At 41.1% G+C, this 144,179-nt stretch overlaps 2 protein-coding genes across 4 annotated transcripts in view; one reads left to right on the top strand and one right to left on the bottom strand.

Moving 5' to 3' along the window:
• Nucleotides 1-7,696, top strand: part of PAQR3 (progestin and adipoQ receptor family member 3) — a 12,814-nt gene extending 5,118 nt beyond the window's left edge. Inside the window, exons 5-8 of the mRNA XM_073340474.1 lie at nt 911-1,108; nt 2,698-2,788; nt 6,143-6,291; nt 7,608-7,696. Of these exons, the coding sequence (XP_073196575.1) occupies nt 911-1,108; nt 2,698-2,788; nt 6,143-6,285 (432 nt within the window). The 3' untranslated portion in view covers nt 6,286-6,291; nt 7,608-7,696. The remainder of the gene's footprint in view (nt 1-910; nt 1,109-2,697; nt 2,789-6,142; nt 6,292-7,607) is intronic.
• Nucleotides 7,697-30,443: 22,747 nt separating this feature from the next.
• On the bottom strand, nt 30,444-139,028 carry BMP2K (BMP2 inducible kinase). Of its 3 annotated transcripts, XM_073340471.2 has the most exons (16): nt 138,462-139,028; nt 106,092-106,210; nt 98,829-98,934; nt 93,041-93,183; nt 92,484-92,605; nt 89,769-89,850; nt 86,551-86,683; nt 82,475-82,578; nt 78,658-78,737; nt 73,557-73,717; nt 70,501-70,676; nt 69,265-69,360; nt 66,826-67,010; nt 60,137-60,294; nt 51,603-51,716; nt 30,444-35,513 (listed from the first exon to the last, which is right to left on the bottom strand). In XM_073340471.2, the coding sequence occupies exons 1-16, from the start codon at nt 138,619-138,621 to the stop codon at nt 34,063-34,065; spliced, it is 3,390 nt and encodes a 1,129-aa protein (XP_073196572.2). In that variant the 5' UTR covers nt 138,622-139,028; the 3' UTR covers nt 30,444-34,062. The 3 variants fall into 3 exon arrangements, with proteins under 3 accessions (XP_073196572.2, XP_073196573.2, XP_073196574.1); XM_073340472.2 differs by lacking the exon at nt 51,603-51,716; XM_073340473.2 differs by lacking the exons at nt 106,092-106,210; nt 138,462-139,028 and having other exon boundaries at nt 93,041-93,200; nt 98,829-98,914.
• Between the last annotated feature and the right edge of the window lie 5,151 nt (nt 139,029-144,179).

The following is a 144,179-nucleotide window of genomic DNA, read 5'->3' as shown; positions in this document are numbered from 1 at the left end:
TACGAAAGATCCTGAAAACCTGGATTTTATTGCATCCAGAATTGTTGAACACAGCAAGTTGGCTCAGAAATGAGCACACAATCAAAAATAATTCAGCATTACTGGCCTGCCAGCTGATCTATGTTGTTTACACTTGTTGACTAGCTTACATTTGGCAAAAACAAGGTTGGTTTCCTATCTGCCACAAATTGCTGGTTCTTACTGGAAATAAATTTGGGTTTTTGGAAGGCATCCTGGAATTCAGCTGTCCCTTGAAGGCACTGTATTTTTGCAGCTCATCAGGTTACGCCAAAAATCACTTTGTCAAAAAGACCCAGTGGTTTGGAACAGACAAGGATCTAGAAGGCTGGAAGAACTTAAGGATGGGGAAACAGGAGATGGTATTAGACAAGAAAAGAAAGGGGGATAGTTGAGAAGTTAGGAGAAGAGTGGTTGCTGGGCTTTCTAGTTTATATAAACAAGTATTAGTTTTACACAGGCAAGAGTTTAGGGGAAATTACTGCATCCCCAAGGGCCTTTTCAGAAATGGGGGTGATTAGGATGGTCCACAACCTGCCTTCTCTTCCCCATCCATTTGTATGGGTGTAGGGAAGGGGAAAGTAGTTTCCCTTCAAAACCTTTTGTTGTCTTATCCATTGGTAATAAAGAATAAATGTGAAGTATCTGAATTCAGCCGTAGAACCAATTCCAACCTGTCAAACTAGTGCAGGAGCAAACTTAAAACTCTTTAGGGAACTTTTGTATGCAATTTTGTATATGGTGAAAAGTGTGTGTGGACAAAACACTGGTTAGCCTTCTCTGCATTTGATTTCTAATTAATTTTGTACATTTTCTGCCAGGGTATTAAATTATCTTCACACCTACCCAAAGAAGAAAAAAAACATGTATTTTCTTTTCTCCTTTTCCGCAGTACTGGCGTCAGGTATACTTGATCACTGTGCTTGCTATGATCCTTGCAGTATTCTTTGCTCAGATTCATCCCAGCTACCTCACTCAACAGTGGCACAGACTGCGTTCTGTCATCTTTTGCTCTGTCTCTGGATATGGAGTCATTCCTACTATCCACTGGGTTTGGCTCAATGGAGGAGTTGGTGCATCTATTGTACAGGTAAGCTGAGAAGCAGACCCAGTTCCTCTGCTTTTCTGGCTGTCTCCCCACTTTTGGAATATAAGAGTGGTTAAAAAATTAATAGCTTTTAATTGGATTTACCTATTGCAGAGCTTCAAATATTAAATTCAGGATGGGAAACTAAAAACAAGATGCAGCAATTAAATCTGTTTACAACATACTATTTAATCCTGCCTTGTGAGAAGGGGTGGGGGAGGAGAGGAGAGGAAAAAAAAAGGGAGCTACTGTGACCCTAGATACACACCTCTGGGACACAACAACCCGTGTGGGGTCAGTGTATTGCCTGCCTCCAGACGGGTACAGTGTGCAGTCAAATCAGTGTAGTGGAAAGTAGTAGTCTGCGTCAGGGAGCACTGGTGCAGATTCTCTATTGCCTTCGCCCCCCTGAAATAAAGTGGGGGAGGTAGGGGCCAGATTCTAACTCTAGTCTTCTTCTGGGGCAGAGCCCCTTACTTAGAGTTTGTGTCAAAGGCAGAAATGAGCAATATATATATATACAGACACACACACACACCTTTGCCTTTTAAGTGACCCACCGATTATTCATATTTTATGAAGTTACTAATGTTAAGTTATACACCAGCTAGGAAAGTAATCTGTTGTAAAGCTTACCTAATCCTGAAAAGCAAGGAGCATGGCAGGGTGAAAGAGGGAAATATATACCAGTCTTATGGTAAAATAGGAGTTATATAATGAACTAGACACACATGAGAGCCTACCATGATGCTAATCTGTGCCGGTTCTTACACTGGCACCTTAATGGACTTTAGAATAGGCTGTTCTTCAAAAACTTTTAAAAACTATTTTTTCTATACACTCACTAGCAGTAAGTAGTATTGCCTGGGTATTCAAAGTACTTCTGTGCACAAGTCCATGTTACTGGTCTTGTTCCCGTACATCTAAAAATAGAAAGCTTTGTTTTTGGCAGCAAGATACTGTGGTAATGGGGACTTAAAAAGACCAAACTAATGTATAGGTTGCTTTCCACTGGAACAGTTTCATCCCTTTTCCCATCTGGTGTTTAGAAGCCTCGTGAGATCATGTGTGGTAAGTTATGCTTCACATGGTCAAAGATTCCAAGCTGATTTAGTAACCTTTTCCCTCCCACTACCTTTTACTAGGTCCGTAGCTCCAAAAGGAACTTACAGGGCATTGATTGATCCACCTTTTTTCATTAGTCAAGCATTTTAAATGCATTCTTACTAAGGGAAATGCTTCAGTGTAGAGTTGTGGGGACTGGTCTAAGGAAATCTGTTCTTAGGCACAGTGTGAATGTATTAAAAAAAAAAACCAAACAACAACGCATCTCCTATTGTGGACTTTCACCTTTGCCCAGAGAAAATGGAGGCGGGGTTGGTTTCAAGCACAAAGATGGGGCTAAGCTTTAACCTCTTCGGTCTCAGGTTTTGATACTTCTAACAGATTTGAAATCTGTTCAACATTCATGTAAATAAAATAATGAGATTAAAGCTTTGTCCTTGCAAAGTATGCAGTGCACTTGCTAGACAAAGGTTATGAAGTAGATGTTCGTGTTCTAATACTAAGCAAAGTTTCATTTTCTTTTGCAGGAGTTTGCTCCTCGAGTAATTGCGATGTACTTGATTGCTGCTGTAGCTTTTCTCTTTTACATTTCCAAAGTTCCAGAAAGATACTTCCCAGGTATGATTATCTTTTGCAGTGTACTTAGTTGGTTATACTTTCTTTAGATGCCCTTCCAGAAGGAGTGTGTTTTGAATGGGTCGTTAAAAAACAAGGGTGAACATGTCCTACATTAAGCAGCCATATCTGTGTTTTATACTGTGCTCTCTGTATGCATTTGCTGCAGTCATGCTAGTAGCTTCTCTGAGCCTGCAGGAATTCAGCTAAATCATAATCTAGTGGCAAGACATGTTAAGGGGGGCAGAAGGATCATTAACACTTGTATAAAATTGGAAAATATACAAATAAGTCATATAAAGTAGTGTCAGTATCCCAACAATCTCAATTTAACCTCCAAAGGATCTTGGAACTTTACCTGTACTATATGATTTCTTGGTATTGCAGCACACTTGGTCAACAGTTCATCCACTTATGGCAGGTGATTATTATTCTCCTAATAAAATGAAATGGGATTTGGAAGGCTAACTCACTTAGGCTCCTTGGAAAATCCCAGCTCCAGAGCTTGGGGGTTCCCCCCCCCAGAGTGCTGATCACACTCAGCTCTCACTGACTGCTGGCTGTCATTTTCTCCAGTTCTAAAAAGGGAATAATTACCTGTCTGAAGTGCTTTGAGATCCTTTGATAAATAGTGCTCTGTTAGTATAAAAAGCTGTTAGGTTATAGTGTTTTCCAGCTAGCATGAGTGTTGGTACTAGACTAGGATAAGCAAAGGATTAATGTGCACTGACTGCTCTAATTTTTAAGGCAAAAATATCAAGTTACACCTACAGGTAAGTTACTTGTACCATTGTTTTATTTACTAAATGTATGTCCCATAAGCTATTGCTGTAGAACCTAAACCCCAGCTGGAGAGTAGACTAACCACTGCTGCATTCCCTTGAGGCTGGGCCTGGCATGGCATAGCAGGCTCTCCTCCTCTAGCGTCCCTTGTCGATAGCCACTCTGGCCCTGAGGTGGTCTCCCTTGGGTCCCTGGCCTGGTTACCTTCAGTTTCACCCCTTCTAGGGTAAGCAAAGATTCCAAAAAACAGAAACATAACTCTTCGCCCCTTCCCAGGCTCTGCAAGGTTGTCCTACTCTTGTGCAGAGCAATGTGTCCCAGGACTTTCTTCCTGGAGGCTTGGCTCCAAATAATAGTTCTCCCTTTTGTGTCAGGGTGTTTCCTGGTGGACTGGTAGGGGAACCCAGGCCCTCCACCGGGTTGCAGTCTAGAGGTCTTGTGGCAAGCAGCTATGATCTGCTCCCTCGGCTGCCTCACTAGACTTTGCATCTGGACCTTCCTTCAGGTCCTCTCACAGCCCCCCAGCATACTATATATCTGCCTCTCTAGGCCTTTCCTCCACTCTCTAGCAGCCAGAGAACAGCTGTAGAGGTCACTCTCTGCAGCCTCCTTCTCATCTTGACTTCCTCCCTTTTATGCTTACCACACAGCTGTGCTTCATCTTCACTTGGGCCTGGCCCATCTTCCAGGTGCAACCAAGTGCACTAATCGCTGTGTCTCTCCAGTTTACTATCATTACCTGTGTGGGACACATACTCCTTCACAGTTCCCAATCAGGATTGGAGTTAAGTTGTGTTAGATACTATATATAAATAATGGAAAGTACATCCCTACCCCAAAGGGCGTGCTATAAGTGTATAACAAGAAATGAGTGGCTATGACAAACAGTTTAAGGGCGCACACAACAATAGTAAGACAATTATGATTCGTCTACTGAGCAGCACATCAGCTGTCTAGTCAAGATTGAGTGTTTTATAGGCATCACAGGAGGAGAGATATTTAAAGGAAAATAACGTTGTGGATTTTTACAGAGAGGTGCACTCACACAGAAAAGATCTTGGGTATGGCCAAATGGCACATCATTTCATAAAAGGGAATGTGGTACTTATTGCAGAGAATACCACTGTAATATAACTAGAAATAAAATTGTGATTTATTGAAAGTTAACCACTTGCTATAAATTCCCATGTAGAGATTCAACTTTGGAAAACATTTTAATTGTACCAATGACATCTTCCCTAGTGTAGTATTGTATTGAGTACTAGGATCCAATATAACTTTTTAATTAAAAAGTTAGTGAAAGGACCGTGTAAACGTTCGGACTCACCCGGTGGCGCTTCCTGCTGGTAGTCATCAGAAATTAGCTCATCCAGCCACTGGAGCGCCCTCTGCAGGCCAGTGATCTGCCTTACTACCAGCCCCTCCCAAGACCCCATGCCCCTTTCTCTGGGGTGCTGCCTCCCTGGCAGTATCCCCACACTCTCAGGTTCTGGGTCTCCCCACCCTCTAACCCCACCTCGCCTCAGTCTGGGCTGCTGCCAGTCCCCACTTAGCCCCTTGTATCGGGGGGGTGGGGAACTGTAGTGTATACTCCACTCATCACAGGCAAGGAGGTTTGGACCTGCTGCCTCTGCCTACCCATGGGCTGCACCTATTCGGCCTGCAGTTTGAGGCTTTCTAGGCTGGAAACTCTCCTCTGGTCCTTCCCTAGCCCTGCTCCAATCTAGGTGTCCTGCTCAGCAGCTTGCAGCCAGGCCCTTCTCCCTCTACAGGCAGAGGGAGACTGACTAATGGCTCCTGGCTCACAGCCTCCTATAGGAGCCAGCTGGGCCTGATTGAGCTGGCCACAGCTGCAGCTGTTCCCTTAATCAGCCTGGGCTTTTCTCCACAGCCCCAGCCCTCTCCCAGGGCTGGAGGGGGAACCACCCCGCTACAGACCTTATTAGTTTCCATGGGAGTTGAATTGGGCCCTGGAGGAGCCTGGTAGATAGTGAGCATCTACTTATTTGCTTCTTCTCTAGTCCTTGGGGTTCAATTAGCTCACTTTACTAACTTTAGTAGGTCTGGGTATTAAAGGCCAGTCGGGTCCAGATGTACTCCTTTGTTTGCACATGTGTATCATGCATGCTTAAATACCCAGTGTGCCCATGTGCATTGTGTATCTGCACACATGTGGCAATTGCTTATGGGCACTGGGGTTTATAGCCACCCATATAGCTGCACTGATACAAACCCCTAATGTAAATGTTGGGTACTAGTGTAAACTGGCTCTTGTATTGTGTCTCCACTAAGGGTTTGCACCAGTAGCCAAAAACATGAGGATAGACAAGCCCTTGTATCCTTAAATAGTCAGATGGACTTGCAAATATGTAATCTGAGCCTACATTTAATGCACTTGCATACATTTTCCATTTAAAGCTGGCCTAGAGATATACAGTACTTTCCCTTCAATGCATGCATGTTTATCAGAAATTATTCAAATGCATGAGAGCTTCAACCTCCAGGCTAGAGTTGCTACTGCAGCAGTTATGTTGAATATTATAACGTAGACAATCTCTTTGCTTTTTCCAAAAGGACAATTAAACTACCTTGGCTCTAGTCACCAAGTATGGCATATCCTTGCAGTAGTAATGTTGTATTGGTGGCATCAATCTACAGTGTATATCATGCAATACAGACACAGCAAGCCCTGTCCTGACTACAGTACACATTTATGAATGAAGGTATGGCAGTCCTATATGCATGGAGACATGAAGATATAGTGGGTGTGGGGTTTGACCATCTTGCTTTGAGCCTTTCTGTCACAAGGTTCAGTTTGCTTTCTTTCCTTATTTGTGCTAATGCTCCAGAACAGAACCACAGGGTAGCACTTTTTATCCATGAAAGATACATCACTTGAAGAGTTATATGGAATATTCTTCTACACACAGCTGAATTTCCTGATAAGATCCTCCAGGCAAAACTGGAGAGTTGGTGGGTGTTCAACATTATTTATGTATGTAGGTGTAGGGGAAGCTGACACTATGACCAAGCTCAGCAACTGAATATATGTATTCAGTCCAGATTATCTGCTTGCTTACACAAGTATAAATTGGGCCAAACTCCATTATAGCCAGGGGAGTTACATAGCTGTTAAACTAGGATAAGCCAGAAGAGACTCAGATCAGTCCATCACATCCTTGATACAGGGATGCTAACTACCACTTAGATCCAAACTTTGATTTACAATCTCATAGTAAAAGTCCTGCATGTTTTTTCTAGTGAACATTCAGGCTATAATTTTGATAAGTTTTTTCATAATGTCTCAATTTATTTTGTTTTCATTTTCTTGATATTTAATATTCTGCAATAATCGCATTTACTCTGCACATTGCTTAGATTTTTACTGTACAGTATATTACTTTTTTCCACTAAATTGCCTCTTCCTTATTTTTCTCCAAAACTTGTTATAACACAAGTTACATGTCTGGAACATGGCTGAATTGTCTTACCTGTAATCTAGCTATAATTGCACTTAAATTCATAAGATTGCTAAAGGACAGGGCATTTGCCTGCACTGTCTCTACTAGGACTCCTTCTAGAATACTTACTCACCCCAGACTCTAGTGCTAGATATTGCCTTTGAAATTTAAGATGAAAAGATACTTCCGTTGCATTTTTCTGTCCTTGCTGTCCGACATGAAATTTCTCTAAATGACAAAATCCCAGCTGTCTGTCCAACATGAAATTTCTCTATATGAAGAAATAGTAATTTAATTTAACAATTTGGTGTTGAGAAAAATTCTGCCACCTTTACTCATGCTGAGTAACATCTTACTCCTTCAGTAGCCACTCTGAAGTCACTGGGGAGATGCACAGAGTAAGGTGCTACTCTGTGAGAGAAAGGATGGCAGAATGGGCTATCACTGACACCCTTCTTTTCACTCCATTTTGTTAATTCCCCCAACATTTGTCAATCCTTTTGGGGGTTTTTTTTTTAAAAAAGTGTAGACAGTTGATGTTTGTAGTCTGATGAAACTTGTCTCCCTCTATCTTTCAGAATTCTCGTACTGCAACAGAAGTTCTGACTATGAATGTCTAGTCCTTAGTTGCATGCTGATTTCCGAAACCATGCGCTGAGGCAGCTGCTCTCTATTACCTGCGGGACTGTGTTTCTACTTGCTGGGATGGCATACCAACAGAGGTTTTTTTGAGACAATGACTGCTTAGGTCTTCAAAATGACTCATTCACTTCAACCACTGTACATTCTGCAGTGAAGCAGAGAACAACTGTGCAGGTCTTCCTATAGAGAGGTTATGTAATCAGACCATGTAAAAACAGGATATGAATAATTACATTCCTTCTTCTGACTGGTAAAACATGAAAGGCAGCGATGTGTACTCTTGGTGAACAGCAGATGACTCTCTCCTTGATTTGGACTTCACTTTCAGACTTCATTAAAGAGTACTCTGAAGAAATTTGCCCTAAACAGCATGCTTCTAAAGCTCCTATGATAAATTGCTTCTTGGGACCTGGTCTTAGACCTTTTCAAATCCATACATTGTGGTGTACCTTCTAGACTTACTATCTAATTGTTGTGTGCATGCTATGACATTGCTGTTATATTTAAATCTGAATTCAATGGATTCGTACTTTTTTTTTTAACAAAGTTTTTTCTTTTTGAAAAATCAAATGGATGCTCTCCTTCCACTCCGTTTCATCATCAGTAACTTTAAAATTAATTCCTTCATTTGAAATGGATAGTGGCACTGATTTGTGCCATTGAGTTTCTAGGTTTTTCTCAAGAACTTAAGTGACTTCTGTGATTTTGAAAATTTTACTCTTGAGATATTATAAAGGCTATCCAGCAACTGTAGGCTTAAGTTTATTAACCGGTTGTGGTCAATAGACTGTAGCATTACACTTAATGTACATTGCAGGAGTTTACACCAGCAACTGGCCCTGTATTAGACTGGTATAAATAATCCCAAGTAACTGTCCACAAAAATAATCCAGATCTAAAGAGCAAATATGGCCTTCTGATTAATATGAACAAATGCATCAGTGTTCTTTTAGCACTGTGTAGTCTCTTACTTAAACATGTCTGTTACCATAAGTTTTCTGTAGCTATTCATAAAAGGAGACTCAGTATTTGCCTCTAGATTAGTCTCTCTCAGGTTGAATCCTGGTTTTAAAAATTGCAGTTTATTTTAAATTTATTTTGCCTTGAAAAACTTTTAAAAAATAATTTTTCATGTCAGTACAGAAAGTGTCTGGATTCCTTAATGCCAACCAGATACCTTAAACTCCTGAACAGTTGTGGTGTTCTGTTGCAGGGATTGAAAGATCTTTATTTTATTATATAGATTTCAATGTACATGGTCTCTGAAGCTGGTTGGAAAAATTTTTGTTTTTGAATGGAATTAAAATCTTAAATAGCTTCTGGAGGGTAATTGCTTGTGTTTACATTCACTTGAACAGTTGCATTAAATGCTGCTGGCTAATGTGATAAATGTTAGAATCAGTGTTTCTCTCAAGTTTCTTCTAGATCAGTAACCAGTATGTTGGCAGATCTGATTACAACTCAGTAACAGTCCAACGTGAGACTGACCTGTATGTCGATTGTCAGGGAAGCACAGTTGTAATCATGTCCTCCAACACAGTAGTTACTTCAGTGTGGATGGGATGATGTTCTACAGGAAATGATCCTGTGCAGGCACTTGTTTTCTTTACGGTTATGTTGAAGTCCCTGTTTTGGGAATGACTATCCAGGGTCATGCTTAGAATCAATAGAAACATTTAGCCTAGTGGCTGATGTGTGGTCTCTCAAAATGCCAGCTACATGTTTGGCTACAACTTTTCTTGATCATCTTAGTAGCCACTCTGAGAACTTCTGAAAGTGGCCTTGAAGAAAAAACCACCTTGGCCAGAGGAAAGGTATATCACCAGTCAGCGAGCTAAAAAGAAATATAACCAATAGCCCATGCTGGAATGCCTAAAGCTCTGTAACATACACAAACTAGTATAAGCCTTTCCTAGATAGGGGTCCCATCAAATGTGTTGGGGAGGGTAGGAGAAGGGGAGTCAAGCGAAGAAACAAGTTCCTCTTTGAGAGAGGATTTTTTCCCCTTGTTTTATTTTGCTCTTAGCTTCAAGTAGCTAAGGCTGTGTTTTAATACTTGTACAATGGAATTGTTTGGTAACAGAGGTAAAAGGAAAGTACTTCTTTGAATTTCAAAGGAGGTGTTTGGCAATGGCCATGTTGTGGATGGAGATGGTGACTTATTACAGTAGATACGGCTCTATTGTAAAGCCTTTGAACACGTACTTATGCTTGTGACTGAGAATTCTGGGCACTGTAATTTTTGTACTAGTATGTTTATGTATTTATTGTAAAATTGTAGATTGTTGACAAGTCTAACCATGCGGAGTTCCTTTGAGTTCTACACTAAATTGGTTTCGAAATGACTTTTGTTAGCATTTAATAATATTGATGGATTACCTCCCAAACCTCTGAGCCTTTCAGTGTGAACACCTGACCTTATTTATTTTTTTTAAAACTTGTCTGCAAAACATGTTTAATGTGCACTAATAATTACTACTGAAGCCTGACTAGAAACTTGCAAATGAAAAAGCCTGCTCTAACACCCTTCATGTAAAATTAAACAATCAGCAATTGTTTGTGTTGGTGGATGCATTTTTATTTCTTTAGGTTGCTAGTTCGTTTTTTAAAACTAATTATTTTTATATAACTATTGTAGCATTTTTCAACCACTGGAAAAGGAAATTCAAAGTCATGGTGTGTTTCAGTTACATGGAGTGTAATTTATCAAGCTGCATGACTAAATGTGTATTATGTGAATATCTAAGCTGTAAATAAATTTGGGTTTACTGAATGTGTACTTAACAATATTATTCACAAGTCATGTCTCATTAAAGTGAAATGGATACTACTCCCCCAGTGCCAAAACCTCCAGTTTCTACAATGCAGTTGGGCATTTTGAAATCTGATAATGAGGATAATGTAAAATTAGACTTCTCAAAACGAATGACAGGGATACTGTTCTAATTGCCTTATTCAGTCTAATACCGCATTTAAAAAATAAATAGTTAAATGAAACTGTCAGGCTGTTATACCAAAATGCTGATGAACTCAATGGTCTTACTACAGCATTACGGTCCAGTTTGCTCCAGAGTAGACAAGGCCTTGTTTGAGCCATAAGAGGTCTGATCATTCCACTGTATGGAAACCTCCCAAATGTTGATTCTTGGCACCCGCATAACATGGAAAGTTGGTCTTCTCCCCCTTCCATGCCTTCTCCCGATTCCTAAATGTCTTTTGGACTGACCAAAAGTGATTTGATCACACCCTAAAACAGTAACTGCAGTGATTCGGGAGGTGGGGACCCTGATGTTCATGTCAAGCACTGAAAAAAGAGGTACCATTTCTTTTCACTTCCGCTCTCAGCTGTCAACTACTTCCAACAAGACAAAAGGATCTGAATGTTCTTCTACAATATTATGATTGTGTGAGTGTACTACCACAAAGCAAGCTGAGCCACTATTTATTGTCGGTTGAATTGGCACCTCAATTGGAGGTGGGCAGCGAGGGGACGGAAAATGTCTTACCAATAATTTCCTTCCTGCTAGCAACACTCCTTTCTCTGAAGCTTCACGGCAGCAGTTCAGCATTTTGGCTCTACATGCTCTGGCCATGCCTCCTCTGCTCTCGCTTGCCACCAGCTGAGTTATTCCGAGTACCTTGCTAGAGGACATCTGGTCTTCCTAGAAGCTGGAGTAGGGATTCCTGTTTCAGCTTTATGAGATCCAAGAACCAAGATCTCCTTGACCAACGATGAATTAAATGAATTACCATCGCTTGTTTGCATGTTATTTTCTGGATCACCTTTCCCCCAATATTGGAAAGGGCGGAAATGCATAAAGTAGGTCCTATGGCCAATTGTGCGATAGGGCATTTGCCCCCGTGGCTCTAGGATCTGTCTCCCATGTGAAGGCGAGGAAGCAGCCTCCTAGGCTATAAGCTGCAAACAGCTGCTTCCCGGCCTTTGAGATCCTATATTTAGAGCCCTGCGCGGATACAAAATTTGTACCAGCATCCAATTTGCAAAAATGGTCTGAAAATCTGCAGCTATAAAGCCGATATCTGTGGATATACAGGGCTCTAATGATATATTACAGTAAGCAGAGGAACAGAATAGAAAATTGAAATCAACCGTAGAGAAACTGCAAAAAAGAGAAGTGCTGTCCCCTATTATATATCTTGGTGGACAACAATAGGCTTCAGATACTTAGGCAGGGCTTGAAGGATGGGGACAGAAATGCAAAACGGTGGCCCTAGCAAAATTAAAAGATGGGAACCTGGGATAATTGGAATAGATGTTGGAATGGGGACATGTGGAATGACCAAGACCGGCAGTTATCCAAGCAGTCCACGGGCAAGGGCCACTGCACCGTAACTACCACTGTATGAGGAGAGCCAGCTTCTGGCAAAACCAAAGCCAAAACCCAGAGCAGTTCTTGTATGAATGGGAGAAGTAAGTGCAGAGGGAAAAGAATTATCCAATGATTTGACTAGGTTGGTAGATAAGATGGATGAGGAAACAATCTGGTTAACAGAGCACCTTGAGAGACAGAGGCCACGACTTGTTGGATGAAAGAGAAAATAGAAATAACATAGGTGAGCTGGATAACACCTGGAATGGATGCATTAACGCGTGGAGTTGCCCAGAAACGGTCAACTTCAGCAGGGATGGGCATTCCTGCAATCCATTTGGCGCACACACAAAAGCAACATAAACTGGGGGAACAAGTTCATGTTTTGCAGGAGCAGGCAGCAATCCCCACTCTCCTCTCAGAGCCAGGATAAAAAAACAGAGGTCCTGGTTCCCAAGCCCCCGTCACTAGCCCATGGAGCCGCACTTCCCTCAGAGCTAATATAACCTCTCAAATATTATATCCTCTTTCAGTTTGCTCAACTCACTGCTGCTGCCTTTACTTTAAACTGACCTCACAAAGTTCATTAATCTCTCTTGGCTTCTGTCTCCCTCCCAACATTGCTTTCTCCTCACTTCTGCCCTCCCTTTGTTTTTAAAAGTTATAGCTATTACAGAAGCCCCCCCATCACAGAAACAGAGCAATTGAAAACAAGAAACAAAAAACCAAATCATCATTTTGCTTAAGGTGGTAACTTTACTTAAATAAATCCAATACATTAATTATCTTAACCCTTCAGGCATGCAACAGCTGAAAAGACTCTTAAGTTTCTTGAAGATATGGTTGCTAATCAACAGAAATGTGAGCTCTGCTTCTAATCCTAGCCACTAATATTTGAAACAGGGGTTTTCCCTATTTCTAAATAGTAATGTATATAAAGGAATGGAAAGGGACTAAATTAAGACAAAGTAGGAAAATCATTTTTATCAATTCTTATTACAAGTTTTAAACAAAAAGGTAGTATCTTGTTTAACTAAATGTTTAACCCTTTTGTTCACCTTTCTGTTTTCTAAAATGCATTGCCTTAATAACTAATCCTTTAATGCCTTACTGTTCATCTTTAATTGTTAGTTTATCCTGTATGTTGTCCTATGTTGGTGTATGCTGGGTCATGTGACTTTTCTTTTTCTTTTGTTGCAACACAAGTCAATTTGATATTCATAATTATAAAAAGTTATTTTTGGTATAAGTGGTACCACACTATTTTAATATTACAGTCAGGTTATAGCCATAATTCCAAATTTTTTTTTGCAAAGCTCAAAAAGGCCTCAGTTATAAATATATGCACGTATATTTCTGCCTTAACAAATAATGCCATTGCAAACAAAAAGGGTTCTCTTATTAATCAAAGGCTTTTTGTTCAAAGAAAAAAACCATCGGGGGGAAACCTCAACATTAATGCAAAGGTAACATGGTTAATTTCTTTTTTGGGGGTTGGATAAACTTAGTTGCACCTTTACTAAATATTAAAATATAGTTTTAAGAATCTTGCAGCAAAAATGTCAAAAAAATATAATCATAGATATTAATCTTATGTTGCAAAATGTTAAAGCTAACCAAACAATTTCAGTAGGCTTCCACCTTTGTCTCCCAAACAAAACCAAATGTCTTGAAAGTGTAATACCCTCAAAGTGTTTGCATAGACCTGCATTTAAATTTCATTTTCCTTTCATTTTTATTCTGATTTCGTTTGTTTGGTTAAAGAGAAGTGGTGGTGGTTAAAGTTTGTGCTTTCAAATAGTGACAAAAGTTTAATTGGTATAACAAGCAAAGTAATTCTAACAAAGTTTGGGTAAAAATTCTTTTACAGTACTATCTCTTTTGCAAAAACAGAGTGCTCAGTGAGGGAGAGCAATATACCTGATCACAGAAAATCGTGAGCATTTATTTTAGCAGTCAAACACTATTTATTTTGAAAAACTAGTAATGCACATATTAAGGAAGTAAAAATTATTGTCTCTGCAAAAACAGCTAAAAACAGGTATATTTGTGCTAAAGAACTGGGAAAATCAGTACAAAAGCTTAGCTCGTGTTATAAATGATTTGGCCCTTATTACACTGTTGATCAACTAAATTAATCTGTGTATAAATTAGTTACAAAAAAGAAAAGAAATGTAACAAACAAAAAATGTATCATGTTAACTATCTTAAGTGATTTAAGGGTGCATCTGACAGACCGAGACACCAGAAGGTATCAGTACACAGTGAAGAAACCCGAGGTTTTGGAAGAAGAAAAGAGAGTGCTTTATAAACTACAGACTGGTCAACTACACTTCAGTCTACCATATATGGACAGTTGAGTATGCAATCGACTATAGAGACATTAGAGAGACTGCTAGCTGGGCCAGGTCTCTTATTTAAAATAGATATTATTGAGCAAAAGGAGTTCAGGTACCTGTGGTTTTCAATCTCTCTCACTGAAATATGGCTGGATTTGGTTACTGTGTAAAACGGGTGGGCAAACTTTTTGGCCCGAGGGCCACGTTGAGGTTCCAAAACTGTATGGAGGGCTGGTGTAGTGTATTAAATTGCTCCCCGTAGGAATGTGCGACTTACGGTGTACTAATGGGTGCCAGCCCTGGTGCTCCATAAGTAACACATTCCTACGGGGAGCAATTTAATACACTAAACCCACGGATCTCGCAGCTGTGCTGCCCGGCAGGAGCTCGCAGCCCCGCCACCCAGAGTGCTGGCGGCACAGCAAGCTGAGGCTGCGGGAGAGGGGTCAGGGACTAGCCTCCCCGGCCAGGAGCTCAAGGGCCGGGCAGAGCGGTCCCATGGGCCGTAGTTTGCCCACCTCTGGTGTAAAATCATATATATCATTACTGTATACTTCTTTGTTAATTAATATACTAGATCTTATCAGGAATGTGCACAAGACTCAACGGTTGGGCAAAAGAAAACTCTGCAGTCTGGCATCTTTTAAAATAGGAGACTCCAAAATCTAGATGGAATAATTGGTTACATTTCAAGATTAGTTAAATCTGGAATATCCATTTTGAACAGGGGTAATGTGGAAAATATATTTATGTATACAGATATATACCACATTAACTACACCTCCATCCGATATAACACAACCTGTGAGTGCGGGGGACATCCCTTCCCCAACCTCCCCTTACTCATCGGCAGCGGGAAGTGGAGTGCCGTGGCTGGGAGCTGGTGGAGTGGAGCGGGCTGGGGCCACGTTGCTCTGCTTCCCGCTGCTGCCGGTGAGTGCCCGTCAGGGGGCGGGGGTGTGGATAGGGGTTGGGGCAGTCAGGGGACAGGGAGCAGAGGGGTTGGGTAGGGGGTGGGGTCCTGGGGGTGATTAGGGACAGGGGGTCTCTGGAGGGGGCGGTCAGGGGACAAGGAGCAGGTGGGCCAAAGCAAGTTCGATATAACGCAGTTTCACATATAATGCAGTAAGATTTTTTGCTCCCGGGGACCGCGTTATATCGGGATAGAGGTGTATTTTGACCACCAGGCAGCAGGAACTCTCTCTAAACCTATAATCCATCGTATTAAGGGTCTGGCTATTGAGAAACGTAACACCACTTACAACAAACGTGCCATTGCTAACTTGTTTAATCAAACACCAGTAAAAGTTAAACTAATTACAACAAACAGTATAAAGGCAAGGGAAAAACTGGGTTGGTAAAGAAATTATTTCTACTGCTTATGGGAGTTACATGATAACTACTCTAGCCATTTTAGTCCCATTCATAATTTGAGGTCAATGGCACTGCAACCTAACCGAGGGATGTTATTCAAAACAATCTGGTGCAGTTTCATGTACATTTCTTTTACGGTATCGCCATCAACATGGAATCCTGACACAGCAATATTAGATAAATAGGCAGTAACCAAGTTAATAGGTTACCTGGAAGACCCATCTACAAGAAACAACTAGATCTACTTCAACTACTGGTGTATCACACAACAATGCTAGCCTGAAGAGCACTGCACACTGCTTGTTATGCCAGGGATTTTTTTCACATGGCTACTCCAGTGGTCACAATGGTTCAGCCCAGTTCTATGTGATGGAGAGGGTAACCTCTCCTGTCTACTGCCTGGTGAAGCTTACCAGATGGTGACAACTAGCAGTAAGGGTCACCTATAATATGAATGGACAATAGCGTAGTAACTAATTACACGAAATTTAGATATGAAGGCCTCACTTGTAATGTCAGTACTCCAAAACTAATAGGAATATGCTGCTTTGTGGGTTACAAGAATAAAAGGGCTAAATTACAACAGCAGACTGGGAAAGAATTAGTTTTGACCATTAATAAAGCTGCAGTAATGGAGAAAATTTAAAAATATATAATGATAGCATTAGCAATATGCATTTATTATTCCAGATATCCTTATAGAATGCATATCATCCTTATATCTATGGGTATTGTTATCTACTATAGCAATTATATACCACTATCTCTATCCTACACACACTGACGCCAGGGCTCAATAGTCAGACTACACCTCTCAACTGAAGTCCTGGACCTAACATTCCCAGGCCCACTATATGGGACAAAGAACAATTGGAAAAAGGAAACTATTCACAAGTCACTGGTCTGCACATTGCCTCGAATAGATGCATGGGACATGAATGTATGGATATGTAAAGTAAAATGGCCAAGAAACAGTGTTCAGCCCACTGGGTCATTTTCACTTCTGACACTATGCTTTTCCAGGATGAGAGAGACATAAAAAGACAAAGAGGAGGGGAAATGTAGGCCTTGCTGGATCCCCAGGAATGGCTAAATTCGGCCTTGTCAGACTATCAGCTAACCAAGAAAGCACATTCCTGGCCTGAGAAGACAGTACAGGGACACACAGACCCCTCATAAAGATCAGGAGGGGATGACAGGATAATGAATGAGGATGTTTTGTTCAAACTAGAGGGTACAAGATATAGGTGGTAGCTAACAATGTCTGGAGTGTGATACGTAACTTGTTTGTATCAATGTATAAAAGGAGAAGCCATTGGAGGGGCTACTTTGTACTGGCCTAGGGGACAACACTACGTCAAGTGAGCCACTATGTTGTCGCGGGCATATATGCGTTCACGTACCTGTAACCATTGAGCCAGGATACTAGGACTTGCCTTGACCATAAACTTGGCCAAGCGACTTTGTCACTGAACCAAACCTATGGTCTCTCTTTCTGATTAATATCCAGGTCTGCTGAATCAGCAGGCTGCACTCTCTGCTAGTGCAGCTAACACCCAAGCTCCAAGACCAGCAGCACTGGAGGTGTTGACCATGCACCTGCTAAGCCAGTCTGCCTGTTGGTTCAGATCTCCTTTCACATGGATCACTCTGAGGGCAAAGAAGAACTGTTCTGCCCTCCTCATTTCCATTGCTTCCACATGTTGCCTGATCTATTATGCATTAATTATATGATTGCTTAAAAATTCCCAGTTAACATTTTGAGATTTGATTGGTTCTCGGCCCAAGATCAGGCCCAGTATTATTAGAATTCCCGTTTAACTGGGAACCCCAATTGCAACACTCACATTTTATTAGCAAAGTAACAAACGCTCCCAGCAAGGGAGGTAGAGACTATAGACTGAGCAGAGCATCCATATAGTCTCACTATCCCTTGCAGAACAACTTGAAGAGTTAGTTTTCTGCCACCTCACTATCATCCCCATCAGCAGTGGTAGTCATCCTGGCATCTCCTAAGGGAGACAGACCTGGATACAGCTCTTACAATGTGTTATACTGATGCAGTATGCCTAATGCATCTTAGGTAGGGGTTTCAGCCCCTTTTCCTTATTTGTAGTTCCTCACCCTACTAATGTTGGGATGCTCTTCTCCGATAGGTTATTAATCCTTTTACCTCAATTTTAACATATACATCATTGGTTACCATGGCATTCTTGTGGTCAGACATCCTCTGATGTCCCTAATTTAAAATACGCCAAGCCGGTACAAACTAGCATTTTGTGGTTACCTGTCAGCAGTTTAGTCATTGCATCATTCTATCTTGTGATATCTTATGATCGAGGATTAGTTTTGGTTAGCTACTTTGCTAAGGCTTTTGGGGCTTTATGCCTTCATCGGTTTAGTTGAACTATTTCTCACAGGCCTTGAGGCCAGTAGGTTCATTGCATTACTGCTGCAACTTATACCTATGCACTTAGACCTACAGGCTACACACATGCAGTGTCAGATTTCTTATTCCTCTTGGTTGTTTAAATAGGCTTCCATAGTCATATTATGTCTGACTGAACCAGGAAGTGGTTCCCCCTTGTGGGGGAGTGGGGCTGGAACCTTCACACAGCTAAGCTGACCACTCTCAGCTGTAGGATTTTTATGAGCCTTTTCCTCCTCGCTCCTGAGGCCCTGAACTGTTTGGGCCCCCAAGAGAGTCCCTCAAACCTCCAGACTGGCATCAGTTGTGCGGACTGAAGGCTCTTGAAGGCAGCTGGGCATGCCTTTGCAGACATTGTCATAGACTGACCAAATTTGTAAGGACTTGAATAGCTGTGTTGGAACCAGTACTTGACCTTTTCATGCATTTCAGGGAATGGTCCCTCTCCTTCAAAAAGAAGGCGTGAAGCGCTCTGATGTGCCCATGAAGTGATGCCTATGCTTGACACCGGCAGTTGGAGGTATAATGCTATGGCAGGTCTTCTGCGGCTCTGGAGCATGAGGATAAAAAATTCCTGGATTTTCTGAAGCCTAACGCTGGTTAGATCCTTGCTACCAAGGCGTCTATTTCTGCCCCCCAGAGCTAGATTATTCTCATGGACAGAACCAGGGAACTTTTCTTGGCACTGATGATGAAGCCGTGCACCTGGAGGAGACTCAAAGTCCGAAACGGGGTCCTGTACACTGTAAGAGAGCTCTGATCTGAGTGTCACCCACGAAAGGATTCCCTGCAACCTGAGTCTGTTTATTATCACTACCAACATCTTTGTAAAAACGCTGGGGTCTGAGGACAGGCCGAATGAAAGCGAAGGTTACTCAACGTGTGCAGTAACTGAGGTTCTTCGAGATGGTTGTCCCTGTGGGTGCTCCACTCTAGGTGTCTTGACGCCCTGCGTTTGTAATCAGAGATTTGTGGTAGCAGTGCCCAGTTGGGCAGCCCACGCGCCACAGCCATCTCACACTGCGCCGAGTGGCTACCTAGCAGTGTGCAGCCAACTGTCCCCCTGTTCCTTCTCTACTTCAGAGAATTGGCCTGAAACTCTGAAGGGGGGGGGTAGGGGAGCACCCACAGGGAAACCATCTCGAAGAACCTCTGTTACTGCACAAGGTGAGTAACCTTCTCTTCTTCTTTGAGGAATGTCCCTGGGGGTGCTCCACTTTAGATGACTGTTGAGCAGGGCCCCTCGGTGGAGGGCAGGGGCTTCGGAGTTGGTCTATAAATGGTGGATAGCACCGTAAGTCCAAAGTGAGCATCTGATGCTGATTGTTGTTCTAAAGCATAGAGTTTAGTGAAAGTATGGCGTGATGCCCAGGTAGCTGCTCTGCAAATGTTAGTGAAAGGCCACAGATGCTGCCAGTGCTCTGGTGAAGTGTGTGCGAACTGCCGGTGGAAGTTGTAAATCATTGGTTTGGTAGCACAAATGGATACATCCAGATATCCATTTGGATAGTCTGTTTTGAAATGGTTTGACCCATCGAGTGTTCTGTTACGGAAACAAATAGTCCAGGTGATTTTCTAAATGTTTTTGTTCCTTCAGTGTGGAAAGTTAATGCTCTGCAAACATCCAGCATGCGGAGTGAGGCCTCTCTCCTGACCGCATATGGCTTCAGAAAAAATACAGTTAAGTAAATGAGTTGATTTAAATGAAAGGGGGAGGCGACCTTGGATATGAATTTAGGATGTGGTCACTGGGTTACTTTATATTTAAAGAATGCTGTATAAGGTGTGTGTGCCATTAGGGCACCTAATTCTCCCACTTGTCTTGCAGATGTGATGGCAATGAGGAAAGCCACTTTCATGGATAAGTGCAACAAAGGGCAAGTTGCAAGGGGTTCAAACAGTTTTTTCATGGGTCTGTGTAGAACAAAGTTGAGGTCCCACATGGGTGTAGGGTTTCTTAGTGTAGAATAAGTGTTTTCAATGCCTTTAAGGAATTGTTTAATCGTCGGGTGAACAAACATAGTGACCCCGTCCACCTTGTCGTGGAAGGAGGTAATAGCAGCCAAGCGTACTCTGAAGGAGCTTGTGGTCCTAATAAGTAGTCGAGGATCCTCCGTAGGGACGACGACTGTAGTAAGATCCATTTATCTTGGCACCAGGTGCAGAATCATTTCCACTTCTGGATATATGTCTTTCTTCTGCTTAGTCTCCGACGGTTCAGTAGTATATCTTTTACTGCCTCAGAGACCCAGTTGGCCATGGAGTAACCAGGCCTTTAGGTGGAGTACTGCGAGGTTGGGGTGACGGATGCATCCCGCATCTTGTGATAGAAGGTGAGGCACTAAGGGAAGGGTTCAAGGTGTTTTCACTGCCATCTGACGCAGGTATGGGAACCATGTTTTTCAGGGCCATGTGGGTGCAATGGGAATGACCCGGAACTTGTCCTGCCTGATCTTGTGAATGGCTTGGCTTAGGAGTGGGGTTGGAGGAAATGCATACATCAGTGGCGCCTCACATTTTATGAGGAGAGCGTCGCATAGGGAGTGGTGTCCCAATCCCGCCCTGGAGCAATATTGTGGGCACTTGGCATTCTGAGCTGTTGCAAATAGATCTATGGTAGGCAACCCCCATAGTTTAAATATGGACTTGAGAATTCCGGGATCCATCTCCCATTCGTGGGTTTGTGAAAAATACCTGCTTAGTGGATCCGCTGTTTTATTCTGACATCCCAGCAGATAAGATGCTGATATCTCTCTTGTTGGTGATGCACCAACTCCAAAGACGTATTGTCTCCCTATAGGGAGTATGATTGTGCTCCCCCTGGGCCGTTTATATAAAACATGCATGCTATATTGTCCATGAGGATCTTGATTGTATTGTTCTTGATTAAAGGGAGAAAGTGATCGCATGTATTTTGGACTGCCCTTAGCTCCAGTAAGTTTATGTGCAGGTTGGACTCCGCTGGGGACCAGGGGCCTTGAATCGTATTGTTGAATAGTTGTGCCCCCCAACCTATTAGGGAAGTGTCTGTCGTGATTGTCATGGTTGGAGTTCTTTATTGGAAAGGTACTCCTGAGCAGACATTCTTTGGTTGTGTCCACCATGTTAACAAGTCTTTCACTGTTTGTTGTGAGGCATCTGTTGTTGAGAATGTCTGTGCGGTATATATACACTGTTCGAAGCCAGGCCTGCAAACATCTCATGTGGAGTCTAGCATGTTTCACAACAAATGTTGTCGCTGGCATATGTCCCAAGAATTGTAAGCGTATTCTGGTGGATGTTTGTGGGCTGCCCATCACCGTTGAAATTAGGTTGACTAGAGTGAGGAAGCGTTGTTGGGGTAACACTGCTGTTGCTGTGAAACAACTGAGGTAGGCTCCTATGAATTCCAACTTTTGGACAGGAACCAGTGTGGACTTTTGTACATTTATTCGCAATCCTAGGTCTGTGAACAGGATTATCATGCTCTGCATGGTCTTTATTACTTTTTGCTGAACTGGTGCCCTTATAAAGGCAGTCATCTGAGTATGGAAATATCATCACTCCTTGTCTGCAGAGGTGAGCTGCAATGACAGCAAGGACTTTGGAAAAAACCCTTGGGGCAGTGGAAGGGTAGTACTCTGTATTGGAAATGCTGTTTCCCTAGGGTGAATCTCAGAAATCTTCTGTGTGACGGGTGAATGGTAATATGAAAGTAAGCATCCTGAAGGTCGAGGGCCAATAGCCAATCTCCCTTCTCTAACGCCGGAATTATTGTGGTTAGAGTCACCATTTTGAAACGTTGCGTTCTCATGAATTTGAGTTTTCGTAAATCCAGGATGGGTCTCCACCCGCTGGTCTGAGGGATTTCTCCATCATGAGGTGCTTCAGTTAAGAGATCCCTGGGGGCTTTTCTTGTCCTGGCTGTTAGCTTTCTGCAGCGTGGGCACTTCTGAGTAATGTGCGCCTTGCCAAGTTAGTGGACACCTTGAGCGGTGTATGGAGAGTCTGCAAGTCAGGCATTGTTTACAACCAGGTGAGCCGGCCCCGAGAGAGCGTCGGTATCTTAGAGAAAAAACAGAGGTAAACCCTGTTTGAGACTAAGGCTGTACACCTGCCGGAGAGACAGGGGAGGGAAAAATGGAAATTTTTTTTTGATTGAAGAAATGAGAGTACGGCAAAGGGACAGGGAAGCTAACTACAACTAAGCTAATGCTACCACGCTGAATGATCTACCATAAATTTTATCTGAAGTCAGAGAGGACACTGCTGATTGCTCCCACTCAAGCCAACGGCGGCAGACGGTTGGCTGTGCACTGCCATGTAGCCACTCGGTGCCACGTGAGTCAGCTGCTTTGCGTGCACGGCCCAGCCGGGCCCTGCTGCCACAAATCTCTGATTACAAGCACAGGGTGTCAAGACACCTAACATGCAGCACCCACAGGGATGCTCCTCGAGGAAGTAGTGTTTGGTACCAATATTGGTTCTTGCCATGAGTAACTCTCAGAACTCTGTGGTGGCACAGGCCGCTACGTCTACTGAATTCAAGAAATCCCCATCCTTCTCCCCCTTCCCCTCCTGCTGACCCCTTTCCCCCTGACAGGGATGATGCTAGAGAAGCCAGGGTCTCTATCCGAAACTTAGTTTTCTTCATCCACTTGAGTCTTTTGAGGTAATAAATGACAGACATTCCCCGTGTGTTTCTGCACAATGAAAAAGATGGAATAGAACCCAGAGAACCTTTCTTCTGAGGAAACACTATCTCTTCCGTATCCAGAAGGTGAGATTTTTGTTCCAGATCAGATTGCACTTTATGGGGTTGCTGGAACTAGATGAGTGGATGAAGAATGGATGGGATGGAGCCCTCAGCTTGAGAGAGTATCCCTGGCTATTTCTGAAAACCATTCCTCTAGGAAATGGGAAATTCTGCCCTTTATCATCAGTTCTAGGCAGAGACCTATGTGATCTTTGTCATTAAGTGGATTTTGGTCCCTCGTGACTTTCCCCCCAGATCTCGATTCCACTGTTTTCCCTTGTAGAATCTGTTGTCACCTCTGTGAGGATGAGGCGCAAAAGGAGCGCCGTTGTCTGAAAGCTGGTCTGTACTCTCTTCTGGGGGCACTTAGTGAGGCAGGAAAAGACGGTCTGGATTTTGCTGCAGCCAGTCATCACCTTCTCCAGCTTTTCTCCAAAAGGAGGGAACCTGTAAACTTGGTCAAGAACAGAATCTGCTCCGTCCTCCTTCCAGGGATGGTTCCATAAGTGGTGCCTGGCTAGTGAGCTGGAAGCCATGGCTTGGCCTGAGAACCTCACTGCATCGCCGGAGGCATCACTTACAAATACTCTTGCTAGGGAGGGCTTTCTTTAAAATGGAACCAAAGTCAGGGTGATCTCTGTCCTTGTGAACTTTGAGAACTTCCAGCCAGGCGAGAGATGCTCTTGCAAAGCAGGTGTCTGTCAGCGATGCTCTGAGGGCAATGGAGGAGGTTTTAAAGTCCTTTTTGTAGGTGGCCTCCATCTTTCTATCCGTGGGGTCCTTAGGATAGAACTTTCCCTCTGAGGGAACAACCATAGCTGGCGAGGGACACTACAGCAGTATCTCAGCAATGGAGCCCTCTGGTTCTTGAATGTTTTAAGAGGCTGAGGTTGCTCTACTTAATGCACTTGCCTTTGTCAGGAGTGTTCCATTCACCCCTAATCACTTCCTTGAAGGAGTATCGGCCCCTCAGGGGAGGAGTGAGCGGAGAAATTTACTCTGAGGCTTACTCTCAGAAGCCTGCTCAGGTTGGATTCAAATCATGGAAACAACCTTGTTCAGCTTGAAATTTCTCAAAGGGGGGAAAGACACCCCACCTTTGCTGCATTACCCCCTCCCTCCCCCCATTACCCCTTGTTTGGCTTCAAAGCCAGAGAGCTCACCTGCCTCAGTGGAGGAGGGGGAGGCAGAGGACTCGTCTCCGAGATATTATGTGCTTTTCTCCCCCACCCCCACCCCTTCTGATTTTTTGTTGTTTTTTTTAAACTTTTTGTGCACTTTGGGAGTGTAGAAGCTCTATGGTGAGGCCTTTTGTGTATTGCCTTCCTAAGGGCCTGGAGCCCTCCAGAGAGGTCTGTCTCTGAAACCTCTCCACTGGGTCTCCTTCCCCCTCCTTGTCAGAGCCCTCCTAGGCAGCTTGGGAAGGAGGAGGGCTGATTAGAAGCCCTGCTTCTTTCCTCAGGGTGCTCAGGTTAAGATTTGAGAGAGGAGAGGATTTGTGGCCCTGCGTGCTTCCCCTCTCTGTTCTGCAGAGGTCTCCTGGGACTTACCCGAGTCGAGTGGTCAGGGTCTTCACTTTCAGAGCCTCTCCCTGCTCTGCACTGTGGTTCCTGGTCCATTTTCCCCAGCTGGAGTTGTGGCTGTGGTGGTGGCTAGGGGATGCCACCTGTCTGACTTGTAACCCTAGGATCTAACAGTGTTCGGGACGGAAGGCTAGGTGCAGGCTGGGCACAATTCATCCACTGCCAAGCCTGGGAAGGCTGCCTCAAAATAGAGCATTGCTTGGACTTAACCCTGTGCTTCCTTGGGTGCTCTTCCATGCTTGCAAGTGACAGAGGAGCTAGCAGGGAGATGCTGCAGTGGAGGCTCAGAAAGGGTTAAACCCCTAAGGGGTTAACCAACTGAGGGAGGAGGAGAACACCCGCTCCTTACTGCCCAAAAGCTGCCCAGAAACAGCTCAAATTGCTAAATAAGGGCAGGAGCAACAGAAACTGCCATGGTCTGCTGCCACAGAGGCAGAGAATCTGGTGGCAAGTTGTAACAGAACGGGCACAGCCAGAGCCTGGGAGCCAAATGATCTGCCTCTGTGAGGCTGCAATGAAATTAGAGCAGCCCACACGGCCAGAATTGTGAGACCCTAGGCTGCAGAAAGAATAACAAGAATGGCCTTACCAGGTCAGACCAATGGTCCATGTCGCCCAATATCCTGTCATCTGACAGTGGCCAATGCCAGGTTCTTCAGAGGGAGTGAGCAGAGAAGGCGATCATTAAGTGCTCCGTCCTCTGTTGTCCATTCCCAGCTTCTGGCAATCAGAGGTGCTAGGGACACCCAGAGCACGGGGTTACCTCCCTGACCATAGATGGACCTATCCTCTATGAACTTATCCAATTTCACTGAGCTTGTGTAACACCGACAGACCCTGGTTGTCGGTGGGCAGGATAAACCGGGGACCTCTGGAGCTTAGTGCATGAGCCTCTACCGCATGAGCGAAAAGCCACCTGGCTGGTAGCTAAGGCTGTAGAGCAAACTCATTAATCTCTCTTGCTCACTAAGTGGTCTCGGTGCCGCTAGATGGGACTCACCACCACACCCAGAAGGTGCGTGGGTTACACTTGCACTCCAGTGCTTCTCAAATGCTAAAGCCTAAACTATGGCAATTCATGCTGCTTTTGAGTTCCTGGATTTTTGGGTCCCTCCCAAGAAATTTTGTCAAAATTAATTTGCCTGTCCTCCTTAAGGTATTGGTAATGGTGCTCTGTCACAGATGTTAAAAATGCTTTAAGAACCTGCAGTTAGAGCTTTGGGCCCAACCATCTTAGCTGTGAGGTGCATTTAATTCAGATGGACACCAACATTCATCTTTCAAGACCCATCACCACATTCAGAGGACCTCTTCAAGCTGTGAACTTCCTCTCAAGTCTCCATCTACAGGGTAATGCTAATAGTGGGCCTTAGAGAGCTCTCTTTAGAGAGAGGTTTTCCCCTGTGGCTCAGAGACCACGGCAATCTTTATTACTAACACATGGTTGTTAGAAACTGAAAAAGTCTCGCTTGTGCAATTTTAAAGAATCCCCATTTCACTGTTACATGAAGTTGCACCCTATCACAGGGCCTAATCACATCAGCCACACTATCAGAGGCTTGTTCACCTGCACATCTACCAATGTGCTGTATGCCATCATGTGCCAGCAATGCCCCTCTGCCATGTACATTGGCCAAACTGGACAGTCTCTACGTAAAAGAATAAATCGATACAAATCAGATGTCAAGAATTATAACATTCAAAAACCAGTTGGAGAACACTTCAATCTCTTTGGTCACTCGATTACAGACCTACAAGTGGCAATTCTTCAACAAAAAAACTTCAAAAACAGACTCTGAGAGACTGCTGAATTGGAATTAATTTGCAAACTGGATACAATTAACTTAGGCTTGAATATAGACTGGGAGTGGATGGGTCATTACACAAAGTAAAACTATTTCCCCATGTTTATTCCCCGCCACCCTGCACTGTTCCTCAGATGTTCTTGTCAACTGCTGGAAATGGCCCACCTTGATTATCACTACAAAAGTCCCCCCCTCCCCCCGCTCCCCTGCTGGTAACAGCTCATCTTAAGTGATCACTCTTGTTACAGTGTGTATGGTAACACCCATTGTTTCATGTTCTCTATGTATATAAATCTCCCCACTGTATTTTCCACTGAATGCATCCGATGAAGTGAGCTGTAGCTCATGAAAGCTTATGCTCAAATAAATGTTAGTCTCTAAGGTGCCACAAGTACTCCCTATCTAAATGCGGTCCAAGGTCAGGGGGCTAATCCTTAGCAGTTTTTTCATTCCCAGAAGGAGGAAAACCTTCAGCTCCCTCTTGATCTGAAGAAACTTGATGAAATTCTAAGAAACACTGCATGGTTTCTTTAGCTACCAATATTAATTCCCTCCCTTTGCAGGAGTGGTTTGGGTCAGTCAAACAGATGGATCTTGGTCATATTTCAAGATGAAGTAATCGCAGGAGACTTTGGGTTACAGGTTTGTGTTGGACAGGGATCACTTCCAATACAAGGTCCTAGTCACTGCAAAGGGCACAGGTACATACATTGTGCTTAATCCCAGACACAGGAGGGCCTGGCCCATGTCCCAACCTGAATTAAACCAGGTCAGCACAAGTAAAGGGAGTTCACCTGTGATGCTTCTCTTACCTTCCTCAATGACACATTCCCTCCTTCTCTGCTAAGCACGGTTCATGTTAGAACAACAGGGGCATCATTTTCTCCTCTTCTTGGATGCATTGTTACAGGAAATCAAACTACCATAGGCTTAGTAGAGACCATAAAAGTGAAATTCCCATAGTAGTGTTGTTACCAAGTAATCTTGCTGTAAGTGTAGCCTACTTCAAGATATTGCGTATGAAAAGGAGTGGGTTTTGGGCTAGAGCAGAAAAATTGCTCACATATATTCCTCTACTTGATTCTGTCGTGAATCCTAAGGAACTTTAACAGTAATTATGCTATCTCCCCGTATGTTGCATACCCGGGCTGTGTGTTTGTGTGCATGTGGATTTCAGCACTTGCAAAAGATGTCAGACGGATAGTCCTGGAGATTTAAATACTGTAATTAGCTGTAGCAGAGGCATCAGAGTAAGCTCTCTCCCTCCCACCACATTCCCCCAAAAGTCTGACCAAAATGCTTACATCTTTAACTAAAAAGACCACTGTAATAATTCTCAACATCCCCTTCCAGCAAGACCTGGTTTTGCAACAACCACACCCCATTTCCTTCCGGCCAAATCAGACTCCCTTCTGTCCCTTTCTGGAGCTAGAAACAGAGAGTCCAGCAAAACAATCTTCACACCTGACATAAACCAAGAGCTTCCTGGCCCCTCCTGGTCTCAGTGCTCAGCCCTTCACCCTTCTCCCAGAAAGCTGGCTCTCAGGTTTCTTCCCCTCAGAGTCCACATTTAGCCAACACACAACGAGTACCCACTGCTTCCCACCAGCCACACCCCTCCTGCTTTGAGTCTGCCCTAGCTTAGTTCCAGTCCCCCCAGAGGAGCCAGCCAGACAACCGGCCTCTCTTAGCTCCCTTTGCTGTCTGCTGCTTCTCCTGGGAACTTGACCTGAATCCACTCAAGAAGCACACCCTCCTTATGTGCAATCCACCCAGCTGAGCCTATTAATGAACCCATCTAAAACTGCAGCTGATCAATATCATGGGGCGAAGGGGGAGCTCAGCTGGCCCATGTGTGGCTGGGTTTCACCCCCCTTAAAGGGACAGTCAACCTGTAACAACCACCTAAGAAGAATGAGAGATTTTCTGTGCCTATTCAATCACTGGGTCCTGTACTGAGACTGCTAAAGAAGGTGCCAAGTGTTTAACGTAAGACCATAACCAGCCAACCAGCTGTTGGTAACTTTCACTCAAAGGCAAACTGAGCTGGATTTGAAAAGGGACCTACAGATGAAAAAAAATCTCATTAGCCACCTATTTAACAAAGCTTCTTTTATAGATGTACATCATTTTTGAGACTCTAGCTGGGTCTACACTGGCGGGGGATCAATCTAAGTTACACAACTTCAGCTATGTGACTAACATAGCTGAAATCAACGTACTTAGACCTACTCACCGCGGTGTCTTCACTGCGGTGAGTCGACTGCTGCTGCTCCCCCATTGACTCCACCTGCGCCTCTCGCGGTGGTGGAGTACAGGAGTCGACGGGAGAGCTCTCAGGGGGTCGATTTATCGCATCTAGACTAGACGCAATGAATTGACCGCCGCTGGATTGATCGCTGCCCACTGATCTGGCGGGTAGTAAGTCTCTGAATCAAATGATGGTGACTGAAGGACAGAACACACACAGCCAAATCACCACTAATATGGGGTACTCACCACCAATTACTAATATTGGTTTCTTCCCGTTTCACTTTACTTTTACATTTGGTTTGAATAGGGGTAACATTAACATTGTCATTAGTCTTCAATAAAGCCCGACTCTTACCCCAGTCTGCTCTGGGGTTTTAGTAGATTGGCCCAGAGTAGTTTTATCCTAAGAAATGGTTAGAAAATCAATTGCAGGGCAGAATCTGTATAGTAAACATGTAAACAGTATTTAGAATTCTAGCCAGTAATGGAAATTGCAAACATTTGGCTTCCCTATTAAGAATCTGAATGTTCACATATGAAAATCTTCTGCAGGACGGAGTCAAGTAAATATGTTGCATTCATGGAATTATAAAAGAATGTGTAATCCACTGGGATTTACTGCTTTAAGAGAAAGCAGATTATTAGGCAGCAGATATAATAAACAATAAGAAAAAAAATATTTCAAACAAAATGAACTAGGGACCAAAATCAAGTCTGTAGCAGTGAAAAGGTAAAATGCCGTAAAACTCAATTAGTGATTAAATGGATAACGTTAACAGCAGCTCATCAGGAATATGATATTACACAATTAGTTGTTTAAGGAGGTCTGCAAAATCAGTATCACATTTGATTATTTTTTTAATAACAATCGCAAGTATTTTATGATGTACATCAATTTCACAGAAAAATTAAAGATCTCTGTTTAGTGGTACACAAAAAAGCTTTAGAAACTTCAAGTCTAACAAGAAATGGAAGTGTAATTCAGGAAAGTGCACTTAAAGCTGTATGCCAGCAATTTAAAAATAGCTTGTATGCTGTTTACTATTAGAGGACGCCCTAGTCACACAAACAAACTTGGTACACACACAATTATTTGATTTTCCTTTTGAAAGAAGTACTATAGAAAAATAACTGGGCACCCACCACCTGGCATTTTTCTCATGTCTTCCTGGCATTTTTAATGGCTTATGTTCATATTCTCTTTTCCAGTCACATGAAAATGATTGTGGCTTGCAATGATACTTAAAAAAAAAAAAATCACTAACTCCAAGAGATATGTAATGTGTGAGTGCATGTGTATATTTATATATATAAAAACACACCGTATAGTATAAAAACCTCCAGATAAACTCTATTTGTTATTCTCACAGTAGTCAAAGTATCCATTTATTTTCACAGTGGGTATCTCATCTGACTAGCTGGAACATGTTAAAAGGTATTTCCGTAAGTGTGGGACACACTAAACTAGGTCCAGCTCTTGTATTGTGCAAGCTAGTAAAAAGCAATGCAGATCTCCCAAATCTGATGCTTTGGGGTCTGCAGAGAAGCTAGACTTATTTTCAGTGACTCTTGCCCTTAGCCATGAAGGGCTTGTTAGTACCTTCTGACAAGATGTGCAATCTTAGAAAATCCACTCAACGCTTGTTAAGACGAACAGCTAGCGCATTGCCAGCTGGGGTGTAAATCTACATCATGCTAGCGTGCTGTCCACTGATGGACTGTGTGGACTGCTATCATGGCACTACGTTCCCTAATCTGCTTGGATCTACTGCAGTTTGAAAGTAGTTGATTTGTGAAGATCTCCCCTGCTGCCTTTTATATTCTAGAGCAGGGATCGGCAATCTTTGGCCCGCAGCCCACCAGGGTAAGCCCCCTGGCAGCCCGGGCCAGTTTGTTTACCTGCTGCATCCGCAGGTTCGGCTGATCACAGCTCCCACTGGCCGCAGTTCGCCGCTCCAGGCCAATGGGGGCTGCGGGACACGGCAGCCAGCACATCCCTCGGCCCTCGCCGCTTCCCGCAGCCCCCATTGGCCGGGCACAGCAAACCGCGGCCAGTGGGAGCTGCAATCGGCCGAACCTGCAGACGCGGCAGGTAAACAAACCGGCAAGGGCCGCCAGGGGGCTCACCCTGGCGGGCCGCAAGCCAAAGGTTGCCGATCCCTGTTCCAGAGGGAAGGATCAAACCCTAAAACGATACTCCCTGCTGGGTAACCAAAAAAAAAGTGACAATTCCCTACCTTTCTATCATTGTCTTATACAGCATCATGGTACTTATCATAGTATGTTTTTTCCAGTATTTGGTCATAATAATCCTTTTTAAAATATATACATGCATACACACACACACACAGTACAGGCAAAGGTATACTGTTTTCCCCAGTGACATCAGTTACTTTGGTTCCATTAACAGATCTTAATGGAAATTAAACTCAAGGTCAGTATCTCCACAGGCCAAGTCTACTGCACAGCCAACCAGGCAAAGCCAGGTTTGTAAGGCATGCAAATATGGTCTCTCTTAACCACCGCCACCAAAAAATCATTGTCACTACAGAAACATGTTAAAAATAAGTCATTTCTGAAAAGGATCTGCTAAATAAACAGAGTACATAAATCAAGGTATATTAAGGCCATTAGGAAGGAAAGGCCATAATAATGAAAGGCCAGAGAATTTTGGAATAACTTGGTTTTACAGTATTTTTGTTTCCCTTAAATGAGACTTCATTACTGAGTCTCATTTAATCTAACATATACCTTCCTTCTGCTGCGAGAAAAGAAAGATGAAAACATTTAAAACATTCTCCAACTTAAACATGTTTCAGAATAAAAGTCTTAGAAAAGAAATCCAATTGGGATGACAGTAATCTGCCTTCTATGCTCATTTTAATTGATAATCCAGGAAAGAGTTATCTTAGTACATAACCTTTTTGGGGCTCCAATGTTCCCCCCATTGAAGTCAAAGGCAAACTCCCTTTCACTTCAAAGAGCAGAGTCAAGAATCCCTTTGTGCAGACTGTTAAATTCAGAGGTATAATTCCTGTGTGTGAGATAGATCTAAGACTAAAAAATGAATTTTCCAATTTAAGACAAATGTTTTGCAGGTAGTTAAGATCATTCTACACAAATGAAAGCAATGACCAGAGTGTTCTAGACATGATTTACTATAATTTCTGAGTCCACATTACACGATTTACCCCCATGAGTAATCTGATCATCTGTTCACTTTTGGAATTAACATCTTCCAAGAACTAATTAGGTAGGTGCGTAAAATTTCAATAAAAGCAGTTTGGTGGGTTTTTTGTAAATCAGTGTTAATCTGAGAGCCAGAAAAAAACGCAAGCTCGACATTTGCTTCCTGGCACAAGAATAGGAAAGAATAACAGGGATAGAGCCTAAAAGAACTGGAATATTCAGATGCAGATAGATAGAGGTTACCCATTTTTAACTGTCTTTCCCAAAGCTAAACATTTTATCACGAGGACATCCCTAACTCAGCAAGACTTTGTATTTGAATTTCATCTGTTTTGTCAGAATAAAGGAAAAAGAGAGGAAGAGATAAAGACCCATGTATGCAGCTCTTATTTCTCATGCCTAAGACCAGAGACATGAATACTTTAGCTACAGATGGTTTCTAGTCAATCCAAAAAAGCAGTCAAATAAAATGGAATAAAGCTATCAAAGGAGAGCAGCCATTTGTTTTAAGAAGTCCCCTTTTTCTTTTTGTGCGTGAAAAGAGCCAGACTCCTCTGGAAAAAATCTATGGAGGAGTCTGCACCTAATTGTATGTGTCTTATTAATAAGACTTTCAGAAGAAATGTGTTAATCTAGATGTTTAGCTAATCCACAATGTGTGTGTGTGTGGGGGGGGGTGGACAGGTGGGTAGGAAGGGAACACTCACTGCATCTGTATATACAATTCATTTATCCATTGATTTGTCTCAAATAATTTAAAATGGGCTTTTTGTGCAAAATGTCAACATTCAGAGGAAGATATACCATGTTGAAATAAACACAGAAGACCCGATTCCTTCCATCTTGTGTCTAGTCATTTACACCTGTGAAAAATGAGTGTGAAATGGGTGTCAAATACCACCATTCTGATTTCTGTTCACTTTGCAATAGGTGTAAGTGACTAGACACAAGGCACAAGACAGTGGAGATTCAGGCCCATATATAGCTAGTATATTCTTTTGTAACAGAACAGCTAAATCATGTATTCACCAAGTGGATTAGCATCACCAGCCCATCATGACATACTGTGTAGTATACGTTTTTAGCAATCTCATGTGCACCTATTGGCTTAGAGGTACTTTGTAGCAGGAAGTGGGTCCTGTCTGTAAGGCCTTGTGGTGTGAAATGCAGTTTACTGACAGAATAGTAATCAGCATCTACAAGCTACCTGCTGCTTACTGCTTCTCTTCTGAAACTGTGGTTTCACGGTATAGCTTCTTCATAGCTCAGTGCATTTAGCAGAAACTCTTATAAATCAGACTAATTACAATAACAGAGTTGTCAGAACTGAAAAGAATATTATGCGACAATTTCATAGTTGTTGTTTAAAAACAGTTTCTAAGGTATACACAGATTTTGTTTGGAATAAAAATCCACGAGAAAGTAGTGGTATTTGCAGGTGCACACCCTAATTGAATAAAGCCACTCTGTAATCTTTACATGTTTGCACTTGCTGCCCATTGTACTGATGATCTGATATACTCCTGCTGTGCTAGACATGGGACCCAGGTAAATCAGCCCCTCTTGTCAAGTGTACTGTGTAGTCTTCAAAGTGCTGCAAACGCTGGCTGTATCCCTGCTACTTTGTTACCCAGGATTTTATCTAGCAAACCAATATATTCTCTATATCTTTAGTTTTAACTCGAGACTTTCAATTTGCTATTTTACATTAATGGCACTTACTGTAAAAACATTTATGCTCAGGCACACAAAAATTGCCTTTCACCTCTACTTGTGCACCAGTTCTCAAGCCACCACCACACTCCACAATCTTGAGACACACAATCCTTTGAGTAGGTGTCTTGGTTAGGATTAGAAAAGAGCTTTCATTTAGAAGGTGGAGACTGAAAAATTTCCAGCAGATCCTGGATACCAGCAGATACGTATTATCTCAGGTCTCAGAGTCAAAGGTTTGTATCATGGAAGGAGTCCATTCCATCAGACTTGCTGGATGCATCATGGCAGACCTTCTTCCCTGGTTTTTCCCCTGGCACTGCCTATGAGTGGAAAGGCCATGCAAAAGTGCAGAACAGTATATTTCATGGCTACAAAGTCAGTGGCTGAAATAAGAGCTCACGTCTGATTCCTCTGGAAATGTGCTGTCCTATTGAAATGCTTCCTCCTTTTTCTGGGTGTTTTGTATGATACAAAAACACATGATTTTAAATTTTTGGGGAGAGCTGGGCATGCAGTACCGAGGCTGAATAAACTGTACGAAAAATCAGTTTCCTGTCAATTCAACCAGATGGATTATTACACTATTTAAAAACAAAGTTAAATAGTGCGGAGAACGAGAAATAATCTGGTGGAAGCCTTTACTGTTTGGAAGGAAATGGAGCTGCCCCAAATGGATCTAACTCTAATGCCTGTTGCTGCTGGGCCTGCTGTGGTGTTACACTGTGCACAACCAGTTCTGTGAAGGGCACTGCACCGAAGTCATCTGTTTTTAGCCCATCACCACTGTGAACGGCCCCATGCAGGGAGCTCTGTCTAGGTCTACCAGGCACTACTATATTATGGTCCCCACGGTTGTCACCCAGTCCTTGATGTTGTGGGTTCCGCATCAAGTCTGGTGGGTGGAAAGGTTTGGCTCCAAAGGGGTCCAGCAGATTCTCGTCCGCTTGCAAAGGGTTGCCTCGATCTTTGCTGTCAGTCAATGCAACACTTATGTTTTCCTTGGAGTCTGAGATGGTTAGGAATTCGTTGCTGCTTTGGGAGTCCCTGCGGCCAGTTTTTTTGTGCCTGCGGGCTCTCTCTGGGGTGCGGTAGCTGGGTTTCAAAGCCTTCTTGGTGCTGGTTGGGGTGCCATGGTGGCGCTTCCCATTGCTTTTGGGCACCTCCTGTTTCATGCGTCTTTGCCGGGAGGAGAGTTTCTGCAGGTTCCGCTGCTGCTTCACCTTCTGTTGCTGCTGGCTCCCTGTAATCTCCTCAAAGGGGACAAGACCAAAGAGGTCCTCTCTGCTTTCACTGCTCTTTGGGGTGGGAAGAGGCTGGAAAGGGGTGCAGCCAAAAATATCCACACTTCGGGGAGAAGTAGGGGAGGTTTGGGTCTCAGCTCCTACAACCGGGCCATCTGGCTGGGCCACCTTCTTGCTGAATGGGGCTTTGGTGAAGACATCAAAGTCATCCTGCTCTTGCCTCAGGCTGAGAAAAGCAGGCTGAGGGGAGAAATCTGTGTCACTCTCTTCTCTTGGCTGAGGTTGCTGAGTCTGAAGAGCAAAGAAGGGGACAGCCCCAAACACATCAAATTCTTGGCCAGGGCTCACCTTGGCCACAGTACTTGGTAATTCAGGCAAGGAAGAGAGTGCTACATTAGGTTCTTTGTCTTCACGACTGCCACCCACCTCTCTGTATCTACCACAAGGGATCCCTTCCATGGGCTTTCCCTTGGTGTGATCAGAATCGGAATCAGAACTCTGCTTTTCTTCTTCCTCTTCCTCCGCCTCATCTTCAGAGTCCATAAGGAGAGGCCGATGGCCTAAGTTCTCAGGTTCTGTATCATTGTCATCATTAAAGTCTCCATGCTCCCCCTGTAAGACATCTTCATCCTCCTGCTCTTCATCTTCCTCACTGCTCTTGGGAGAAGGAGGATCAGATTCAAAGTCACTCTCTGATTCATCGCTTCCTTTCTGCACTTGTCCCCCTGCCGTTTTTCTTCCTGAATGGTGCTCTCGAGAGGCTTGACTTGATTTTTCAGCCTTGTTTGGGCTCCCTAAATTATTTTCTTGACTGCTGGCTGAATTGTCAATTGCCTTTCCCGGAGAACCTGCAGGGCCAAAGAAAATATAAAACATAACTTTACATTCATTTTTACAACCAACAGCTCTTATTCACATATACCACATAGACATGTAGAAGGGTGCAGGTGCATTCAGATGTGCCTCTTTTGCAGTTATTCACAGAAAAGAGATTGAAGGTCCATATAGAGTGTCAACTTTTGATCTGATGTTAATGAAATAGGTAAACTGTCAGACCTTTGTGCCCTTCGGTTACTTCTAATACACCTGGCCTGTGAGAACAACATTTTCTCTCCTTTGACAGCTCTTGGTATCAATCTTCAAAAGATAATATAAACAAGTACGGCCAGCTGTTCATTGGTGTGCGCAATGCAGCCCCTACCCTGAAAATGATGGGAACTGCTGGGTGCTGAGTGCTTTGAAAATCTTTCCATTTCTTTAAGATGCCGAAGTGGGAGCCGGTGGGGTCCTGATCTTTTGAAAAACTAGTCTGAAAAATCTTATAGCTCAACTAATGGGGGGAAGAAAATCTACCAGCGTGAGCTAGTCACACTGGATCCAATTTGTGCAGTTTCTGTACACCATGTAACAAACTACCAATCACAAATCAGAGAGCAATACAGTTGTATGACAGCATTTGAATTTGAAGACGCTTCTTTATTTTTGGAAGACAAATGTGGACACCACCTTACTTGGCTGTGTGCACTGTACAGCTGAATAGGTACCGGTCTGGGTAGCAATATTGATTTTTTTATATTGATACACTACTGCAGCATCGTACATCAGCGGACAACTTAGCTCTGCTCTGACTGTGAAACCAAATTGCAAAAAAATACAGTGCAAAGAATGGAAAGTGTATCATAGAACAATATATAATGGCAGTAATAATCGTGCTGATTACTGTTGTTGCATGAGCTCTCAAAGGGTGAAATTCACTTTTTCCTGCACATAGTCCGAGTAAGAAGGCTGTGTGTGAAGAAATACACAGGTGAAGAGGAGGTGGGGGAATTCAGCACACCAGCAAGCCACATGGCTGCAATACGGTCCCAGAAGTATTTTTTATACAGCACCACGTGCAGGGTGAACTATTGGTGAATGTGCCAACCTGGCGGTGTCTCTGGATCAGCATATGTATAAGCGTATGCAAATTCCCTATGAAAAAGCCAGCAAAAACAGATGTTTGAGCAGTACCACTTATATCTATAAAAGGACGTAGCTGTTATGAAACACCGGTCTGTTGCTTTATTTTAAAAGGTCACGTCTCTTCCCTCCTCCCTAGGAGCACATTTTAAAAGCTATGTTCTAATTTCTCACCTACAACAATACTTTGGCCCTTGTTCAGCAAAGCACTTAAGTCCCTAATTAATGTTAAGCACATGCTTAAGTGCCTTGCTGAATCAGGGGCTTACACTGCCTACAGGCTGTTCATTTTCTTGGTAAAACACTGATGCACTAGAAAGACTAAAACTACAAATACAAAATCAAGTCTTCTGAAATAGCATAAAGGGGATACGTTAAAGGATCTTTCTTCAGTCTCTATGGAACAGAGATGATGGGTCCTGTTTCAGTGGTGCAGGATTGTAGGTTTGCAGATACAGATCAGAGAATATTCTCCCCACTCCAGAATAAGGTTGTACTTGAGGTAGTAGAGTCTCAAGTCTAATTACTTGGAATACTTTTGTTAATTATGAGGCCAACATAGTGTCTATAGAGCTTGTAAACAAAAGGGGGGGCAGGGAAAATAGAAAAGGCAGCTCATCTTTATTTGGGTTCCATCTGAATAGCACAAAATGACCTCTTTCATTAAATGATTTTTTCTACACTGCAACCCCTGTTTTATGGGTGAGGCAGAGTTGCGTAGTGGATGAAGCACCAGACTGTGATATAACAGAGCTGGGTTCTATTCCTGGTTCTGTCACTGGCCTACTGGGTGGCCTTGGGAAAGTCACTTTACCTCTCTGCCTCAGTTTCACCATCTGTAAAATGGGAATGATATTGATCGGGTGGTCAGTATTTTGTAAAGCCCTTTGAAATCTATGGATGAAATGTGCTATACAAGAGCTAGATATTCAAACTCAAGTTATCTGTTATTAATCTGATGTGCTACTGAGTGTAGTTAACCATGCAGAGCTCTTAATCACCTGCAGGGGTCGAGCAGAGCCCTACTCCTGCAGGGGGTTAGATTTGCTCCAGCAGAACTTCAGAGCTCCCCTGTTGCAGAAATTACGAGTGCCATTGGAGTTTAGCTTCAGCCTTGTGGAGCTTCAGCACCCTTTTCTCCTGACTCAGCCAGCCTATAACTGAGGAAACACGGGTCACCTGAAGCCCTGATTTTACATAGGTATCACGTGTCCCTTGAGACCTTTGTAAAATTCAGAGTTCACTTATACTAATATTTTAATATCTTACAGGTGTCTTAGACGGCACCTTTCATCTTAAAGGACATCAGAAAAGTTTACTCACACACACAGTATGGAGAATATTTATACCTTTGTAGATACATTTCATTTCACCCACAGAAGATTGCTTCATGAATACGGGTCTCATGTTTACAGTATCACACCAAAGTAAATCAATTTATTTACTGAAAATGCTATACTTCCTGACTTCTCAGATCTTCACTCTTACTGAAGCACACCACTGATTGTCTTTAAAGAGTCCCACTTTTTAACTACAAAAAAGGACTGAATCTCTCCTAGCAGCAGCTGTTTTACTACTGGGTTTTGCTGTCCTAAAGGGGAAAATAGAAAGCAAAGCTCTTGTACTGGCCTTTACTTTTGACTTTATTAATTACTTACAGCAGTGCCTAGTATGAGTCAGGTGCTTTCCAAATACTGAAACAGGATAGCCCCTGATCTAAGACCTCAAATCTAAGGACAGACAAGCAAATTGAGACTGAGGAAAGGGAACAATAGGCAGTTTATATACAAGTTAACTAGAGCAGTGCTTCTCAACCAGGGACCTGGGGCCCGGGAACTGATTTTAGGGGGTCCACCAAGCAGGACTGGCCTTAGACTCGCTGGCGCCCAGGTCAGAAAGACAAAGCCCCATCGCATGGGGCTGAAGCCGAAGCCTGAGCAACTTAGCTTTGCACATCCCCCCGCGGCGAGGGGCCCAGGGCAACTGCCCTGATTGCTACTCCCTAATGCTGGCCCTGGCTTTTGTGTGCATAACAACAGTTATTGTGGCACAGGTGGGCTGTGGAGTTTTATAGCCTGTTGGGGGAGGTGGTTAGAAAGAAAAAGGTTGAGACCCCCTGAACTAGAATCATTATACGCAGCATCACACAAATGTGTCTTTCAGAGGGACTTAAATGTGGATGGGGTCAAGTCTTTGCAGATGAGTTCAGAGAGCTCCTATGTAGCATAGAGGTCACATGGAAGACCGCACAGAGAGGTTTGTGCAAAAAGCTAACAAATGAGTGGACAAAGGTAAGAGCATGGGTGGAGTAGAAGGGATGAGGGGCAATGAAAAGCTTGACAAGGAAAGATTAGTAGGGAGGACCAGAATTACAGCGAGCTTTGAAGGTAGTTGATGAGAAGCTTAAGTTGGATGCAATAGTGGGTAGGCAGCCAATGGAAGGATTTGGAAAGAGGGGGATGGTTACATTGATTAAACTGACGGGCAAGGAGGAGGGGATGAGTGTCTCTTCTAACGTGAGCAATAAAGGGAAGTAGGCCACTACTGTATTCCACTCCAGATAGTAAAAAAAGCAACTGCTAACACCTACCCACAGAGCACCGCTACACTGAAGTGCTTCATAATCAGTAGGAAGGGAGAGGGATGGGTGGCATGGAAGCAAAATTACTCGTCGGCAGAAGAGTTTAAAATACGGAAGGGCCAATTACCTCTTTTCTGTCACCTACACTCCCCCCACATGTAACTCCATTCTTACAGCATTTAACACATTTTAAAATTTAATATAAAAGACTTTAAAAGGCATGTTTATTTTTAAATTGAAATATATTTTGAATGTATAAAACGACTTCTTACAACTGACATACAGTCACCTATTTCAAAGATGGGACAAATTTGTAATCCCCAGCCCTAGGCACTGTTTTTACAAATACAATTCTAGCATAGTAGGGGGAAAACAGCCTAAAGGCAAAAGATCTGATGCAGCTCTTCAGTTTTGGGAGTGTCAAGGGCACGATTTTGGATCTGAGTTTAACAGTGTTGAGATGAGCATGGTCAGCAGTAGGCACTAGCCAGTAGCAAGGGCTGTATAGTTATATGTCTGCTCCCAGAAGCAGCAATGTGTACTCTACCATATATCCCCTTGCTCCTCCTTCAAAGACACACAGGACAAAATCTCTACTTCTTGTCACTGCATCTGACAAGAAAACATTTAGTTGTGTGTTCCAAAGGCTGTTCATAAAATGAATGAGAGGTATACAAAATACTGAAGAGAATAAACACTTTTGTCAGTAGAAATCTGTAGTTTTGTGGATGAGGGAAACCAGCTACACATTTAAACACTTCTTTCCAATTCCAACAAAATTGGCCCAACCACATTACATCTATGCTCCATGGACTGCTTCCCAGTTCAGTTTTTAATTGATAAGGCCATATGTGGTTTGGGTCCTGTAAAACTTGAACAGCATCCCCTTCCTATGCCTCGTCATCTCAGTTGAAGCTCTTTTGCTGACCGTGCGATGGTGTTTTCGTGTAGGGAGTTGAGGCTGGTTAATTTCAGGAGAGTCCCCTAGCATGGAAGCCACTTCTTCTGGGTGTATCACAAGAGATCACTTTTATCGACCTTCAGAGCATGGAACAAAACATATTTTTGATCAAGCATTTGCTCGACTAACTGATAATTACTAGTTGATTTATGGTCAATTGAAATGGGTTGTGCTGGGGGGAGCTATTTGTACTGTCCACTGGGGGCAGTTTGAAACCGTAAGATTCAGTAATATACCCATATGCAACAGTCATGAATGCATAAAAATAAATGAATAAATCATTACATCACGGTCAACACCCAACTTAAGTTATAGGTAGAACAGCTATGTACTGTTAAAGCAACTAACAACCTCTGTAGTATGCCACTTGACCTGGAAAGTCCTCAGCTAAGCAAAATTTACATATACTTTAATGACAGTTGTGCTTGAGTAAGGACTAAAGGATTGGGCCCTCTCTTCATAAAAAAAATCAGCACTCCTGGAATATAAGCAACTGAAGATTGTTCACAGTATAGGGCAAGTTTGCATGGTTTTTTTGTTCTTTTCTTAAAGGATGAATTGGTTAGTCTGAGTAAAAAGTTTGTCATTCTACTCATTGGTTTCTAACTGGTAAAGCTTCTGCTGTTGGCTTATGATTTATTCCTTTGCCACTCAAGGAGTATGCAACTTTATCACTCCAAGCAAGGTCAATATTATCTTTTGATGGTTAATGGTCTATTTCTGGCAGGAAGTAGAAGCTTACTGGACTATCTTGTTGTATTCTATGAAAAAAAGTATAACAATAGTTTTTGGTAACCATTTTTTCACCTCTAAAACATGCCCAGAGTCATAATAAAGAGTTTAGAAGTAATGTATGTTTTTTATATGGATTTAAGAACAAAATGACCAGAAACATCAGGTGATTATAGCTTTGGACTGTTTGTTTGCTTCTGGTGTTAAATTGCGTCTTATCTGTTCTTAGTTTAAATAGTACACATTTGGTTTACTGTTAAATTAAAATCTGGATTATTTGACTGGATACTTTAGATTTCCCAAAGGTATAGCCTTCATGTTGGACTTGATAACCCCATGTCTTCCAAATCCTGACATTTCCAATATTTGTTGAGACTCTGTAATTGTTAACATGAATGTGATTAGTTTGCAAAATGAAAATAACCTAAATCTATCTGATTTAGGGTAGACATTAGCAACATTAGGTTCAAGAAAGACAAACTTGTTTTTAAAATATTAGTACCAATGTAAGTGTATATTCTGCTTTTTTGTATATACCTACACAACTATTTCTGTATGAAGAGAGTTGAACACCTGTAACCGGTAAATGGTTCCATTTCTGTCTGATGAACTGAAAATTTGGTACACTGAAAATATCTAAATATCACATATTAGTCTTTAGTCTCATATTCATGCTCTCAACCTGATGATACTAGGAGACGAACCATCCCCAAACTGCATTAGCAAGACAAAGAGAAACTGTGAGGGCTGTGTTTGACCCCCTGGAGCATACACAGTGACTCCTCACTTGAAGTCATCCTACGTTGCTGATCAATTAGAGAACATGCTCGTTTAAAGTTGCGTAATGTTGCCTTATAACATTGTTTGGCAGCCGCCTGTTTGTCCACGGTTTGCAGAAAGAGAAGCCCGTAGGAGCTAGCTGGTCGGGGTTTGGAACCAGGGTGGACCGACAGCCCCCTATTTATTCCCACTCCCCTAAGTTCCCTGTGCGGTAGCCGCCGAACAGGCTATCAGTTGCGGGGCAGTTCAGCTGTCCCTCCCCCCACTGCCATGTGCTGCTCCTGCCCTCTGCCTTGGAGCTGCTCCCGGGAGCCTGCTGCTTGCTGTGCAGAGGGGAGGAGAGGGAGAAGAGAGGTGCTAATGTCAGGGTGTCCCCCTCACTCCTTTACCCTATCTCCACAGAGCAGGACAGAGGGAGCTTGCTGGCAGCAGCGGCTGTCTCAACTTGCTGACCTAATTTCCCCCCCCCCCATATTAATTCTTATGGGGAAACTGGATTTGCTTAACATTGTTTCATTTAACGTAGCATTTTTCAGGAACAGAACTACAACGTTAAGTGAGGAGTTACTGTACTGCGGCAAGATTTAACCCATATAATGGTGCGTGTTTACTTTTTAAATGGGAAACGTTGCCATGACAGAACACATGTAATAAAAGACTTGGGGCTTGAGCCTGTGCACATTATAATCAGTGTCCTGAATCTGCGCTATACAGTTTAAGCGTCCTAGCACACTAAGTCAACTTCACTTTTGTTGACCTACATGAACATCCGAAAGCCTAGTTTTCCAATATATGGATAACAACTCCTGTAGAGGAAGGGGCTTGAGAATGGAGGAACGGGAGAAGAAATCAGTTGGGAAATAATTTTTTAATTTGAGCTTGCTTGCTATGTCTACTGCAAAGAGGTCTTATTTTAATTATACATTAAGTGGTTAGGTGGGTTTTTTGTTTGTTTGTTTACTGGGATGAACATTTGCTGTTTTTGGGTCTGATCACCCGAGCACCTCTTACTATCACCATAGCCTTTATCAATGTTTTTCTTTCAGCCATAATAAAGCCAAGAGAGCTTTGAGAGATTTGGGAACAGCTTAATAGCTGACATAAAATAATATTTAGTTTTCATATTTAGAGCACTCTGCAAACAGTCAGTATATGACTAACTGTTCCATTGCCAATCAGCTTTGGTGCCTCCATTCCTTGTAATGGCACAGGAACAGGCAGTCCTATTGAGGCTGATGGGACTAGTCACATGAGTAGCAGTATTCACAGGCATGTTTCCACGATCAGGTCAATAAAGGGGTTGTGTTTGTCTGGGATTGTTCAATGGAGTCCTTACACATTGTTAGCATCCATATGTCACTAATCGTAATACTGAAGAAATAGATCTAAAGATCTGCACAGAGATGCAATAAGGATAGGGGCAGAGCATGGAACAGGAAGAATAAATTGCTAGGACTAGTATTATCTGAGTGCTTTCTTATTTATTCTAAGTGTCTGATGAATTAGGATTGAAGTCTTTCACTATTCCCACCTATCAATCGATTGAACAGAGATCATATACATATGACAGGCTATTTCAGAATAAAGATTAAGCCAGGGATCTCAAACTCAAATCACCACGAGGGCCACGTGAGGACTAGTACATTGACCTGAGGGCCGCATCACTGACACCCCTCCCCCCCGCTGCTCCGCCCCCGCCCCCACCCCTTCCATGAGGCTTCGCCCCTGCCTCGCCTCTTCCCACCCCTTCTCTGCCCCCATTCCAACCTCTTCCCCAAAGTCCCCACCCCAACTCCGCCCCCCTCCCTGCCCCTATTCCAACCCCTTCCCCAAATCCCCACTCCTCCTCTGAGTGCACAGGTCCCTGCTCCTCCCCCCCCTCCTGGAAAGCGCTAAGCTGTTTGGCAGCAGGAAGCACCTGGAGGTAGGCAGAGGAGCGGGGACACAGCATGCTGGGGGGGAGGGGAGCTTGGCGGATGCAGGAAATAACTTGGGAGCGGGGGCGCGGGGAGCTTGGCAGGCTGCAGCAAATAACTCCATGGGCTGTGTGTTTGAGACTCCTGGATTATGCTATATCAGCACTGAAGTAGGTAGATTACACAAAAATAATAATGACCTATACATTTCTAAGAGTCCATAGTTTTTCATTGTGTCCCTTACTTGTATATAGTAGAAAGTATAGCAGTTTTAACCAACTGGACCATCCCCTATCCAAGGTTTTCGAGAACATGAACCGAACTTTAAAGTCCTAAATCCATATGCAGGTACCTAAACAAGTGGCTTGGTTCTTGAAAGTGCTGAGCACTGACGAGCTCCCACGACTTCCGTGGGAGCTACTGAGCACGCAGTATTGTTGAAAATTAGGCCACTTAAATGTCTAAACAAACTTACTCTCGATACCCATTTTTGTACATTGTTTCAAAGTACAGAACAGAGTAACTGCACTCCCCAGAGCATATCATGCACAGAAATAACGTCCTTTAAACTTGAACTTCCTACTACTTTGGCTCGTGACTGCAACGCAGTTACAAAAGCATCATATCTGTTGCTATGGGGTTGAAAAAAAGAGCAGCACAGTTTCTGAACAAGTGGTATCCACACTACTTATAACTCACCCAGTAGAAAAATAATTCAAAATATATTATTTCTGTGGTTACCGGCTTACTTTGAAGACAGTTGCAGGATTTTCATTTTCTGATGACTGCCAAGTCATTTTCTAGTTTGATGGTTCCTACCCTACATACTATACAGGAGTGCCCACTTAAACTCTGAAACCACAACCGTGTAAGTGTGGGGATTAGAATCAAAGCTCTGTCTCCTGAGCTCGTACTACAGCTCAAAGAGCTTTCACACAGAAGTGCACTTGAAAGACCCTTGTTCATCCCTTGTTCCCCTTTCCACCTCTCATATAAAAAGATTTTAACGAAGCAGCCGCCATGCCGACTCATTCTTAGTTCTCTCTCTGCCATGGTTTAATGTGAACCGCTGCAGGTTAAAATCCGTGACCAAAACACCCCTAAATATAGGGGACAACCCAAGAATAGAGAACAAGAAACTATGTGGGGGATTTGTTTCTTTAAACTTGCAAGATCTTTTCTAACCACAGCTCTGTGTCAGCGTTCTGTTACCATTTATTGACAGTAACTAACAGTGAGATCAAGTTTGGGTGTCTTGGATGTAAATCTGAAGCTTACAAGACATAGCTTGCAAAGAAGTGTGGGTGAGAGATACGTTCTGTTAATTCTCATCCCTAACAAAACCACCCTTAATATTACCCACTCCATCTGGAATTTTAGAATAATCAGATTTACAAAATATTTTCCCCCAGGACAGTTAATTATTTCATAGCTTTAGGATTGGGTTGTCCTTGCTCCTTATCGAGATGCGACTATTATCAATTAAAAAATTATCTCTGGTTACTATTAGACTTAGAATAACTTCAAACTTTCATTTAAGTAACACTTCTGCCCTAAACTGCTTACTTCTCATACTTTGTTTACAAGCCACAGAAGTAGGTTTTCCTTGTTTGTATACACAGGTGATTTTTGTTTAGATCTAGAAATAAGTTGCCTCCCTGCACCCTCCCCAGGGTACTTGTAAGTGCATACAACCAATGCCAGTTTATGGGGGTTAATTTGGAATATTTGTTTAATGACTCAGCAATAAGAGGCCAAAAGTCATTCCACTTCTATTAATAGCAAATCTCGATTTCTTTTTTGTTATCTGCAGGTAAAACTGTGAAAAATTATTTCCTAGAGGAAGAAGAACAGTGTTTTATTCAAAACTTGAGATTAATTTCCTGACATAGTCCCTACTGAAACTGTCAAATACTTATTAGAATCTTACAAAAGCAAACCCACGAACCCTCTTTCTCCCCCCCTAATTTCATTGAAGAGATTCACATTTTGCTTCATATGATTTTCCTCAGCTTTGCTGAAGAAAATTTGATATATTATGGATGTATTAAACTTCTGCAACTTCTAAATCATATGCTGAGATAATATAGTTATAGAGATAGTAAGCCTGGTTTTCCTCTCACTTACACTGGTTTTACAATGGGGTCTCCATTGACTTCAGTGGAATTACTCCAGATTTAAACCAGTTTAAGAAAGGGGAGAATCAGGCCCTTTTGGGGGTAAACGGAAGAGAAAGCCCATCAGAAGGTTACATCAGTTTCTGCAGAAATAAGAGTTTTCTTTACTTTTTATATACACCAAAAATACACAATGAAACATGTCCAAGAGAAAATCCTTTTTAAGCAACCATTGATTTTGAGATCAAGAGAAAATCCTTTTTAAGCAATCACTGATTTTGAGATCACCTCAAGGAATTCCCTTACATACTGAATACATTCTTGATCACTTTGAAACGTATTATTTGGACCCAGAGGACCAATAAAAATGAATTGCCCAAGGCAGTCTTTCAAACAACGTACGTTACTTCTGAACAGGAAAAGCCAAAACTCCTACGGTTCTCTCCTCGCCTCCTCACCCAAAATTCCCCCGGGGTTCTCTCCTCTGTTTCTCCTCACCCTCCACCCATGTCCCCAACAATATGCAGGAACATTGCTGATTTCTTCATGTGGAGAGAAGAACTGAATTACGAGATTTTTGTAATGAAACCAAAAAAACCCTGAATAAATACAAAAACATTTAAAAAGATGGGCTAGGCATAATGGATAAGCTAATTAAAATCTTCAGTAAGTGGGAGCAAAAGTTGTAAGAAAAACTTGCTATTGATAACCCCTCTATGATTAGAATTCAAAGGGGCCTCAAAACAGGAAAACAGTGAATGTCAGATGTTCCTGACTGCAGATGTTTCTCCCTCTTCTCTGTTCTGTGATGAATGCATTGCTAATGTATATTATATAGTTGGGACATCACTGGTCATATGTCCTTGCATTTTAGAAAAGAGTGAGGATCTTACCCTACTTATTTGTTTACAGTACAAAGTCACAGCACAAAAAAAGTATGATTAACAGTCTTTGCTGAAAAAAAGCTCAAGTCCAGAATATACTAGGTGTATATTACAGTGCTATACTTCGCTGGATTCATCATTGCTTGAAGAAGCTTCCACTACATACCTGCACACATTATGATTATGCACAGCTCAAACATGCTTTTAGGGAATGAGCATACTCCCACTTGAAATCAACAACAACATTCTTGGTGACTTTGGTCAGCGTCACAGTTGGTTAAATTAATGAGCACTACATTCAACCTTAAACAAGTAAAAATAAATATCCAAATACAAAGCCCCGGTACTGTTAAGAATTCACATAAGTTTAAACATTATAGAAATTTTCCTCCATCAATAACGGTAAAACTATTTTCAACCCCAAAAGTAGAAGCTGTCAAACTATACTTCATTTACCAAAATTTGTAAATGTATCAGAATAAATGCCCAAAGGGGAAAAAAAGAGTTTTGTTAATTTAATGCCGTTTTAATGTTGTCAGAATGCACTTTAAAATAAACATAGCAGAAGATTTCATTTTTTTTAAGTAATCTTCTCAAACTGTAAACTGCTGCAATGAAATTTTCAAATATATATTTATAAAAGCTGGAGAAATATGCAGTAACATCTGTTTGCAATGTACTGCTCAGATTGCTACACTTCTAATCAGCTTTGCATCTTGTAGGAGACAATTGTTCTTCACTCAAATGCAAGATAGGTGGAACATCTTTAATCATATAAGAAGATCCTAATAATCTTCAAGGAAATTTTCTGTTCTGATGTTCTTTTTCTAGACATCCGATTATAAGAGGATGAATGGCTTGTAACAACTGCAATAATTACATTCCTGCTGCTGGTTCATCATTTTGGGGGTTGGGGGAGGGGGGCGGAAGAGTGGGGCATAAGGGCCTTACGCTTTCTTTGAATTGGTAACATACTGCCGCCATCATTTCACAGCAATTTGCCACATGTCAGGCCCCAGGATTACTGGGACATTTCAACTAAATCTGCACTATTTCTTTGACGACAGGCAGAGCAGCAGCTGCTGAATATTGTAATAGATGTATGCTGCTTGCTGCTCTTGTTTTCAAGACAAGAACTGGAAATTAAAACATGTATTTCTTAGAATGTGTTTTTTCCCCTTCAAAACACATCTGTGAATAACTTTACACTTGTTAGGACGTCTTTGATGGTTTTTAGTGGGACCCCTCTTGTATCATGAAACATGAGTGGACTTACATAATGCATGATCCTGATGTACTGATCTATTTTAATTTTAGGAGTAGAAAACCTACTTCATTATTTACTATTAAAGGGTGCCTAGTTATGCAGCCTCCAAAGGATCTCTGTTCATCCCCGAAAAGGAAAGGACTGAAAATGACCACACAACAAAATGAGTGACAGGAGTATACTTGAGTCATTTCAAGAGCAAAGCAATCAGTATTGTCCTGGACCATCAACTTGTCACAGATCATGAATTCCCACTGTAGTAGGAAACTGACAGCCATAGTTTAATAAAGACAGACTACTGCAATATAAGCTATGCTATTTTTTTGGTCAAAGTCCACAATATTAAGTGCGAGGTTTTAAAAAAAAAAGTTTCCCCCCCAAAGTGAATTACTCCATGAACTCACTGATATTCTTACTGTGAAGTGGACCACTGCTTAGTAGATGATCATTTAGCCAGAGATACTGGCATGAATTAGCTGCATCATCTTCCAGGCAACTCAAAAATACCAAAATAAGTATGTTTTGCATGCAGCTGGAGAACTGTGCAGTCTTATTTGATATTTATATAGGGAATCAGATGTTTTATGCAAATTTGCCTCATTGATTCAACTATATTCCATATTTCTTCTGCCTAAATTTAAGTGAATTGTGCCTCACATTTACAAATCAAAATCTATAGTAATCTGTGTGTTATAGTAAAAATATGATGGGGAGAAACTTATCACATAAGTTGCCATGGTCTAAAATCATGCCTACAGATTTAAAATCATGCATCATTCATTATTCTTGATTACCACCGTCTGATGACTGGGACACTACCACTATAGTTTACCTGTTCAAAATTAAATTTTCAGGGAAAGCTAGATGATATTTCTGGTAAAAATATAAATTAGTTTCATTAGAGATGCTTTGCAGTAGTAAAGAAATGAAAACTCTACTTTTTAAAAAAAATTTTACCAAAAGCTACAAAATACAACTCGATTCAGAGAATAATTCCAGCCCTTGGGAGCCTGAAAAAAACAATATATATTTTAAAGTCTTCAAATTCTTGGGAATTGTATGGATCCCATTTAGTTATTCTTAAAAGACTGAGACCAAAATGTCCTATGCAAGGAGTAGAGTACAAGGCCATTAACTATCTATCTATAACATTATCGTTGAGTACCATTCCAAATAGCAGAAATTTATTTATGGGAATGTTCTTTTTTTTTTTAAACTAAAACTCTACCAGAAGTTAACCTACAAAGGACCAATTTGTTTGTAGAATTCAGAACTCTTTCATATGTTGTACCAAATTGTGCCAGCCATCACAAGACATTATACACTGCTTTGAGATTTGACAGACTGTGGTATAGTAGATATGCTAGCAAGTATTTAGGGAAAAAATAACTGTCACCTTGTAACGAAAGGACGTATTTTCAGGCTTCTGTATTTGCTAAATAGCACTGATCTTGCTGTATCATGTCCAATATCTCAACAAGTGGTCCTTGTTGAAGAAATCAACCTAATAAAGCCATTTTTGAAAGCTGTGTTTATAGTACCCACAAGAGGTTTAGTGGGGAGGGTCCCCCCAGGATAACATAACACCACTAAAACTATTTAAAAAGCTAAATTTTATTTTAAGGGACGAAGCTGAAGCTATGGACACAGAGAGGTTCCGACCCGCACCAAGCAGCAGTGACAGGAACTGGAGAGGCGGTCAGTCTGCCCTGCCCTTTATCCCCTCAGTCAGAGGCCAAGGTGAGCCAGGGAGCACATGCGGATCAGTGGACACTACTTTCAAATTCTCTGGCTTCAGACGCATTGTGTGAGTGTGTAATCCGCAGTGGAATACAATAGGGGCCATCACTTGAAGAAGAACATTGACATTTGTTGCAGTTTTTTCAGTAAAAGACCTCAACATAGGCCATGCCTCCCAGACTGCTGTAGTGTAAGAATTTTTACAATCAACAGCTAGAGAAAATCTTTTATAAGTCTCCTCTTACTTTTCAGCCTCAACTGATCCAGGATTGTAAATATTTTATTTTTTGTAAGTTTTACAAATGGCAAAAGAGTCAATAGTGAGGGTATATAGTTTCTCACTCTACATCTCCCCAGCTCTTCCATTTCCTGGACTCAAGATTATCCTAAATATGTAAATGGAAAAAAGTGGGGGGTTTTCATTATATGATTTAGTAAATTCAATGTAATTATCTTAAGGTTATAGGCACAGCAGGCTGAGAAGCAGTAGCAGAGTAAAAACATCAAAAAGTTGTGTCAGAAGTTAAGGGACTATAAAAAGTTTCCAGACCTAAAAATATCTCAGTGCAGGATACCTTGGCTTGCTGAGAGCGTATCAAGATCAGGAAAGTAAAACAGTGACACTAAGTTGGATGGCCATCACTCAAAGGGACCATTTCTTTCCTTATTTCACATTAATTCAGCCTTGCCTATAGGGCAAAGAAGAGTCTTTGCAGATTCTGCATAATGCAAATCCTGCGGAGTCTAGTTCTATGGAAAACACACAGTACTTAGGACAGGCTTAAGAGACCTGAGAAATGCTAGAACTCTTTAGAGCAGGGTGATTGAAGGTGGTAATTTAGTGCTTGCTGAGCAGATATAACAGACGAAAACTCAGAGAATGTAGTAATGTGAGCAGAATCAGTTTAAGCAGTTTAACCAGTTTTAACCAGTTTAAGGCAGCCTGACAAGGAAAAAGTTGACAGAGAATGAGAGCAGAACTAACAGCCTACCTCTTAATGAGTACCACAGTAGAGAACAGAATGCCAAATATTATTCTGTTCACACCTGGTAATGCATGGTCAGAAAGGGCCTAAGTGTTAGATCACATAAGGAGAGTCACAGAAATGCAAAGTGAAAGTCAAAAGGGAATGTGGCTGCAAAAAAAAAAGTACACAAGACTGAAGACAAAGTGAAATCAGAGCATATTAGAGGAACCATTTCTGTGAATATGGACAGTCAGAAAAATCACATGAAGAGGGCATTTTTAACTCAACATACCCACAACTTTGAGCATCTTTGAGTTACACCTTATTTTACTCATTGCTGGCTTCACAGTAGTACAAAGTAACAAAAACTTTTTGTAATGTTACGGAGGAGTGCCCTAGATTCTATTCTACCTCATGCATTAAAATTGTCAATGAAGTTCTTGTTGCCGAATTTTTAATAACTGGCAAGTTAGTAAGTGATAGAGCACAACTTGTTTTTTAGATCCCAGAGTTCACAGTACAGTCAGAAAATTTGTCTCTATAAAGAAAGTTATACAGAGTCTCAGTGTCATAAGTGTGACTGTAACCAGACATAAAGCTAAGCTCTTTATCCCTCTGCTGTTGCACCTGCAGATTCTAATAAAATAGAGGAGCCAACAACAAAAATAAAAGACAGAAAGGCTGGTGGCTGAAAACAATAAAGGAAAGTAGCAATACTTGTGTGTGACCTAAATGACTAATTTCCTTAACAGGAGACTTTTTTTTTTTTTTAAACTGACACAGGTTGTATTAAATTCAATATATCATGTATATGCAATTTTTGAAATGTAAATGTATCAATGCATTTGGGTGCTAGATTAGATTTAAACTCCAAGACACTCACGATAACGTTCGAAAAATTGTCCTCTATTCAATCTTCAACCACAAGGCTGATGATTCCAATTTGCACTGGTTTGGTCATATAACTGAACAAGCTTCCTTTGAGAGAGAGATATTTAAATAAGAGGTAGTGATGTTACATATGTAACTTGCCTGGGTGAGAAATGAAAGGTACAGAACCAAAGGGATCTTCAGAAGGATGGTTCTGTGGAGCAGAATGTAGCTCCACATTCTTATCTGAGGATGCTCTCCTCTCCACGAGCCTGTCTGTAAAAATAAATGAAACAGAACAAAAAATAAAATAAAATAAAAATGGCAGTTCTTATGCCAAATTAATGATACGTTTAATAGATTTGTGTTTGTTTCGGAAGGATAACATCCTCTCCTTGTACCCTGACAGCTATCCCATTTTTGAACGCCTTCATCTGCAAGAGTTCATTCTTGCTTTACTTCTCTGCTCCCACCCCGAAGTAAACTGTGGCAGATGATGAAAAAGTATTAAAACTAAAAACCAATAGAGTCAAGCAGCACTTGTAAGAGAAACTAATTTTCGTTCTGTTCCGTTTAGGTTCTAACATCACAAACACCATGGTATCCAAGGACCTAAGTCAGACACCTTGTGTTACATTTTAATTTTTTATGTCTAAAATCAGTTTAAAAAAAATTCACTAACTTCCCTAAAGGTAAAGATTTTCTGCTAGAACCACAATGAAGGACATAAATTTGTAATCCCGCCAGAATCCCTTTTAAATTATGGAATTGTACTAATGATTGCAATACCAGTTTTTGAGTTTCACCAAATCCAAACAAGTATAGTTATGTTTTATATGCTCTTTATTCTCTAGTGTTCTGGTCCATACAATGTGTTTTAGAAAGGGATACATACAGTAATCAACATTACAAGAATAATGCAACACAAAACTGTGAATGTAGTCTCCTCATTTATTGTAGCCTAGTGTTCCAAGGGTCATCAGTGATAAGACAAGAAGGTAACCCATAACTGTAATTCTGTCAGCAGATCTATCTTGGTGCACTATTGCTCAAGCGTCCTGGAACCATTTCAAAGCAGTTACCCAACAGTACACAAACTGATAGTCATAGTTGAACATTCTGTGAATATAAAAAGCCCACATCCTCAATTGCCCACGGTGCCTCTCCATCTGGCTAAACTCTAATTTTTGATTCAAAAGGAAGAAGGGATGGAGGGCAGGTGAGCAAGGATCTACAGAAACTATACATTCAGCTAAAGAAAGAAAAATTACCAGTAACCAGAGTTAATATAATTACCCTTGTGGTATTCCATCGTAGATTAACAAGTAGTTGCAATTCCCAGGTGGATGACTAATGAGTGTTTAATTGGACAGATATTGGATAAATGATTTGACAGAGTGAGCATATTGTCTAGCTCCAGCATTCTGAGAGAATATTACTGAGCCAGATACAGATACAAACTGAAAGCATTGTAAATCTGATGGAGGCAAGATAAAGAGGTGACCACAGCTCTTCTAAAATGGGTCATAAGCCCTTCTGGCAAATACACACAAGAGAGTTGCAGAACATGGTGGTTCAACTATGTTGATTACAGGTGTGTCACTTATAGCAGTACCCAAGTCTCAAGACTTCATATGGATCTCTGTGTAGGGGAAGATGATGGTGGCAACATCACTGTGTCAGACCTGAGCAGGTTCTTGAGTCATATGTGCACTCAACTTGCTCTCAGTTGCACCAGCTCATCTGTGCACTAGGTGCCAGTTTATGTGTGTGTGTTCATCTATCAGATTGTTGTATGAAAAGCCTGTCAATTTCTGCTCTGTTACAGCAAATCCTGAATGTCTGAGTCATGGAAGACTTCAAGTAGCTCCTGGTCAGTTTAAGTTTCAAAAATGGCATTCTGCAGAGGCCATAGTAATAAGCACTGTCATATTAAAGCATAGTATAGGACAGGTGTATGGGTAGGCTTTAAAAAACATTGTTTCCTCCCACCATCACACCCCTATGCATAGGGCCAGTCTGAGGAATTTGATTAGTTGTTCTTTTGCATATACTCTACTTATACTGCCTAACATTAACTGTTTAACTCTTACATTTTGCCTCCCTGCCCGTGATGAGCAGACAACCTCCAATTTTTTCCATTTCTCCCACAGCCATCTTCACATTTGTTCCTACATGACCCTTTTACAGGTAACATCTTCTCTGATCTGGTCTGTATTGACCTTTCTTACTTCCAAGTGCCAATTAAATGAACTGACTATTCACGGAGAATCTGAGGACCAGCTGGAGATAGCTGATAGAGAAAAAAAAAAGTATTATTTTCCTCCACCCTTTGTTTGCTGCTTGTTTTTTAAGTTGTGAGGTCATCAGGACAAGGACTGCCTCTTACTGCATATCTGGACAGAGCCTGCTGCATTGTGGCCACTACCGTAATACAAGTTTATGTAAAATGTGCATGTGGGAGGCTTTAGGTACCATCATCCCTAGTCTCCTGCTATAGGCGAAATGGAGACCAGCTGTTTTTCCCCTCTATTTTTCACAGAAAAGACCTCAGAATATGGATGGGAAGGAGGCAGATTGATGGGTAGAAGGTTTTCAGACAGCTAGATTCCAAATAAAGAGTTGGGATTCTTAGCTCTCTGGGAACATCAGCTGATTCAGAAGACGAAGCTAATGGGATCCAGGAAAAGTTTCACTGACTTGGCACTCCTTGCATTCCACACCCTGAGACTGCCGCTATTGAATTGTTTTTGCTAAGGCTGGTTTTCAGTCTGTGTACCATTACAGTTATACTGCTGCTAGTAGCAAAAATGAGTAAGCCTTCCTTCTCAATTGAGCTAACCTTTGGTGTTAATGTCACAGTGACATGCTTCCCTTTGATTTGTAAATTTACTAGTAACAACAAGGAGCCCAAGGAAGGAAGGGTGAGGAAGATGATTAAATCTTGCTGTGATTTAAGAGTTTGTCCAATTTCCTGATTAAGGCCAGGGCAGAAGCAGGCTGACTCCATGGTTTCTTGATGCTCAAAAGGACCCTCAACATGTGAAGCAAGCAAAGTTACTTTCATGTGATATCCTGGAACTGAGGGATAAAAAGCTTGCATGAGCTTTCCTTGAGTGTCAATGATTAAGGCAATTAAGACTGTTAGCACACTGATATGAAGACTTATTTGTCCTTCAGCATAGATGATTAGGCTTTAGAGGAAAATTATCAGTTTCTTTAATGCCAATTGATAATGCAATAGATTCCACACAAGTGCCACAATCCAAACAAGACTTGCATCCTGTCATAAGATGCACACCTCTTTAATAACCAGCTCTCTCTAGTTTTTGCTTTGAACCAACAAGAAAGCATAAAACAGAATAAAATTGGAAAAATGACTATACAAAAAAACATTTTCAAAAAATGGTTAATTTGCTTAAGACATGGACTGGATGGTTCCTCAACACAGCTGGAGTTAAACTATACTGAGCATCCCATGCCCATGGGTCTTCTATACATTTCTCTAGAATGCTGGCATAGGCCCCATATGGGGGGATGGATAGCTCAGTGGTTTGAGCATTGGCCTGCTAAACCCAGGGTTGTGAGTTCAATCCTTGAGGGAGCCATTTAGGGATGTGGGGCAAAAATTGGGGATTGGTCCTGCTTTGAGCAGGGGGTTGGACTAGATCTCCTGAGGTCCCTTCCAACCCTGATATTCTATGATTCTATGATATGCACACTTGTTTGAAGTGATTTTGGATCTCAAAAATAATATGATGCAGAATGGATCTGAAGAGGAATTCTATTTAGGAGAATGGGCAGTTTTCAATCCCAAAACCATAGGTTCCAGTTTAAGAGTACTGGAGCTTAAAAAGCAATAACTCAGCAATAGTAAAATTTTCCAATTTGGGAAAGTATGTTTTATTTATTTATTTACACTAGGAACAAAATCTTCAGCAAAGACTTCAGGAGCCAAGATAACAGAAAATCATAGTGAGCAGAGATGACCGTTCAACTACTGTTACCCATATTCCAGTGAGTATTTTACTTTGGCTCCAAAGTGTAGTACCGCAGCTGAGTGTTTAGTCAGTAAAGAAACCATTTAGTCGTAATGCAATTTTATAATTTTCAGAAACCCATTACAATCACTCATGTTTGGCCTTTGCAGCTTCATTGGCATCTTTAAAACCATGACCACGGAAAAGGAAACCATGCAGAAAAAAAGCCAGTAGCTAATGGAATAGCTAATTTTGAAAAAAAAAAAAAATGTTTTTACACAAAAGCGTTCTCACTTAGCTTCATCTACTGGTTAATTGTCAAGTGACTTTGTCTCTGTGAAAGTAGGATCTTTTCCACAGCATAATATTCTTTTATATATGATATAAAATATTCAGTTTATTCATTTCTCCTGCAGTGAACATGGAGAACAAAAAGCTTAACCATCATAGCATCAAGAACTTTAGTTCTCTGTGCATACTCTACTATGTACGCAGATAATAGTTTAACCAGTTTATATGAGAGATTGTATAGTAGAACGTGCCCACATTAAGATGAAGATGCTGATAGCTGCAGATAAATCATATACCCTAAAAACGTTGACTTTTGAGACCCAAAAGGGAGAACCTAGGAAACTTGTTTAATGAATAGTGAACAAAACTTTACATATTTTTAATGTATATGTAAACTGTGACATGACATAACAAATTAGGCTTTTAGAAAATAAAAACAAGGATCAACATTTTGTGATATGCCAGCCCAGTGAAACTGAAAGCAAACGGAAAAGTTTATTTCAAAAGACTATATGACAGCTTATAACGTGTCAATTATCGGACTAAGTAGTACAGCAATGAAAATTTTCTTCTCTGGGTTTTCATTCTTCCGTCCTTATTCCCTCAGATCAAAAAAAGCAAAAATAAACCTAGAAAATTTACACATTCTGTGATAAACAGTGGCTGTCTCTTGTAAAAACTGAGGTCTTCTCCTGTTGAAAGGAATCTGGTGATTTTATGAAAAGAGAAGTGATATATATTTAAACACATCTGCACGATGTCAAAAACATTTTAGCAAGTATAATCTTGTTAATGTACAATGAAATAACTAAAACCAGAATTATGTAAATTATCTCTGTAGAGGAGTATGCCTGTACATTTACCACTTTTGCCATTTTAACTGTATAGCGGTAAACATTTGTGCTCTGATTTTAAAAGATTACTATAGATATTACAGAACATACATTTAGAACAAGACTGCTAACTGTCTCAACATCAAAATCCATAGGCTAAAATGTAATGGAAGTATTTTATCTACTTTGTCTACTATTGCCTTAATATCAGGGATCTCTTTTGTGACAGGACGTCAATAATTGCAATGAGGAATTCATTAAGAAAATCCTCATTGTCGGAGTGAAGATTGTGGAAATCTGTGATGTGTAGTACGGCTTGCCACTGAGGCTTTTAAACTGGACTCAAGCCAAAGGTGAGGAATAAAAACTATTGCACCTCCTGCAGTATACTAAACCAGCCTGCCACCTAGTGTATTATTTGTTAAACCACAGCAAGTTATGTCTCAACATTTTCCTAGGCAGCGCAGTCTTGTGGTTATATTAAAAAAAAAAAAAAAAGTCAGGAAACCTGAGTTTCTAGTCTTGGTTCTAACAACTCATTGAAGGACCTAGGGCACATCACTTAACCCTATCTATAAATGGAGTTATTCCCTAGTTCAGAAATGAAATGTGATATTAGTTGATGTTTGAAAAGTTGTTTGTTTTTTTTTAAATATACAGTGCTACGTACAAGCTAAGTACTAAATACTGAATAAATGGAACAGTGCTCAGGCACTTAATTTTACAATGTGAAGTGCTAGTGGCTTATTATCATGAGCCTCTTGTACAATAGTAAAGCCACTTTACAGACTAGGGTAGGGGAAAAGCAAGATACACCAGCACCAGCATCCATTGTTTGTTTAGTCAGTTATACTAGCAGGGTATAATACAAACACTGAACAATGGAAGTAATCAGTAACTGTTAAAGGAGAATCAGCAGAAAAGATACAAGGGATTGTAGAGTACAAGACATCATTAGTTTATTTTCTTCATATAATTCTCTTGTAGAAGCTCAGTATACTTGAGGAAATAAGGAATAACTCAAACAAATGTTGGCATGAAGGTAACATGAAGTCTAATGTCTACTATGCTCTAACTTTTACTACGTATTCCGCCCGACTTAACAGTAAAGAGCAAAAGAGGAGAGAAAATTGTGTGGTTTCAAGCACTCCCGTTTTTACAAGGACTGCGTTCCAAGAAACATCATATTAAGGCTACTACACAAATTCAATGGCAGGCATTATATATCATGAACGCTATATTAACAGGAGCCACCAGCCATGTAAAAGTTGTTCTAATTCTTGTCATGTTACAATAATTCTTCCTTTTTCTGCCATCACTTTACAGTCCCATCTCGCTCACTGTGATGTTGGAATAAAGCAACTGTTGGCCATGACTACACTAGTAAGCTTATAGTGGCACAGTTGTACCGATGCAGCTGTGCCGCTGTAAGATCGCTCGTGCAGCTGCTCTATGCTGACAGGAGAGAGCTCTCCCGTCAACATAATTAAACTACCTCCAATGAGCGGCGGTCGCTGTGTCGACGGGAGCACATCTGTGTACTTATGTCGGTGTACTTACGTAAATCTGGGGTGTGTTTTTTTCAGACCCCGGAGTGACATAAGCTATAAAACGACAAAAGTGCTAGTGTAGACGTAGCTCTAGCCTACAGACTGTATAATAATCTTAATCAACTATTCTTCTTTGTATTCTCCTTAATCTTGCACTGAGAATACCACCAGTCATCTCACTACAAAGCGTCATAAGCTCTCTATCAGGTGTGTATAAAGGCATTACATAACTTCAGGGCCTCTGAGACAATGGTGTTAGAATTTCCTGATGAGATAACCTTATGCAAAGTTCACTAGCATTTACAGGCAGAAATCAACCTCCTAGAACCTTCAAAGAAAGTGACTTTGTGTGAAAATAGCATTACTTTAGGATTTCTATTTTGCTGGAATTTTAGAATATGATCACACTGTATGAAGAAAAAAATTAAAATCTTAAATCTCTGACAATCTTATTTTCCCTTCTTAGAATCTGTTTAAGTTGTCAATTTTTCTACATCTTTCACCAGACTGAACATAACTTTGAGTATGCTCAGTATAGCTGGCCATTCTCAGTAAGTACATTTGCTAGATGGCAGCTAGTACATTAGTCATGAAGCCACTTAAAATATTTTTCTGGTCAGTATATTTTGTTTTCCTTACATCTATTGGAAACACGGAATAATCAGTGAAGCCAGACACAGGACATACTCCGGACATTTAGCATAATTATGGTCAGCAAAGTGGTTAGGAATCATGAGAATGGGCAGCGCTATGTTGACCTTTCACTTTTAAACAAACATTCTCCTGTTGAGTATTATTTTGATTTCCAAATCTTCCAAGGCTCCTTTTGAAGGAAGTATGCTTAAGATTTTAAACACAATTACTGGAAAGACAATAGTTTCAAGTTCAATTTTTTAAAGAATGGTTATTTTCAACTAGGACAATCTTCATTTCCCAAACATTAACAAGAACAAGTTTTTTGTTCTACTGGAAATAATTCATTTTTGCAATGCTACTTTGACATCTCTTAGAAAAATGGTACAAATAAACCACATTCGTGCAACACTACGGTAAGCTTTCGGTTCTGCCCTATTTATTTTAGGATGATTTCTTGAATTTAAATGGTAGAAAAACGATTTCATGTATGGTCTTTAATATTCTTATGTTCACTTTGCTTGTTGGCATTCCACATTCTCACAGCAAGCTTACAAAAAAAAAGTCACTTGGAAAAATTAAGCCACCAGAAATGTGAAAGAAGCCAGCTCTGTTAAAATTATAGTTTCTTTTTCCATTAATTCCCCACTAGCTATTTTGTTGCATTTTTACAAGTGAGAAATTGATCCTATCTGTCAAATTATTATACCTGTAACTCTGAAGTCAATGTCATGTTTTGTTACATGCTACAGGTCTTTTTAAAAACAGCTCTAGTCTTCCTTAACAAAATTACATTTGAAAATAGTATCAGGATGAATACCAACAAGTTGACTAAAGAAAGTGATTTCAAGTAAAAACATTGAGATATCTGACTTAAAGAGGAAAAAAGTTTATTCAACTATTGCCATGTCAGAACAATAAAGCAGCCCTTACATGTAGCCACTCATCAAAGGACATTACAAAACATTAACATAATGTAATAGACCAATTTTTCTTTCAGGCATTTTCAAAGGGCATTTCAGACCAACAGACCATTCTGTTCTGGTGTGCAAGAAAACAGAGCTGCAAATGGAATAATGCAAGCAGCTAAATTGTCTCATTTATCTGAACACCATACTACTGATACTTAGAATTCTTGACAATCAAGGAGATGTGAGAAATATTGAAGAGTTAAAGATTATATCAATAGCTGCTAATGCTAAACAGTGAATTTCCCCCGCACACAACATTTTCCAAATGGAAAGAAAAGTGAGAAAGCGGACCTAGTTCTGCCCTCAAATGCTCAGAAAGAATTTTGTGTACAACAGACTGCATGGCCCTTCAAAAGGACAGTCTTTGGCACTGTTGAGTGTACCTACACAGAGCCCTTATTTACTGTGAAGCGAAATAAGCCTTCAAGCGTCCCTTACTTGATCTCAGAAGGTCAAATTCCCTGTCCAGTAGCTCCTCCTCTGTTAGCTTGGAGAAATTGTCCTCTCCAAATGGGTTCCAGCCTGACATATCCGGTGGGTTACTGATGTTCTGCTTTGGGTAACTGGAAACGGCCTCTGTATCAGGAACGGCTGACCTGTGAAGTCAATTTGGGGAAGCAGATAAAGAAACATTACAGCCTACTGATGTAAAATTAAGCATATCAGAATTTCGTCATTTCAGAGGTCTTTAAATATTTGTTCTTACACACAATGTGACAACTTCCCAGTGAGATAGTTTAGAGTTTTGTTCCACCTTATTTTATACTGTTGTATGTAATTCACTTCAACTTGTGTTTTACTTTGAGTTTTTTTCTCCATTCAGTCTAAGCATGGCCAAACTGCAAATACCTTCTAATGTAAACATGACCTGAAATAGTCAAGGCAGTGTATCTATTTGTTTCTGTATTATATTTTAAAATAGCCAGTATGTTTATTTCTGCTTTTTTAGGAGGGTAGCAGGGGAGGAATATTGGGAATGTCAAAATTTGTTTTCCCTGTTTTGTTGCTGGGATTTTCTTTTTTTTTTTTTTTGGGGGGGGGGGGGGGGGAAACGGGGAGAAGAAAACGTATCTGTAGATTGGGACCTGCTGGTTCTTAATTGAAGGGCTGGGGCTATTGACTAAAAGGTTCTCCTCCTCCAATTATTTATAGAGTTAATGAAGTTAAATAAGTGTTAACAAGAAAAAGATAAATTTTAAACAAAATAAAGTCACTTTCTCTTTAATCAAGTTTTTCCTTTCTTGGAATCTTAATACTACCTGTTCTTTGGTTTTCATTAAAAATAAGGGAAGACAGGAGGGGTATATAACATGTCAACTTCTAATGAATGTGGTTTTTAAAACTTTTCAGGCCTTTATATAGCACAGCAGCAAAAAAAAAAGAAAAAGAGGCATAAACCCATTTCCTTCGGAGATCACTTTCAAGGAACAAAGACGACTAAGTAGTATGTGAATGTCTAAGTGAACGTTTACACTAGAAACACTACAGTGGCACACCTACAGTGCTGCAGCTGCACCACTATAGTTTTGTACCATAGACAGACACTACCACGATGGAAGAGGTTCTTAAACCCAGCTCTCTGGGAGGCCATAGCTATGTCGAGAGTGTCTACACTGGGGCTTAGGTTGGTTTAACTACATCACACAAGGCATGAAATTTTTCAGTTAAAGCACACATAACTTTACAGTGTAGACCAGACCTAAATAGATATGTAAATATACTTTCATTTTTTCCATTTCTTATTAACTGGAAACGTACAACATTGTGCCCTAGCCTCTTGGTTTCATCTCCAAACCCCTTCTACGTTGCTCCCCCTCACCCCCTTTGCAGTTTGTATAAAAACCATGATCCCACATCCCATGCAGGCTGAAAAAATTCAACTCAAATTTAAAAATTAAAAAGCTAAGAGAAAAAATGGTGACAACCCAATTCTCTTTGGGGTTGGGAATATCACCGGCAAAAGTAGCTCTAGACAAGGCTTTAAGGTTGTTTGTGGGCTGAACTGCAGTGTTGAGATTAACTGGATAGGATGGAAAAATCTTTCCTTGGGTAGACAGGCTCTTGGTATTGTGGAGTCTAAAGCGGCCCTTATAAAGTCTATTCTTTGTTCCAGAATTAGTATGGATTTCCTATGATGGCTCAGAGATTACAATAAGGTTAATGCCTTGCCCACTGATGACTGGATCTTCTCAGGTGACCCGCCTTAGAGCAGCCAGTCATCCAAGTACAGGAATATCGAGCTGACACAGAGAAGCTGCTACTGCTGAGAGGATTTTTGTCAACAGCCTTTGAGCCATGGAGAGTCTGAAAAGGACAACTCAATATTGGTAGTGATCTGTTCCTATTCTGAAGTGTAAGCTGTACTTGTGGGATGGGTGGATGGCTACATGAACGCAGACATCCTGTAAGTTGAGGGCAACAAACCAGCCTCCCGGATCTAGGGATGGAATAATGGTAGTGAGTGTCGTCATTCTGAAGTGCTGTGCTAGGACATAATTCAAGTTCCTGAGTTTCACCCTCTCTCTCTCTGGAAGTAGAAAGAGATTGGAATACAAGCCTCTTCCGATAAACTCTGGTGGAACTGGCTCTATTGCTCACAGGAGGAGGAGGGGGGATTGAACCTCTTGTCTTATGAGTTCCTCGTGAGAAGGGTCCCTGAAGAGGGATGGGTAAGGGGGAGTGAGAAGGAGGGGAGTGAAAGTGGATGGAATAACCAACTCTGATGACCTCCAGTATCCACTTGGCTGAGGTAAGGTAAGTAGTGGGACAGACAGTCACCAAAAGGGACACGAGGGAGTAATTGCACAAGAGAGGATCCAGCAGAATGGGATGCTCAATGCTCTAAGAGCTCAGTCGAGAGCAGACTGAGTAGAAGTGTGTGGGGGAGTGGAAGGGGTCCTCATTTTTGCTGTTTGTATCTTCCAAAGAAGAGTTCCTCAGGCTTAGAGAAGGCGTGCTGATGATACTGGAATGGACTGGATCTTTGAGCAGTTTGAGATCTACTAAACAAACACTAAATCCCCAGTGACCGCAAAACAGCCCTGGAATCCTTGAGTATGCAAGACGAGGAGTCCATATTCTCACTGAAGAGATTGGGTCCTTCTAAAGGGAGAGACTCCCCATAGTGTTTTGCACCTCTCTCAGAAGATCTGAGGCCTGGAGCCAGGATGCTCTTCTCATGACCACAGCAATGGCTCTGGACCTGGAGCCGTGGCATCTCAGGTAGCCTGCACAGAGGCTTTTGCGACTAATTAGCCTTCCAAGATGGACTGAAATTGATCTCTCTGGTCTTGTGGCAGGTGTCCAGTAAAATGTGTAAATTTTGAGTATGTAGCGAAGTCTTATTTTGCCATGAAGGCCTGATAATTGACAATATGAAATTGAAGAGCAGAAGACTAGTAGCTCTTCCTGCCCAGCAAGTCCAGCCACTTGATCCCTTGTCCACTGGAGAAGGTCTAGAGTGAGCTTGATGGCTCCTTTCGTTGGCTGCATCCACCACTAGGAATTAGGACTGGAATGGGAAAAGAAGTGTTCTACTCCACTTGATGAGATATAATATATCTTATCTGCCCTCTTACAGGTGGATGGAATTGTGGCAGGTGTTTGCCACAGGGTGCATGTAAGAGATAGAGAAATGAATAGGTAAGGCAAACTTTCCTTGGGGATTGATATTCCAAATATCCAATGATGCGACTCTTGGACTTCCTCTAGCAGGATTTGGAGAGAGCCCACCAGCCACTGCCTGAAGTCCCGGAAGGTCTTGATGTCACCAGCACAGGAAGGCAGTGATGGTATTACCACAGGAAGAGAGATCCCCTCAGCCTGAGTTTCTTGTTCCTCCTATGTATCATCCAATACCGAAGTAGCGAGGGAATTGTCTGCTGGTACCCATGGACAGTAAGGTTACTGATCCTTTATCCCCAAGAAAAAAGTAGGAGTTCTCAATGATAATCAGGCTCTCTAGGCCTACAATGTCTGCCAGGTTCCCCCAAAGTCTCTCCATTAGAGGGACTCATAGGAGTGTAGTGGTACAGTACATGGAAGAATTCCTGTACCAAGATCTCGGAGTCTGACCAATCCTCTCTTGAGCTACAAATGGAACCTCAAGGTAACATAGCCAGTTCTAAAGGCTAGCAACTTAGGTAAGTCTCAACTTGTGACTGTCTGAATGTTACCAGGGAGGGAGCTCTGACAGATCTCAACAGTGGAGACTCCAGCTCATGAGAAATTATAAAGTCCTCCCCCAAAAAAAAAAAAAAAAAAAAAAAAATCTAGGTGCTGGAGGCCTCTGATAGCCTATAATAAAGACTTGGGCTGTTACCAGAGGCGGAAATGCCTCCTGGTGAGAGAGAGATTGTTGCAGTACTGAGGAAGCTGCAGGGTCTTCAACCGTCTGCGGAACTGCGGTAACAGACCAGAGTCGAGATATGCAGGACAGCCCTGTGTATACAGCAGTGTCATGATCAGGTGGTGCCACTGGGCTTGTTTATATAGGGCTTCTTATGGTACAAAAACCTTGGTCCTGGACTCAGCCAGAGATTCAGCCATACCCTCTGAGGGATGTACAGTCTCCTGAAAGTGGGTCATATGGGAAGACCTACCTCTTTTCTTCGTCCACCTGGCTGGGGAGGCGTGCTTCTTTTCCTTTGAAACCATCATTTCTGGAGCTGCAGACAAAGCTCCAACAGTGGCCAAAGCAGCCAGCAATGTTGAGGCCAACATGGAGGAGGAGGGAGCAGACCCCTCTGGAACTAGAGTACGTTTCATTAGGCAGGAGTTCTAGTCTCGTTTCCCTGTCTTTTTGGACCGGTCTTTGAATACCAGACACACTTTACGTTTTGAGGGGAGGCAAGAAACCCCCAAACACCACAGGCAACTCAAGTGTCTGTCACTGCAGGGACAAGTCCTGCGGCAGGTCTGGTAGGGGTTAAGCCCTTAAGTGTAACAGGTTGTGCTCCAGCGCAAATGAAAGGTCCAAGAAGAGGAAGGGGGAACAGCTCCTCGCTCCCAGGAGCGCAAACATGCTAACCAAAAATAGAAAAGGGGATAATTAAGTAAAAACAGATAAAATAAATAATGGAAAAAATGGCAGAAACCTGAAGACAGCAGAACGCTCCATTCTGAGCTGTAGGCAATGAAGAGGAAGCTGAGTGGCAGCAGGCTCATGCCTCCTTTTATCCTCTTGTTTGATGCGTGAGGTACAGCTCTGAGCAGAAACAGCCCTGTGGACACTAATTTGCAATCTCCACTCGAGAGCGCATGCACATCTTAAGGCGGAGCATCCATAGGCATGAACTTAAACTGAAACATTTATTTATAGGTAGAAGTGAAATATACTAGGACAATGAAAACAAGTCAGTCAGTCAGTCAAGGCCTTTTAAAAAAAACAACAAAATAATGAGAAAATCCACTCTTGAAGTCTTTCAAACATGATTAACTTGTACCAGTATCTATCTGACACAACATATAAAAACCAAAAAAACTCAAAGGATTGGCAGCTTTTCGTCAATGTTCTTGTATTTTGTTGTCTGTATTTTACTTTTGATTTTATTTTCTGTTGTAAGCTGCAGAGATTTAGGGGCTGTGAAGCTGTGACCAAGCGAACTCTCACATGGGGAAGAAAAAAGGACCCAAGAAGCTGACTCCAATTAACTACTTTTTTCAGAGTCTGCTGGAGTGGGAGGAGGCTGGGGTTTATACAAGCCAGACCCAGCTTATTCCAGAGAGGAGGAAGAGCAACACCAGCAGCACCCAAGAAGACTAAGCTGAAGGAGTGCCAAGAAGAAAAACTGCCTTGGAAGGGGCTGGAGGAGAGGCAGCCACCTTGGGGAAAAAGGTATTGAGGTTGGGGAAGGTGGGGCACCACCTGGGACCTGCATTGCTAAGAAACTGTGAACTTGCCTGACAGGTAAGAGAAATATGTAGACTCTGGTTGTAGATGATAAACTAAATACTGACACACCTCTTTAATAAGGTCTCCTACATCCTCACTGGTGTCCGTTTTCTTCCCCCATCCTGTCTGTGGTGGTCAGGTCATCTTGGCCCATCAGACAATACCCTGGTGATATTTGGAGCTGTGGGATTTGGGACTTATCTGGAGGGCCACAACACCTTAGTGATCTCCTGCTGAATTCCCTGGGGCTTCTGAGAAGCACCTGGTTCACAGAAGCCTATCAAACCTCAGGCCATGGTTAATCCTGAGTTCTAACAGCATACCCTAGCTGTCCTGGATGCAGACTATGCCTGTTTATCTGATATGGTCTCTGTGGATTCCTGCTACTGGCCAGGAGGAAAATTCTGCCTGTCGTCTGAATGTTGCCTCCAGCTACCGAGTCTCAAGTGTGATCTTACATCTGTGGAGAGGGCTCCCATATGGTGTCAAATTCAGCCTAATTTTTTAACACAACCCCCACCCACATCTGACCATAACAGCTCTCTCCTTTACCCTTCAATCCATGCCTGTTTGGTTCAGAAAACTGATTTAACAAAATCACGGCTTTGTAAGTAAGCTGAAAATATTTTAGCTGCAGCCTCATTCGTATTTCCATCATAACAAATGAAGCTGATCTTTTCCTTCCAATGCATAGTGAATAAAGTAGAAAAGTTTACACCGCGTGCAGCTAAAGTTGAGGCCTGAAAACTGAAAGAAACTTCAGCCATAGCTTGTGTTGTGGGGTGTACAAGTAACAGTCAACAGCAAATCACAACATACTCATACCTTGAAGCAGCATATGAAAAGGTTTTAATCCTGCCTAGGGATAGCAGAATGGTAAATGGCAGCAGGGTGTCAAGTTCAATACCTGAGCAACTTAGCCCATGACCAACCAAGGCAGGAAGTGAGGTTAGTCCAGAAGCAAGCAGCTATGAGTGGTGTGTTCTGTCAGCAGCAGAACCTGAACTGGATTTGTCAGTCAGAGTAGCCAGAGAAGTACCCCACCCCACCCCAATATAAACAGCATCAAGTTGAATGCAGATTGTAGGACACATTTTAAATACATTTCAGAATAGTGAAGGAAGCATAAGCTCTTTGAGAAAGGACCAGGCAAGTATCTGTACAGTGCCCATCACAACGGGATTGAGTCAACTAGGGCCTCCGGCACTACTGTCTCAACAACATGCCTACTTGCCTATTGGCAGTATAAGGAGAATCCATCACTGCTCCAACATGAGCTGGAAGCGATGCAGAGTAGGAAATTAAGGCTGGTGAGAACTCTTGAGGAGAGGTAAGATACTCAGGAGACTGTGGCTGTTGCTGTTGATGTTGCTGTGCAAGGATCCGCTGATGTAAGAGAGCTTGCTGGTATTGTTGCACCTGAGGAAGAGACTCACCATTATAAAGTAACCAGAATTCATGTGGCCATTCAACAGGCCACTTTCCTTTTGCTTCTTGTACAGTATTTGGACTTGCAATATGACTATCATCGTAGTTTCCAATGTTGTTGTAGCTGTATTGGTCCCAAGATATAAGACATGAAGTGGGTGAGGTAGTATCTTTTATTGGACCAACGTATGTTGGTGGACAGGACAAGATTTCGAACTTCACAGTGTTCTTCACCTTCTCCAGACCTGAGGAAGAGCTCTGTGAAGCTTGAAAGCTTATCCCCTCCACCAACAGAAGCTGGTTCAACAAAGATACTACCTCACCCATCTTGTCTGAAATTAATATATGAGGAGGAAGACAAAAAACATCAGGCTATGGCAAAGCCAAAGTTACATATTTCTGCTGAAACTGCAGGAAATCAGTATTAGAGCATTTATACTACTAATAAAATTGCTTGTTTAATAAATCACTCATTGAAACATATGAGTTGGAGAGGGAAAAAAGATCAAAGTAAATATATAACTGCTACCTTTTTTTTTTTAAATTACACACATGCAATATATTGAGGGCACTGTATGGCAGCACAGAGGAATCCTTACAATGCTGTACTGTATGCACCGTGAACAAGTTATGTTTTACTATATCCACTAAAGGTTGAAATGCTGAGTAATGTTCATTTTAGTAATCTTGGTGTAAATTATCCTTGCAAAAATTATAGTTGCCCACATACCCAGATAAATCTATTTTGATGGGGGAGTAAAATCTCTAATTATGTTAGAGATAAGAGAGTGTACTAATTAGATTGGGCTAATTATTTTTCCATGTCCTTTTTTCTACATTGCAAAGGTGGAGTAAACTGACATTATAATATCTATTAATAAAAATAGAAAAATTTAAAATAAGTTTAACCGTAAGTCTAATGAAATAAAACCACCTTTGCAGTCAGGTTCTAAGTCCAGAGGGACTGCATACCGCAGAACAATAGGAAATTATTCCATCTTGCTAAGAAAAGACCAGACCACCTACAAAAGATCTCTCTAAAGCAGGAAAATTCTGAGCTTAAAGTTTCCACCGTGATGTACCTACATACTGCAGCACACGTACTATGTAAGAACATTTACTCTTTACGGAAATCATGATACATCAAATGGTAAATAAAGGAAAGGTTTAACTTAACTGATATTTTTTGATGTTTGTTAACTCAAGACTTTAGATATATTTTAAAAGCTGCATTCAAGAATATTTCATATAAACAAACTTCAGTCAATGTAACATATACTTGATTTCAAATGCTTTATCACTTAATGCAAATGAAAAATTCTCTCTCTGCTCTGGTGCCCATCCTATATTTTATGGCATATTCAGAATATTTATTTATGAACAAATATAAAAAGTAAAAACAGGAAAATGAGATGTTGCATAATAGTATGCATGGAGTAGCCAAGTTAACATTACTCTGAGAAAGTTAAGGTTCTAATAGTAATGTTAACTCAGCCACGTTTGTGCATACAACTGTCACCATTAAAATATTTACTGGCAAAGGCAAGCAAAATTAATGTACGTTATGCTATACTTCAGTATCTACTTGCAAAAGCAAAATTATAAATATTTTAAATGGTGTCTACTGTAGTGCTTTATTTTCTATTTTTGTCTTTAAGGACCAGACTTCCATAATTGTGTTCAAAATGAGTGTTCAGTTAATATGACTGCATGCAACTGCAGAAGCTACATGTACTGTTAGCCAATTGTGATAAGTACCAGTATAATGGAGCCTGAAAGGGAGCTGCTGGATATTCAGGCCACTTAAGAACCCTATTTTAAGCAACCACTTTTGAAAAAGTCTTGGCCTGAGAAGTTTATTTCAAATATTGGATTTTATAGAGCTTTAATTTTCTACCAACCTTTAGACGTTGAACATCTGCCTACGTTCTTGTAACAACCAAATATCTCTCAGGCTAGTGAATAACTACTCAGCAGTGTTTCAGGCAACATGTGTTAACTGTACCCAAATCTACACATTCTTTAAAATGTGCTCATTATAAAATCAGCTAACAGATATGAACAGAGAAACATGCTAGCACTGAAAGCTGTAGCATGTTGGGAAACAAATTAGATGATTCACTGCCCAATATTTAAGATGTCTATTGCAGCTCAGATACCTATTAAGACTACTATACATTGTAATTAATCTGTATAGCACACCAACTAATCAAAGAAAGAATAGCAGCATCTACAGGCAACATACCATGGCAGGATACTGGGAGGGGGAAGGTTGTTGTTGGTACATAGATTGCATCATAAGTTGTTGTTGGACCATTTGCTGGTGCATTGCTTGTTGATACTACATTTAGAAAGAAAGAGATATTTCTGAAAAAATTAACCGAAACAACTCAATGAGTAATGATTTTAAACAGCTTGTTTAAAAAATGCATCTATATGCATCAGCAGCATTTTCAATAAAGGAGAGCAATGGTTAAATAAGTGTAAAACACACTATAAACAACTGGTGCATTTTAAAACACGTTGTTCTGATAGTACAAGATATAAAAACTGGGCCAGTATTTAGTGTATTTTGCAAGTGAACACTTAAATGAAAACTCAATGGTCTACCTTAAAAAGCAGAGAGTCCTGTGGGGGAAAAAATTATGTATTATGGACCCACTGGATCTGTCAAACCTGGTTGCTCTTTTAGATTCCCTCTCAGATGGTTATTTATTGTATCACTCACCCTCAAATGTGTTTTAGGCACCACACAGTACAAGTAAAATGATCTGATCCTCAGGAAATTTAGGAAGCCATACTTAAACGTGTGTTCTGTTGAGTAAGTCTTTTAAGGATACACAGTGTCAACAGAAGAGCTGGAGCAATGCAGAATCACAATCACCAAAAGGGAGCACCTTTGCTGACCATGGTCAAAAAAGGGACCATAATGTTTGCGAAGTAGTATTTACAGGGGGATCCAACAAGAAGGGGGATCTGTCTTCTGCTCTCACCGCTGCTACCCTCCAGGGTCAAAAAAACCTCAACAGCTATGGGAATTTTACACTGACTAGGCAAAACCACAGAACGAGAATCCTACACGGATGGCTCTTCAGAGAACAAACTATTGCTGACAGTCATTGCCAGCATCAGGTTGCTTTTCTAGATTGTTGGAATGAAAGGGTGTCTCGCACAACACATCACTTACACCTAGTGCTAAATCAAAATCCAGCTAGGATCTGAGTTCAAGCAGCCGGAAGAAACAGCAACTGGTTAGCACGTAAAACGTAACTATAAAAAGTGTGTTATACAACAGATGTAGGACAAAGGGGAAATAAGACAGCCCACTTTGCTCTCTGCCTGAAAAAGGCAGAACCCCCCCACAGTAGTAGAAAAGTTTAAATTTCCATGTGTAATTGAAATATAGAATTTAAAAAGAGGGCTTACTCACATTTAATTATTTTTAAACATGGCATTTTCCTTTAGTAAAATAACCCTGTACCTGTTGCATGTAAGCATCCTGAAGCAATTGTTGCTGTTGCTGGTGATGCAAGTGGTGCAGTTGCTGTAATCTCCAGTCCCCCTGTTGCAGTTGCTGCAGCACTCTATTTTGTTGTGGAGTGTGCTGATTGGTCCCTTGGGACAAGATCTCTTGTCCATTTCCTGGTCGTAGGGTTCCTATAACGTTTTTAAAGAATTTTATTTACTCATGTATTGCTGAAGTTTATTGGCAGAATTGTCAGTAACTGTCACATTTTTATTTTAACACTCTTACTGCAAACAAACTGTTTTCTAAGTCCAAGTATACAGTTACTACGGTATTACTACATCATTCAGGGGTGTGAAAAATCCAGATTATATGGACCCTAGCCCCCCACGTAGACAGCACTATGTTGGCCAGAAGGCTTCTCCTGCCGACACAGCTCTTGCCTCTCCTGTCAGTTTACAGCATCTTCACCAGAAGTCTTTACAAATTCAAGTTTGTTGCATAGACCTGCCCTAAGAGTTTCCTTGACCAGTTTGGGAAATTGAAATCTTAAGAGAAGGTAGAATTGCAAGGTAAATTTTATATCTCTGAAGATATCTTGCAGAATTCTCACTCTAAGAGTTCATGCCTCCAGCCTGAGTCATGTGGGAAACTCCCTTTGCTCTTATAATTTGACTCTATGGCCTTTGTCAGCTGGTTCGAGGGCTCTTCTTTACTGAGAATGCTCAGAGGTCCCAAAACATTCCAGTTAGTGGGAACTTGATACTGAAATAGACAGTTCCCTTTATTCCATTTGTATCCTTCTGACTCTTTAATGTAATGAATGTACCTAGATGCATAACTCATCCATTTAGGAAAATATATATTTGCTTGTTGTGGATCACTCCACACGCTGGCAAGTTAGGCACATGAAGTCTTCATGCATCAAGGTAAATCTAACTCCTCACAAATTATAGTTGTTTAAGATTTTAAAAAAATAGCTAAGGAAAAAATGTTTTTGTATATTCAGAGATCTAGAGCATATTGACACAAACATTTGCAATATACTGAACACACACACACACTGGGCCAGATTCTCCAGTCCACAGAGTCCTCTTTGTGCAGCCTTTATTAGGTAAGTAGTTACTAATGTACTACACACTGCTGTCTAAGTAAGATGAAGTCAGGTAGTTCATGTATCATGTACCTCATGTGTAACATTCTAGGCCAGTGGTATAAAACTTGTGCCCTGGGGCCACTTGTGACCAAAGCTTTAAGCAGTGGTCCTTGAGAGCAACTAGGTTAAGAAAATAATTACAAATTATTCTCATAAGCATCCTGCCACTTTTCAAATTAAGCATCTGAATCAGTCTTATCACTGTATGGGTGCACAGCCAACATCTGTTGCAGCTGCTCACGAGTTCCCCTACTGGCCATTTTCTGCTTTGCAGGGGAAAAAGGAAATCTGACCTACCTATCTACAGGACAGGAGCCCTCTGGAGAGTCAGATAGGAGTTTGACTGCCTTTGCCTGCGCCTGGGAGAGTGTAGCCAAGAATGGTTCCCCTCCCTCACACAGCTATGTGGGAGAGTCCAGGATACAGGAAAAAGGAGAAGTTGAGAACCAGCCACCTATTATTACATGTCCCTGATTCTTTGCACCAGTTAGAGCAATCTGAAGGTTGCTTTCACTTGTGCCACATAATTGCTCTCCAGCCACTCCCTGCAACACGCCCTCTGCATCATGGTCTGTAGAGAGGGTGGTGAAGGAGCAATATATGCTGGCTCTACACCTACTGGCAATTCCCACATTGGGGTACTTTCAGGTAATTTCTGTTCCCTTTACCGCAGGGATCAGAACAACAAAAACCACGGTGGTGTAAGGAGAGGTTTGAATGCAGGCTCCACAAGCCTTAGGAAGATTAAACTGAAGTCCCAGGCAGTAGGAGGTTCTCTGACCAGTGGGAGTGTGTGTGTGTAATATTCTTTTGGGGGTGACAAGACTAAGCAATACTGTACAGGCAGATGGCAAGCTTGGCTTGCTGCTAGGTGGGTCTCAGAGATGAATAAAAGGCCAGACTATTTTAAATGCATTAAGTAGTTGAGGACCTTCAGTACAGAGACCTGGACAAGGTCCAGACCATGCTGGGCTGCTTGCAACAAGAACATCTCCCATTTAAATGAATATGTTTTTCTGGTAGATGCTTTCCTGCTCTGTGTCAGGATTTTCTGGATCTGAAGGAAGCAGTCTCTGTCCAAGGTACTCAACCAGCTAATAGCTATGCTGTCTTTGGGAGGCTGCAGTGACTTCTGGATTGGGAAGTGTATCTGGTTGTGAGGCTGTAGCTCAGCTTCAAGCAGTCTGGGAGCTGCTGGATCAAAGGCTGGATGGACATTTGTAATCAATCTTTAAGCCAGAACTGCTTCAGCCAGTACAGAGCTACAAATAATTCTTCATTTGTCCCTTTTAACCTTGGAAATCATGCTGGGGGATCTGGGGAATTGGAAAGGCACATAAGAGACCTTGGTACCACTGCAGAAGGAAGATGCCCAATAAGCCTAGACTCGTGCTCCTTCTGGAACAAAAGTTCTGGCACTTGGCGTTGACATCAGTGGCGAACAAATCTATCACCAGGGTCCCCATGTCTCATCTCTATGATGGATCTAGGTAAAAAATCACTGATGAGTGGTAACCAACTGTCTGCTCAGGACGTCTGCCATGTTGTTTCTGCCATCTCAGTTATCTGGTGTTGATGACATCTAGAGTTTGACAGCTTCCAATCCAGGCAGAGGAGAGATGAACTTGTGCTTTCTTGATTTATGTAGGGGAGCCGCTATGTGTCAGGATCCGCACTGTGGAGTTTTGAAAAATAGGTAGGATGGCCGTTAGGGCTATCCAGATGGTTCAGAGCTCCAGGACACTGATCACAACAGCTACCTCTGGGTTCAAAGTGACTGTCACAGACTTTGGATTTCTATCTTTAAAAACAATGGAAAAATAGAACAAACCTTCTCCACCACCACCCTTTTGGGGGTGGGGGTGGGGGGAAGGAAGGGTGTTAATATTTAAGTCCTTCAGCTTGAGTGAATTACCTTTTTGCACACAGTTACCGAATTCACCAGGAACCGATACTTTTACTGGTGTTGCTGAGCTCTGGATAGTTAGCACATTAGAAGTGGCAGTGCTTGAATTGCCCTTTGGTCTTTGTCGTGGTGCAATTGAGGTTTCTGTTGGTCCAACAGCATCTGTTATTCTACAATGAAAAATTTTCCAGAGAAGACATTTCAATGTATATGACTGTTCTTCAGCTTTATTCAAGATACCCTTAAGCCCATCTTCTTTTTGCATACCTTTAAATTTTATGTTAATATTTCTAAGTTTTGATTTCTAAAAATATTGAAGACATTGAAAAGCCCCTGACATTACTTTTGGAGAACAAGCCTAAAAGACCTGCCTACTAATTCAGATAAACTCTCAAATGTCTATAGATACCACAAGAGGGGGCCCATGCAACAACATTTCCAAGGAGACCAAGGTGACTGAACATCATTAACATTCATTCTTCCTAAGTGCAAGTGTTCTGTTTTTCCTGGAGACATATATTGATCATAACTTAATGACAGAATGCAACTGTTTCAGAGTTTGAGCAAAGTACTGTGATTGCACCATGACGATCATTCATGGAATATTCCAGAAACTCAACACTGTGATATAGAAAAAGTAGGAGATGATAAAATATTTTTTTAAAAGCAAGAATCCGTTCTTCTCTCTTCATGGTGGTCAAAAATCTACAGACTCTAGAGCTTCAGTCATTTCCAGTTCTGTTTCGCTATTTGGGAATTTTATAGCAATGCAATATTCTGCCAGAACATGAGTAAAATTTTCCAAAAGTGCCAAACTGACTTAGGAGCAAGCCTTAACCTCATTTCAAAAGGTACTTAGGCACAAAGAAAAGGAGTACTTGTGGCACCTTAGAGACTAACCAATTTATTTGAGCATAAGCTTTCATGAGCTACAGCTCACTTCATCGGATGCATAAAGTGGAAAGTACAGTGAGGAGATTTTATATACACTCAGACCATTAAAAATATACATTGTATGGAGAGTGATCACTTAAGATGAGCTATTACCAGCAGGAGAGTGGGGTGGGGGGAGAGAAAACCTTTTGAAGTGATAATCAAGGTGGGCCATTTCCAGGAGTGAACAAGAACGTCTGAGGAAAGGGGGGGAGAAAATAAACAAGGGGAAATAGTTTCACTTAGTATAATGACTCAACCACTCCCAGTCTCTATTCAAGCCTAAGTCAATTGTATCCAATTTGCAAATTAATTCCAATTCAGCAGTCTCTCGTTGGAGTCTGTTTTCGAAGTTTTTTTGTTGAAAGATAGTCACTTTGAGGTCAGAAATCGAGTGACCAGAGAGATTGAAGTGTTCTCCGACTGGTTTATGAATGTTATAATTCTTGACATCTGATTTGTGTCCATTTATTCTTTTACGTAGAGACTGTCCAGTTTGCCCAATGTACATGGCAGAGGGGCATTGCTGGCACATGATGGCATACAGCACATTGGTAGATGTGTAGCTGAATGAGCCTCTGATTGTGTGGCTGATGTGATTAGGCCCTATGATGGTATCCCCTGAATAGATATGTGGGCACAGTTGGCAACGGGCTTTGTTGCCCTGGTCTATGTAGAAATAAAATCTCCTCACTGAACTTTCCACTTTATGCATCCGATGAAGTGAACTGTAGCTCACAAAAGCTTATGCTCAAATAAATTGGTTAGTCTCTAAGGTGCCACAAGTACTCCTTTTCTTTTTGCGAATACAGACTAACACAGCTGCTACTCTGAAACCTGTCATTATGCAAGGCACTGCATTTAGCCGTATGGAGTGGAAATCTATCAACTTCATGAAAAAACTTGTACAGATACAGACAGACATCATCTTCCTTTCCAATTGCAAACAGATGGACATTATATCAAAAGGACTGAAGGCAAAAAATCCATTACAATCTACATACCACACAGACTGTGCTGACAGCTTGTGTCACACGCTCTCAAAGAAACTGCGGCACCACCTGATCAACATCCTCTGCAGCAAACAGGGAAAGATTAAGAATGAGCTCTCAAAACTGAATACTCTCATAAAAACCCAACCTTCCACACAAACTTCCTCGTGGCTGGACTTTACTAAAACTAGACAAGCCATTTACAACACACACTTTGCTTCTCTACAAAAGAAAAAGGACACTAAATTATCTAAACTACTACATGCCACAAGCAGCCACAGCAATGGTTCCCTTAACCCACCCAGCAATATTGTTAATCTATCCAACTATACTGTTAACCCAGCCGAAGAATCTGCCCAATCTCGGGGCCTCTCCTTCTGCCCAATCTCGGGGCCTCTCCTTCTGCCTCTACCCCCACGAACATGATACAGTTCTGTGGTGACCTAGAATCTATTTTCGACGTCTCCGACTCAAGGAATATTTCCAACAGACCTCTGAACAACATACTAATCCACAGAGACCTTCCTACCAAGACTACAAAAAGAAGGATTCTAGGTGGACTCCTCCTGAAGGTTGAAACAGCAGACTGGACCTCTACATAGAGTGCTTCCGCCGACATGCACGGGCTGAAATAGTGGAAAAGCAGCATCACTTGCCCCATAACCTCAGCCGTGCAGAACACAATGCCATCCACAGCCTCAGAAAAAACTCTGACATCATAATCAAAAAGGCTGACAAAGGAGGTCATCATGAATAGGTCGGAATATGAACAAGAGGCTGCTCGGCAGCTCTCCAACCACCACTTTCTACAAGCCATTACCCTCTGATCCCACTGAGGGTTACCAAAAGAAACTACAGCATTTGCTCAAGAAACTCCCTGAAAAAACACAAGAACAAATCCGCACACACACACCCCTGGAACCCCAACCTGGGATATTCTATCTGCTACCCAAGATTCATAAACCTGGAAATCCTGGACGCCCCATCATCTCAGGCATTGGCACCCTGACAGCAGGATTGTCTGGCTATGTAGACTCCCTCCTCAGGCCCTACGCTACCAGCACTCCCAGCTATCTTCGAGACACCATTGACTTCCTGAGGAAACTACAATCCATCGGTGATCTTCCTGAAAACACCATCCTGGCCACTATGGATGTAGAAGACCTCTATACCAACATTCCACACAAAGATGGACTACAAGCCATCAGGAACACTATCCCCGATAATGTCACGGCAAACCTGGTGGCTGAACTTTGTGCCTTTGTCCTCACCCATAACTATTTCACATCTGGGGACAATATATACCTTCAAATCAGCAGCACTGCTATGGGTACCCGCATGGCCCCACAGTATGCCAACATTTTTATGGCTGACTTGGAACGCCGCTTCCTCAGCTCTCGTCCCCTAATGCCCCTACTCTACTTGAGCTACATCGATGACATCTTCATCATCTGGACCCATGGAAAAGAAGCCCTTGAGGAATTCCACCATGATTTCAACAATTTCCATCCCACCATCAACCTCAGCCTGGACCAGTCCACACAAGAGATCCACTTCCTGGACACTACAGTGCTAATAAGCGATGGTCACATAAACACCACCCTATACCAGAAACCTATGGATCGCTATTCCTACCTACATGCCTCCAACTCTCACCCAGACCACACCACACGATCCATTGTCTACACCAAGCTCTACGATACAACCGCATTTGCTCCAACCCCTCAGACAGAGACAAACACCTACAAGATCTCTATCAAGCATTCTTACAACTACAATACCCACCTGCTGAAGTGAAGAAACAGATTGACAGAGCCAGAAGAGTACCCAGAAGTCACCTACTACAGGACAGGCCCAACAAAGAAAATAACAGAACGCCACTAGCCGTCACCTTCAGCCCCCAACTAAAACCTCTCCAATGCATTATCAAGGATCTACAACCTATCCTGAAGGACGACCCATCACTCTCACAAATCTTGGGAGACAGGCCAGTCCTTGCCTACAGACAGCCCCCCAACCTGAAGCAAATACTCACCAGCAACCACACACCACACAACAGAACCACTAACCCAGGAACCTATCCTTGCAACAAAGCCCGTTGCCAACTGTGCCAACATATCTATTCAGGGGACACCATCATAGGGCCTAATCACATCAGCCACACAATCAGAGGCTCGTTCAGCTACACATCTACCAATGTGATATATGCCATCATGTGCCAGCAATGCCCCTCTGCCATGTACATTGGGCAAACTGGACAGTCTCTACGTAAAAGAATAAATGGACATAAATCAGATGTCAAGAATTATAACATTCATAAACCAGTCGGAGAACACTTCAATCTCTCTGGTCACTCGATTTCTGACCTCAAAGTGACTATCCTTCAACAAAAAAACTTCAAAAACAGACTCCAACGAGAGACTGCTGAATTGGAATTAATTTGCAAATTGGATACAATTGACTTAGGCTTGAATAGAGACTGGGAGTGGTTGATTCATCATACTAAGTGAAACTATTTCCCCTTGTTTATTCTCTCCCCCCCTTTCCTCAGACGTTCTTGTTCACTCCTGGAAATGGCCCACCTTGATTATCACTTCAAAAGGTTGTCTCTCCCCCCACCCCACTCTCCTGCTGGTAATAGCTCATCTTAAGTGATCACTCTCCATACAATGTATATTTTTAATGGTCTGAGTGTATATAAAATCTCCTCACTGTACTTTCCACTTTATGCATCCGATGAAGTGAGCTGTAGCTCACAAAAGCTTATGCTCAAATAAATTGGTTAGTCTCTAAGGTGCCACAAGTCCTCCTTTTCTTTTTGCGAATACAGACTAACACGGCTGCTACTCTGAAACCTGTCATTAGGCACACAGGAGGCTAAGTCAAGTCAACTAGGAGCTTTTGAAAAGTTATCCTATCAAAATGTGCCCCTATCACTGATCTGTCAAAAAAAAACAAATGCTAAAGAGACATTTTTTCATAATAAAATATTCTTATCTATTAAAATTACCATCTCAGACTGCTAAAAACATTGACCTTTTAAAAAAATTCATATACACACAAGTCCTGGGTATCAGGAGGAGTTTTAGCATATTAACCAAACATATAAGAAAACTTCAGGTGCATAAAATTGCTATAAAGATATCTACATCAGAATCCACAAAGTTCTACATTATTTTACTCACCTGGCTTTTATTTGGCTTTTTCTAGCAGCTGCCTCACTAGCTGTCATGGGTTCAGGAAGAGTTGAAGGGACAGGAGAATTCTTCAGAAAAAACATATGTGAATTAAAATATAAAATCCTGAAAGTTGTTTCAAATTGAAGAGGAATACTGTGGCTTCTTGGGGGATCTTAATTCATAAACAAAGTATCAGACAGTGCTTTGGCTCAATATTGTGGTTAAACACACATTGTCAGGTTAAATGTATTAAAAATGTTTTCTTACCTCTGTTACAAAGATTGTGACACTGCACCGCATGTTCTTCACAGTGATGTTATGATAGCTTTATGGCATAATTATGATACATTTTGTACATTAGGCATGTGAAGTGTCATTGGAAAAGTTATGATTTGATTATTATTATCCTATCTATATGCATGTATCATCTTTTTATCTGAAGTTATGAATATTGACTATATCTGTATTTCAAATGTAGTTACACCTGGCTAATGCCCACTAGACAAAATTGGGTGAAGGGGGGCCTATTCAGGGCAATGGGCCATTATGAAAAAACAATAGGCTTTCGGAGAAGCTTATCTTCCACCTGGTGAGCCTTCCTGTGAATGCTCCAAACAGCCTGTAAGTACTGGCTGCTATGACTCTACAAGGACATGTGATCAGACCACATGATGCTGGACTCCATCCTGGGATGTCAGTATTTTTCCACAGACTGGTCTGGGAACCAAGCTTTGAAACAAAGTGTTCCCACCATATGCAAAAGCTATATAAGGCAGGGAGTGACATCATCTGTGGTTCTTCACTCCCCACACAAGACAACTCCTGGAAACACCTGGGGAACAAAGACTGAACTGGGGGAAATGCTAGACCCAGGCTAAAGGGATTTCTAGCCTGTGAATGAAACACCTGGGGATTCCAAGCTGTAAAGCAAGTGCACTTGCCCCTTAAGAATCTGCAACCTTCTTGTACCATCTCTTAGGGTGAGAATCTGCTAATTCATATCCAGTCTATTAGTATATTAAGCTTAGTTTGGTTTTTTTTTTTATTTGCTAGGTAATCTGCTTTGATCTGTTTGCTGTTCCTTATAATCACTTAAAATCGATCTTTTGTAGTTAATAAATTGTTTTTGCTTTATCTTAACCAGTGAATTGCAGAGAAGGGTTTGGGAATCATAGCTCATAGGCTGTTGGGTATTCCTCTCCACATTGAAGGTGGGGGGAAACTTTGAGCTTATGCTGTCAAGTTCCCTGTGCAACACAAGACGGAACAATTTTGGGTATATACGCCAGAGGCGGGGCATGCCTGGGGAGCTGGGAGTTGCCTTGGCTGTAGCCTTCCTATGCAGGGGCTGGTCAGAGAGCCTGCATGTAACTGCAGCTGGGTGTGTCCCTACTGTATGAATGCTGGTGAAAGTGCAGACTGATGGGCTTTGCAGCTTGTCACAGCAGTACCGTGTGAGAGGGAGCACAGGCTGGTGGGTCAGGGGGCTCAGTGTTACCCCAGTTCCAGGTGGAACCCCATGGAGAAACCATCACAGAGATTATTAATTGCAATTTTTTTAAAAAAAATTCACCATGATATAGACTGCTTTTAGCTTTCTCATCTTGAATAGAAGTCAGCTAAGTCAGTTTAACTTTCAGCACAACGCTGTTACGTTTGGGCTGCACAGAGTGCAGAGAATATTTGTTTTAAAATGTTTCCTTCGGAGTTTTCAAACACATTCATGGAAACATTTATTTTCACCATACGCATTATAAAAGATTTTTTTTTAAAACACAAAACCTACATTTGGATAGAATTTGACACTATTCCTTCAGAAAGGAAGAGAGGTATCCCCCCCCAAATGGTGGTTCAGACCCCCCTCATGAGCAGAAAAGAGGGCACTTCTTGTTCTTCTGAAGAGATCCACCTTCAGCAGACCCCATCTTAGGAATATGTTTTGGAGGACTTGAAAGTCTAGTTCCTATTCACAGTTCTGTGCCATGTGTCCGCTGAAAACATTGGCTGTGGTGTTCTGAATGCCCAAGAGGTAGACCACCAACATTTAGATCTGATGAGCTATGCACCATTTCCATAGTATGTTGACATAGAACACGCAGGACACACTGTCCATCATGACCCGACTGATTTGCCTCTGGGAGGCAGGAAATGGAAGCAGACATTCCTGACAGTCCTGAACTCGAACAGATTGATGTGGAGATTGGTTTACTGAGTTGTCCATCTGCTCTGAGTCATGAGAGCATTAAGGTGAGCTCCCTATCCCAACAATATTGCCTCTGTTAAAGTTAGTGATGGAGTTGGGAAACAGAAGGGAATGCCCATTAAAATGTTGAGTTGATCTTTCCACCAATCCAGGAAGCTCCTCAGTTGTAGAGGAACCATCACCTGTTTGTCCAAGGTGCGGCTGCCTAGAAAACAGGTCATTCTGAGCCAGCCTGGAAAGAAGTGGAGACGTAGCCATGCGTGTTCGGTCACAAAATCGCAAGCTGTCATGTGTCCTTATAGTAGTCCAAGGACTTCCCTGAATTGTCTGTACCAAACTTGATATGGTTATGAACTTGTCTAATGGAAGGCAGGCCCTGGCTGTCAACGAGTTCAATGAAGCCCCTATAAACTGTATCTTCTTTATGAAGGTTAAGGTGAATTTCCTTACTTTCAGCTGAAGACCCAACTTTTGGAACAGAGCAAGGGCTCTCTGGGTGGAAGATAGCACAGCTTCATAATAATGGCCCTCGAGTAGCCAGTCATCCAGGTACTATTACTATTACTAACAGCTAACTATACTAACCAATCTTATCAAGCAACTCTAAGAAGAATACACAATAGCCACGGCACGCTCCAGGCAGGCACACTAGAGCTCCCTCTCCGGCCAAGGCGGTAGAATAGGAACTAAGGGTGGTTCACTCAAGCATCCCTATATAGCCTTGACATCTGGCATGAGGAGGTATAGGGCACATACACAGGTCAAACAGGCACAGGTAGTGGAAAAACCTCTGATCAAAGGGCTCAAGAGGCATATGCACAACTGAAGCAGAGCAGCCATATGGACACTACTTCAAGAAGAATGCTTGGTTTTGAAATAATTATTCCATCCTTATAACATTACTAGTTATGTCCTCTCAACCTTAACTCCATCTTAAATGTAGTTTGTGTCTGGGAATTAGAGATTTTATATCTTTCCCCCAAATGCTAGAGAAATATAGAAATAAGGTGAAGGGGGCTGAGGAGAAAATCTCAGGCTATTCCATTTTCCCTTGTAGGTAGGTAAGAGCCTGCCAAGGCTGGAAATGGCTAAGGATGGTTAATAATATTAAGTTAACTCAAAGCTCTGTTCAAAATTATCAGTTCCTTTTGTCCTCATTACCTCATGTAGTAACTCTCAAATTTGAACTTACTGAGAGAAAAATCAACATAGCAGGAACAATTTAAAATGTATTTTATATTTACCCAGAGACCTAGCCAAATAAAAAGTGTGGAAAGTACAGTTCACTGAAAGTACCATTACATTCTGATATAGTTTATCAGGATGTGTCAGAAGCGATTTTCCATTCCATCTTTATTTATTAGGGCTATCCAGAAGATTCTAAGGCAGTTTTCCTTTTTGCTTTAGTTTAACGAGCTAAGAATTCTGTCAACACAGCATCTATTTGAAATTTATCATATCCAGAAATTTCAGCACAGGGACAGACTTTTATAAAGAAAAAAGTTAACATTAGACATGTTTCCACTTGATTTGATCTAGAAGTAATAACTCCTTTTGACAATATTGAGGGACACTTACTAAATCTATCAAAAAAGACGTGAGAAACAGAAGACTACTTACATTAATATTGGACAATGGACATTCCTTTCTGGCAAGTTTAAAGGCAAAATAAGATACTTGAAAGATATCGGGTCTCCGTTCTTGATCTGGTTCAAGCATGTACCCTGTAAAAGTGGATTGATTAAAATTTCTCTAATAGCAATTAAAGAAAATTTGCCTATGACATAGTACAAATGAAGAGTAAATGAGAATTAAACTACTTTACTAACTGATTTAGAATTTACTCATTTCAAAAAGTGGTTTTTACTTCTTTCAGACAAGTACTGAGTTAGAATGGTGTCTGTTGCCAAGAATATGTGGTTTATACTGTATGTTTTCCTCTTTTGCTTGAATGAAAGAGTAGAAAATTTGCATTACCAGTCCTGACGCTCAGCTGAATCAGTTGAACAGTAGACTTGTAAGGACTGCTAGGGATGCTATAAAACAAATTGCAAAGTGCTACACTAATAAGTTAAAAAAAAAAAAGTAGTTCGTATTTTAGGAAAACTGAGTCTCTCCACCAGCTAGATCAGAGTTATGTCTTCAAAACCTTCTTCTCCATTACTAGAATGAAAACAACTCAGGAATACCAGCCTTCTTGAAAAGCATTTTCTGAGATACAGATACATTTTACAGAAATGTAAAACAGTGAGCCAACTAAAGGCATCACAGGTGGGCTGATGTGTAAATGTCACTGCATTTGGAACCGGCAACTTTTTTTTTTTTTTTTTAATTAGAGGACCCATGCAAAAAACCACACACACACACACACACAAAACATAACCAAGTTCCATCTCTGAACACAATTTATGTTTTCTGAACTGACACAGCCAGCCATTTCATGAGAACATTATTCTATATGAATGTTAAAATTAGATGCAGACTAATTAAAAAGAGTGGATTTTAGACCAGCACCAATCCATGCGTCCGTTACAGAAACAGCATTATTAAAAACAAACTTACTGTTAATAAGTAATTCTGAAGTACACTCATTTTAATCCAGTGATTCTCAAACTGTGGGTCATGAACCCATTTTAATGGGGTGGCCAGGGCTGGCATTCGACTTACTGGGGTTTGGGGCCCAAGACTGAGCCCCACCGCCCGGGACCAAAAAAAGGGCAGCATAACAGCTTCACTAGCTCTGCCTGAGCTTAAGGGCACACTAAGCAAAATACCACTCTCCTCTCCCATGCAGGGCAGGCCAGGAGAAGTTGAGCAACACCACCCTGTTACAGTTCCCCAATTCTTTGCCCTGGGAAATGCCTCAACTTATGTCTGCTGGCTGTGGTCCCCAAGGGACAATATGCCAACTGGGCACAGCCCAAGTGTTCATTCCAACTCAAGTGTCCACCCCAACCACTCAGATGCTCCCTTTTCAGGAGCTATGCCTCCCTCTATGCAGGAGGTAGAGCAGGTGTAGAGCTAGAAGACTTCCCTACATCGTGGTAAATCCTGAAGGTGCAGAGAGAGAACAGTGCAGAGAATCAGCCCCAAAATATTGATTGTAGACTCCTGACCATTCTGAAATACACTTGGCCCTCAGGATTGGACACTACTGTAGTAAAACATTAGCAAATTTCACCCTAAAAATGAGATCTAGCCTCATTTCACATATTCGCAATAATCCAAGAGTTTAGTCAAAAAGGCTGGGGAAATACCATTTAAAAAAGATGACAAGAACAGCGTAAGATAGGATGGAAAAGTTGCAGTGGCACCACCACATGATCCTAGCCTGGTGCAAAACTGCTGGAAATGATGGCATCAGAAGCACCTGAGAAAGAAGTTTCAGACATTGCAAGTAGTGTGTGTGGGGGGGTGTCGGGGCACAATTAGGACCTCAATTCTATTAAGTTCCCCTAGCTAACAGAAGTAATATACGGCAGCTGGGAGAAACTGTGTGCAGCCCTCCTCTGAAAGAGGTATGTCACAACAAAGCTCTTGACAAACTCAAGGTTAAAAAGATAGATGCCTAGGGCTCAGAAGGATTTAGAGGCATATTTGGACTCATCCTGGATTTTAGTGTCCTGCTAAATACATGACAAAATCACCTGTAGTCTCGTGTGAACCAAGACTACACGATAAGTTACAGCCTATTAAAGTACACGTTGGTCAGAAATTTGCCAGTGAAGTCAGCATACTGAGATCATTTAATAACCTGTCAAATACAGAAACAATTATAAAAATAGAAAAATCTTTCTTAGATTCTGAACAAGAAGTTTATAGCAAGAACATGTCAGGAAACTTTAAAAGTATAATTTGCATCAGCCCAGGCTTTATCAAACAGTTTTGGGGTAATAGCCTTCCTGGCAACCTGGGAAATCAACTGAAATATGACAACATTCATTCTAGGAATCAAGAAAGGTCATAAGAATAAAGAACTAAACAGATCTGATTTGAAAGAGTGATTGTCTCAAATTAAATGTAAGTTTCAAGCGAGAGATTCTTCCTCATCTCTGGTGTGCACAGCCAGGTATCTGGAGTTAATTCTGATGAGAGTTCTGTTCCTACTTTTTGTTACTTTTCTCCAGGTAGAAAGCAAACCAAACAGAAATGTAAGACTGGTCTAGATGGACAACATTTTCTAGAACACATCTTGCTTTATCGACAAAGAAGGCAACACTGTTTTTATTCTTTAAAAAAGTGAGTGTGTAGAGGTACATTTCAAGTACTTAAATAATAATTACTTAAAGTTATGAGGTCTACGATTTAAACACGATTTTTCCCCAGAATTTTAAAATTTTGTTTGTTTTTCTGTCTATGGTAGCTTCTTCATTAAATTGATTAGAGCAATATAGGGCTATATTTGGGAGCATTGCAAGGAAGTGCTGGGGAAATTCTGTGCTATATCTCAGCATGGTTTTATGGATATCACTCTTTTTAAAAAGAAATGCATTTCTTGCTCCTTGCTGCAAAAGTATCCTTGCAAATACTGCATAAGCATCCTTTCAAAACATGTTTTTTCCATCCTAGCTGCGATTCTGTCTTTTTAAGTTAGCTCAGGAGTAAACTCAACATTCCTCACAAAGCGGGGGTAGCTCAAAACTGATTATTTAAAAAAAGATTGGCACAGGTAACTAGTTTTACTGAAGACACTATATATTACTTAGATTCTTATACAATAACCAATGTTGAAAATTTTACAGATATAGCTGGTTGTCCTATCAAAAAGTTTTTTGGGGGGGCTGTCCTCAATGTAAGTTTTCAGCAAGGAGGAGAAGAGACGCTGTAAACAATGGGGAGATCTGTAGGGAAGATCTTGAGGAAGGTGAAAGATCTCAGACAGGGATACCTTTTTAAAGAAAAATTTTAATATTTTATATTACCTAATGGAGCATGGATTGCTCAATGGCATAGGCTTCTTACACCGCTCACATGGCTTAAAGCCCAGGGACCAGGGCATGCCCTGTCCCTAGACCAAGTCTCTCCAGAGACTATCTATACTACACTTAACCACTAAGAAGTCCTAGAAACTACTAAAACTACTACTATTTACAGGTATATACACAAGAAAAAACTAGAACCACCACTGGTCAGTATAGCTTGCTAAGGCAAGAGGAGCGTTCCAGCACCATCACTGGTGGTAAGTAGGAACTGAAGGGGGGAGAGGGTGTCCCTTCTACAGGCACATATGCATGTGACTCCAGAGGGCACCAGAGCCAGCCCCTATGGATACCACGGGGGAGGGAGGGGATTCCAACACCGGTGCAGGTGGTGAGCACACACCCCTACATGGAATGGACATGAGCAAGCACTTGAAGAAGAACTAAAAGGAAACTGTTTTGTTTTTTTTTCTTCATCAGAGCAGACAATTTTCCTTTTCAAAAGATTTCCTCAATGCAATGATCCCCCTTTCTTCCCCAGCAAAACCACAGATTTACTTTGATTTCTCAGACAGTGGAGATAAGGACTCTTCTGAACTTAGAACAAAGGTCTAAAAGTGGTGTCAGGGCAAGGTTAGATTATGTTTAAGCAAACCTTCAAATTCACTGATTTAAAGGACATTAACTATAAGTGCATACTGTAGGTAGGGAAGGTTACTAGTAGTAAGGTCTAATAAATTCACACAAAACAATTTTAAGTGCTGCCCAGCTACTTACTTATCAAACAATGTACATTATGGGTATATCGGGAATTGTCTGGAATGGTAAAATTTCCGTCACAAATAGCAACCTGACTCTCCCCAAAGGGAAGTGTGAAGAAACAAAGTTTATACAGCAAGCAGCCAAGTGCCTATAAAGTAAAATTAAAAAAAAAAAAAAGAGAAGAAAGAAAAAAGTATTGTCATTGCAAAGTCTAAATGGCAATAAATCAGTGTAAAAAGTGAAGCTAGATTTAATAAATAACTTAAATGCTGGTCACTACTAATGCCTGCATAGACATTGAACACGGTAGCATTTTGAGTTAACACTCCATTGACATAACTTGGGATGTAAGCAATGACGTGATCTGAAGCAATTCTACAAGTGCTTTTTGTCCCTCCAACTGGATGCCAGACAGCAACTAAGCTGTTAACGTAAAGAAATTCAGAGAGGAAACTTACGTCTGTTTTTGAATTTTAAAAAAATCTATTTTTTTAATTCAGATGAATATTCCAATATGTGTTTATACAGCGAAATTGCACGTGTAGAACCACCATCTAAACTGACAAATAAGAGTCCTTGAGCTCATGTTATTTTCCCATAAACTTTTTGATGGAATCTACTCAAGATGCACCTGTCTGGCATGTAGAAAAAAAGTAATCATGGAGTTGTTCTCCCATTTCAGTGATCTGAAAAAGTTCTTAAGTCCTCATTAGGTATTACAGATGTTGACAATGAAAGTGTTATATTTCATATAGTAATCAGATTTACCCTCGCTTCATTTCCTCAGTGGTTTTAGTAATTAAAAGTGTTGTTGTAGCAGTGTTGGTCCCAGGATTGTGGAAACACAAGGTGGGTGAGGTAATATCTTTTATTGGATCACTTCTGTTGGTGAAAGAGACAAGCTTTCAAACTACACAGAGCTTTTCTTCCAGTCTGGGAAAGATACTCACAGCATCACAGCGAAATACAAGGTGGAAACAATTGTTTAGCATAAGCAGTTAACACATATTGTAAGAGACTATTCAAGGTAAAGTGACCTGTGAACACCTCTGCAGTCATAGGACAAAAAAAATAGCAGGCTAGAGGGTTACCGATTGTTGTAATCAGCCTTAAATCCAGCGTCTTTATTGAGACCATGATTTCTGTGTCTAGCAAGGTTAGGAATTTAAGCTCCCAGGCTCATCTTTCGAAAGCATTATGCAGGTTCTCTTTGAGAACGAGGACTGAGGGGTAAGATATGGAATGATTGTTTTGTGAAAAGTGTTGGCCCATTAATGTTGTTTTTGTCTTATCACTTTTCTGTGAGAGTTCATTTGAGAGAGTAATGACTGGTTTCATTCACACAGTTGTTACTAGGGTATTTAGTGACTGAATGAAGTACACCTCGTTGCCTTAGGCATGTGTAGGACACGTGGATCTTAAAAGGTATGTTATGGTGGGTAATGGTCATTATAGGAGCAGAGTTGACTCTGCAGGGTTTACATCTGTTATGGCAGGGCCAGTACCAGTTTGAGTTGATGTGTCCTGGTCTGTGGGGAGCTTGCCTCTATTCATGAGATTGGTGAGTCTGGGGGGTTGTTTTAAGCCCAGAAAAGAGGGTTCAGAAAAGATTTTTCAGGCTGTGGTCCCCATCAAGTATGGATTGTAATTGTTTAATGATACCCTATATGGGTATCATCATGTGTGGGTGAAACTAGACCATCGCTATGCTCTCAAATGAACTCTCACAGACCTATGACTGAAGAGGTGTTAACGTGTCCACTTCTCCTTGAATCGTCTCTTAGGCCTGGTCTACACTACAGAGTTAGGTCAAGGTAAGCTACTTTATCTAATAAGGATCTACCCTAAAATTTAGCTCCCACGGATATAAGGCACCCACTACATCAACTTAACTCCACTTCTGTGAGAGGCATAGTGCTTAGTTTGACATAGTTAGGGCAACACAGCATCCATGTAGACGCTACATTATTTACATAATAATGTAAATATTGGGCTGTGCGTCCCTGGGTAGAGTGGGGCTGCAGCTGCGAGCCCCGCATTGCCGACAGCTCAGGCTGTCAGCCCCAAAGCCCCAGATGTCAGTACCCCACAATGCCCCACACAGTTAAGTCGGTGGAAGCACTCCTAGTGAGGACACACCACCGACAGAGGGCACAATATGGACATGAAAAGCCCCATTAATTACTGTGGTTGCTATATGTCGACCTAACTTAGGTTGACTTAATTTTGTAGTGTAGATTTGCCCTTAGAATGCACATTAGCTACTCATGTTAAACAAATTCTTTTCCACCTTGTATTTAGCTGCAAAACTCTGGATACACACTACGATAAAGAACTCGTGGCACCAAATCTCAAAGCCAGATCTCCCCACTCACAGGATCTCAAGGCCCAGATTCCAGCCTGAGCTCAAATATCTACACTGCAAATTTCATAACCCCACAGCCCAGCTCAGTTGACCTAGGCTAGCTGTGGCCTCTGCATATCTTTCCCAGACCTGAAGAGCTCTCCATAGCTCATAAGCTTGTCTCTTTCACCAATAGAGGTTAGTACAATAAAAGAGAGTGGCTCATCCACCTTGTTTCTTTAGCAACTAAAAGATGTTTAACGAACAGTACCAGCCACTCATTACAAATATTTATTTTTGTATTACATACCTTATTTTCTCATTGTTACTTTTCTGATTATATATAGTGTAATAATCAGCAAATATAGCACTCTTCATCTTTAATGCACTCTGCAAATATTCACTATACATCATTAGTGACAATAAAATCTTATTTTTCACACTGAACTAAACATCGCTGATAGGACTGAATGCACAGGAGCTGGTCACCTATTCAGTCTGTCTTATTTAAATCATACTTAAACAGGTTTCTGTTGAAGCCATTGTTAACAACTGAGTCAGAGCGAGGGAAAATACTGATGTTACCTACATTTTGCACTAGTAGGCTAAAGAAAAAAAAATACTAATCTAAATAATAATTCCCCTTTTACAGTACATCACGTATGCCAATAATTTTCTGTAGGAAAAGGCAAAGCCATTATCTACAGCTATTTCTCTTTATCACCATTTCCCACACACTACTTCTGCTGCAAGAAGCCACACCTTATTCTCTCACTGCAAAGCCTTTATTTTGTATTTTCTGAGACGTTAACTTCCCTTTTATCAATTTTTTACTCTTAATAAAGCAGAACAACTCTACAAGAATTAGACCACCTTTTATATTACTTACCCAAATATCTGCCTTGGTAGTAACTGGTTTTCCTCCATAAAGATTAATCATTTCAGGAGCTCTGTATGACAGTGTTGTATACCTAGCAGAAAATAAGTAAAGTGGAACTGAGATGAAATGGAAGATTTGCAGTATACCTTTATTAGCCACCATTCATAAGCTAATATACACTAATCATTTTTAATATGGGTAATTGCCCACTACAGATTACTTATACACTATGTAAAATAGGTTTCAGAGTAGTAGCCATGTTAGTCTGTATTCGCAAAAAGAAAAGGATTACTTGTGGCACCTTAGAGACTATCAAATTTATTTGAGCATAAGCTTTCGTGAGCTACAGCTCACTTCATCGGATGCATTCAGTGGAAAATACAGTGGGGAGATTTATATACATAGAGAACATGAAACAATGGGTGTTACCATACACACTGTAATGAGAGTGATCACTTAAGGTGAGCTATTACCGGGGGGGGGGGGGGAGTAAACAAGGGGAAATAGTTTTACTTTGTGTAATGAACCATCCACTCCCAGTCTCTATTCAAGCCTAAGTTAATTGTATCCAGTTTGCAAAATTAATTCCAATTCAGCAGTCTCTCGTTGGAATCTGTTTTTGAAGTTTTTTTGTTGAAGAATTGCAACTTTTAGGTCTATAATCAAGTGACCGAAGAGACTGAAGTGTTCTCCGACTGATTTTTGAATGTTATGACTGGGAGTGGATGGGTCATTACACAAAGTAAAACTATTTCCCCTATTACCCACCCCCACCCCCCTCCCACCGTTGGTAATCGCTCACCTTAAGTGATCACTCTCAGTACGATGTGTATGGTAACACCCATTGTTTCATGTTCTCTATGTATATAAATCTCCCCACTGTATTTTCCACTGAATGCATCCAATGAAGTGAGCTGTAGCTCACGAAAGCTTATGCTCAAATAAATTTGTTAGTCTCTAAGGTGCCACAAGTACTCCTTTTCTTCTTACTATGTAAAATAGTAAGTCATTACAGCATTCCTGTAAGCAACAAATGATGCTGTGTGGATTGATCATTGACCATCTATGCGGACATGGCAGTAGATATGCTGCTCATAGCTCAGCAAAAGTTTTTTGTTTTATGGAAAGAACCTTTTGCTGTTTTTCTATACTCTTAGAAGAATTACAACAAGTTATAACTATTGCAAATCAAATACACCAAGTTTATGAACACAAAAAAGTTTGTCTAAAGGTATCAAACTTGAACACCTGATTTTAATAAAATCAGGGAAATGATAAATATTTAATTCTTGTTATAGATTATCTTCAAAAGCAGCTACGAAAAAACTATTTCCAAATTACACCTTAGATTGTGGCATTTTAACGTCTCTTATTTTTTGATATTTTGCTCACACTACTCTAAAGGTATACACATTAACAGACCAGTCTCTTATTGAAGTTCTAAGCAACATGAAGCTAATGCTGGAAATATGGAGCATGAAAAAAGAAAGATGGAGCTAGAAAAGCCAAGAGTGATTTTTTTCATAGCAGTATGTCTACTATTTTTTGGTAACTTTTCTTGAAAAATTTTGCAGTCAAAGCCAAACCCAGATGCTGAAGTTACATCTTTGAACTGGTTTCAGAGTAACAGCCGTGTTAGTCTGTATTCGCAAAAAGAAAAGGAGTACTTGTGGCACCTTAGAGACTAACCAATTTATTTGAGCATAAGCTTTCGTGAGCTACAGCTCACTTCACTGAACTGATTCTTGCTAGTTAAAAACTAAGCATATTCCAGGGATATTGAGACTCATATTAGCAAATAACAGTGTGTTTATAAAATGTAACATATCATTCCCAAATGTATGTATCTTAAGTAGTAGTTTCAAAAAGGTGTACATTTATTTTCCATTTAAGTTCTGAATAATACATAGTTACTCTTCAGCACCAACCATCTTTAGCAGGCAAACAAACAAACAAATTTTAAACTTGAACACATGCACAATTTCTCTGATTAAACAGAGTGGAAATGACGTGGATCTTACTAGATCCATCATTAGGACAGATCTAGACCTTAGTAAGTTAGTATGAAGCCTTTTTCCAGTGTCAGCAATCATGCAGGCTGATTGAGCCTGTTCTTATTAGTTGTCTTTCAATAGCACCCAGATGTCTCAACAATGTGCTAACAAACTTGCACATCAAATAACTTTGAATCTAAGGTCTCACAATTCTGTAATTAACAACATGTTGGTACAATAGTTCACGTGTATGCTGTAAACTGCAGGTCAGGGGCCTAAACAGGAATGAAGCAAGGCTTAGAACACTGCAGGTTCTTAGGGGGAAAGAGCCAAGAGAGTACAAGTATCACAAGATTGCATATATTCTAAGTTTAATGTATTACCTGGAGGCATCAAACTTTTTGTAATTAACACTCTACTGTTAGTGTATTCACTTTAAATTTTGCAGGAATTGCCTGTAGGTTAACTGAAATAGCATCAACATTACCAGGTATTCCTACTATCTTGCTATGCCTATTTTAGGTATTTGCATAGCCCTGATCACTACTAAGGAAGTGGTTAACAACAGGAACGTATCTTCAGGAGTTGTGCACTTAAATCAACCATCCTGAACACTAATTTGTTCCTAGCTAGTCCCTTACGTTTCCATTAATGTACATAACATATAATAAGTTCTGTGCTGCTAAGAGAATTAATTAGTGCTTACAAATAGCTGTTTAAGTGAACTTACTTTTTAATTTCTTCTTCAACTACATTAACACCATCTTTCTGAGGATTAAGGAATTTGTTAGTGGCACTGCCAAAGTCACAAAGGACATAGTTTCCATTGTCATTCAACAAAATATTCTCTACCTTAAAAGGAAAAATGAAACAATCAGGTAAATTGACAAACTGAAAGACAAAAAACAGTGTAGTGTCCAATTTTATAGAAAGCAGCTAAGTCTTCCCTCTAATTTTCAGTTAGTGTTAACAAACCTGTCATGTATTAATATTCTGAACATTCTAAAGAAATTTAGCATTAATAGTAAAACAATAACTTCATCATTACCTCATTAGGTCACCAGTAGTGCCAAAATCTATTCTACAAGAATGTGATGCCTAACCTACCTAACGTTTTTCATTTAATCTTCTGGGTACGGTTCTGCAGACAGACTTTGTTCTTCTCCCCATATATAAGTGGGCAGCTTTTGCACACTATGAGATGTCCTCCACATTACAAGTCATCTTTTGTCGGCTGCTCAATAGCAGCAAACATTTCAGCTCATTACCTTTTAGTGGAACTCTTACCTTCAGGTCCCGGTGAACTATTGGGGTTTTGCAGTGATGCAACCTGGCAACAGCTTCACAGGTGTCACAAAATATCCTCAGCACTTCTGGCTCAGTAAAGCCTGTCTGAAGTCTCTGATTCATCTGATTTACGACTTGCCCCGCTACAGCAGAAACATAACTTTGTAAAAGTAACAACTCTTTTTAACGATCTTTCAAAATGTTGTGTGGCCTTGAATCTAACAAAGTGTGTTTCTATTTAAAACCTTATCTATATGCACTCAAAATGTTTCAACCTCTTGTCAAAAAATTAAACAAGTTTTTAATCAACCACTCTTGCTGTTTTTCAAACAGGGCTAATACACCCCCATCCCCCGTACATCTACAGAACAGACAAAGTTAATTACCCTTAATTTTATTGATTCCTAATAAGAATCCACTGCTCCAAACAGAAGGTAATTCAGTGTCCAATCCCACTCAATGGTGGCAAAAGGATCTTTGGGAACTGAAATCTGAAACCTCCCCACACGAACACACTTGCTGACCTTCGCCAAATCCAAAGCTGAGAAGACCCAAAAACTACAAAAGTTGTTATAATTTCAAAGTATAGAAAATAAACCACTATTATGCAGATGCCACTATTGCAATATTTGACATCTGACACCGCTTCTTCACCTGCCTAAACAAAAACTAGTTGATAAATATAAGAAAAGTATGTCCTCAGAATTATAGTCATATTAGGGAGGCAAGTCAGAAATCTGTTTTTTTCCCTCCTCTCTTGGATTCACTGTCCTAGACAGGAGTCCTAATTCATGAGAAGTAACAAACATTCATTATCACTCAACCACCATATAGGGAAAGTAATAAAAGTACCAGCGCAAAGAGTATCACAATGACAGAAACAGTTGTAGAGGGGGAGGGATAGCTCAGTGGTTTGAGCATTGGCCTGCTAAACCCAGAGTTGTGAGTTCAATCCTTGAGGGGGCGATTTAGGGATCTAGGGCAAAAATTGGGGACTGGTCCTGCTTTGAGCAGTGGGTTGGATTAGATGACCTCCTGAGGTCCCTTCCAACCCTGATATTCTATGATACTATGACACATTCTAGCTAGGCTTAAAGGTATGGGGCTGCATGCAGGAATCAATAGGTGAAAATTCTTTGGTCTGGTTTTTTATACAGAAGGTCAGACTAGATGATCATAATGCTTCCTTCTGTCCTTAACATCTATAACTCAGGAGAAAAAAGCAACCACTGAGTAACTGCCAGAAATTTGAATTAATCACATTAGAGAGATGCAATGGAGACTATTCAATAGTCTTTGAACTCAAGATTTCCACATGCAGAAGGAATAATTTTCTTGAACACAAAATTTTATTTTTTAAAATGTACATCTTTATCCTGAAAAGCATTGACAGCTGACAGATCTGTTGCCCAAGAATTGCTATCTGAAGAAACCAATTCACCTTTTCTATTTCAGAAAGAATAGATTGAAAAAAAATCCTGTAACACTGTGATTTGGTCAGAGAGGACTGATGGTTCTCCCTCCACTATGTTACATATCTCTGGCAGAATAAGCACCAAATTCTCAGAGGAAATTCTTGGATTATTGGTAATCTCTGGTGATCATGGAGTCATTTCTAGCATTATATTCCGTTAAAGTGGAAAAAATAAAGGAAAAACTGGTTTCCCAGAGGCAACTCCCTTGTAAAAGGATCTCACGGAGAGCGAAAGAGAAAACATCTATTATCTTCAGTGCAGGCAGACATACTGGAAGGAAGGTGCAGTTAACTCAGCAAGTGTGCCAGCAGGGAGAAGTTCAGAAGGAAAAGACTGTCTCCATTAGGTCGATTCCGACACCAATACCTATTAATTATGACTTCAAAGCAGTGGATCAAATGAGAAATACATTTATGCTCTCCATTAATTAGTAGCTTAATTTTCTACTCCATCTACACTGCAATCAAGTTAAACTTACATTTAGAAACAGCAGTTTTTGAATTGCTCACCATATTATTCTCATGCTATACTTAGAGCCCTTCATTTTCAGTTATTTTATTTTATTTTTCCCAGGAATTTATCTGTGTTTATTAATACAATGACAAAAACAGATGAAAACTGGAGGAAAAAACTATTAAATTTTATGGACAAATACCGGTATTTATTTTGGTGGACACAAGGACGGGGCAAAAGTATTGAGTAGATTAATGCTTTGATTAATAGAATTCAATGTGGTTTGCTACAGAACTAAAACAACTCAAAGCACAATGCCAACTGTGAGTTTAAGAAAACAATATACCTCTAATCCCAAACTAAAACTTTTAATTTGAATAAACAGTTTACTGTTATAGACTTAAAACTATTAGCCTATATTTACTTTAGTAACTGGGCCACAGCATTTGCACTGTATACACTCAACTTCATTGGTTTTCCTTGTTGTTTTTTAAACTTTTAAAGTTTTTTAAACTTTTCTTATGTTCTGAAATGTATTCTGATACAGATTTTCCCGTCTTTAGTGTGTCAGAGCTTTAAACCGTTATCTGCTAACAGCCTGAAATGTGTACATGGTGGGCATGAGATACATTCAGATGCATACGCACTTCAGGAGCTTGAACGTGTGCCTGTTCGTTTATTGTGTGCATCTTCTAGACTAATACATAACCTTACTTCAACAGGCACCTTTGCATATACACAAACAGACTAATGTATTATCGTAATACATATCTCATGCAATGTATTGTATTTTCCTAATAAAACAAGTTATATTTTATATATAGATATGAATGATCCAAACGTAGGGTGAAAATCAGAAAAAAAAACCCGAATACTTATTGTAAAACCTAGGATTTTTTTTTATTTGTAAAAATCAGTTTAAACCGAAAATGAAGGGGCTTAGTTATACTACACATAGAATACTATCTTTTATGAGATTATGAGCCTTACTTTCAGACGCTAGGAAGCATAGCGCCCATTAGTTACAAAACCACATTTCTTAGAACATAAGAATGTCCCTACTGGGTCAGACCAAAGGTCAATCTAGCCCAGTACCCTGTCTTCTGACAGTGGCCAGTGCCAGGTGCCCCAGAGGGAATGAACAGAACAAGTAATCATCAAGCAATCCATCCCCTGTTGCTCATTCCCAGCTTCTGGCAAACAGAAAAAAAAAATAAAGTAATATCAGTTTAGTTAACTTATATTAATATCAGCAAGTGGACAAGCCATAAATTTTTAAGATTTTACTTACTGAAATTTAGATGTTTAAATCTCAGAAGTGTGCAAAATCAAAACACGACTCAAAATTTGAGCTGAATTGAGTCAATTTTTACATGAACAGCTGCAATCTATACTTATACTATATAAACATATGTTTAAAAGACACTATCAAAACTGTTTGCAGTGTTGTTGTAGTTGTGTTGGTCCAAGAATATTAGAGAAACAACGTGGATGATCTGTGTGGAGCTCGAAAGCTTGTCTCTTTCACCAACAGAAGTTGGTCCTAGAAAAGATATTACTTCACCCACTATTAAAACTGCGAAGTCAAGCATTCAAAAGTCCTACTTATGCACTGAATGAGGCAGAGGCAAGGGCCTGAGCAAGGGAAGTATGTGATCATGTAATTAAAGGCTGTCTCCCCCTTGATGCATTTTGACAAACAGAAGCTGCACAAACAGCAACTTGAATTCTACTGTTTTTGTAATCTGAGTGCTCAACTTCACAAACTTAATATCCTTTTAACAGTTTTTTTCATGTAATTTCCTCAGTTTTCATTTTTTAAAAATCACCTAACATCATCACGTGCAACTGTACCAAGCTCCTGCATGGATTTTCAACAGGGTTTGAACCCAGAAGCTTCAAGTCCATGTCACAAATCTCGTCCATCTCAACTGAAATTAATGGAGTTACATCTCACTCGTTTTCTGTACCAACCTAGGTAAAATTCTGAGGCAGTGTAGCTAAGTGAATTAGACCTGGTCTGCCTTACTGGAGAAGTGACCTTGTGCAAACCCTGTAAGACCTTTTTATAAGATGGGAGAAGTGATTAAACCCTACCTTAAGAAGGGGGAAGGTATCAGGTCTTGTTCATTAAGCAATATGAAAAGAATTAGTATTAGTGGAAAAGCATGGTCTTCTGGCTCTCAGATCAGTGCCCCTTTTCCCTATCGAAAAGCATCTTTAGTTTAGGAGAACAAGAGCAATATTTAGTTTTAGTTCTGTACGCCTGCTTCAGAACAATGCAGGCGCTTTCTTAGTCTACATGATCAGCACAGAGATAAAACCATCGCCAAAACCACGTACATGATGGTGCAGAAAAGTCAAAGAACTATAGTTATCTATCTAAATTAAGTACAACAAGAGAAAAGGTAGCTGGAAATCTGAGGGTTACAGCAGACATTCCCTTTACCCTCAGCCAATAGGAGATGAAGTAAATTCAGGCTGTAAATGTTGAGCACAATGAAAGCATCACTCACGTGGCTCCCAAAGAGCATAGCTTTCTAGAAGGTTGCAGAAGCACACAATAGTGCACCTCACAGCAACAGTGAGAATACACACAAGCTACAATGACACAGAATCGGATTTGTCTTTCAAAACAGAGATCCAAGGATATCACATCAGGCAGTTCACAGAAGGCCAACTGACCAGCACTGGCTGAGTGCAGACAAAGGCCAAATACCCTCAAAGGGAAGGCACCTGAAGCATTTTAAGCACCTAATGCGCAGGCTTATGCAGAACATTTTATTTTCACATGAAGCAGACACAGTTACTTTGAAATCCAAGCATTTCTCCAGATTCACCGTAACTGGATCCTAACACTTCTCTACATTTGAGCTAAACTACTGGAATACATTTCTATACAAAAAAGGGGGAAAAACCCAAACTATACACCTCTACCCCGATATAACGTGGTCCTTGGGAACCAAAAAATCTTACCATCTTATAGGTGAGACCGCGTTATATCGGGGCAGGGAGAGGAACCACTCCCCGCCCCAGCTCACCTCCGCTCCGCCTCTTCCCCTGAGTGGGCTGCCGCTGCTCCGCTTCTCCCCCGCTCCCTCCCTTCCTTCCAGGCTTGCCGCGCCAATCAGCTGTTTCATGAATTTGGATATAACGAGGTAAAGCAGCCCCGGTCCCCGGAGCGCTGCTTTACCGCGTTATATCCAAATTCACGTTATATCGGACCGCATTATATCGGGGTAGAGGTGTACTTGTAAATTAAAGAAACTAAATATTTGAAAAAGAGGAAATGATTCTGAAGCCACTTGTATTGCCTAAAACAAAAAGAACTGTTATAGACCAGGACATGAGATACCATTATTTGGACCTCCATGGCCTCCACCCTCCACCGAATAAACTGATTTAAAACAATTTAAGGGATCAGGATGATGAGACAGCATGTAGCCTTTACAGTTCATTATCTGGAGCAGCAGTTTCATGAGTGAAAAGATATTCAGTTTTGCAAAGTCTTCATTCCCAAATCAATATACAAATATATTCTGAAATTTGTTAGAGGGAACAAGGACACTTTACATATTTATGTAAACATTTAATTTCCCCCCCCTCTTTTCTGGTCAGACCTTCATATAAAGCAGTGTAGGATGAGCTTTTCAATATTCCCAGATTCATTCTTTCTGGCACTTAAGAACAAAATCAAATGTGACAGTGTTTTCAGTGGTCTTGACCTTAATTAGGAAGATAATAAATGTGGTCTTTACCAAAATACATGTCACATTTTAGGAGATAACCCTGGACTCTAACTTTAAGAATGCTTTACTTATGTTCATAAAAAATAAGAACTCCAACAGTAGTTTACTTACCTCGACAATATTCCATTAAAATGAGCACCTCCCACACATTGTCACTAACAGAATTAACAGCACAGTCCAAATAGCCTACAATATTCTTGTGCCCAGAGAGTTCTTTCTGAAACCGGAAAAAAAAAACAAACATCACATTTTGAATAACAAACGTTTAAATAAACTCTAGAAAGTATAAAGATACATCTATATAGAAGACTGGAGGATTCTTGGGATATGGAGTCTTTCATCTCTACACCATGCTTGAAACGTCCTAGGTAACTGTTGAAAAAACATTCTAATAGCTACTTAGGAGCTTATGTCAAGTGAGTAGGTGCCCACTACAATTCCCAGAGGACAGGTGCCCACTTCAAAGAAAATATTAGCAGTCAACCCCATCTTAGACTCAGCTAAGCACCAAGGATCAAATAGAGCATAAACATAATTCCTCCAAAAGAAGACTTAGATACCATGGGCAGGACAGCGTGAACATGCTTGGATTGCCACTATTTATGCTGCACCCGTGTAGGTAGTAAGGTTTAATTTACAGTGCTGTCAGTTTGGAAACTTTATAAACACTAAGCTCATGTCAAAAGAAAAATGTTCTCTGTTAATTTCATCATTAAGACAAACTCAAAAATGTTAAGATTTTGCAGCTATAATCATAATACACTGCAAACATTCATGGACTGTGTGTTACATTAAAAAGGACTAACGGACAATAAGCCAAAATTCAGGCAACTTGATCCATGCCTGACAGTTTCCACAGCTGTCACAGTCCTTGCTTCTAAGAGGACTAGTGGAAAGTTATGAGAGCTTTCCCTCACAAAAGGATGTGAGAGATACACCATATGAGCCTTCACTTGGTGCAGGAGCTTCTTTTTATAATTAGCGGCAAAGAGCTCCACCTCTAATGTACCCCACTAGAGAAAGACCTGATCAAGCAACTATTTATTAGGGTCCAAAACCAGCTCTTACTATGACAACATTCTCTTTTCCAGCTAGTTAAGTATCCAAAAGCAGTATATACTGGACATTTCCCAGTCCTACCTTCATAGATTCCAAGGCCAACTGGGTCTATTGCAGTCATCTAAGGTGACCTCCCATATAACATACGCTGTATAACTTCCCCCAAATAATTCCTGGAGCATATGTTTTAGAAAAAGATCCGATCTTGATTTTAAAATGGTCAGTGAGAAAGAATCCACTACAACCCTCAATAAATTAATTATTCACTATTAAAAATGTATGCCTAATTCTCAGTATTAATTTGTCTAGCTTCAACTTCCAACCATTGGATCATGCTATATCTTTGTCCGCTAGATTGAAGAGCCCATTATTAAGTATTTATTCCCCATGTAGGTACTTATAGACATAAACATATTACTCCTTAACCTTCTTTGTTAAACTAAATAGATTGAGCTCCTTGAGTCTATCACTCTAAGGCAGATTTTCTCATCCTGTAATCATTCTCATTGCTCTCTTCTGAACCCTCTCCAATTTTTCAATACTCTTCTTGAATTGTGGACACCAGAATTGGACACAGCATTCCTGCAGCGGTCACACCAGTGGCAAGTACAGAGGTAAAATTATCTCTCTATTCCTACCCTAGATTACCCAGTTTATGCATCTATGGATCACATTAGGCCTTTTGACCACAGCATCGCAGTGGGAGCCCATGTTCAGCTGATTATCCACCATGACCCTCAAATATTTTTCAGTCCCTGCTTCCCAGGATAGAGTTCCCCATTTTGTAAGCACGGCCTACATGCTTTGTTCCTAGATGTGTGCATTTAGTTATATTAAACCACACATTGTCTGTGCATGCTCATTTTACCAAGCAATCCAGACCACTCTGTATCAGTGACCTGTCCTCTTCATTATTTAATCGCTCCCTCAATTGTGGGTCATCTGAAAACTTTATCAGTAATGATTTTGTTTTCTTCCAGGTTATTGATAAATATATGCTAAATAGCGTAGAGCTAAGAACCGATCCCTGAAGGACCCCTCTAGATGCTTGATGATGATTCCCCATTTACAGTTACATTTTGAGACCTATCAGTTAGCCAACTTTAAATCTATTTAATGGGTGCTATGTTAATTTTTCATCTTTCTCGTTGTTTAATCAAAATATCATGCCGTACCCAGACAAATGCCTTACCAAAGGCAAAGTATATCACATCAACACTATTCCCTTTATTACTCAAGCGTCTAATCTCATTAAAAAAAGATATCAAGTTACTTTGACAGGATCTATTTTCCATAAACCTATGTTGATTGGCATTAATTATATTACCCTCCTTTGATTCTTTATTAATCAAGTTCCATATCAGGTGCTCCATTATCTTGCCTGGGATCAATGTCAGACTGGCAGGTCTATAATTACCCTTGTCATCTCGTTTACCCATTTTAAGTATTGACATAACATTAGCTTTCTGCCACTCTTCTGGAACTTCACCAGCGTTCCAAGACTTATAGAAAATCAACATTACCAGTCCAGTTCCAGTAAGCTCCTCAGTTAGCTCTTAAAACTCTAGGATGCAAGTTATCTGGGCCTGCTGATTTAAAAATCTTTAACAGTGGTTATTCAATATGCTCCCGAGATACCAGTGAAATGGAAAGAGTATTTTCATATGAGACATCATCATCTGTTTTTTCTCAAATGCAGAACAGAAATATGTATTGAACACTTTTTCCTTTTCTGCACTATTAATAATTCTACCATTGTCCTCTAATAATGGACTAAAGCCATTGTCAGGATTATTTTTGTAACTAATATACTTTTTTTAAAATTCATTGTCCATAACTCTGCAAGTGATAGATTTCTCCTGGTGTTCCTTTGTTCCCTGATAAATTTTCTACGAATTCTAGCTTTCGGTTTATATTGATTGCTATCAACGTCTCCTTTCTTCCATCTATTTTTTTTAATTATTATTTATAGCTGTCACTTCCCTTCTAAATTGGGTCAGTTTTCTAACCAATACTGCCTTCTTCCTTGATTGTGGCTTTTGGAACATCTAGTAAAGCGTTCTTAAACAACTTCCAATTATCATTCATAGGGATAGTTTTCCTATATAAAAGAATTAAGACCCTTGTCTTCCTATAGATTTATGGAGAACATGGTGGCATTGTCAGAATCAAGAGAACTTTTTGAAATACTGGTCTTTAATAATCCCTTTGATTAGGATCACTTGTCATGCTCTAAGGCAGAGGTGGGCAAACTATGGCCTGCGGGACCATCCTACCCGGCCCTTGAGCTCCTGGCGGCTAGCCCCCAGCCTCTCCCCCGCTATTCCCCCTCCCCCGCAGCCTCAGCTCACTGCTCTGCCGGCGCCATGCTTTGGGCAGCGGGGCTGTGAGCTCCTGGGGCAGCACAGCTGCAGAGCCCGGCCTGACCCGGTGCTCCATGCTGGGCTGCTGCCTGTCCTGGTGCAGCCACGCCGCCAGCCACCGGTGCTCCAGGCAGTGCAGTAAGGAGGCAGGGAGCGGAGGGGTTGGTAGAGGGCAGGGGAGTTCGGGGGTGGTCGTCAGGGGGTAGGGATAGGTGTGGATAGAGATCAGGGCGTGGATAGGGATCAGGGCACTCTGAGGGAGGGAAACAGGGTGGTTGAATGGGGGCGGGAGTCCCGGGGGGGCAGTCCAGAAGGAGGGGGAGGTTGGATGGGATGGCGGGGGGCAGCCAGGGGCAGGGGTTCTGAGGGCAGTCAGGGGACAGGGAGAAGGGGTGGTTGGATGTGGCAGGGGACCGGGGGGGGCAGTCAGGAAGGAGAGGGGGGAGTTGGATGGGGCAGGGAGGGGTAGTTAGGGGCGGGGAGGTCCAGGGGCGGACAGGGGACAGAGAGCGGGGGGTGGATGGGGCAAGGGTTCTGGGGACAGTCAGGGGACAGGGAGAAGGGGTGGTTGGATGTGGCAGGGGTTCCCGGGGGGAGAGAGGGGGGCTGGATGGGGTAGCAGGGGGCAGTGAGTCCAGGGGCAGTCAAGGAGAAGGGGTGGTTGGATGGGGCAGGGGTCCCAGGGGGCATTCAGGAAGGAGACGGGGGAGTTGGATGGGGAGGCGGGGGGCAGTTAGGGGCAGGGGGTCTGGGGGCGGTCAGGGGACAGAGAGCGGGGAGTGGATGGGGCAGAGGTCCCTGGGGGGCCATCAGGGAACACGGGGATTGCATGGGGCAGAAGTCCCAAGAGGGAGAGGGGGGCAGACTGTCGGGGGTGAGAAGCAGAGGCCATGCCTGACTGTTTGGGGACACACAGCCTCCCCTAACTGGCCTGCCATACAATTTTAGAAACCCGATGCAGCCCTCAGGTCAAAAAGTTTGCCCGCCCCTGCTCTAAGGATCTTTAAAAGAGTTGTACAGTACATTTGAAAGATCTGTTGCTCACCAGGAAGAAACATCAGATCAAAGCCATGGACCCGTGAATATGCAGCCATATACAATATGCTTCATGTATTAGATGCTGTTCAGAATGGACTTGATACAATTATAGTAAGGGTAGTACATGTGGGTGTTGTGCGCCTTTCACAGAAATTCTGCCCTGGTTGTTGTAGCCTAGTACAGGACTGTTATGGGTTCTAAAGGATTTTCTGACCTACTTAAAAAAAAAAAAAAAAAACTTCTGCATCCTGCATGTTTGCTTCACATCTACCTTTGTTATTTCTTTAGTTTAAATTCAACTATGAGCCAGCTAACGTGGGATGGATGTGGATCATGGGGAGGGGACAGGTAGAGTGCGGGGGCCCCAGGTTGTGTGGAGGTCACATGCGCCCCCCACCCTTTGTGCCCCTCCCATGAGGGCAGCGTACCCGAAAGAAATGATTTCTACTTGCACCACTGATACTAAGTGAGGGCACATAACCAAGCAGCTACACCCTTCATATTATTTCTATATTGTGTCTAGAGTGTGGGTTGGCGTAAAAAAATGTACCGTCTTACTTAAGATATCTACTCATTGCATATAGTTTAAAATATAAAGTTCTTACTGCTTTCTTCTCATGTAGAAACTTCAAAACTAAAATTAAACCAGGTTGGGGTTGGAGGGTTTTTTGCACATCAGAATGGTTTACCGGGTTCCAATCAGTTACACCTGTAGAACCAGACTGCAGACTAGATTGCTACAAGCTGAAAGTTAGAAAAGGCATTTGCATGGCACTGTTGTAGCCGGCATCGCAAGATATTTAAGTGCCAGATGCGCTAAAGATTCATATGTCCCTTCATCTTCAACCACCATTCCATAGGACATGCATCCTTCCTGATGATGGGTTCTGTTTGATAACAATCCAAAGCAGAGCGAACCGATGCATGTTCATTTTCATCATCTGAGTCAGATGCCACCAGCAGAAGGTTGATTTTCTTTTTTGGTGGTTCGGGTTCTGTAGTTTCCGCATCTGAGTGTTGCTCTTTTAAGACTTTTGAACGCATGCTTCATACCTTGTCCCTCCCAGATTTTGGAAGGCACTTTTGATTCTTAAACCCTGGATCCAGTGCTGTAGCTATTTTTAGAAATCTCACATTGGTATCTTCTTTGCATTTTGTCAAATCTGCTGTGAAAGTGTTCTTAAAACAAACATGCTGGGTCACCATCCGAGACTGCTATGATATGAAATATCTGGCAGAATGCGGGTAAAACAGAGCCAAAGACATACAGTTCTCACCCAAGGAGTTCACTAACAAATTTAATTAATGCATTATTTTTTAACAAGCATCATTAGCATGGAAGCATATCCTCTGGAATGGTGGCCAAATCATGAAGGGGCATACAAATGTTGAGCATATCTGGCACATAAATATCTTGCAACGCCAGCTACAAAACTGCCATGCTAACGCCTCTTCTCACTTTCTGGTGACATCATAAACAAGAAGCGGTCAGCATTATCTCCTGCAAATTGTAACCAAGTTTGTTTGTCTGAGCGATTGGCTGAAGTAGGACCGAGTGGACTTGTAGGCTCTCAAGTTTTACATTGTTTTATTTTTCAATGCAGTTATTTTTTGTACATAATTCTACATTTGAAAGTTCAACTTTCATGATAAACAGATTGCACTACAGTACTTGTATGAGGTGAATTGAAAAACACTATTTCTTTTGTTTTTTACAGTGCAAATATTAGTAATAAAAAAATATATCAAGTGAGCACTATATACTTTGTATTCTGTGTTGTAATTGAAATCAATATATTTGAAAATGTAGAAAACATCCAAAAATATTTAAATAAATGGTATACCACTCCTGTTTAATTGCACGATTAATGTTTTTAGATCGCTTGACAACCCCATTACAAGCATCATTTAGCCAGCAGAACCTTGATTGTCACATACAGTACTTTCAGAGCTTACAGTTAGAGTTCACAGATCTGGCAGAAAATTTTTTTTAGTTGTAAACAGAACACATCTGACACAGAAACAGACTAACTGTGGAAACCTACATTGCTATTTTTACCATCACTGTTACAGAATTATATTTTAGAACAGTTTTAATGTTACTTGTTACATGTAACACTTCAATTGTACGGGGAATTGTGATTTTGAGGTTTGGAAAGGAGGCGGTCAATGAGAGGATCTCTTTCACATGATTCACAAGGTAAAAAATTTAGAAGGATAAGGGATATGCTGTCTTACTGTTACTCTCTCTTTTTTTTTTTTTTTTGGGTAGTGTGCATATTCTCTTTTATACATGGAAGAGAGTTTGTCTTATAAGACTAGAGCAGTACATTTGCATGTTCTCAAACCTTTTAACTAGGAGTCAGAAGGTTGAAGAGCATGAACACATTAGCAATAGCTTTCAGGAAACAATAGCGTTCAGTGAAGAAATTCTAACATAGGCTATTGAGTACAAATAGAGATACTAATACTGAGATTGCTAAAAAATGAGTTTTAATACTGCAAGGTTGGGCCCTAAAGCATTTGCACATTGCCCCCGTGGCTTGTTGCATTAACACCAGCAAAGGTGCCTGCACTTGACCTTCACAAATCAGTCACTCCAGATATAATCCTGAATCAGAGATAAAGACTTTTACCCACCTCTTCATTCAGTATTATGTGTTTATATTTGCTGCATTTGTGGCTGCTGCTGAGATGCACTGAAATCATCTTTGAGAGAGAAGGGGTTCACAAGAGTTTCTCTCCAATTCTACTCCTTGACCAGCTAAGAGTAACTAAAGCACAATTCACACTCCATCTTCCAAAAGTAGAGGATATCTATATTCCTAATCTCACCCCTCTAGAAAAATAAAGCTGCAAAATTTCCATTCAAATCCATGCCTGCTGCATACCATCAAATAGTTGCTTTACTTACCATAATTGTTATTTCTCTTTTGCAAATGTTGAGGTCAGGCACGTTATTAACATACATTCGTTTCAATGCACAGCGTACTCCACCATGGGTACGCACCAGGAACACAGTGGAAAAGCCACCTGAGGAAAAAAATTACACAAAAGTTAGACCACTAGAATTTCCATTATTCCTTTAAAAATGTATCAAACCACGATAAAACATGATTTTTTAGAACACTTTTTTAATCAAGTACGAAATCACTGACACTTTGGTCCTCTTGTAATTGTACTTAATTGTTGGTTAACAATTTAAGGCAACTACAATATGTTATGCAGTGCTATTGCCTGAAAAATGTTTATTTCACATTAATGTTAGTTTGTCAACTCCTGCAGCTTGTAACTGTTGCCATTTGCAGATGACAATGAAACTTTTCTGAGAGGTTTAATCCAGGATGAACAGTGCCATGTTTTATATTTTTAGTTCTATACTTACAATTTTTAAGCTTGATATGGCAAATTCACCCCATCTTTCATCAAGTACACAACCTAAACTCAAGTTTAGGAAATTCTTTTGGCACCCTAGAAAGCTAGGGGGTAGGCAAAGTAGCTTGAGAACCGTAAAGATAAAGCCTTTAAAAAGGTCACAAACTTGAAAAAGATACTTGCTAATTGAATTTTGCACATAATGCAAGTGACAATTTAAACTTAATCTGCTTTTACTCTGTTGATCCCCTTGGCAACACATATGTACATATCCGAGAATGAAATTAAACTCTCCCTTCATCAGTCAAATCAGACCCCATCTAAAAGCAACACCATCAATACAAAATGCAAATTTCAGTTTCAAGTGTTACACACACTTGAGTCATCCTGTCAATTTTTGTCTATTTTTGTTTTTAGTTTTTCTCCTCACCTTGCTATGATAAGAATCATACAAATAATAGGTAAAAACAACTGTACAGGGAAAACAGTGAAACTGCATATGTACAAAATGCTTTCAAATACACTAAACCAACAAAAAACCCTTTTCCCTCTCTAATGTTCATTACAGTAATCTTCGGGGCTATTCGTAACAATAGTAGATTTGAAAACTATTCAAAAGTGTGATTTTCAAGTCTGTAGTGTCTTAAAGTCCACATCTTTCCCACACTTCTAGGCAAACTGTCTCAACTCAACAATCAGGGCTCTTCATAATTCACTACAATCTGATCATGAGTCTGAATACTCATCTCGGAATTATGACTCATCAATGCAGAAAATGAAAGGTTATAAAAAAAGGATGTAAATGCACAAATAAAAAATGAAATGCTTAACTACTATGACAACCATTTCTCCTATTCAAAAAGGCATAAAATTTTTAAATTACTGTAATATAATCCAGAAATTAATCCACCATTTAAGAGATATAATGGCTCTCTTGACAATTTGCACTGGAAAAAGGAGAGGGTGATCATATATGAAGACATCCTTAAAAACATTCTGGCAAATAGTTTTTAAAAGTTTTCTAGAAGTGTTAGTATGGGCCTCCCAAAAAACACAAGAGAAGGTATTTTGAGATACTGAAACTGTCATTGCAAATGTACGTCATGTAACATTTATGCTCTCTTTCACTATTTTACCTAAAAAATAGCAAATTAAGGGTGAAGCAATTTAAAATTGTTTAAATTCCTTAGGTGGGTGGTGTTTTGCGTAGGTTTTTTTTGTTTTTTTTTGTTTTTTTTTTAAGATAATCATGATTTAAATCCAGTTGAGACTTTGTAAAATGCATTTGAAAATGTGTACTATAATGAAATAACACATGGTGGTTTATTAAAATGCCTGAGAGTCTCTTACTTGATTTTTACAAAACTGTTATAGACAAAAACAAAATACTGAAAGTTAAGACTTTGATCCTGCAAGCACTTAAGCAGAGAGGTAATTTGTCACATAAGCAGTCCCACTGACTTTAATAGGACTACTCAAATGCTTGAAAGCAAAGCATGTGCACATATGCATTTGTAGCCTAGGAGTTGAAAATTTTATTTATTAAGAAATTTTCACTTAGAGGCAAAACATCCATCATTTCAAACCAAATTGCTTCACTGTTAAAAGTTATTTAAGAATGAAAACCATCAACACTGTTTTGCTGGCTAGAGGCTGCCTAGACTTTTGTAGCTATATTAAAAAAAGCATGAAACAGAAAAGCTTCTTAGGATAGTTTGAACAAAGAAACTCCTTTTTACATTTAGAAAAGAGAAGGGGAGAAAGTTACTCTCCTGAAAAACAAGGCATTTGTCCTTTAACGTACAAAGAGAAGTATCTTCAGGAAGTACCTAGTTAAGGTGTTTACACTTTTCGGTAGGCCTCTTGAGCAAATCATCTTTGAGCACTACTAAGAAAAGGAGTACTTGTGGCACCTTAGAGACTAACCAATTTATTTGAGCATAAGCTTTCGTGAGCTACAACTCACATGGTATGCATCCGATGAAGTGAGCTGTAGCTCACGAAAGCTTATGCTCAAATAAATTCGTTAGTCGCTAAGGTGCCACAAGTACTCCTTTTCTTTTTGCGAATACAGACTCACACGGCTGTTACTCTGAAATTTGAGCACTACTATTAGTCTAATTTTGAAGGCAAGTCATAATGAATGTTTAGATTATGGTTGTGAACTGCCAAAATGGCAGCAGTGGGAAAAGACTGTAGCCCCACAAGCCCTTCTGCTTCCCATTACCTATAAACAACAGTGCTGAGAAGAGAGACTGAGGAAGGCTAAGTTTGGGAGCCCACCACCAACCCATCAGACTTGGGCTCGTTGGAATCTTACCTGCTCTTAGGAGCCTCAAATGCTAGGCATGAGCATTAATAGGTTACTTTTGACATTTTTGGTGGCAGTGATAGCCCTGACCAGACTGTTTTAGTGAAAGCCTATTTTAGCTTTGCAGGGAGCCTGCAATAGCAGCTTTGAGATGTGTGAACATTGATCTCAGTTGGGAGTTAGCTCAGATGCCCAGTAATTTAAATGTCAACTTCGTTAACTACCTTTCTGCTGATCAAAGCATGTTAGAAAAAAAAAAAGGAGGAATCACGTCTACAAGTGTTAATTTTGTAGATTGCCTGCAAGGAGTGGGAGAAGGGGAAGGGGAGCCTCAAAATCCCATACCTCCAAGGGGCTCCTTTTTCCCTCTGCATCTATGAGAAAGGCAACACAGCTTCTTCCCACTTCACTGGGACCCGATCTGCAGTAGGAACTCAAAGGTCCCCTCACTGCCAGTACAGTTTACAGCAGCTGCACTACTCACAGCCTCTCTATTACCACGTTCTCTAACCCCAGTCCCTCCAGCCCTGAAGATGCATGGAGTTGGCAAGATTCTCAGAGCTGAACTGTTCTGAGGAATGCCTCTGAAGCATACACACGTACTTCAAGAGTGTCCCTCAGTTATAGCCAACCCTATCATTCTCCTGAAACTTATCTCAAACACAGAGACCCAAAGGAGATAGGATGCCCTGTTTGTAGTCTTCCATCTGAAATGCCAAGGACTCAGAGCTTCTGAGTCTTCTGTTGTTACGTGGATTAGACTATGTATTGTGAAAGCATACAAGACATCAGAGATTCTGATTCCAGAAGGAATCAGGGTACATTATACATGATCCCTGGTGACCTTATGGGCAGAAAGAGCTAGTGCATCCATAGCAGAAATTTGTAAGATAGCCTCCTGGTCAAATGCTACCACTTTCATCAAGCACCACAAGGTGGACTTCCTGTCCTCTGCAGAGGCATCCTTTGGCAGGAAGGTGCTGCAGGTTGTGACTTGGAAATGATTTTTCCTTTGAGTAAGTATTATTGTGACCGGGGTCCCAGCTGAGGTCACTCAATTAGGGTGAACTGCAAAGAATGGGGCAGGTAATCCCCAAAGCTGGTGGATATTTTCAATACTTAGATTTACCAAGCCAGCATAAAACAGATTCTTTGTTACCTCACTGGTTGCCCAGAAGTCAACACCACAGTTCCCTTGAAAAAAGAAAAGGAGGACTTGTGGCACCTTAGAGACTAACCAATTTATTAGAGCATAAGCTTTCGTGAGCTACAGCTCACTTCCTCAGATGCATATCGTGGAAACTGCAGCAGGCTTTATATATACACAGAGAATATGAAACAATACCCATTCCCACCCCACTGTCCTGCTGGTAATAGCTTATCTAAAGTGATCATCAGGTGGGCCATTTCCAGCACAAATCCAGGTTTTCTCACCCTCCACCCCCCCACACAAATTCACTCTCCTGCTGGTGATAGCCCATCCAAAGTGACAACTCTTTACACAATGTGCATGACAATCAAGCTGGGCTATTTCCTGCACAAATCCAGGTTTTGAAGTAACCCAGCCTCAGGCCTCCATCCAGATACCCAAGTCAAATATGATGAAGATTTCTGAAAATCTTATTTCATCATATAAAAGACAAGGTTCTACCAATCCCAAAGGATCGGACACATTACCTCCCAGGTTAATGAATATTTCAGATCTTACCCAAATACATGCATACAGCCAATTCTTAACAACTGAACTAAAATTTATTTAAAAAGGAAAGAGTATGGCTAAAAGATCAACATACATACAGACAATTCTTAAGGTTCAGATACATAGCAGAGACACTAAGCTTTATAGTTGCAAAGAGTTCCTTTAGAATTTAGTTAATAGGATGTAGTCCAATGTCCAATATCACCTTCAGGGAGTACCAGCATAACTGGGATCTCAATCTGACAACTCAAACTTCCCCTGTTGAAACTTAAGCGGACCTGAGATAAACAGGATTGGGGCCCAAGGATCTTCCATACAATTTCAGGCCTTCTTTGATAAATTGGAGTCCCTCAGGGAACAATAGGCCCTCATTTCCTAAGCATCCTTGTTAATTATTCACACAGATTAACATAAGGCCAATGGCCTGTTTCTCCACCATTTACAGATGATTTGCTGTACATTTCAAAGAGATGAATACAGAGATATCCTGTGTTTTCAATTCATTTAAATGCTAGGATGTTCTTTTGATCTTTGAATTAACAGAATACAGCATAGACAGGGACTGTTGATTACACTTTTGACCTCTACCCATATACAAAACACAAACATTATCTCACCATCTGTCTTTAAGAGTTGAATTTTAGTAATTTATTCTGCAGGATGTCAGGTTTCAGAGTAACAGCCGTGTTAGTCTGTATTCGCAAAAAAGAAAAGGAGTACTTGTGGCACCTTAGAGACTAACCAATTTATTTGACCATGAGCTTTCGTGAGCTACAGCTCACTTCATCAGATGCATGCCGTGGAAACTGCATGCATCTGATGAAGTGAGCTGTAGCTCACAAAAGCTCATGCTCAAATAAATTGGTTAGTCTCTAAGGTGCCACAAGTACTCCTTTTCTTTTCTGCAGGATGTTTAACTCTTTCTGGCCACGCAACACAATCAAGCACAACAAGGTGAACTTCCTGTCCTCTGCAGCGGCATCCATTGGCAGGAATGTGTTGCAGGTTGTGACTTGGAAATGATTTTACCCCTTGAGTAAATATTATAGACGGGGAGGGATACCATTTTCTTTTTTTGACGTTTTCCTATAATTCTCAGAGCCCCTCTGACACATACAGTTGTGGCACTTCTCTTCAGTGGGATACTGTGGCCTTAGACAGATTGAAGGTAGAACCACTTCTTTGGAAGCAATGAAAGAAGAGTTCACCTTCATGACAAACGATTCTGCAGTTCTGAGCACCACCTCATCCTCGTGGGGTCCTTAGGCTAGAACTCCCCTTCTGAGGGGATAACCATATTTTTAGCCAGGGACGCTATGGCAGCAACAATCTTCAATATCTCTGTAATTGCAATTTTTGGTTCCTGGATCTTACAGAACTTAAGATCATGTTTAATATGTCCTTCTCTGACTTATCCCATTCATCTCTTATTACTTCCTCGAAAGAGGAGTGTAGAAGAATTGCAACCACAGGGGAAGATGGTGTGTGTGGGGGGGGGGGGGAGGGGAGGTGTTCAAAGGCTTACTCTTGGGATTTTGTTCAGACTGAATCTGAATCACAGATTCAACCTTGTTAAACATGGCCTCAAATTTCTCAAGTGGAAAAAACCTTTGCTGAGTCTTTCCCCAATCCTGATCGGAGTCACAGCCCAGCAATTCACCATCCTCTGTGGAAGAGGGCAAGGAAGGAGAAGTCAAAGGACTCATAACTCCTAGATCTTTTACACTTTCTTCCCCTATTTTACTTGGATTTTTTAGCTTCTTTAGCTCGCTTACAGATCATACAAGCTCTCTAGTGGCTTTGATAAGGCCTATTGGAGCTAGCCATACTGAGAGCCTTAAGTGCTTTTGTGAGATCTCTGAGTCCTTGTCTACTGGGACCCATCCAAAAGATACTTTTATGAAGCTTTGAGAATCCAGATATTACAAGTTTTCATTCACGTGCTATATATTTCCACATCTTTTAGTCCAGGGATTATCAAATATATTTCTAAATTACAATTTGTTTGATTAGATTAAGTTACATTTTCCTCCTCTCCACAAGAACACATGCAAAGTAAAATTCCATGGAAGTCTGAAGTAGACCTTTCACCTGCTAAGGCTTAAAACTTTTTTTTTCGTCTTAAATGGGCCAGCCACCAGTAGCAATTTAAATACAAATATGCAAGTAACTGTAGTAGGTAATTTAAACATAAGAACAACCATACTGAGTCCGACCAAAGGTCCATCTAGCCCAGTATCCTATCTTCCCACAGTGGCCAATGCCAGGTGCCCCAGAGGAAATTAACAGAACAGGTAATCATCAAGTGATCCATCTCCTGTCACCCATTCCCAGCTTCTAGCAAATAGAGGCTGCCCATCCTGGCTAATAGCCACTGATTGACCTATCCTCCATGAATTTATCTAGGTTTGGTTTTTTTTAAACCCTCTTATAGTCTTGGCCTTCACAACATCCTCTTGCAAGGAGTTCCACATGTTGACTGTGCATTGTTTGTTTTAAACCTGTAGCCTATTAATTTCATTTGGTGGCCCCTAGTTAAAGCCTATGAGATAAATAATACCAGTACCACCAATGGGCCAGAGCCAAAACATTCTACATTGGCATGATCTATTTATCAGTGCTGTTAAATACAAAATAAGTTCCATGGTACAACATGTTCTCTACCTGGATAGAATAGTACACCTAGGCACTGGAGGGGGAAGAGATTTTTCTACAGACAGCTTTTAGTATGGCCAACAAGAGCTGTGTAATTTGAATATATTCACAGGAAGCTAAACTACTACTGAAAATAAAGTAATGTTTGGTACACCTACTCCTGCTTGGGAAAATCCATTTTTAAGAAGTCTCAAATTCAGAAAAAAAATACATTAGCCATGCTACTTGTGACAGACCCTTTACTATGCACCTTCACCCATATGCAACAGACTCAGGAAGTAACAGTTATGAACTAAGGGTAAAATTCTCAAAAGCATTTAATTCACTTAGTGCCCATTAGGCACTTGTGAAAATTTTACCCAAAGTCTTTGATTGGGCTTACATCCATGGTGACAGGATGAATTTTCAAAGCAATTACAGTCACATTCATGAATCTTATATATAAGAATATTAAGAAATATAATATTTTTCAGATAAATTAATTCCTGCATTTTATTCCACTTTATTTATTGTTTTATGAAACTAGTATTTAAAACCTTCCTTCTTCTCTGACCCAACACACCAATATTTTCAAATCTGTACCCATTTGTTGGACATTAACATTTCACAAATTTATCTCTGGCTCTTTTTTTTTTAGACGAATACCCACTCATTTCCATTTGCTATCTCCCCTTATCTATTTGTTTCAAGCTTATTAAAAATACCTCTGTTTCTATGAGCTAGGAATACATGACAAGATTTTCAAAAATTTAGGTGCCCAACCTGACAACTTAAGGAGACCCTGATTTTCAAAAAGTGCTGCACACCAACTCCTGAAAATCAAGCACTTTTTAAATTGTCTCCTGTTAAGTATAATAAAAAGTTGAAGTATCCCAAATTACCATTCACTTTAAGGTAGAGCTTGGCTAGACCAATTAAAGCACGCTCTTCTAAAGCACATTTGACATCATAACCAAACCTGCAGCATTGTGTCATGTAAATTCAAAGTGTGTATCACACAGACCTATGCCACTGTACGCTACCAAAATGTTTCAGTGACATTTAGTGAGGCAAATCAGCACCAGTATTTTGCTCCTTCCTTATGGATTACATATAAGAAACTTCTGTACTTCTATTTTTGATTTGCCTACCCATGACCAGCAGCAACATATCAATATAAGCTTACATGCACAGTACCCCAAGAAAGTGAGAAAAGGTTAAATCCAAGTAAGTTTGCAATGATGCTTACAATTGATACACATCCATGAATTTTTATAATGTCCCACAATTGTACAGTTCAAGAATTTAACTATCAAGCTTCATCAGGATTTTTCCACATGATATCAAGAACTACCCTGAACAGTAGAAAGTTCAGTCATTTTATATCGATTTTAAATTTAATTAAAGTTACAAGAATTGCAAACCTTTGAAAAGACTATATTGTTAATTCAGCATCTACCATTCCAAAGAAAAGATTAAAAATAGAATTTTGCATCCTTCTCAACTAGGATAAATTAAGGGCCTCTAAGAGACATAATCAACACGTTTTTATAAACTTTCCCAAACAATTCATTTCTGAAGCAGAATGTCTAAAAGTATGAATACTGGAACCAAAAATAAAAGTTTGGACTGAGGTCTATCAACCTTAACTATAGCACTGCTTTCACTAGCTGCCTTTTTTCTATTAATTAAAAGCAAGATCCAAATTTCTCTAACATTACAAATAATTCATGGACTCCATTGTTTAAGGCACTAAAATACTTTGGTTCTTTTAACAAGGAAGTGTGGTAATGAAGTACCATAATTAGTAATGCAAGGTTAACAGATTGCTTTCACTGCCAGTAATATCCCAGCTGAGTATGCAGATTCAAATGATAACCCATTTTCACCTATACATTTTATCCAAGAGAGACTTGTCACTACAAGAATTAATCTGAACAGTCTTAGAAATGAGTTAATATAAAAGTCAATCAAGTTTATGCTTGGTCATAAATCACAATCATTTTGGCTTCAACTTTTTTTTTTTATAATAAAGAGTCAGCTTTTAAGCTCTTTATAACTGGGTGCTATGAAACTGAATTCATAAGAAGATATCAAGATTTATTTGTAATTAAACATAATATCAATTATGCATTTTGGGGCTAGAAGTACTGTAGTGTTCTGCAACACATCTGCAGCCATCCTCTCACAAAGGGGAAACATACTGATTGAAAGCAGGGCTTAATCTTGAATTTTAGAGACATTAATCTGGCCTGCCCCCAATCTGGTTAGAGACAGAGTAGTCACTTCAATATTACATGGACGCCCTGGAGAAAGCAACCTTTCAAATCTAGACCAACATATTGTACAAAACATCCTTAAACATTTTGCTCCTGACATGTCTGTTACAAAAACACAAACTGCTCTTAAAATGCTGGAACCTGAATCCCTGCATTAAATCTTCCCAAAATGGGAACACCAGACTACATCTCCAAATTATGCAAAAGAAAGACTTGATGTGGGTTTACATTAAGGATGAGTAGTTTGATCACCTGTCTGAATATTTTATACATCTCATCCCTTACTACACCAATGCACTTCAATCTGCAGTGTTTCCTTTATATTCCAACATGATGTTGATTTAAAGATGCAGTCAAATAAAATGCAACAGCGCCTTCTTTGATGTTGAACTTAACGTTATATTCATACACAACAATGAGAAAATTTAAAGTTATGGTTAGTAGTCATATACAAAAATTTTGAAATGTAGATTTGGAATATACAAAAAGAAACTTCTCAATTAATTCTTTATAAAAAAGGACTCACTCAAACAAGACTTCCTATAACTGAATTTCTTATCCAACAAATACAAAGGTCATGTGTACAGGACAGGAAAAATTCATGTTTCAGTTTAATCTCATTTACACTAACTGTTGGTGTTACTTGTGATGCCATTAGATAAATTCGAACATGATTAAACTGACTAAGAGGGAAAGCTAGAAGTGCCTCCACTAATTTCCAATGAGAGGTCTTCAAATAAAAATCCATCATTGGTTACCAACGTCATAACTACACACTATGAACTGGATGTCAAAAGAAACTGCATAAGCCATCTAATTCAAAAGCTTCTCATCACACTCTACCTCGTTATTTTTAGGTAAAACGTACAGCAATTTTGTAGTAACCCAATTTCCAAAGATCTGCAGACAATGAAAGCGTAAGGAAATTATGCAAGACCTATCAGGATATCTCAGACACTAATGTTTTCAAAATGAGGGTAACTGATCCTTCTCTCAGTCTCTTATTCACAGAAACTGTCTTAACAGCTTTTTCATTTCCTTTTATTTTAAAAAGATTATGCTATTACTGATCGGTTAGAAGGATGAATATTCCCCCCCCATGGGCAATTAAGCACATCTTTTAGTCAACAGATAAAGTCGTGCAAGTGCAAGCTCACCCCTCAGATTCCCTCCACTCAGTTAAGTGCAACAATCACCAACTTCTAATTGCATCATTTAATAGTGCTGTGTTATTAGAATATCTGACCGGCCTAAGCTAGTTCTTCTGTAAAAAACCAAAGAGCTCTTAAGTAAGTTCAAGAAACATTCAGTTTCAGATGCCAGCAAACATGTGATAGTTACAGAAGAGTTTAAAAACAAATTAAGGTTTTTCTCCAAAGATACAAACATTAGTCATTGACATGTCCCATTCTAAGGAATATACTTCTAGTTCTGCCTTGTGAATTTCTATTTGCTGTTTTATTAACTGGAGAGATGTCTTTTCTATTAAAGATTATATTTTTAAACAAAGATTTTATCTAGTCCAGAAGAGTTAGTGATAGAAACAAGAATTTATTCTGACTTTAACTAGTCTAATGTCAAGTCTCATACGTATTCAGGGCTCAAACCTTGGAATGGATCTAACTATAACGCAACCATAACTTGTGCAGAGAAGCAGTAGCATACTGGATCACCTTGAGGCTTTGGCCACCTATACTGTCTCCCCTCTTTTAAGAGCCTTGCCATTAGGACTGTTCTCTTCTCACAGTATTTGCTGCAAAACCTGGTAGGCTGCTGTAACAGATAATGCAATCCCATGTGATATCTCTGGGGCCCATATTTTATTAAATGTATGTATCACTGTGGTCCAAGGATTGTATGCGAACGCCAGGGAGCAGGGTTGCCACAATTCCTCCAGGAACCAAAAACAGTGGGGGCATGAAGGTAAATCACTTAGGTTTTGAACATCGCTAAGCAGGTACCACCCAGTGGGGAAGCTTGCATACAGTGGTTCAAAGTGGGTTTTCTAGAGACCAACAGACAAAGAAAGGGCGTAAGAAGGCTGTGCTTAAACTGACTCAGAGCAGGTCTACACTTAAAAGCAGCAGTGGCACAACTGCAATGGTGCAGCTCAGCTGCTGTAGCACTTTGATTTTGCACACCCCTGAGCGACACAGTTATACGGATATATAGTGTAGACCTGGCCTTTCTGATCTAGCAAGCAGACAAGATCTTCTGTCCAAGGGGACCCTGAAGTCCTACAGGAGGGTTGGGAAGTCTTTCAATGGATGACTCTGGGTATATTTAGTGTGCATTTAAATCTGTTTTCTTTGTAATGCTCTTTGCTTGATTAGAAAGAGCTATGCAGTAACTTGAAACCGGTAGCAACATAGCCCTCAGCGAAAGCAAAGCACATGCACAGAACCTTTAGGAAACTGGCTTCCTGGGACTATCACAGTGAAAAGGAGCTGTGAGGTCTTAAAACCCCACTCACAAGACAGAGATACTAGATGAGTTACTTCAGTACTGCTTGGAAGGATTGCATATCTGATGTCAAGTGAGACAGACCAGGGTACAGAAGAGATCGAAAGCAGCTTTGGAGGCCACTGGTGAGACCAGGAGGGAATCTAATACATCTATGTTGATGTGAACTAGATACCTTTTAGTCTGCGCCAGAATCATCCACACAGGGCAGTTAGAGCACAACATTTTGGTGCACTCTGCAATTCACAGTCCCATCGCCTGCACTGCGACAGTGCAGACATAGCCTTAGATTCTCTCCTCTCTGTGGGCTACTATCATGTCAAGCATCATGAACACACTAGGAGTAGTAGCCATATCAAAGAGGCAAAGGAAATGTGCTGGAAGTACCGTTATCCCAAGGTAAAATACAGGTTTCCCCCATGGGATCAATAAATAAGGATTTATAGGAAGTAGCCTTCAGAGCTATAGAAAGTAGGGAAGGCCTCTAAATTTATGGCTGCCGAAGTGTATTTGAGAGTCCCTATGCTGGATTTGAACTTTTCTGGGAACTTACAGAATACACCAAATCAGACACTGCTCTGTAACGAGGAATAGAATAGAAGAGAGGCTCTGACTATCACCCTTCTCCACAGCAGATAATGGATAGCTTCAAGCCTATTGTGATTCTTCCTGAGGCTGAATTATGACAGGATGACTCTACATCCCGGGACCTTTTCTAAGGCATATCCCCTTAAGGGAAGTCTCCCAAAGCTCACTCATCCAATATGGAAACTGAACAATACTCCGCACACTGGGAGAAAAGTCAGATCGCAGACAAGGGGATTTCAGTCCAGATTAAGCCAACACAGAGTCCTGCAGACTTCTTGAAAGACAGGTCTATTTTCCCCTCAAGCAGCTGTTCTCTCCCAGTGTATTTTCCTGATTGAACCCCAAGAGGACTATTTGGACTGGTATAAGGCTTGTATTTTTTCCTATATTGTCTGGCAAGGATAAGTGACTTTCTACCATCTTGTATACCTGCTCCCTAATCATTTACCACCTGAATATCCTGAAGCTGCCATCATGGCATGGAAACAAAGTGTCCAGCTACAGCAAAATGGCAAATTCTGTGGCATCTTGGAAACGTACCACTTTCCACAGCCACAGAAGAGAGAAGCCCACAGGCCCCTTACTGAAATAAATGGGGCAAGTTGATACCTTTCAGAGCTACTGTTTCAGACTGAATGCAGAATAAAGCAGATATCACTACATCTGTTTATCTTTGAAATGATAAAGGCTATCCATAAATTTTTTTAAAGGAAACTCTGAAAAAAATGACTTTCCTTTGGATCGTTCAGGTGCAAGGAACAAAACTGAACACAGTCCCAATCCCATATGTGAGTGCTGTTACATCTGAACCAATTGAGGGAGCTATGTATAGACTGAAACTTGCTTACAACAGCAAAATGGCTGGATCCACCATGTATAGGACAGCAGGTAAAAGCAAAGAAATTGCTGTCTCCTACTATTTAAGCACTGGTGGATAATAATACGTAAATCTGGAAGTTCTGAAAAACTAAAATACCATGAAAAGAATAATGAATTTTAGGATCCTGACTAAGTCAAAGTACTGGCAGAATAGAGTTAAATATAGTTTGGCCATACGTGGGATAAACAAAATTTTAGAAAACACATTAACTAATCTGCTATTAAAACTGTATCTTAGAAGCATTTTATTGTATATTATATAGTTTGCAAATTTCAGCAGGGTTGTGGGTCGTTTGTAATTAATTTTACTTCTAAATTCCATGCTGTGGAGTTTGAAGCTTTTTAACAAAGCTTACCAAACACACATGCCCCATTAGGTAAATCTCAGCTGGAGATAACCAGTAGCTGAATTAACAAGTAAGGTCAAGTCCCCACTTGACTAGAAAGTCTTTGTGTAATTAGAAAATCAGTTCCCATGGAAATGTGATTTGTAGAACAAAGCAGATAAAAAAAATCAGATTTTAATTTAAATATTTTATTTAAATCAGATTTATTTTAAATTCTTTTTTTTTAAATAAACAAACCTGTTTTAATTTAAATTTGGAATTGTGACAACCTATATTAAGGATTAAACTAATAGTAATCTATCAAAATCATTTAAATAAAAGTACTAGTGGCACCTTAGAGACTAACCAATTTATCTGAGCATAAGCTTTCGTGAGCTACAACTCACTTCATCCGAAGTGAGTTGTAGCTCACGAAAGCTTATGCTCAAATAAATTGGTTAGTCTCTAAGGTGCCACTAGTACTCCTTTTCTTTTTGCAAATACAGACTAACACGGCTGCCACTCTGAAACCTACCATTCAAATAAAAAATATTCAAGCAGGACATGCTGGCTACAAAAAAGTTTTAAAGAAAATCAAACCAATGAATGGTAGAAATTTGGAGCCAGAGTTTGCTGAAGTGCTAAACCAGCTTTTGACAGCAACAGCTTCTTCTGCAGATGAAGAAAGATTATTTTCTTCATTTAAATTTATTCAAAGTTAAAGTGGAAGTTGAAAAAGCAGGAAAGCTTGTTTTCCCTTTTCCAATCTATAAATATAAACAAGATCCGAGAGGACGAGAGCTACCTGTTCGAAAGTCTTAAAGTCTTCCTTTTGTTTAATAAAACAGTTTTAATTGCAAAACATGTTTTTATCAAAACTTACATAAGAAAAAAGATCCAGCACATTTACAGTAGTTTTACTTAATAAAAATATTTTAAAAGGCAGCTTGTGTGAATTTTAGCCGAATTCCACTTTCAATCCAAATGCAGCTCAATACAAAACATAAGTAAAAAAATAGTCTAGTAAATAAGAAATGAATCATTCACAACTTTCCAACATAAGTAAAAATTAATCCAAATAAAGCTATGTTTAGCTTTAAAAAAATGTGTAGATATAGCTTATCCTCCTGGTTAGCAAAAAGTAACACACTAAATTTGGTAAGTCTATATTTAGCTGCAAACCAACATGTTTTAATGATTACCAGTAAAAATTACAAATGCAAGATAAGATTAAATTGATGATTTAAATCAAGGTTTCCTGCTTGCCGATTGTAATCATGATTAAAATCATTTTAAATCAATCCACTCTGTACTACAGAATTGACCATTTTGTCCATTACCAGTATGTGTCTTCTGATACCACAAATCCATCAATCCAGAGTCAACATTCAATTAGTCCTTGCTATCAATCTTTCCAGAAGTAGAAGTGAGCTGTAGCTCACGAAAGCTCATGCTCAAATAAATTGGTTAGTCTCTAAGGTGCCACAAGTACTCCTTTTCTTTTTACAACTAATTTGGAGACACCACAGTGTCCTCACATCTGCAGTAGATGCCAGTGTTTCCCAGGACAACTTCTCAAACTAGATTGCATAAGGTATCCAGCTGAAGTCTCAGAAGGAGTGGTCTCAGCCTTGTAATACTTGTTTCCGCATACATCATGATACAAGGCCAGCTGACCACGTCCTGTGGAATGCAGGCTTCTGCATATCAGGTAGATTTGGAAGGATCACAGTGGCTCAACCTTTTTGTTGAATACTTCTAATAGGAATGTCAAGTTCATAAAACAAATTTCACCACATTACTTTTTTTCAGATAGGATGAGAGACTCTAGATACAAACTGTCTTGTCGAAGGTATCAGAATCTCAAACAGTCATGGTTTTTAGTCCCAAAGGAAATTAATCCATCTGGATTAGGGGGGAGAGACCCTGGTCACAGACCTCTGGATGTACAGGAAAAATTTGTTTGGCCAATTTTTGTCCATCCAGTATTATGTGAGTGAAAAAACAGTTATAGATTGGCCAATCTGCAGACTCAAGAAATTACAGAAAACAAATCATGTAAAAGGAATCTTACGGTTGCAAAGTTAAGCACTCAAAAGACAGGAAGTTAAAAAATTAAAGTTTCATGTACAACCTTAACTTAGCCTCACTACACATATACATTACGGTATTCTCTTCAAGTTCTCATTCTATATCAGCACAGTAACTAAGGGCTTGTACTCACTACCACTTATGTCGGTATAATTTACTATGCTCAGAGTTGTGAATAAGCCACCACTCACCAAGTGATATAAGTTACATTGACCTAAGCGCCAGTGTGGACAGTGCAAAAACATGACTATCACTGCTCGCTCCCAAGCAGCTGCACAGTGTAACTTATTACAATCTCTTCCATTCCACCTATATTTCGAAGGTGATTGGTCAGTTTCACCACTGATCCCTGATCTTGTAATCATCACACTGCTGCTCCTAAAAGTTATGAAGAGTAGCGATGTGGGGTGATTGAGACCAAGGGCAGAGGTGGACCAAAAACCAGCATGGCAAAATCTCAGATACTTAACAAGAGACTAATAGGGGACAGTACTGAACCCCCTCAAAAACAAAAAAAAAACAGCACAGAAGGGGACAGAATGCCCCTCTTCTCTCTCCACCCTGTCCACTTGCTGACAAGGGAGAATGGAGACAAAACCTTACCCATACACAGACCAGACCAGTAACTCAAAGTTTACTTACTCTCAGCATAAGGCAGAGACGAAAGATGGGGTGAACTTTCCCTTTCCAGCAACCAAGAGGCCTGGACTGTATATGCCATGTATCAGAGAATTGCCCCTTAAAGCCATTGGGAACTGAATCCTATCCCCAGTCATTTAACCTCTAGTTATTAGCTATATACAAGTATTTCAGGCACTGTTAATAGCCTTTTCAAGCAACTACTAAATTAAGCTGTATTGACATATTGTATACACACAGAGACACAACTGATGCAGAGGAAAAAAACCTGAAGTTTCATAATAGATTTACAGAGGTTCCAGAAATAATTCCTAGTGTGCCATCTGAAACAAACTCACAGTATTTCTTTAGTAGACTGAGGCAGGCAAGTGTCCAAATTGTCAGGGGTTTTTTACACTCTGAATTATAAGACTATAATGACCAGGATGTGCCACCAAGCAACAAATACAAAAGTGACAGTCTAAAGTCCATAAAACTTATTAGAGATAAAGATCTAAGTTAAGGATTTAAAGAAAGCTAATAAAAGTTTTTAACAATGAGGGAAAGACTGAAAAAAGGTTAAAATAAATTAAGAAAAATATATAAACACAACAGCCAGGAGCCCAGTTACAGGACTTAAAATACTGCCCCACCCACTGAATATTATTCTCTTCTGTCAAAAATCAATTTCACTCTCTCTTCAACCCAAGTAATATGCATGTGCTATCTCTCTATCTATATGCCTGAATGACCAAGTAACTCTTAAAAATAATAATAAGGGTACACTTTCCAATTTGACTTTTTGGGTCTGGATGGTTCTCTCCCTACAAGTGAGTCTCCATAATTTAATTTTGGACAAGCTGCTCTTCTCGGTTGTACTCACCAAACTAGGCAAGAGGAAGGATGGTCTTCTGGTTAAGGCACTGATTGAGACTTAGGAGAATTACATTCAGTCCCTTGTGACCTTTGCCAATTGCCTGTTTCAGTTCCTTATCCATAAAATGGTCATACAGTAGAACCTCAGAGTTATGAGCACAAGAGTTACAAACTGACCAGTCAACCACACATCTCATTTGGAATCAAAAGTTCACAATCAGGCAGCATCAGAGACCAAAAAAAAAAAAAAAAAAAAGCAAATACTGTACAGTACTGTGTTAAATGTAAACCACTAAAAAAATAAAGGGAAAGCAGCATATTTATTCTGCATAGTAATGTTTCAAAGCTGCATTAAGTCAATGTTCAGTTGTAAACTTTTGAAAGAACCATAAAATTTTGTTCAGAGTTATGAACAACCTCCATTCCAGACATGTTCATAACTCTGAGGTTCTCCTGTACTACTACTTCCTTACTTCATAGGGTGTTGTAAGGATAAACTGATCAATGCCTAGGAGGAGCTCAGACATGAAATCACCACTACTGATTAGAAAGGAATTAGTCTGAGAAGTTGACTTTTCTTCATTGTTGAACATGTATTGTGTTGTCATATCAAATACTGAGATTCATTCATTCATTCATCAAAAATTAAGGACTTGGCTCACCAGAGACTTGGTACATGACAAGCCGGGGTGGGAATGTACAGTGCATTAGCTTGCTGCACACTAACTGCATATGTTCCAGCAGCATATCAAAGCGCACTACAGAACTTTTAATGCACAGTAGCAAGGTCCACAAAACAAGTTAGTGTGTCGCAAGCTAGTGTGCTGCAGATTCACACACCAGCTTCGTGCACACTAACTACAATCCATGTCAGTTAAAGTTACTGTTACTCCATTTTAAACAAAAGATATGCAGGGTAAGTTTGTTGAAGGACAAGAGGATACACAGCCAAATAAATCTTCTAACACTCATCTTAATTTGTTTGTGTTTCTATGATACACTAAAAACATAAAATTTTAAGATACTTCTGATTTCATCAAAACTATGCTTTCACTATCTTTTCAATTTATCCTCATCTTCCCACCCACTCCCACCCCATTCTGTTTATTTTGTCCACCTATTGCTTTCTCATGATTAGGGTAAAATTTTCAAAAACACCTAAGTGCGCAAGTCCCTTTTGAAAATTTTAACCCTACGCTAAGCTCTCTGGAGAAAGAACAGTCTTCTTTGTTACTCATCTGTGCACTGCCTAGCACAATGGAACCCTCACCATTGACTAGAGTTTGTAGGTACTACCATAATATAAATTAATAGTAATGTCAAACTGTATTAATGTGAATATCGCCAAAGCAACATTTATGAAATGTAAAACAAAAAGTGTTTGCAAATAGAATCTATCAAGATTTGACTGGTGGGAAAAATTATGAAAAATTTACATCAAGCTAAGCATAAAACATCTCCCAAAGAAAAACTGTTAGTTAACAATAGTCTGATTCTTGAGCACTATTTTACAAAAAAGCTTTCAGAGCTACTAAACTACCACGTACGTGGGTTTCTCCTTCTGCTAATTTAAACCAATATCCAACTACAATTAGGCATACACAGAAAATATATTTAGTTTCTCTTTTAAATCAAACTGAGTTTAGACAATAAAGTGGGAAATGTGAAAATAAATTATAATACACACTAAAATGTGGAAATAATTGTCTAGGGAATGATTGAGCACTAATAATATGAAAAGAGAAGAATTAGACTAAAACTCAGGAATTCCTGAATTTTTATCCTTGATCTGATGCAGACACCCCTCTCCAGCCCTAGGGAATTTTTTTCATCCTCCCTTCCTCAGTTTCCCCATCTATATAATAGAGCTGATTCTAACAGCCCTGTGAAGTAGATGGGTAAAAGTGTTAAAATCTTATTCTAATTTAGGATACATCAAAGTCAGTTAAAGTATACTGAGTTAGTAAACAAAATATACTAGTTACTAATTTTATTATTCCACCAAAATTAAACACTTTTCAGTGAAAATGAAATGCTAAGGAGGGAGCCATAACATTTTTTCTTATTTTGTACCCAGTACCACTACACTGAGTTAAAACGAAGCCTTCCTCTACTCAATACACTCTCAGTTATGCATCATTAACATATGGGAAAGACAAATCAAGAATTACACACATCTACCCATAGGCACTTCCTGTTTTTAAAGAAAATGTATTTGAACACAGCTGCATCCTGTAGAAAGCAAAATGTTAATCTCACTTCATATTGCTATTACTAGAGCTAGTCTATCAGAAGTGTTGATGAAGTTAAAACCCTAGAATACCTTTTAGTACTCAACAGCCTATTTTCCTGCCTTACATAACTCCAAGATCAAAAGTTCCTTTAACCCTTCACCTCCTGCCCCCACATGCTATTGACATAAAACTCTCACTGAATTTCATATAGAAACTTAGTTTGTACATGTGGAGTGGCGCTGGGTGCAGAGGAGAGAAGGGGCATGAAAGAACATTTAGGTTGTATAGGTTTCAGAGTAGCAGCCGTGTTAGTCTGTATTCGCAAAAAGAAAAGAAGTACTAGTGGCACCTTAGAGACTAACCAATTTATTTGAGCATAAGCTTTCGTGAGCTACAGATCACGAATGAAATGCATCCGATGAAGTGAGCTGTAGCTCACGAAAGCTTATGCTCAAATCAATTGGTTAGTATCTAAGGTGCCACTAGTACTCCTTTTCTTTTTAGGTTGTATAGTTTCCTCAGTCCTCCATTTGGAATATTTTACTTATTTCAAAGCTGTGACTTCAAATAAAAATAACTAGATCAAATATTTTATGTTCTTTCACAGTCACAATAATGTTTTATTCTATAAACAGACAAGACACAGAAAATTAAAGTTTATATCATCATCACCCTTAAGTCTGAAATGTTTTTAAATCTATTTCCTTTTCACCAATTTTGCTATTTAATTTTTTTGAGGTAACTTAGCTTGGACAAAAGAGAGAAGTCAGTTCCATTTTTTAGCTCTCCTGTATTAGCACAGCATAGTTGTGTTTAGGGGCAGCACCAGTTCTGAGTTGTGTATTTAACCTTTCTCAACAAAGTTTAATTCATATTATGTTTTGCAAAGCCCTTAAACAAACCAGCAGTTTGGAAAGCTAACTGTCTCTCTAAACTTACAAGAAGTCTTGATTTTTTTCTGGACTACTTTTTCCTGAGCAAACAGAATAGTCCATAAGCAATGGCTCCATGTCTAGTTGGCAGCCAGTATCAAGTGGAGTGCCCCAAGGGTCGGTCCTGTGGCCGGTTTTGTTCAATATCTTCATAAATGATCTGGAGGATGGTGTGGATTGCACTCTCAGCAAATTTGCGGATGATACTAAACTGGGAGGAGTGGTAGATACGCTGGAGGGGAGGGATAGGATACAGAAGGACCTAGACAAATTGGAGGATTGGGCCAAAAGAAATCTGATGAGGTTCAATAAGGATAAGTGCAGGGTCCTGCACTTAGGACGGAAGAACCCAATGCACAGCTACGGACTAGGGACCAAATGGCTAGGCAGCAGTTCTGCGGAAAAGGACCTAGGGGTGACAGTGGACGAGAAGCTGGATATGAGTCAGCAGTGTGCCCTTGTTGCCAAGAAGGCCAATGGCATTTTGGGATGTATAAGTAGGGGCATAGCGAGCAGATCGAGGGACGTGATCGTTCCCCTCTATTCGACATTGGTGAGGCCTCATCTGGAGTACTGTGTCCAGTTTTGGGCCCCACACTTCAAGAAGGATGTGGATAAATTGGAGAGAGTCCAGCAAAGGGCAACAAAAATGATTAGGGGACTGGAACACATGAGTTATGAGGAGAGGCTGAGGGAGCTGGGATTGTTTAGCCTGCAGAAGAGAAGAGTGAGGGGGGATTTGATAGCTGCTTTCAACTACCTGAAAGGGGGTTCCAAAGAGGATGGCTCTAGACTGTTCTCAATGGTAGCAGATGACAGAACGAGGAGTAATGGTCTCAAGTTGCAGCGGGGGAAGTTTAGATTGGATATTAGGAAAAACTTTTTCACTAGGAGGGTGGTGAAACACTGGAATGCGTTACCTAGGGAGGTGGTAGAATCTCCTTCCTTAGAGGTTTTTAAGGTCAGGCTTGACAAAGCCCTGGCTGGGATGATTTAACTGGGAATTGGTCCTGCTTCGAGCAGGGGGTTGGACTAGATAACCTTCTGGGGTCCCTTCCAACCCTGATATTCTATGATTCTATGATTTGAATATCTAAAACTTTCTAGACTCCCAACAGAAAGGATTCTTATTTTTATTTGAAGATACAAGGAGCAGCATGATACATGTGACCTAACTGCTGAAGTGCTGAAGAAAGCCTGTGTAACAAAATGTAAGCTTGCAAAGAGTTACTAAGGCATGTCTACCCTACAGACTTAAGTCAACCTATGTTAGGTCAACTTACAGCCCCCTCAGTAATTACTGATGTTCACACTACCCTACTTCTGTCAGAGGTGCACATCCTCACGAGGAGCACTTCCACCATCTGAAGATGGACAGTGTGGAGGGGCTGAGAGCCATAGCTCTCAACTCAGTGCAGCTCCCCACTGTGCGGTGTGGAGGGGGGGGGGGGGGAAGAGGAGCCACCCGGGCTTCTTGCTTCCCTGAGTGGGGAGCCAGGCGGGCACAGCCATATTCCGGAGCACCAGGGGCAGCCAGGCTGTAGCATCCCAGCTTTCTTGTCAAATTTCAAGGCTCCAGCATGGCAGCCAACAGCTTATGTAAGTAACACAGTGTCTACAGAGATACTGCGTTGCCCTAATTACATCGACATAAGCTTTATGACTCTCATGAAGGTGGAGTTATTATGTCGGTGTGGTACGGTACTTACACTGGCAGGACACAGCTGTAGTGTGTACACTGACATAATTAGGTCAACGTAAGCTGCCTTACGTCAACCTAACTGTGTAGTGTAGACCAGGCCATTTAATATAGTTACCTAATTAAGGTGTAAAAATGAAGTAGCAGATGTGAACACATCCTCTGCCTATAGGAACAAGAATGGTCAATACTGAGATTTTGATTCAGACTGAAAGCTAGAGAATACAAAAATTTATCTAAGCATATATGAAAATATCCTTTCAAGTAACAAAGTCCACAGATTCATCACAATGGACACTTCAGCAGGCTTGCAGGTTGGAGGCAGAACCAGGCCTACCCACCCATCTCTGCCACCATCTCCTGAAGTTCCCTCCAGTTGAGAATTTCCACACTCAGATTAATTCAGCTCTGCTTTTCTAAATCATCTGTTTAGCTTTATGGTGAGCCACAGTTTATTACTCAAAGAAAAAAAACTCAGGAAAGCGCTGGTAGCTTTTCCTGTTCTTCATTGTGCTATGTTGCACAGATCCATTATAATAGGATTTTCACAGCAGTATGCCTCCAGAATGGGAACCAAGACCATCTTTTAAAAATGGACATCCAGAACCACCTACATTATATATTACCTACCCCAAAACTTGGTTAATTCTGAGTTAAGGTTGCCCAGTGGACTACTTATTTAATTTTAAAAATACTGGGTCTCATCACAAAATTTTGTCTGAGTGCAGTTATTAATTATGAGGAGATATATTTTAGTGGAAAGTATAATGATACCTTCTGCAGCAGTTTGAGCCGGGTACTGCTATAAGAATCAGACTGAACTTTTAAGGTAGTGCTCCATGATGTTGGAGGCTAGAAAAAGGGCTGTTGACCAGAGGAAACATTTAACGTTGGTGTTTGAGTAAAACTTCTCTTTCTTGAACACTATAACATTATACGACAGAGAGACTTGACCTTTTTGCTTGGACTCTCTTATACAACCACTTTAAAGTCCTTCTGGAAGAACTCAGAAGTATGTTTCATTCTTTAATACGGTAATTAAACTATGGACTTTGCGCCACTCAGTAGAATAAGTTATTTGACGACTTCTTTTTAGCATTCATAAGAGAAATGATCAGTTAAAGTTACCCATTTTATACTGTCTGGTCCTAGAAAATTGTTTTTTGCAATAGCAAACCGCCACTGTGAGAGAGAGAGAGGCACTGGAAGGTCCATGCCAGGTTAATCAGTTCTGACAAACATAGCCTCTTCAGCCAGGGAGGGTGGGAACAGTATCACTGCCACCCTCAACTATCCTGGGGCGCAGCGGGAAAGCATAAATGAGAAACATTGCCCAGCACTATGAGAAGTCATTCATCACCTCATATCTTGGGTTCAGACCTATGGAGAAGCCACACAAAACTTTACTGCTGTTTCCAGATACAAAGAAACCAAACAACCCACCATGCTGATTTACGAGTGAAGATATTTCTGGGTGAATGTTCCACTCTGCTTAATCCAATATTTACGACGTATGTCTCAGAATTCCATCTCCACCTAATAGGCAGTGCGCACAGAAATAAGTAATTTTGTTCCACCCGGGACAGAAATTTCTCTCTCTCTCTCTCAGGTAAGATTGATCATGTTTTTGCTAATTTATTTATGAAAACTATACCAGACACAAAGTGTCATGACCAGAACATCCCTGAAAAGAACAGTGCTTTTAGATCTCATGAATCATTGTGTTCCAGCAGATGGATGCTGTTCTCTCATTCCGGTACCCATCCCATTCCAAACAAACTTGCAATGCTATGAAGTCTAGCCATTCAAGTCACTGAAAGACTGGCAGTACTCTCCTTGGCATTGTACCTCTTTACAGTGAGGACATGTACATTACAGTGGCAAATCTAGTGAAGATTCATTACTGTATGCTAGCAAGTTATGTATAGGTAAACCTCTAAAATACCAATTTGCCACTTCCAGGGCACCAATCCTCCACTCACATGGAGCCTAACTGAAGTCAAGCTATAGGATCAGGGCCTGCCTTTGTAATAGCCTTCAAACACTCAACCTGAAATATTAAATTTTCAGAGTTTGAAATGTTTATCCAACACATACTTATCCAACAACTAAGCCTATCAGCTGGGGTGAAAATATCTACACGGCCACTCCACACCATTTCAATTGGAAGAATAGACAGCTGTGTATTCAAATTGCAATGAATTCTTAAATAAATTTCTATTTTATTAATTCCAGTTGCCCTAGACTAAAAGCTCTTTGAGGCATAGACCATATACCTTCCAGTGGGTTTATACAGGACCAAACACAATGGTGCCCCTAATCCTGACTAGAGGATTTAACAAAAATAGTAATGTTTGCTGAACAGTATTTGACCCGCTGTAGACCTAGGTGAATTAAAAAAATATTTGCCAAATAAGTCAAACAAACAGATACCAGATCTCCTAATACAATGAGACTACAAACAGGGCTGGGGTCTAATAGGTTGCTGTCAAATAGATAATGCTCAGATAAGCCAGTCCCCACACCTCCAGTTACTGCAACAGGTGAAGGCATTGGGAGTCCCACTAGGATGCTACCCTGGACCCCCCCCAGGACTCCATCTTTCATAGCCTCCAGCTAGTACGGGTCTGATCAATGTGGTACCCTCCACCCCAAACCTCCTCTGCCTGCTGCTCCTCTCAGCCAGCCTTTTCTTCCTGTTCCCCCAACTCCCATACTACAGTCTCCATGGCTCCTGTAGCTACTACTTTAGCTCTCCCCAAATCTCTTTTGAATCCTCTCCATTGACAGCTCCAGTGCTTGACCACTTCCAATGCTCATCCCAAGAGGCACTGACTTTAAATTGGTCTCCCTCTTATCAGTTTCATCGGCATTTAAATTACAGTGAAAACTGACAAGAGTGGCTGAGATGGTATGCCTGCATTCAGAAAGGCAAGAGAACCCTACACTAGGAGTTCTCAGACTTTTGTACTGGTGACCCCTTTCACACAGCAAGCCTCTGAGTGCAAACCCCCCCCCCCCACATACATAAAAAACACTTTTTTATATATTTAACACCATTATAAATGCTGGAGGCAAATCGGGGTTCAGGGTGGAAGCTCACAGGTCCCGACCCCCAGTTTGAGAACCCCTGCCCTACACCATATTAGGAACATTTTCTTCACAACTATAAGGACTAGAAACTTGCTTTTTACAGGAAAGAGGATAAACAGAACCTTAGAGTTTGCAGAAGTACATAACACGATGAAAGGTTCCTACGGGCCCTTGCGCAAGTAGATTTTATTTTAGCTCTGCTAATACTGCTAATTTTTAATTCCACATTTTCACTTTCATTTCTTTTGGCTTCAGTGGAAGGATTACAGATGCAGATGTCTTCACAATGCCACTAACTATCGTTGCTGAGCACAAACATCGAACATTATCAACTAACTTGAACAGTAAGTTTGACTTGAATGCTTTCTAATGTAATCATAGAACAAAAGTAAATACACACAAAAGGATGAAGTTATAGACAACATTATATTTTATGGCTAATGCGAAGTTACTTGATAACATAGCAGCCAACAAAAGGGACAGGCTACACACGCATTACTTTCTCCAACCCTTAGGCTGACGTAGTATCCTAACATCATCCACCTTAAATAAGAGTTTATATTTTTCTTAACTGACAATTTACAAATGAGATTACCAGTCCTCTTAAGTATGTAAGCTGAGCAAAGCACTATCCAATTTCCCTGTTTTCTACCACAGGCCTATTTTAAGTCACCTCCTCAACTATTAGAGAATCATACCCCTACACAATCCAAGAAAACTGTATCCTGCAACAAGCCTTGCAAAGGCAGATCCCTATACTGAGCCCCATTGACTTCAATAAGGGTATGTCTACACTACGAAATTAGGTCGATTTTATAGAAGTCAATTTTTAGAAATCCATTTATACAGTCGATTGTGTATGTCCCCACTAAGCACATTAAGTCGGGGGAGTGTGTCCTCAGTACCGTGGCTCGCATCGACTTACAGAGCGGTGCACTGTGAGTAGCTATCCCACAGTTCCCGCTGCCCATTGGAATTCTAGGTTAAGCTCCCATTGCCTGATGGGGCAAAAACATTGTCACAGGTGGTTTTGGGAACATGTCATCAGTCGCACCTCCCTCCCTCCGTGAAAGCAACAGCAGACAATCGTTTTGCACCTTTTTTCCTGGGTTACCCGTGCAGATGCCATACCACGGCAAGCATGGAGCCCGCTCAGCTCACTGCCGCTGTTGTGAGCATTGTAAACACCTTGCGTATTATCCTGGAGTATGTGCAGAACCAGACTAAGAGACGCCAGCATGAGGACGATTGCGATGAGGACGTGGACACAGACATTCCTGAAAGCATGGGCTGTGGCAATTGGGACATCATGGTGGCAGTGGGGCTGGTTGATAAAGTGAAACGCTGATTCTGGGCCTGGCAAACAAGCACAGACTGGTGGGACCACATAGTGTTGCAGGTATGGGATGATTCACAGTGGCTGCGAAACTTTCGCATGCGTAAGCGGACTTTCCTGGAACTTTGTGAGTTGCTTTCCCCCACCCTGAAGCGCAGGAATACCAAGATGAGAGCTGCCCTGACAGTTGAGAAGCGAGTGGCGATATCCCTGTGGAAGCTTGCAACGCCTGACTGTGCTACAGGTCAGTCGGGAATCAATTTGGAGTGGGCAAGTCTACTGTGGGGACTGCTGTGATCCAGGTAGCCAACGCAATCACTGACATTCTGTTATCAAGGGTAGTGACTCTGGGAAATGTGCATGCAGGTCGCACTGGATGGCTTTGTTGCAGTGGGGTACCCTAACTGTGGTGGGGCAATAGACGGAACACATATCCCTATCTTGGCACTGGACAGCCTTGCTAACCAGTATGTAAACCGCAAGGGGTATTTCTCAATGGTGCTGCAAGCACTGGTGGATCACAAGGGATGTTTCACTGACATCAACGTAGGATGGCTGGGAAAGGAGCATGACGCTCGCATTTTTAGGAACTCCGGGCTGTTCGAGCAGTTGCAAGAAGGAACTTACTTCGCAGACCAGAAAATTACCGTTGGGGATGTTGAAATACCAATAGTTATCCTTGGGGACCCAGCCTACCCCTTGCTCCCATGGCTCATGAAGCCATACACAGGCACCCTGGACAGTAGTAAGGAACAGTTCAACTATAGGCTGAGCAAGTGCAGAATGGTGGTAGAACATGCCTTTGAACGTTTAAAAGCTTGCTGGCACTGTTTGCTGACTAGGTTAGACCTCAGTGCAACCAACATTCCCATTGTTATTGCTGCTTGCTGTATGCTCCATAATATCTGTGAGAGTAAGGGGGAGACGGTTATGTCAGGGTGGGAGGTTGAGGCAAATTGCCTGGCGGCTGATTTTGAGCAGCCAGACACCAGGGCAATTAGAAGAGCACAGCTAGGTATGCTGCGCATCAGAAAGGCTTTGAAAACCAGTTTCATGACTCGCCAGACGTGACAGTTGTGTGTTTCTCCTTGCTGCAAACCCGCCCCCTTTGTGGATTTTAATTCCCTGTACGCCAACCATCCTCCCGCCTTCAATCACAGCTGGCAAAGGAAATAAAGTAACTATTGTTTTGAAACCATGCATTCTTTCTTTATTAATTAAAAAAAAGTGAGATAACTGACAAGGTAGCCTGGGTGGGGTGCGGGAGGAGGGAAGGACAAGGCCACATTGCCTATTGTAGCCACACTAAAAATCAAAACTGTGTGAATGACAGCCTTCTGTTGCTTGGGCCATCCTCTGGAGTGGAGTGGCTGGGTGCCCGGAGCCTCCCCCCCATGTTCTTGGGCATCTGGGTGAGGAGGATATGGAACTTGGGGAGGAGGGCAGGCAGTTATACAATGGATACAGCGGGGGTCTGTGCTCTTGTTGGCTTTCCTGAAGCTCCAGCAGACACTTCATCATGTCCGTTTGCTCCCCTATTAGCCTCAGCATCGCCTCCTGCCTCTGCTCTTCGCGCTCACTTAATGCTTTCCTGGCCTCTGCCACTGAATGCCTTCATGCATTAAGCTGTGCCTTATCAGTGCGGGACGACTGCATGAGCTCGGAAAACATGTCACTGCGAGTGCGTTTTTTTCACCCTCTAATCTGCGATAACCTCAGGGATGGAAATGATAGAGGGAGCACAGAAACATTTGCACCTGGGGGGAGATAAAAAGGGAGAGTAAAATTTAAAATGATACATTTCTGAGAACAAAAGGGAGACTCTTCCACAGTGAATCAAGCAATTCACAGCAGACAGCACATGTGCTTTAGGTACAAGGTCGCATTTTGCCTTTTATATTGAGCGCCTGCCGGTATGAAGCAACAGAATTTGGTTTCCAGGCAGCCATGGTAAGCCTTTTGGTACACAGGGTTGGCTTCTTACACCTTCATAACATGTGGGAATGGTTTCACACTGCAGCGCCATCCTTTCCCATAGCAAGTAATGCCAATTGGGTTTCACATTTAAAAGGAGGGGCTGCGGTTTTTGGGTGGATGTGCAGCACACACCTCCCTCCACCCCACCGCGTGGCTATTCTCTGGGATGATCCCTTCACCCCTCCCCCCGCCATGTGGCTGTTCTCAGGGATGATCCCTTTTAGCCAAGCGCAAACAACCCAGCATGAACGGGGTCCTTTTACTGTTCCCTTACAAAAATTCCCCAATTTCAACTAGGTGACCATGAATGATATCACTCTCCTGAGGCTAACACAAAGATATAGACCGAATGTTGCTTGAATGCGACCAAAACCCAGGACCATTCGTTGCCATGCTTTGTGCTACAATGACTCCAGACTACTTGCTACTGGCCTGGCATGGTAAAGTGTCCTACCGTGGAGAACGAAATAAGGCAGCCCTCCCCAGAAACCTTCTGCAAAGGCTTTTAGAGTACCTCCAGGAGAGCTTCATGGAGATGTCCCTGGAGGATTGCCACTCCATCCCCAGACACATTAACAGACTTCTCCAGTAGCTGTACTGGCGGCGAATGCATCCCAATTCTTCAGAGCAAAACAAACATTAAACACTATTTCTTTTAAACCCTGTACTGTAGTTACAAATGTGCACTCACCAGAGCAGCCTTCTCTGGCTTCAGGATTGGGGATCCAGCCTTGGGAGGGTATTGGCTCCAGGGTGATGAAAAGGTCCTGGCTGCCAGGGAGAACAGATTCACTGCTTGCCTGCTGAGCATTCTCCTCCCCCTCCACAAAATCCTCCTCCTTGTTGCGTGAAAGTCCCCCCTTGCAGGTGTCCACGGGCAGTGGTGGGGTCCCCCCCTAGAATGCCATGCAGCTGATGATAGAAGCGGCATGTATGGGGCTCTGATCCTGAGCAACTGTTTGCCTCCTTTGTCTTTTGGTAGGCTTGCCTGAGCGCCTTAACTTTCACATGTCACTGCTGCGTGTCCCTGTTGTAGCCTCTCTCCACCATGCCCTGTGCGATTTTGGCACATACTTTAGCATTTCTTCTTTTTGATCAGATTTCGGCCTGCACAGATTCTTCTCCCCATACAGCAATCAGATCAAGTGTCTCCATTTTGGTACATGTTGGAGCTCGTTTGCAATTCTGGGGGCACTGCATGGTCACCTGTGCTGCTGAGCTCGCCACGCGAACCAAACAGGAAATTAAATTCAAAATTTCCTGGGGCTTTTCCTGTGTACCTGGCTAGTACATCGGAGTTCAAAGTGCTGTCCAAAGCGGTCACATTGGAGCACTCTGGGATAGCTCCCGGAGGCCAATACTGCCGAATTGCATCTGCACTACCCCAAATTCGACCCAGCAAGGTTGATTTTAGCACTCCGCCCCTCACAGAGGAGAAGTACAGAAGTCAATTAAAGAGCCCTTTAGGTCGACGGAAAGGGGTTGGTTGTGTAGACGCGTTCATTTTAAGATGGACATAAGGCTAAATTCAACCTAACCCCACAGTGTAGACCAGGGCTAAGGCTCCATAAAAGGGTCCACCTGCATTGCTAGTTGTGGAATTGGTGGCCTAAAACTAATGCATGAGTACTGAGCTCACTTCTAAACTGCAAAAGCAAAACTACCCATCTTCTCAATATTGAACACAAATTCAATTTTAGCTAAACGGATACTGTCAACTAATACTTCTGTGTGAAAGATTAAAAAAATCCATTACAATAGATAAAGATATTAATTGAAAGGTGAGGTGGGAAAATTCCACTCTACTTTTGGCATCAAGTGCTGCGAAGTGCATGGTCAGTATTCCTTTGTGTGGGTATTTAATAGCTGACTTGAAACCTTTTTAATAGGAAATTATTACAGAAAAATTTGCACAAAAGCTAAAAAAGATGCAGTAACAAACTATTCATTTCATATTTTTAAATCAAAAAGATCTCAAGATGACAGTGTCCCTTTCAGAGGGCACTAAAAGTCAGGGTAGGCATGTTCTTCCTTAGAATTCATATTTTTCAATAGACCTTTCAAGGTTCGAAAGAGGATTCCCAGAATCCCACATATGTTTGAAAAAATGAAAATTCCACAATAACATACTCCCGTTGCAATCATTTTTCAATAGCACGGGATAAACAGTACTCAGATCTACTATCAGTATCTGCAATGCCTTAGCCGTTTACCAATTCTCTCACTTTGAAATAAGGAAATCAATTTAGAACCTATAAACGTTCTTTGTTTGACATTAATAGCAGTTTAATAAATATATGCAAGGGGTAATGAGAACATGCAAACCTACACAATTGCACACAGTACTTGGGTTGAGAATTATAAATAAACCATGAAAATTGGCCAGCATGCATATGCACATAAGTCTACTCTCTGACAACAGGAGAATGGGTTTGTGGGGGGGGACGGGGGGGACGGAACGACACCTGGATTTGTGCTGGAAATGGCCCACCTTGATTATCATACACATTGTAAGGAGAGCGATCACTTTACATAAGCTATTACCAGCAGGAGAGAGGGGTGGGGGGAGAGAAAACCTTTTGTAGTGATAAACACCCATTTTTTCATGGTTTGTGTGCATAAAAACATCTTCTGTATTTTCCACAGTATGCATCCGATGAAGCGAGCTGTAGCTCACGAAAGCTCATGCTCAAATAAACTGGTTAGTCTCTAAGGTGCCACAAGTACTCCTTTTCTTTCTCTGACACACATTAACATAATTTTATTCACTTTACTGTTTTCTAATTTTGCAAGAATACCACACCGCATAGGAGTATTCTAAATACAAAACTGGCCTTATGTCCAACCACCCGAGAAGGGAATTTTACAGTAGTCTTCATAGCGTAGAGTATACATAAAAATTTAGCTAAGGGATAAGAACTATACTGGTTACTCCCACAATAAGAACCCAAAGCGGATACTAGTCAAGATTACCTATGTTATTTAGTTTACTAAAATGCATAGCATAAATGACCAAATATTGCCCATTCAGAGCTTTTGTTGTCCAACATAAGTTCACTGCAATGTCAATTGCCGGTTTAACAATACAAGCAGCATACTAACGATGGAGTAATTAATCAAATATTGTTGCAAGGGGAGAGACAGGAGTCCTACTGCATAAAAAGCTGCAAACACCACACATTCATTGCTGATCCAAGTACAAGTCTGTTGAATTCCAGAAGTTAGGCCTTAATATGAGCTTCATTTAGAATTACTTAGCAAACAGGACAAAAATCTTATACAAGTCCGTTCTCTGGCATTGGTTACTGTACACTACACACATTCTCTGAAACACCATTTGATCTGACCCAATGAATCATCAGATCCAACAGCAGCATGCCACTTGCTAGGCAATTTCATAATGGTTTACTGGTGACAATATGCCAGGAAACTAAGTAAACCCTACAATGAGGCCAATGCACCAGCCAATCATTTAAAAAACAAAAAACCCTAACCGGCTTATAATGTGTATGCAGCTATTTAGAGTCTGGGAAGGAGAGCCAGTGCCGGGGGGAGGAGAAAAAAGGGGCGATCCAAAGGTCTCCGGCTTCTAGCCCAGAGTGGGGGGCGCAAAGGGAAGACCTCTCTCCTTCTGTCCCCAACTTTTTAGTCGGTCTACGGGAGCCCCCTTCATGGACTCTGCAGGGCTCCTGCCTCCCAGCCCCGATTCCCTCCCGCAAGGGCATGGGCTGGCACTCGTGGCCCTGGGAAAGCGAGCGGGATGGGGGCTGAGCCGCCCTGACCCGCCGATCGCCTCCGGGGCATCTCCACCGAGGCGGCGGGGGCTTTGCCCTGGCACTGCCCACCCCCACGGCCCGGGGCCTGCACCCGTTACCTTCCGCCAGCAGATCCTCCAGGGTGACCTGGTGCCGTCCCACAGCGAGCACCCGGCCCGCGGCGCCCCCGCCGCCCGCGCCGCCGGAGCCAGCGCACGTCGTCCCGCCGCCGCCGCCGCCGCTCCCCTCGGCCTTGGGCATGCGGGAGAACTTCTTCATGGCGAGCGGCGGGCTGGGGACGGGGACGCAGCCGGAGAAGCGCGGGCAGTGCCCGGCCCCGCAGCGAGGGGTGCCCGGGGGTGGGGGAGGGGACGCGCTGCCCGGGGAACCGCTCGCCGCTGGCAGGAGCCGGGCTGCGAGCCTCACATTCCGCCCGCGGGGAGCTGCCCCCGCCCCGCTCACTCGCCCGCCGGGCAGCGGCACCGCGGCCGCGGGGTGGGAAGCGCCGGGCCCAGCTGCGCCCCCTTTGCTCCTGCAGGGCCAAGGGGGGGACCCCGCGCTGCCCTGCCCTGCCCGGCGCGGCGCGGACTTTGCGCCCAGCCGCAGCAGCAGCGCCGAGGCGAGCACTCAGGGACCTGCAAGGGACCAGCCGCCTCGCCTGGGCGGTGTGCGGTCAGCGGCGCATGCGCACTCCTCCGGTTCCGCCCACTCCCCCCGCCCCGCGGCCGGAAGTGAGGTCGCCGGGCCTGGCCGGCACGTGGGGAGGGAGGCCGCGCTCGCGCCGCCCTTTGAGAGCCTCGGCCGTTGTTTAGAACGTTGGTGGTGGATCCCGCCTGCCGTTAGAGGGGGGAACGACCGTTTCGAACGCTGGAGGAGCAGGGGTTCCAGCCCCCGGGGAGGCTGGCGCGCGCGCGCGGGGATGGCCCTGCCCCTAGGCTAGCGGGAGAGCAGCCCTTCCCCAGCCAATACTTAATTTGTAATGAAAGAGGTACTGGGGCACAGGCATTTTTTTTTTTTTACATTCATAACTGATGGAGCAAGCCCAGCGGGGCTATGAACTGCCAAGCCTAGAGGTGCCAGGGATCTGCCCTGTCAAGCCCTGGCACAAATTAAGCAGTGTCCCCAGCCAAAGCTTAGGACAGGCCCAGCAGGCATAGTTATTCTTGGCAGCAACAGCCCTCTCTTCCTTTCAATCCCAGCTGCTGGCACATCCAAGCGCCTGTGAACAGGACATTTCTGGCTCCTGGGTGGAGCTGGTCAAAAACTGGCATCGTTTTCCATAATTGTTTGCAGGAAAGGAAAAAAGGGTTGTGAAACTTTCAACCTGCAGTGAATGAGAGAAAAAACTTAGCCAAGGTCAGGGGAAGCCCATCTACTATGGTGATGAAAGTGTTTTAAGAGCCTGCATAGACTAGAAGAACTAGCTGACACAGAAAAAAGTGTAATCACACTTAGAGGTCTATAAAATCCTTAGTGGTGTGAGCAAGAAAATGTTATTGACCCTTTCAGACAATACAAAAACCTCGGGGTCACGCAAGGAAATTAATATGCAGCTGGTTTAAAACTAAAAGAAGTACTTTTTCACACAATTTAACCTGTGTAACTCACTGCCAGGTGATGTTGTGAATGCCAAAAGTATAATTGGGTTCATAAAAGGACTAAATATGTTCATGGAAGATAGGCCTATAAATGGAAAATAGGCCTATTAGCCAAGATGGTCAGGCATGCAACCCCATGCTCAGGGCAATCCTAAACTTCTGACTGCCAGAAGCCAGATGTGGAAGACAGGTGGATCACGCCAAAATTGCCCTGTCCTGTGCACTCTCCCTGAAGCTCTGGTGCTGGCCACGGTGGGGGACAGGATATGGCTAGATGGACCATTGATCTGACCCCATATGGCCATTCTCTTATGTATGCTGGATCCCAACATCACTTCCTGAAGCATCTAGGTGTTCCATAGAGCTCTTCGATCCAAGTACTGACCCAGCCTGACTGCTTGGGCTGAGGGAGATGACAGGATCCTGCCACAAAGTGATATGACTGCAGGCATATCTTTCTCTGGGGATTCCCATAATACAAATGCAGATGACATGCAAGTAGCTTTTTTCAGAGGGTGGTATCATACTAGTAAAATATTTGGTGTCAGTTACTTTAATGCACAAATACAAATACATCCACATTTTGGAGTTCTATAGTCCAAATCTAACAGTAGCATATAACACCTCATGCTGGGATACCTAGGACAGCAGTGGTAGTTGCCAGTTCATTAAAGAATCTTTTGATACCAGAAACTTGACATCTTTCAGATAGTCTTTCTTCCCTCTCAGTTTTCCAATGAATAGCAGAAAGGCACCCTAAGTCTACTTAGATTTCTCAATTTCCCACTGGCAGATGACCTAAAGAGGAGGATTGGATAGATCCAGTGCAAAGAAGGGGAGGGGAGAGCAGGGGATGGATCAAAATGAGGCACAACACACAGGTGCGGATGATGAGTGATGTAGAAGAGAGGGTGGGCTGAAGAATAACCCAGCAACTGGAAGAGGCAAGATGATGGGGAGGCTGGACTAAAGGGTAGAAAGAGACCAGTGTAAAGGAAGTGGGTGAGGGAAATGGAGCAGAGGAGTGGACCAAAGCAACATTACCAACGCTCACAATTTTATCTTGAGTCTTGCAATATTTGTCTTTTCTTAAAGCTCCAGCTCCTGGAATCATGTAATGATTGGAAAATCCAAGCTTTCATTTTAAAAAAAAGTTTCTAGCCTTCAAAGTTATTGAGCAATCATTGAAAATGTGTACCCTGGATGCTTACAAACTTTAAAGCAAACAAAAGGCCAAATTTGATTATTTTTTAAATCTCATGATTTGTAAGATGCTCCAAAAATTATGAGATTTTGATTCATGGTTCTTTAAAGGCTGGGTTCAATAATACCAAGGATTGCAGAAAATGAAGCTTTTTTAACAAGAATGTATAATTGTAGACACATATGGAATGTAAATTACTGCGCGTAATGCTCTTATTTAGTAATTGTGTAGATCTGGAAACCTCTACTATAGCTGGATCCACAAATACAAATCCCCAATTTTTTAAGTGTACATACCAGAGGATGTGTTTTTAGATTCAAGATTTCTTATAGTTTATATGGATTATACAATGTAATGTTTCAGCAGTGTCATTGACATTTTTTGTAAAGTGCTTTGAGATCTACTGATAAAAAGCACTATATAGGAGCTAGGTATTATTATTGTTTTATCATCATGCAAGAGCATTTGAAAGTTGCTGTAACGTCAGATGTTTTCCATATGCTGATATCAGGTGTGGAGATAGGAACATGCGGACATCATCCTCTCCTCTCTATACTGTTTAACACTCCAAACCGCCTCGGTTTTGTTTCTTTCTGTTTTCTAAGCATCTCTCTTCCAACTGTAAATTCTTTCCCTCATATGGTTCATAAAATGGTTTAAACTCAGTCTCAACAAAATCAAATAAACCTTCCCCCACAAATGTTTGTAATGCTCTTAAAGGAAAATAAAACAAAAATCCCCATAGTACTTCTCTAAACTCTTCTTTGTGTAGATATTAGTTCTTAAAAATGTCTGCCTGCTGTTTTCTTCCTGGACAGTCTTTCCCTCATACTAATTTCCCAGTCTGCTTACTGAAAACAAAATGTTTAACTATTTAGAAATCTGTTTTTACTTTACTAAAACTGTCTTATCTCTCTCTCTCTCTTTGTTAAAGCTAATTCTCTTTAAATTATACTTCATCTCATACTCAAACTGTAGGATTTTGCCTTTGTACTATAGACTAGCTGGTGTGCAGAGGCCATAGCAGCAATATCTGCATACTATTACGCCAGTTCATTTATAATACATGAAGGTTATTCTACCTTTTGATAGTTTGGTTAGTCTGAACAAGAGAATTCAAGAGAAAAGTCTCATCATAAGCATTATTTTCACTTTTCTACTCTTATCTCACTGTTTTATGTTTGTTTTCTTTCTAGTCCTGTGGGAACGCTGAGAACCGTCATCTACACAAAGAAGCAGCTATATAATCTCCCCATCCCAGTAAATACTGTTTCTCAGTTCCTTACTGATGGCCCTGGTTTAGCCTGAATTAGATACAGTTACCAACACCAATCCAAATGTTTACTGATGAAGGACAGGAGGACAAACCCAAGAGACAAGTGAGCTTCTCTAATATAAAGTAAATACCTTAACTCCAACGCTCAGCAGCAAGAAGGAAAGTTCCTGTTTTTTTTTGTTTTGTTTTTTGGGGGGTTTTTTGCTTGTTTTTAAATGTATACAAAATATCAAATATCTGGTACATTGAGAGGCTACTGTGAAAAAAACAGTATGGATGAAATTCACTCCTTTGCAAAGGTCCAACACAAGACCCACTGGACTGCATAAAGTCTTACTTTAGACTAGACTTGGCAGAGTTTGATTTTTTTAATATAATTTGGACCAATAATATCAATGTTTATTTTTAAACATTTTTATTTTGTCAATTTAAATTTTCACAGTTGTGGGAAATTATGTGGGGGGGGAGTCAGACTAATTATTTAATGACAGTAGACATTGAAATCCAAACGTTAAAGCTTTAGAATAATTAAAACACAAATTGTGAACATCACAGGTCAAAATATACAACATAAGTAACCTAAAATCAAACTTGAATAAGTTCTCAAGAAGCATTTTTATTATTTTGCCTATTTGTAAATTTCAGTTATCATCAATGGAAATATTTTTTCATTGGTTTGTGTATAGTGAAATCAACATTTACTGACATTTACCAGTAGAAATCTAATACTTCCAAGCCTACTTAATACTTAATTTGAGGGCTTACACGGTGTATAGACTTCATGCTGGCCTTACAAACAGAGGAATTTCAAACCCTGTCAGTTTCAACCCCATCTGTTCTAAACATGAAATAAAGCGAGCCAAAGGAAAATTACTGATTCCTAATACTAGGATGTAGAATATCTAAAAAAATGACTAAAAGGTATAAATGGCTGTATTCAGCCTTGATGTAAGTGGGTGCAAGTCTCATTGACACTGAAGTCAGGAGCCATTGACTTCAATGGAAGATTTGCGCATTCATATGCGGGTAAATTTCTTGTTGAGATTACAGCCCTTGCCCAGGTAAGGACAAGGGAATGCAGGGAAATTCACATCTGTTCGTACGGCCATAGGGACAATATCAATGGATGACATTTTTTCAAGATTCTTCTTAGCGTATGTGCATTGTGCCTCAGGTGGCACGCGAACAGGATTCATCACCGAATTTCGTCCCATGGTTGGATCATTAGTTTCCCCAGGCTGGGTACTGACTGAGAGTGCAACATGAATGCTGCTCCATGCCCCTCTTTGCAATGAAGTAAGGAATTTGATGGAGGATATAATGGACTGGAAAATTACTTTGGTGCTGGTCCTGCAAGCTGTTTCACGTGGGTGGATCCCGTGGCCTAGCTGGAGCAGCTTGCAGAACTGGAGCCTTAGATGCCAAACCGGAATCCTTTAATAGTTCGATTGGAAAAGCTGGAAATTTGGAAATTAAATAAGCAAGATCAAGGATAGAACTGAGTATCAGTTCTTTTTTTGAAGTTATATGGGTGGATCCTACAAGACTCTGAGCACTCTGACCCCAATCCAGCATAGCACTTAAGTTTTCATTTTAAGCTTCACCTCAGTAGCATTACTCATATGCTAAAAGGCCAGGGCCAGGCAATCTGAGACCCTAGGACCACCTGTTGCTCTGCCTCCATGGACCCACCCCCCAGTCTTTGTCCCTCTTCTTCCAATGAGACAGGGGCAGTGGCCTGGGGCCCCCTTGTAATCTC

The sequence above is a fragment of the Lepidochelys kempii genome, chromosome 4 (genome assembly GCF_965140285.1).
Source record: "Lepidochelys kempii isolate rLepKem1 chromosome 4, rLepKem1.hap1, whole genome shotgun sequence".
In the NCBI taxonomy this organism is placed as follows: domain Eukaryota; kingdom Metazoa; phylum Chordata; order Testudines; family Cheloniidae; genus Lepidochelys; species Lepidochelys kempii.
Note: the sequence above shows the minus strand (reverse complement) of the source record. Positions and strands in the feature narration are given on the sequence as shown.

What these genes read in the sequence shown, in the direction of transcription:
- BMP2K (XM_073340471.2), bottom strand. Translation starts at nt 138,621, where the DNA reads ATGAAGAAGTTCTCCCGCATGCCCAAGGCCGAGGGGAGCGGCGGCGGC. An exon ending in TTTAATGGAATATTGTCGAG is followed by an intron (nt 93,184 to 98,828) that starts GTAAGTAAACTA and finishes TTTCTGCTGTAG; the next exon opens with CGGGGCAAGTCGTAAATCAG. An exon ending in AGGATGCTTACATGCAACAG is followed by an intron (nt 69,361 to 70,500) that starts GTACAGGGTTAT and finishes TTCTAAATGTAG; the next exon opens with TATCAACAAGCAATGCACCA.